Raw genomic sequence first — 127448 nt, 5'->3', positions numbered from 1 at the left:
TGCATTGCCCACCTTGCAAACTTCGGTAAGCTTGAGGCTGGGGGACCATGCTAAAGAAGGCAGAGAAAAAAAGACAGCAGGAGCCTGGGAAATTGGTGACATTGTGAGGTCACTGCTCCATCTCTGGACCTTTGTCCCCTGGCTTTAGGTTACATGATAGTCAAATAAATTCTTTTTTTCTTTCTTTCTTTCTTTCTTTCTTTCTTTCTTTCTTTCTTTCTATAAGTCCCTTTCTTATTGGAGCCACTTCCCTCCCCCACCCCACCCAGAATCTAACAACACAGTGTGTCTCAAAGGCAGGACTGTCTTTTACTCATTGCTGAATCTATGTGCCTGGCACAGAGCCTAGCAGATGCTTAATAAATGCTTGAGGAATGAATGAAAGAACAAATCCTTATTATTTCTGTTGCCGGAGGAATCAGAGTTTGCATATTGGGCCTAAAATTGCCTTTCTGGAAACTCTGGGAAACCACATCAGGTTAAAAATGAAGACAGATCTTTTAAATTTTATTTTAAATTAAAATGTCACAGTTGTAACTGAAACCAGGATAACATTATCCTACCACTGGACAGAAAATAGGTGTTAAATGAAGACATGTGTCACTCCTGCTTAAAAATCTTGCAATATTTCCCGATGGTTCTTAAAGTCTTAAGTTCCTAGTATTTTCTGGTTTTTCACTGTTTTTTTTTTAAATTTTTATAGTGATAACTATAGATTTATATGTAGTCATAATAAATAATAGAGATCCCATGTACCCTTTGTCCAGTTTTCACTGACACAAACTATTGTACACTACCATAACTGGAAAACTGACATTGATACACTCCATCAATCTAATTCGGTTCCCAGTCTTTGCTTATATTCATTTGCGTGTATTTGTGTGCATATGTGTGTTTAATTAATGTGTGTAGGTATTCACATATCCACATCCACGGTCAAGACACAGAATATTTCCATCACCACAAGGATCCTCTGCATTGCTATTTTATACCCACACTTAACCTCTCTTCCGCTGTGCCCTCTCTCCCGATCCCTGACTCCTGGCAACTGCCAATCTAGTCTCCATTTCTAAAAATTGTCATTTTATTTTATTTTTTTTAAGATTTTTTATTTATTCATTTGACAGACAGAGATCACAAGTAGGCAGAGAGACAGGCAGAGAGAGAGAGGAGGAAGCAGGCTCCCTGCCGAGCAGAAAGCCCAATGCGGGACTCGATCTCAGGATCCTGGGATCATGACCTGAGCTGAAGGCAGAGGCTTTAACCCACTGAGCCACCCAGGCACCCCTAAAAATTGTCATTTTAAAAAGTTTTGTAAATGGAATAACACAGTATGTTACCTTTTGGGATTGGTTTCTCTCCCTTGACATTATTAAGTCCCTGGAGATCCGTCCAAGTTGCTGTGTGTATCAATCTTTCCATTCCTTTCACTGCTGAGTAATTACTGCTCAGTGGTATGGATGGACCACAGTTTGTTGAAGCAGTGGCCTGCTGAAGGACATCTGGGCTATTTCCACATTTGGGCTATCACAAAGCGAACAAGAGAGCACAAATGGGGCGGGAGGTGGCAAGGGCACCAGGAGAGGGAGAAGTAGGCTTCCCACTAAGCAGGAGCCTGGGGCAGAGCTTGATCCCAGGACCATGAGAGCGTGAACTGAGCCTAAGCAGATGCTTAAGGAACTAAGCCCCCTAGGTGCCCAGGAGTGAGAGAATCTTAAGCAGACACCATAGTGAGTAAAGAGCCCAGTGGGGGGCTTGATCTCACAACCCCAAGATCATGACATGAGCTGAAATCAAGAATCCGATGCTTGACTGACTGAACTACCCAAGTGCCCTGTTCTGTGCATATTTAACAGTTTTTTGTGTTTGTTTGTTTGTTTGTTTTTTCTGAGTTAGTAAAAAGTCACAATGAGTCACCATTTCATATCTGCTAGCATGGCTAAAACAGTATTAGTGCCAGCAAAGATGTAAAGCAATTGGAGTTCTCATGTACTGTTTGACCCCCTCCATAAACATTTAAAAATTTAAACATACACTTATCATGTGACCCTGAAATTGCAAAGCCAGATATACACCCAAAAGAAATGAAATGTTACAAAAAGACTTGCACACAATGTCAGAACAGCTTTGCTTATTATAGTTAAGGACCATAAACGAGTTAAAGGTCCATCAACAGGTAAATAGGGGCACCTGGGTGGCTCAGTCAGTTAAGTGTCTGTCTTAGGCTGGGTCATGGTCCAGGGTCCTGGAATCAAGTCCCACAACCAGCTGCCTGCTCTGTGGGGATTCTGCTTCTCCCTCTCCTTCTACCTGCTTCCCCCCTGCTTTCACTTGTGCATGTGCCCTCTCTCTCTTTCAAATAAATAAAATCTTAAAAAAAAAACAGGTAAGTAGATATAAAACAAATTGTGATCCATCCATGCAATGGAATACTCCTCAACAATAAAAGGAATGAACCACTAATACATGTAACCACGTAGAAGAGTCTCAAAACATTATGCTAAGGAAAAACTCCTCAAGATATAAAAGACTACATACTATATGATTTTATCTATATAAAATTCCAGAAAAGACACATCGAATATGTGGTGATAGAAATGAGTTCAGTGGTCACCAGAGATAAGGCTGGAGGGAATGACTGACTGTAAAGAGGCATGAAGGAACTTTCCAGAATGGTGGAAATAGTTTTATCTTGATTGGTGGTTTCACAGGTGTATGCATTTGTCAAAAGTCCTTAAGCCATACACTTAAAATAGACCTAGATTACACTTCAATGTTGAAAAAAGTTGAAAAAGTTGAAAAGTTGAAAAAAGGCAAGTGGGACACAGTATTTACATATCAAACACTAGAATCCCACTCTTCAGCCTCAATGTCTCATATTAATATTAATGTGTCTTATACTCTTACATGTGGTAGTAAAATGATGAAGAAAAGAAAATGAAATTGACTTTCTTTCTTTCTTTTTTGGAAGAGTTCTCTTCAGTGGGAATTAACAGAGGAGTCATCTGGATGAGGTTTGAACCCTTGCAATTATTTTGTTACTACAATGAGAGCTTAGAGTGGGTCCTGCTTAGCACTTATATCTATGGTCTATCTTTTGACCCTCAATATCCTAAGAAGCAAATTTCATTGTATTCATGCTTAGGATTGAGCCAAGTGGCTTATATTTGCTAAATAACTTCCTTGTCACACACCCAGAAAGTGGTTGAACTAGGGCCTGAACTTCATACTCTTGACTACATATCAGGAAACTAGAATCCTATATTCATATGCCTTGGGTTCTGGCCACCAAAATCCATTTTCTTTGCTTTCCAATGATTAGGGTCCCCCAGAGGGTCCCTGAGTTCTCTACAACTCCAACCTACATAGTTAAGGAAAAGGGACAATGGACTGCCTAGTCCATTAGTTACTACAGTTGGTCAGGATCTGTTGCCAGATTTTTTTTCTCTTTCAGCCATTTATTTTTTTTTTTAAGATTTTGTTTCTTTATTGAGAGAGAGGGAGAGAGAGAGAGCAAAAACAGAGGGGAGGGGCAGAGGAAGAGGGAGACGCAGATTCTCCGCTGAGCAGGAAGCCCTATGTGAGGCTCGATCCCAGGACCCCAGGATCATGACCTGAGCCCCAGGCAGATGCTTAACCAATTGAACCACCCAGGTGCTCTGGCCATTTATTTCTTTTTATTTACAGTTATGTTCAATACAAACCAATTCCATAATATGAGAAGTTCTATGAATCAAAGAATAAACACATGAATACAATGTACTATCCAAAACAGATGTATAGCATTCAGATATGAAGCAAGAGGAAATATTCCTTCACACCCAAAGTAGCCTGAGATCGGCTGGGTCTGTTTTTCTCATGCTGGTTTCTGAGGATGGAAAGAATTGACTTTGGTTTTTAAGACTACCGTGGCCATATTGGATACTGGAACATCTTGGCATCAGTTTTGTGCCCACAAGATCAAAAGACTTTAGGGAGAGTCTATTTCTAAAAAGCTTTCTTTGTATTGAGGCAGATATATAAGATCCCGTTTCCAGAATCAAGCCCAATAGGCTTCCAACCCTTTCAGACTTACGTTCCCAACCTCTGAAATATTTACCAATTGTGACAGCCATTCTGATTCTCACATCATTCTGGTACCCAAAGACTTGTGGTTCGGATTGACATTCTACTTGAATAAAATCTGCCGATGGCTTTGATGGTGGTGATGGTCACAGATACATATGTATCCCTAAGAGCACTGAGTTATATGCTTTAAATCTGTACAGCTTTTTACATGTCAATCACACCTTGGTAAAATACTTAAAAAAAAAAGACCCAGGAAAGTGGTGGATGTCAAAAGGAGTAGACCTAAAACAGGATGGCACTCAGTGTACCAAGGAAAGAGGAAGGTCATGTGTCTGATCTGAGTAAGGAAGGGCAAAAGACAAAGAGGGAACTGGGCAGGGCAGTATCTTGCTGGGCTTTGTGGGCAGCAGTACAGCAGTAAGGAATTCAGATTTATTCTCAATGCTCTGGGAAGCCCCACATTCTCCTCACAGGTCTCTTGCATGTCTCTGTGGTTTTTTGTGAGCTGCTGCTTCTCTGCCTGAACCTTAAGTGTTACTGCTCTCATTCTTTCCTGAATCCCTTGCTCTTCTCATTCTACCTGGATGGGTGGGAAAGTGATGGATCTTGATTGTTCTTAGTTGGCAGTTGAGACCTTTCTCTGGGGCTTTGGATTCATGTATCAAACACAGCCTGGACCCTTCCGCTGTCTGTCCCATGGGCTCCTCAAACTCATGCAAAGCCCTCTTACAACCTTCCCTTCCATCCATTCCATGTGTTGTCTCTCCAGCTCAGGTAATAACACTACCTATTACCCAGACATCCAACCTAGAAACCTGGATGTATCACTGTGAGTAGCCCTCCCTCACCTTGTACAGCCAATCGATCACCAATTTTTAAAAAACCTCTGAAATACTTTCAAATCTCTTTTCCTCACTACCCTGCCTGATCTAGATGATAGTGCTAAACAGATGACCACAGCTCTTCCACAGATGGCTGCAACAGCCCCCTAATGAGTCCCTCTCTCCCGGGGTCCTGTTCCCAACAAATGTGCTATTCACACCGACCACCAGGGTGAAACTGCTAACATGTGAGTCTGCCCATGATGCAACTGGGAAAGTCTAACTGCTTGTGGGGTGGTGGGATCCACTTTCTCTTCCTTCCTCCCCCACACTGTTCTTCCAGGCCTTGGCAGATGCCTTGGCTGGATAACAGAAGAAAGTCTTGGGAACTGGATTGAAGGCAGAGAAAGGATGAGAGGAAGCAAGACAGTGCACGGATGTAGGAGACAGACAGAGAGGGCCACTCTCAGTTTTGTGGAAAGTCTGGAACTTGCAGACACCTCCTTGACACAACTTACAGCTCCCAGGCCACTCACTGCCCTGTCCCAAGGATCCAGGCAGAAACTAGGAAGAGTGAGATCCTGGGGAGAGGGGATGGGAAGAGCTAAGGGACTGCAAGACCGTGAGGGGACGGCATAGGGGTCCAAGCACCCATGTCAGAGGACACATTTCTGTGCAGGAGCTGAGAATGGGAACTGACATGAGGAGAACCAGCTGTAAGCCCTTAGAGCACCCTGCAATAGTCAGGTGGGAATGTTCAGCTTGAACCTGAAGACCAGGACCATTTCCCGTGCCCTTACGACCCATGTTGACTCAGTGGCCAATGTGAAGGCTGCTTGATGACCCGACCCTGTCTCTGTGTAGAGGTCTCAGTGCTGCAAAAGACCCTCACCACTGCAGTCCTCCCATACGCCTCTCCCGCCTCTCCTCTTGCCTTCCGCAGACGGACTTCTCCAGTTCTGTAAAGCATCTGATTGCTCATGCTTCTCTCATACACCACATTGTTCCCACTACCTGCAATGATTTCACTCCATAAAACACACTCCCCTGCCCATCTCCTCACTACTGTATATTCACCCTTACAACAGACGTTGGATGTTTGAATATTTTATAACGGGGAGAAAAGCTGTGTTTGCTCATCACACAGTCCTGGATTAGAATTCTAGCTCAGTTGGTTGGGCGACTGCCTTTGGCTCGGGTCATGATCCCGGAGTCCTGGGATCGAGTCCTGCATCGGGCTCCCAGCTCCATGGGGAGTCTGCTTCACTCTCTCTGACCTTCTTGCTCATGCTCTCTCTCACTGTCTCTCTCTCAAATAAATAAATAAATAAATAAAATCATAAAAAAAAAAAAGAATTCTAGCCTTTGTGTTCACTCACTGAGACCTTACAATCATTGTATCTATCTTATTATCAGTAAAATAGAGTGACAATCCCTACCTTGCACATCTTTCTGGGGCTCAAATGGACTTATATAAAGTGCCTGGCACGTAGTAGGTACTCGGTAAATGTTAGCTCTCTTTCTTGTCCTTGAGATACTCAGTAAACATTGGTTCTAATTCCAGAGTCAATGAACAGCCACTGTTGGTAGCATCCTACAAACAGTGTTTGTAGGATGCTACCAATAGTGTCTGATAGCGTTGCCTTTCCCTTTTTCCTTGGCTTCTCTTTACTGGTTAGCTTGAATGCAATTCTCAGTTACTATATATTGGAAGTGATGCACTTTCCATGTGGAATAATAGGATCTATCATTTACTAGATGTCCACCCTGTGTCTGGTCTTCACTAGATGTTTTCCGGATAGTCTCTTGACTAATATTCACAGTGGTTCTCAGGGGGCTCATAGTATTAACCACTATCCTATAATTGACCAACCTGAGGCTCTGAGAAGTTAAATAACTACCCTGAAGTCACACAGCCAAGTAATTGTTAGATCCAAGATAGAAACCCAGTCTTCTGATTTCCCCGGGCCCATGTTCTTTCAAATAGACCACATTTCCTTTCGTGAAATATCATAATAATATTAATAGTAATCGAAATAGTTAAACATTTAGTGATTACCTATGTGCTGGGAACTATGATAGCTCAGTATATATATTAATTAACCTTGGCAAGTCTCCTACGAAGTAGTTACTATTACTATTCTACTTCACAGAGAAGTGAAGCATCGAGAGGTTAAAATATTTGCCCAGATCTCCAAGCTGAGTCTGTGTGTATATATAATGTCATAGAACACTGCAATTTCAATCTATCTTCTTTCCTCAATGAGCATAAGATCCATGATCAAACAGCAGAGAGAAAGTGGGAGAGTTTTACAAACAATGAAGGTTTGTTAGAAGGATGTGCGCTGTTACACTGCAGTGCAAGTGAGGGGACATTGAGCAGAGGCACTGGTCTCCTGAAGCTCTAAATGTACAGTGAAGGGCACCAACCCAGAGGGCCAGGCTAGATCCTGAGGTCACAGGGAGGGGGGAAGGAGCCCAGAGACAGAAGTTTGTTGCTCATCTCTGGAGACCTCCAGAATCCTAAGCCTTACAAAGATGATTAGCAGCCCAAGATAGCAAGGACAGACCCTTCCAACCAGCAAACAGAGCTGGCAACTTGCACGATCCCTTGGGAGTGTGTCACCATGATGTCATTTTGTTTATTCCCCGCCTGGGAATCAGGCCCCACTGGGGTTTGATTAACTGCCCGCTCCAGGCAGCAAAATGACAATGCTTTTTAACTTATTCTTCAGACCATCAGGAGCTCTCCATCTGAAAGTCACTCAGAAGTAAATCACAGGGTTGTTTAATCTTTGCTCTGATTCTGCGATTTAGAAGCAATTCTGTGTCGCTTCCCTTCAATCACTGGGCATGTCAGCACTTAAGCATTGTTTGAAAATCATTCATGCAGAGAACATGTACTCACTGAGAGTGTCTTATATGTCTGTTCCCTGAGTATGTGGTCAGGATGTATTAGTGGACAAGGATGGTACAGTCCCAGTTGGTTAGGGACTGAGTGTAGCTGGGAAGGGGGCTATTTAAGAAGCAACTAGAGTTTATTAGCATTTATTAAGGGCAGAGTACAGAGAGCCATGGGAGCACACAATGAAGGTCTCAATTCAGTCTTAGGAGGGCAGAAGATGCTTCTTTGAAGAACTGATATCTAACTGAGCCCTGGGGGTTGAGTAGGAGTGAGCTCTGTACAAGAAGGAAAGAAAATCATTATGAAGGCAGGAGACAGCAAAGTCCAAAGTGGCCAGCAGGAAAGAGGCAAGAGGGAGAGCACTACCTAGAGGCAGGACAGCTCAGCTGGGGCAGATCATGCAGGACTCTGTCGGGCAGGTTAAGATGTGAAGGGCTCCAGGGGCTCCTGGATGGCTCAGTCTGTTAAGCTTTGGACTCTTGATTTCGGTTCTGGTCGTGATTGCAAGGTGGTGAGACAGAGCCCCGCCTTGTGCCCTGGGACAGGGAGACATGGCTTCAGATTTCCTCCTTAGCACCTCCTGGAAAATTTGATAGACTTAGGCTCAACTTTTGGAGTCTCAGTTTCCTCATGGCCACATGGGGATAAAAAGAGCTGACTTCTGAAGTTGATGTGTGGATCAATGAAAATGTGTGGAAAACAAGTACATTGTGTGGTTCAGTAAAAACTCCACCCTTCTACCTCACCCCAGCTCCTCCATCTTCTAGGGTGAAGAATCTAGACGAAAACCAAGGCCTCTTATCTAGAACACTGAGGAATACAGACCCATCCACCCCACCCCCCATCCCTGGTGACTTGCACAAATTCTGGCACAAAACAGGTGCTCAGTTAATGTTTGTCAAATGACTTCGTCTTAGACGCCCACTGCTGTCTTCTAGATAAATCGTAGTCTTTCTTTGCTTTCTTATCTATCCTACCCTTCCCCTTCCCATGCCAAACAGCACAATCAGAGAACTCTCTCATCACCCAGGCCTTGCTGCCTGACCCCTCCTTACCTAGCACTACTGGCACTCACTGTTATTTGATGAGCATTTGCCTCCCGGTGTGGACACAAATTTCTGCTTTATGAATTGAAGATCTTAAGAGGTGTCCTTCTATTGTTCTGGAATTTGTTTGGTCTAAAATGTGAAACAATATAATACAAAATAGTAATACAGTTCTGTAATCCTGGGTTATCTGTAAACAGCCCATAAGTGAGGACATTCTCGATAACTTCCTATAATGTTACCTTATATTTGAATAAAATTCAATTTATCTGAGTTGATTTCACACCAAAGCTATGAGGTACATATTAGTATTCATTTCTTACAGATGAGGAAAGTGAAGCACAGAGAGTTTAAGTGACTTGGTTGAAGTCATACAATAGGTAAGTATGAGAACCTTTTCATTCTAATCTTTGTATTGCCTAGTACAGTAGTGATATTTCTACTGTTACGCTGTTTTTCTAAAACTATCCTTTACAAGTGCCAGAAACATGAAGATGACCTTCATTATCATCTTCGTGTTAATATTATCTCTGAATGAGAAGATTTAAAACATTCATAGAATCACTGATTTTTATTTATTACGGATCTCTCTGGGTTCCCTCCTCCCCGCCCCGTGGGTTTTGTTGCTGTTGTTTGTTTGTTATATTTTATAGGTACAGTACTAGGTGTGTCTGAGGACAGGGACTATTTTGCCTCCTCAGTGCTCAGTGAGGCGCCAGGCCCTGAGGCATGTTTGCAGAGATGTTCCAAACCGTTCTCCCAAAGGTTACACAATCACACACAACCTTAAAGCTCAGGTTTGCCACGCAAGAGCCGATGTCACACAATCCTACACTTTTCAGTTAAGAGTAAACGTGTAACCAAATGTGATTTAAGTCCTATACAAACCTTTTCATATATAAGACACCACAAAACACACACATTTCTAAAAAAAGAAAAAAGCTTTTTTGGAATAGGTTTCTGAGTTTTAGCGAGGAAAATACAGTCAGATTGTTAGATCACGATTTGTATGAAATGCTTTGTGACTCAGTCAACCACCAGCCAATCTCAGGACGCAAACCTTAGCTGGCCTCATCCCTTCTGTGTTTTTTCCCCCACACTGTTTTTGTGGCTTTCATTTAAAATAATATTAGCTTGAGCCTCCAGTGTAATCAGGCCTTTGTTCTCCTCTTCCTATTGATCCTGTAGCAGAAGTGACAATAGAAGCCTTTTCTCTGGCTCTGGTGAAATACAGCCCATTATCAAGAGGGCCCAAGAACCTACTGGTTTTACAAAGACACGTCAGGGACAACAGTGCATAAATTGCCACACTTGGTATTATCATCATCATCATAACTACCATTTTTTTAGTTCTTGCAATGGGGCAGTTACTCCACTGAGCCTTTTACATGAAGTAGTTATTCTTGTAATTTTAACTTTCACAACAAGTCTATTGAGTAGATGTTATCATTTTCTTTTTACAGAACATGAAACTGAGATTCAAAGAAGTTAAAAACTTATTTATAAGAGGTAGACATAAGATTAAAAAACCAAGTCACCTCTGGTTTCAATCCTCCTAATATCCCACATTAAATATTATGCATATAATACACACACATACACACACAGAAATAAATGTGTTGCATTGCACCTCACTATTTGATGTAAGATCATATTGGGTAGCCATTTAAACCAACATTAATGGGGTGCCTGGGTGGTGGTTCCATCAGCCAAGCCTCTGCCTTCGGCTCAGGTCATTATCCTGGAGTCGGCTTCTCCCTCTGCCTCTCCCCATCAGCACATGCTCCCCTCCAACCCCCTACTCGCATTTTCTCTCTCACCTGCTTGCTCTCTCTCTCTCTCAAATATATAAATAAATAAAAATCTTTAAACATTCATTATGAATTTTAGTTTTTTTCCCTTCTTGCAGACGATAAATTTTTTTTAAAGATTTTATTTGTTTATTTGACAGAGAGAGATTTCAAGTAGGCAGAGAGGCAGGCAGAGAGAGAGAGAGGGAAGCAGGCTCCCTGCTGAGCAGAGAACCTGATGCAGGACTCGATCCCAAGACCCTGAGATCATGACCTGAGCTGAAGGCAGAGGCTTAACCCACTGAGCCACCCAGGCACCCCAGAGACGATAAATATTTTTATTGCATCCAACATTCTGGTCATTTTTTGAAAAATTCATAGGTCTATGAGCTAGCTAGTTCTGTGGTTTCTAACCAGTAAAAGATGCCATTAAATAGCAATATCATTTAAGGAACATGGACATCATGCTCTGAGAAATTCTTATTTGGGGAGGAGAGAAATAGGAAAAAGATAGAGTATGTTTTTAAATTAAATTTTTTATTTTTAGAACATTATAGATTCACATGCAATTATAATAAAGAATAGAGAGAGATCCTATGTGCCTTTTACCCAGTTTTTCCCAGTGGTAACATCTTGCAAAACTATAGTATAATTTCCCAACCAGGAAGCTGAATTGATAGAATTCACCAATTTTAGCTCTTACTTGTTACAGAGTACTTCAACAACAACAATATGTAATCCACTACCATACAGTTAACCTATTTTTAAAGTGTACAGTTCAATGATTAAACTGTACAGTTCAATTCACAGAGTTGTACCACCATCACCACCTGCCTAATTCCATAACATTTTTATCAGCCCAAAAAGCAACTCCTGAGCCTTTAATGGTTTCTGCTCATCTCCTCCTCCACTCTCATCCCCACTAAACCTGGCTACCATTAATCTATTTTCTGTCTCTATGGATTAGTCTATTTTGAACATTCTATATAAACACAATTTTAAATACGTGGCATTTTGTGACTGGCTTCTCTCTCACCGAGCATAATGTCTTCAAGGTTCATACATCTCACAGCACGGGTCAGAATTTATTCCTTCTTAAGGTTGAATAATATTTCATAGTATACAATATACCACATTTTATTTATCCATTTATCAGTCAATGAATATTTTTATTGTACATTTTGCTATTTTAAAAAAAAGATTTTATTTTTTTTTTTGAGAGAGAGAGAGCAGAATGAGAGAGAGAGAGAGCACAAATGGAGGTAAGGGACAGAGGGAGAAGGACAAGCAGACTTCCTACTGAGCAGGGAGTCTGATGCAGGGCTCAATCCCAGGACCCTGGGATCAGGACCTGAGCTGAATTCAGATGACTAACTGACTGAGCCACCGAGGTGCCCCACATGTTTACTATTGTTAATAATGCTGCTATGAGTATTTCTGCGCATGTTTCTGTGTGGATGCAGGATCTCATTCCTCTTGAGGATGTACCTGGGAGTGCGTTACTTGGTAACTATGGACCTGTCAAGTTGTTTTCTGCAGCATCTGCACTGTGTCATGCTCTCACTGGCAACATAGGATGTTCCAATTACTACACATACTCACAGACACTTGTCACTATCTATCTTTTTTTTTTTTAAGATTTCATTTATTTATTTGACAGAGAGAGAGATCACAAGTAGGCAGAGAGGCAGGCAGAGAGAGAGGGGGAAGCAGGCTCCCTGCTGAGCAGAGAGCCCAACGCAGGGCTCAATCCCAGGACCCTGAGATCATGACCCAAGCGGAAGGCAGAGGCTTAACCCACTGAGCCACCCAGGTGCCCCGCTGTCTGTCTTTTTTATTTACAGCCATTCTGGTGGGTGTGAAGTGGGGTCTCGTTGTAGTTGCTGGTGATCTTGACCATCTTTTCAGGTGCTCATTGGTCATTTTCATATCTTTAGATGAAGGAAGACGTCTTTTAAAAGCCCTGAACGTACTTGATGATAAAGTAAATGAGACAATATGTTTATGGTGTTTTGATATTAGAACAGAAAGAAAAAAAAACACATGTTGTTTTATACATTTACACAGTCAGTAAGACATTTTCTGAGCACCTGTGATATTTGTATGGAGTATGAGATGAGTATAGAGATGAGAAGAAACCAGAGATCATTAGTGAGAGGACTTTTACAAAGTCAGGTTCCTGGGACTTTTATAAAGGTCTGTTTCTGACTGACTTATAACATCCAGATGATTCATCTTCTTTTCTGTCAGAGGCAGAAAGGCAATGAGACAAGGTCCCTGATCTCTAGTAGTTCATTGTCTAGTGGTGGAGACAAACACATAAACACATCACACAATCCCATTCGGTCAATACAGTGGCACACATCCATCCGAAGAGCTGTGGGAGCGTAGAGGAAGGAGCAATGAATTCTGCTGGGCATGTAGGAAGGGCACAGAGGGGAGGTAATATTTGTATTTGGTGTTAAAGGATGATTAGGGGTTTGGCAGATAGAGAAAGTGGGAGGGCATTCCAGGCATCCTGCATGCCACGGACAAAGGTGTAACTGGTGATGTCAGAGCTGAGCAAGGGCAGAGGTGAAGGGTGGGCAGGAGGGATGGAAGGGGGTGTGGGCAGGTTGCGGAGAGCGCACCAAGGAGCTCTGTTTATAGACTGCTGATTTTGAGTTTCCTTGTTTTTGTTTTGAAGCAGAAGAATGGCATGGTTGATTTGAGCCTTGAGAGATCACTCTGGGGGTGGCCAGGTAGATGAATTAAGAGGTTTGCAAACTCTGTGAAGGACCAAATAGGAAATATGTTGGTCTTGCCAAAACATGATCTTTGTCATAACATCTCAGGTCTACTGCTGTCACATGAAAAGCAGCCATAGAAAATACTCAAATGTATAAGCCTGTGTCCTAGTACAACTTTATTTCTAAGGCCAGGTGGTGGGGCGCCTGGGTGGCTCAGTCAGTTGAGCATCTGCCTTCGGCTCAGGTCATGCCTTCAGCAGGGCTCCCTGCTCATAGAGTCTCCTTCTTCCCCAACCCCTCCCCCTGCTCCTGCTCTCTTTCTTTCTCTCATGCTTGCTCTCTCTCAAATAAATAAATAAATTCTTAAAGACAAATAAAACCAGGTGGAATGGGTATGTTTGGGGGCCTGTGGCTTAGTGACTCTTAGGTTAGACCAAGGGAAGAACAAAAACCAGTAGACGCCCTCCCCCAACTATCTAAAAGTTCTTTCATTAGTGGTGAAAATCAAAATGGAGCAAAGGGAGTGTGACTTTTAACTGAGACAGAGGGTATATTTAGACTTCAAGAAGAGTCAGGTCCTCAACACAGTCTGGGCTGGGGAATGGGACTCTTCTTCCACCCACCAGCCAGCATTTCCTAAAAGGCCAGCCAGTACCCCAAAGCTGTGCCAAAGCACATCTTTCATTCAGGCCACTGGAATTTTCTGCAGGGCCCTGAGCAAGGTCAGCAAGGTGGGAGAGACAGATTCTGTACAAATGACAAGCCTGCCAAGGAACCCACAGCCCAGGCAAGGAGAAGCCTAGATAATAAGGTCAAAAGTCTTGGCAAAGTGCCATTTGCTCTGACACAGAAAGGCTTGATCCCAGTTAACTTAAGTAAAAATAATTTAAGTAAAGAAGAATGTGTTCAGAGCCCCTCCTAGAACTCAGAGGTGGGATGTGTCATGCTCCGGCCTAGAGCCAGGAGCTGCAAAGTTAGAAGCAAATGCCTCTCTTGGTCTGGCAGTGTCTACAGCAGGCTTTGCATATCAGTTTTTTACCCTGGTGTGCAGATGGCTCAACAGTCAGCATGGGGTGGAGACACGGAGCAGGTTTATGAGTGGCCCTATAAAAATACACAGGCTTTCAAACAGCCGTTTAAAAAGTTCTGCTGCTGACAAAAATTGTCAAGCTTCTTTGCTCTCAGCTAGGCTTCTGTCAACCCAAGGTAGTAACACCAGTTATTCCACACTAATCAGCCACTCTGATTGGCTGCTAGTGACATAACAGAAGTTCATGGACGTGATTGGTGGGTCGCCATCCCAGACCCGAGCCTCTGAGCAGGAAGGTGGACGACAGGAGTGGCACATGGCCAGGATGGGAACAGAAGAGCAGGGGGGTCCTGTTGGGGGTGGACAGCCACAGTCTTTGAAGGCATGGAGCCGTGTTTCAAATAATAAGGTAGTGAAGGTAGTGAAAACTGTGCATGGCCCCCAAGGTACACCTGGGTTCTTTCGTGTTCTTTCTGCCTCCTCCCGTACCAGGTGACTTTCTCTCCCTGGTGACTTGCAGACAAGTGCTGACATGCCTCCCTTCACTCCAAGTCCCTTTTCCTCTGCCCCAACCTGCTCACTGGAGCCCTGAGGCAGGCAGCCAGCCTCCCCGCTCTGCCGCCCAGGCCAGCCTAAGCTCCCGGGGCTCTTCCCTACTCCAAGTGGCCACCATATCAGCCTCCTGGGCTGTGGCCTCATGGAGGGACAAGACACCTAACTTGACAAATTCTCCAAACAGAGCAAAGCCACAGCAGGAGGACGAAACATAACAAGAAACACAGACGTGTGGGCAGTCAGGAGAGGGATGTTTTCTCTAACAGGAACAGTAACTAGGGACTGCAGACGGGCTCACCTGGTGAGTCACTGCACACTCTCTCCTCTTGGCTGGCTACCAACAGAGCACACGTGCCACAGCCAGTGGCCTTGAGGGACAACCTGGGGCGTTTGAGAAAGGCTCTGGGTTTGCAGAAGAAAATAACACAGCAGGGCAGTGAGGCGCTGGGAGTTGGGATTCTATGGGCTCACAGCAAACTGGCTGTGTGACTTTGGGATCCTCTGTGAGTCTCTGTTGCCTCATCTGTTGCATGGGGTACACAATTCAATTGTCTCTAGGCCTTTTCTAGCTTAGTTTTTCCCTACCACTAAACACTGGTGTTTTGGGAGCTGGACAAAGCATTCCAGTGTCAATAACGCTAACAATATTGGTCCTTTATTAAGCCTCCTACTGTGGGCCTGGCACAGTGCCAGGGACTTCACATACAGGAATGTTAATCTTGAGACTAATCCTGCCAAAAAGGTATTATCTCCATCCTAAAGAAGAGGAAGCAAGCAAGTTCCAGAGATTAAGTAACTTGCCCACTGTCATGCAGCTAATACTCTTGATTTGAACCCAGGTCTTTTCGGGCCACTTGGATGGCTCAGTCTATGGAGCACCTAACTCTTGATCTCAGGGTTGTGAGTTCTAGCCCCATGGTGGGCAGGGTGCCCACTTAAAACACAAAAGAAAACAAAACATAAGCCCAGGTGGATTTTTTTTTACTTTTTTTTTTTTTTGACTCCAAAGTACCTTGCATGTGATCTTTTTTTTTTCTATTGATTTGCTTTAAAAAAAAAAAAAAAAGCTAAAAGCTAGTATTTTGTTAATTTTTTTCTCCCAGAATTTTTCTTTGATGACTACTATCAGGTACTAGCAAAATATCCAAACTTACTGGCAAGTGAATACTGGAAATGAATATTGTGGAGACACTTGGAAACTGGACACTTGGAAATAGCTTGTTTCTCCCCAAGCCAGTATGCTTACAGCTGTGATTTTATTTTATAACAGTATGCACAATTAATTAAGCAGATGTTTCCAGCCCAACCTAGAAGCAAAATCCATCAATATATTATGAGCTAAGTCATTATTCGTATAGTGAGGCATAGAAATGCCAGTGTTTCATCATCTTCCGCAAAGGACGCTGACATGCAGGTGCCTTGCCATCTAAAACAGGTTTGAACACCCTTGCTCTCTGACTCTGTGAATGCTCAATTTATGCACAGGAAAGCTTCCTGGACAAAACAGAGCAAGGGAGAGTTCTCTCGCCATCTTCAAAATCTCAGCTCTGGGAGGTATCTTTTTTTTTTTTTTTTTTCCTTTCCTGGGAATCAGAAGGTATCTTTCCCTTTGTATGTGCACCTGGAAATTTCTCTATCAAAAAACCAAGCTGACCCAGACAGGCTCCCCACCCTGCCAACAAAAGCAGTAACTGAGTTCCAGAGTGGCTCTTAACTAGATGGCTAGGCTAGCCCAAGGCTGACTTGTACAATGGGCAGAAAGAAAGCAGGAGCTCATCCAAAGTAACCACATGCCAGAGGCCAAGGAGTGGAGACTGCACTCTCCTGGCTCCCAAGACTGCCCCTGGACCTTACCTCTCACCCTTTGAGGCCCAGGCCATGAGCCAGAATACTTTTTTTTTTTATTACTGTCTCCAAATGGCCTCCCTACATTCCCTGCAGGCTTTGGAATCCTGCTTACCATCTTCCTTTCTGTCACATTCCCAGCCACCATCTTGGAGATCTCTTTCTTGTTGTTTTTTTTAAAGATTTTATTTTTTATTTTATTTTATTTTTTTTAAAGATTTTATTTATTTGACAGAGAGAGATCACAAGCAGGCTGAGAGGCAGGCAGAGAGAGAGGAGGAGGCAGGCTCCCTGCTGAGCAGAGAGCCCGATGCGGGCCTCGATCCCAGGACCCTGAGATCATGACCTGAGCTGAAGGCAGCGGCTTAACCCACTGAGCCACCCAGGCGCCCTTAAAGATTTTATTTTTAAGTAATTTCTTCACTCGAACTTACAACCCCGAGATCAGGAGTTGCACACACCATGAACTGAGCCAGCCAGGTGCCCCGAGATTTCTGATAGCCATGTGAATGTGAATAATTCACACTTGGATTATGTCTTCCGGACTGTGTCACGATTTTTCATCAAGGTGGCTAGGACGTGGCCATTCTGCAGTCACATCTCCATATATAAACTATCACAAATTTCAAGAGACACATGTGCTGAGAAGTTTTAAAATCATTCCACTATGCCAGTGGAGGTAACTGAATTCGGATCCAGATGTCATGATTATTTACTGAGATCCTGCTGTGATGAGCTAGGTGTTACTAGGCATGTTGTTCCATTCAATCCTAAAGGTATTCAGAGCTAATCTAAATGGGGTTGAGGTGCCACTGTGTGATGTCAGGATTAACACTGCTGCTGTTTTACAGATAAGAAAACAGTATTAGAATAAATGTTGTCCCTAAGCCCACTGAGGACTTGGCATACTAGAAACTTGAGCTTAAATCTGAGAGGTACAGTGACCAGAGCAGGGAGCAGATGGGACAATTACCACCTACCTGCAAGGTTATTATAGAGAACTTGATGCTAAGGTGAAGTGTAGGACACCAGGAGATACTGATGCAGTGTTACCATCCTTTCTTGTGGTCCTTCGGAATTAGAGTCACACTTCTTCTTACTGGGATGCATCAAGGAAGAAGCTTGTAAGCTTTATGGTGGATAAAATGCTACCATAGTGAGTTATTCTGCACCTCACGCCAACCCTTGCAAAGTAGTGATTATCCCTATTTGCCAGAAGAGGAAGTCCAACTTCTTGGAAGATAAGTGAGGTCTGATAAGCAGTAGGGTTAGGATTTGAACCCAGGTCTGATTACACCCAGAGGCCACATTTTTCCCTTTAAACAACAGGGTCGCTTTCTGAGTTAATAATTAATTTTCTCAGAGCCATAAGCATAGAGAAAATATGTATTTCCTTCCAATATGTTGACACTATGTAGAAATATTTGAGAACTGGAAAGTGGAGATGCTTCTTCTGTCCTGTGAATATAAAGGAAGGAGAAGTTGAGAAGAGTGTTAGCTACATAATCATATGTACATACGTAATCATGTATAAAATAATCACATAGTTTAAGGTTCACATGCCAACCTGATGAAAACAGCCTGCTTAGTACATATTTTTAAAACAAAATGTATTTTACATTTATAAATGAGTTAAACATTTCTAAAATTCTCATTCTTTTATTGGAAAAAAATCTTTTGCTTTTTTGGTCTTGAATAAAAATATCTGGAAAACATATGTTTGTTGTTCTAGTTAAATGAAACCATCGACATCACTACAATGATGCTAGCTGTCATTGTATCCTTAATTAAAATAGTGAAAAGACGACCTCAAATCCGCCCCCATCTGACCTGCAGAATTGGAAATGGGTCACCTCCCAGTGAATTCACAGTTATCTGCTTCGATTAGCTTCATATTCTGGAATAGCTCCAGAATTTGGAAAAAACAAATTATTTGCAGCATCTGGTCCTCCCAAAAAGGAAACCTCAAAATTAACTCTGAGTTAGGAAAGATGCATAATAAGTTTATGTTAAAAAACTCGAGTGTGCTTACAAAAGAAAAACATAAATGGAATCTTCCATCAGGGATCAAATCAGGTCGAAGTAAGTATTTAAATCACTATGTAGATGCATCTGATTAAAAAGTTCCATCCTGGTCTTTGAACTAAGACCTAGACTGGAACCCAACTCACCCGCTTACAATCATTTTTCAATATAAAAGACATGCAAATGGCCAAGGAACAGGTCAGACTTTCTAATCCCATAGGGCCAGTGAAAATATACATGTCACAGTACTTTGTGAGGATAGAATTAGATAATGCCCAGGAACACACTCACAGATTTCTTGTGACTCTGAAGACTGCACAGACACTAGCCATTAGTGTGGGAGCAAGCCCACTTGCTTTCTTTGCGGGACATCACTACCTCCTAGTAAGCTCCACTTCCTTTCACACACCCTTGACACACCCACATCTTTCTTCTTTCCCATCTGTGAGGAAACTAAGAATCTGACCAACAAAATTATGGAGCAGCATCTGAAAGAGGGAAGTGAAACTGAATGGGATGTTCCTGCTTTGTCATATTCCTGAATCACATTTTGTGAGAGTTTACTCCAGACAAGGTATGGGTGACTGCAAGAAACGAATAGAGTTCTTACCAGCCATCAAATGAAGAGAGACCTTCTTCCCACAATGTCCAGACTGTCAGAAAATATGTGTTAAAGTGCTGCCCAGTGGAGATCTAATGGAAGCCACACGTGTTAATTTTCAATTGTTTAGCAGCATATAAAAAATAAATAAATAAAAAGGAATAGGTGAAATTAGTACTAATAATAGCATTAAAATGCTAGTATTGTATATTGCATACAATATATGTTTTGTATTATACATACGATTAGTATTATACATATAACTAGTATTATATATACTAGTATTAGTATATTAATAATATTGGGCCAACGTATTCCAAATACTAATTTCAACATGCAATCAATATTAAAAAATTATTAACGAGGGGTGCCTGGGTGGCTCAGTTGAGTGTCTGCCTTTGGCTCAGGTCATGATCCTGGGGTCCTGGGTTGAGCCCCACAGGGAACTCCCCGCTCAGCGGAGAGTCTGCTTCTCTCCCACTGTCCGTCCTCGCCCCCAGCTCATGATCTTTCTCACTTGCTCTCAAATAAATAAAATCTTTAAAAAAATTAATGGGACACTCTACCATACTAAGTCTTTGAAATGTGGTGTGTAGTCTATCCTTACCTCCCACCTCAATTTGGACCAGTCATATTTCAAGGGCTCTGTGACTACATGTGTCTCGTGGCCACCACATTGGGCAAGAGGTCTGTGAGACTTTCAGAGAAAAGTGCTCAAGAAGAGTGTTAGCATATAAATGTTTCATGTTTGAATATTTCTTCTGTATATATTTTATGGTGGGTGGGTCTGAGGTTTTACCAGCTAAAAAAGGTCCAGAAGGCCCTTTGGACTTCAGCACCATTCAGATTTCCTTCCAGAACCAGATCAAACGTTCCTCCAGCTGCTGGGACTGTTGATGGCTGATGGCTCCCAGCTGAGTCTTTCTGTGAGCTCTGTCACCGGCCAAAGGGAGTTGCCTCACCAAGAGTAGTAGGCCCCACATCCAATAACCAGTTGTTGCCTTGGTAAGGCCTGCCTGCTTGTCTTGATTTGGGACCACCCTGCAAGGCCACCCAGCTCCAAAGCTACCCTGGAAGAATGACTGAAGCCCCTGTTGCTGCTGCTTCCCAGCTCAGCTTGTCCCTCTGCCTGATCCCATGGCTGCCTTACCTTCACCTCTTGAGAGCATGCTTCCACACACTCCTCCAGGCAGACCCCCTTCTCGTAGAGCCTGTTCTCCCGGGAATCCACCTAAGACTTCTCACCAGTGCTAGGTTGTCCTTCACGAGGACAGCAGCTGTGTTAACAGACTGAGGCTTTTGCGTGTCATACTTGCACAAGGACACTGAAGTCTGTGGGCCTCTTGTCAGCTGATTGGCTACAGAACTACACTAAAGGAGGAAAATTTGTAATCACGGCAAATTCCCTCTTACAAGTTGCTCCAGTTTTTGTTTTTTTGTTGTTGTTTGTTTTAATTTGAGGGAGAGAGAACGAGAACACGAACAGGGAGGAAGGACAGAGGGAGAGGGAGCAGCAGACTCTGCGGAGCAGGGACACTGATATGGGAGTGGATCCTAGTACCCTGCAATCATGACTTGAGCGGAAGACAGCTGCTTAACCACTTAACTGACTGAGCCACTCAGGCCCGCCAAGTTGCTCCAGTTTTAGGAATCATACTCGTGTCTCCAATTTCTGTAAAAGAATAGGGAGAAACCTGCTACTTGATACACCGGTCAGGTAAGATTGGATGTCACCATGGCCCATTACTTTAGCTCTGCTTCCTCACATGATGAGGTTCATAGATTCTCAATTCAAAGGTCCCAGCAACCTCTCTGGGAGCAGGCTGAGGAACCTTGTCTTCTAGTAGAGGGGTACGAGCAATGTAGCTATTAACCCAGGTCTTCTTTGGCATAGCACTAGAGAGGAAACAGAGTATGACACTTAGATTTGTCTCCTTGTCCTCAAGACTAGTTTGACTTAGGAGATGACAGGAAGGGGTGCCTGGGTGACTCAGAGGGTTAAAGCCTCTGCCTTCAGCTCCGGTCATGATCCCAGGGTCCTGGGATTGAGCCCCGCATCAGGCTCTCTGCTCCGTGGGGAGTCTGCTTCCTCCTCTCTCTGCCTGCCTCTCTGCCTACTTGTGATCTCTGTCTGCCAAATAAATAAACAAAATCTTAAAAAAAAAAAAAAGAGATAGGAAGTTCTAGTGTGAGACCCTCAAACAAAACCCCTAAATTTTCAGACACACACACACACACACAGAGTACTACTTCTCACTCCGACTCCTCCTTTTTTTCCCAGCCTTTGTGCTCATTCTTACTTGCTCTTTCTCCACTTACTCCTCACATTCCTTTGAGACCATCTCAAGGGCCTTCTCCTCCATGAAACATTTCCTCCGTTTTATTTATTTTAAATTTATTTTTATTTTTTAAAAGATCTTATTTGTCAGAGAGAGAGAGTGCATGTATGTGTGTGGACAGGACCAGGAGCAGCAGCAGGCAGAGGGAGAAGCAGGCTCCCTGATGAGTAAGGGGCCTGACTCGGAACTCAACTCCAGAACCCCGGGATCATGACCAGAGCCGAAGGCAGACACTTAACTGAGTCACCCAGGCATCCCCATTTCTCCCATTTTAAAACACTGATATATGATTCACACACCATACAACTTACCATTTAATGTACTCTAACCACTGAATTTAAGCACAATTCAATGGTTTATAGTACATTCAGAGTTGTGCAACCATCTACCAAGAAAATCACTTTTAGAACATTTTAAAAAACCGTAAAACACCCTGCATCTCTTAGCTGTCACTCCCAAGCCCCCCATTACCTACTCCCAGCCACAGGTACACCACTAATCTACTTTCTTTCTATATTTGTCTCTTCTGGGCACTTAATATAATATCAAATCCTTCAAGATGTCATGTGTGGCTTATTTTACCTTGCATGTTTTTAAGGTTCCTCCATGTGGTAGCATGTTGTCAGAACTTTGTTATTTATTATTTTATTAAAGATTTTTATTTATTTATTTGACAGAGAGAGATCACAAGTAGGCAGAGCGGCAGGCAGAGAGAGAGGGGGAAGCAGGCTCCCTGCTGAGCAGAGAGCCCAATGCGGGGCTCGATCCCAAGACCCTGAGATCATGACCTGAGCTGGAGGCAGAGGCTTAACCCACTGAGTCATCCAGGTGCCCCACTTTGTTCTTTCTTAATGTTTAATCATACTTCATTGTGTGGGATATACCACGTTTTATCTGTCCATTCATTAGTGATGGATATTGGGTTATTCGCACTTCTTGGCTATTGTGGATCATGGTGCTATGAATATTCTTGTCCAAATTTTTGTGCAAGTACATGTTTTCAGTGGAATTACTGGATCATGTGATGAGTCTGTGTTTAACCATTTGAGAAGTTACCAGCTGGTTTTCCACAGCATCTGTGATGTTCCCACAAGCAGCGTGTATGAGGGTTCCCGTTTCTTCACATCTTCACCACTACCTGATATTTTCTGTCTTCTGACGATAGCCACCCTGGTGGGTATAAAAGTGGTTTCTCATGGTCCAATTTGCATTTTCCTGATGGCTAATGTCAAGCAACTTCTCGTGTACTTATTGGTTGTTCATGTATCTTCTTTGGAGGAATATGTATCCAGACCTTTTGGCCATTTTAAAATATGGTTGATTATGTATTTATTGCATTGCAAATGTGTTTATATATTCTAAGTACAGCGCCTTATCAAATGTATGATTCACAATTACTTTCTCCCATTTTTCTGTGGGTTGTCTTTTATTGATTTTTAAAAGATTTATTTATTTACTTGAAAGAGAGAGAGAGAGATATATATACAGAGAGAGCGCTTCAGTGAGGAGGAGGTCAGAGGGAGAAGTAGACTCCCCATGGAGCTGGGAGCCCAATGCAGGACTCCAGGATCATGACCTGAGCTGAAGGCAATTGCTTTATCAACTGAGCCACCCAGGTGCCCTGTGGATAGTCTTTTTTTTTTTTTTTTAAGATATTATTTATTTATTTGACAGAGAGAGATCACAAGTAGGCAGAGAGGCAGGCAGAAAGAGGAGGAAGCAGGCTCCCTGCCAAGCAGAGGGCCCAATTTGGGACTCGATCCCAGGACCCTGAGATCATGACCTGAGCCAAAGGCAGAGGCTTAACCCACTGAGCCACCCAGGTGCCCCTGTGGGTAGTCTTTTCAACTTCCTGGTGGTGTCTTATGAAAACAAGATTTAAACTTATTTTTTTTTAGTATATGTGCTGCCGAAGCGAGCACTAAACTTATTTTTTTTTTAAAGATTTAATTTATTTGACAGAGATCACAAGTGGGCAGAGAGGCAGGCAGAAAGAGGAGGAAGCAGGCTCCCCGCTGAGCAGAGACCCCCAATGCTGGGCTTGATCCCAGGACCACGACCCAGTTAAGGGCAGAGGTTTTAATCCACTGAGCCACCCAGGCACCCAACAAGATTTAAATTTTGATGAAGACCCATTTATCTATTTTTTCTTTTGTTGCTTGTGCTTTTGGTGTCTGGTCTAAGAAGCCATTGGCTAATCCAAGGTTATGAAGATTTAATCATGTTCTCTCCTACGAGTGTTATACTTTCATTTGTTATATTTATGCTTTGACCCATTTGAGTTGATTTTTATATATGGTGGGAGGTAGAGGTTCGATTTCTTTTCTTTTGATGTGGCTACTTAATTGTCCCAGCACCATTTGTTGGAAAAAATAATTTCTCTAATTAATGCCTTGCTGCCCTTGTCAAAACTCAGGATACCAACCGACTGCACAAAACCTTTCTTGACCCTCCCAAAGGACCTGTGCCGAGGGAGCAAGCTCTATGGGGAGCACTCCCAGTCCTGTGGCAGAGGGAAAATGAGACATGATAAACTTTGGGCTGGCTCTTAAAGTTTTTGCTCAGAAGTGACATGTCAGTCCCATTCTTCATTGGCCAAGAAAAGTCATAAGGCCACCCTGAGGTCCTTGGAGGTAGGAAAATTAGTCATCCTATAGGGTAGGGGCTGCAGGGAGGGAAAAGAGATTCTTACTGGGAATAGTAATACAATTTAATTCTTCCTCACCATCTCCTGTATGACTTGACATCTTGTTCTCCTAGTTTTCTTCTGATCTCTCCTTATTCCTTAGTTTTCTCTGCCTGCTCCTTTCATGTTGGCATTTCCCAGTGTTGTGAACTTGGCTCTCCTGTCTTCATACTCTACAGACTTCCTGGGGAAAGCTCACCCACTCCCTCATCTACTACCTGCCAACTCTCACAGTTACACTGTCAGCTTCTGACCTGTGTAGCCGGTGTCTATTGAACATCCACAGACATCCCAAATTCAGCATGCCCAGGCCCGAATTTATGATGCCACCCCAAATCTGTGCCTCCTCCTGAATCCCCAGCTTGGGAAATAGCACACCATTGTTCCAGTTGCCTCAGCCAGAATCTTGGCACTTTTTCTTTAGTATTTTATTTATTTATTTAGAGTGCGAGCACGGGGGAAGGGAGAATGAGAATCTCTAACAGACCAACCATTAAGCGCAGAGCCTGAGGCAGGGCTCAATCCCATAACCCTGAGGATCATGACCCAAGCCAAAATCAAGAGTCAGATGCTTAACCGGCTGAGCCACCCAGGTACCCCATAGTCTTGCCTCTTTTCTTTTCTTTTTAAAGATTTTTATTCATTCATTTGAGAGAGAGACAGTGAGAGAGAGCATGAGTGAGGAGAAGGTCAGAGGGAGAAGCAGACTCCCCATGGAGCTAGGAGCCTGATGTGGGACTCGATCCCGGGGCTCTGGGATCATGACCTGGGCCGAAGGCAGTCGTCCAACCAACTGAGCCACCCAGGCGTCCCTAGTCTTGCCTCTTCTAATCCATTCTTTATGTTGGCAACCATAATGATTTTTATAAAATTCAAATAGTTTTGCCACCCTCCAGCCCCCAAATCTCTCACTGGCTTTCCACTGCTCTGGGGATAATGATCAATACGCTGACAGGCTTCAGTAAGACCTTTTATGATCTGGCCTCTGTTATTTCTCCATCCTTACTTCTGTACAGCATCTGCCTGGTATTTTATTCATCTTGAGCTAAATTTAGTTCCCTAGACACACTGTGATCTCTTCATTCAGGGCTTTTGAACAAGCACTTCTCTGTGTCTGGATACTCTTCCTTCTCCTCGGGGTAATGCCTACTTGTTTTTTTTTTAAAGATTTTATTTATTTATTTGACAGAGAGAGAGATCACAAGTAGGCAGAGAGGCAGGCAGAGAGAGAGGAGGAAGCAGGCTCCCTGCTGAGCAGAGAGCCCGATGCGGGACTCGATCCCAGGACCCTGAGATCATGACCTGTGCCAAAGGCAGCGGCCCAACCCACTGAGCCACCCAGGCGCCCCTGCCTACTTGTTCTTAAAGTAATGGGCTGGGCATCGTTTGCTCCTTCTCTTCAAACTGTGCAAACACAAAGTGATTGAAAGATATTCTAACTCAGAGGTTAAGAGGGAGGGCTCTGTGAATTGATGGCTTAGTTTTGAATCCTGGCTGTCATCTACCAGCTTTGAAACGGTATGCCAGGCCTCACTCTTCTGTGCCTGTGTTTCCCCTGGCATAAGTTAGGGAATAATAAGAGTCCCTATTATATAGTATAATCTAATATATATAATATAGAGAGCCTATTATATAAGGCTGTGGTGGGGATTAAATGAATAAATCTATAGAAAGTGCTTAGTATAGTGCCTGACACTGTCAGGGCTCAACCAGTATTTGCCATTACTTTTAGGCATCTCCAAAGCACCCTATAGTTACCTCTATAATTAAGCATTTATCAGATAAATATAATTCCCAATTTACTTACCTGACTACCTTACTGCATTTTAAGATCCTTAGATTTGGGACAATGTCTTATTCATTAAGCTTCAGTTCCTGACACGCAGTATTTATTAAATATTTGTTAAATGACTGAATGAATGAATGAATGAACTTGTCTTCATGCAACAACCACTTCTCATCTTCTATTATGATGATAAATTCTGTCTTCCCCACTTGATGTACTACAAGCATCCTTACTCAGGATCACAAGTATGGTTATCTTGGCCAATCCCATCTCCTTCCAACCTAATGTTGCTTAGCAACACTGAATTAACCAGTTGAATTAAATTCTCCTCCCTGAGAGCCTTTAGCCTTCTCCTGGCTTTTCCACTTGCCATAACTTCTGATCTATTTCTACACAACCCATTATAACCTAAAATTCCAGGCAAAGACATTCCTCTATCTCCTGACCATTTTGTTAGAGTAGGTTAGTTATACAAGAATGGGTTGAGGGCAGTTAAATTCAAGTTAGAGTTTGGAGTTATATAGGGTCAGGGGTCCTGTGATTTCTGAAAATAATACTGAGCTGAGGGATTTTATTTTTCCTGATCTTGTAAAAGCTACTGAAATCCAAGGCCTTGTTATAATTTACTTACATGCTGGGTGGGTAGAACAGGCTGAAGTGAAAGGGGATTAAGTAGGATGTAGGAATGCAAGTTTTAGTCTAGGCTGTCGACAAATATATGTGACTTTGGAAGTCACCGCCTTTCTGGGCCTTATTTATCCCACCTGTAAAGTGAAGAAGCATAAATGGTGTCTAAGTTTGCCATAAATTCTGACGTATCATGCATCATCTCTCCAGAAGTAGCTCATTCTAGGAAGGAATTTTCTGCTCTTCCACTTGATCTCAAGACACAGACTAGAAATGGTACAGAAGAAACCATAGCTCCATGTCTTTAGCTCCATGGTCAGTAATAACTGAAAATAATCAAAGAAATCGTCTGAATAAACCAGGAAAGAATTATTCATATCTTGCAGGTGAGGCCTGAAGTGGGATGTAATACTGGTCTTTTGAGTAAAACAGGCTTGAATCAAGTCCCAGCTTAGCCATGTACTAGTTTGAGGGCTGTGGGCCAGTGGGTCTGTGGTTAACTTCTTTTTAAATTTTTTTCTTAGATTTTCAAAATTTATTTATTTGACAGAGATCACAAGTAGGCAGAGAGGCAGGCAGTGAGAGAGGAGGGGAAGCAGGCTTCCTGCTGAGCAGAGAGCCTGATGCAGGCCTGGATTACCAGGACCCTGAGATCATGATCCAAGCTGAAGGCAGAGGCTTTAACCCACTGAGCCACCCAGGTGTCTCTGTTGGTTAACTTCTTTATCTTCAGTTTCCTTGGCTATAAAAAAGCAGGGCTCAGGGGCGCCTGGGTGGCTCAGTGGGTTAAGCCGCTGCCTTCGGCTCAGGTCATGATCTCAGGGTCCTGGGATCAAGTCCCGCATCGGGCTCTCTGCTGGGCAGGGAGCCTGCTTCCTCCTCTCTCTCTGCCTACTTGTGATTTCTCTCTGTCAAATAAATAAAGAAAATCTTTAAAAAAAAAAAAAAAAAGCAGGGCTATATCTATGTTGTAGAAGTAGGGTAAGGATCAAAGAAGCAGTTCATGTATCACACCTGGTGTGTAGGCCTTGAATGAACATTAGGTCATTTTCCCTGTTCTATTCAATCCTTTGCTAGTCAAAACTACTTTCACAGATTCCCACCTGGGCCTGTGAAACTCTTCATTTGCTTGTCCTCAAAGGTATTTGGGTCCCTTGGATAAATGTCTAACACATACATTTCAAATTCAAATATTATACAAACCTAGGTATCTTCAAATTCAAGCAGTGCGTCAAGGTAACAAATACTGTGCTGTGAAAAAGGATCATTTTATTAATCTATACGTAACACATATAAAAGCAAGCAAAATCAGGATGTTTTCCTTAGCCATCCTTTCCACATTTTGTGCAGCTTTAGTGAACTATAAACCACTGTTTTCTTCACACCTAAAAGACAAAAAGAAGAGATGGTGAAAAAATTGGTGCTTGCTGACTACATACTCAGCTGGAGCTTCCATGATATTCTAACTAGAGACCTGACTTTGGAGTGGAGCAGTAATGGGATGACTGGGGAGCCCAGGAGACCGTTTTTTTTTTGTTCTGTTTTGTTTTGTTTTTTTAAGATTTTATTTACTTATTTGACACAGAGAGAGAAAGATCATAAGTAGGCAGAGAGGCAGCAGAGAGAGAGGGGGGAAGCAGGCTACCTGCCGAGCAGAGAGCCCAACACGGGGCTCAATCCCAGGACTCCAAGACTATGATCCGAGCTGAAGGCTAAGGCTTAACCCACTGAACCACCCAGGTGCCCCTGGAGTAAGTGAATCTTTTGACTCACAGGTCTATCATCAACCTTTGACTTGAGTAGCTCTTTCAGAGGAGAAAGGAAAACAAAGACAAAACTCTGTATGTAACTAACTGGATGTCCTCAGCTTCCTTTCTATGCCGGCATTCCGACCACCCCAACCCAGCTCCCTGCTGCTGTGTAGCTGCGTGTGTCACCAGTCTGCCCAGAACAAATGTCATTCTGTCACTTTCTGCGGGTACACTCCTCAACCCCTTTCAGATTCCTTCTATAGAAATGCCTCCCTGGACAACCCAGGCCAATTCAGACACAGCTCCTCCTGGTCCCAGAACAGCACCCGTGCTGACCTCTCATACAGCACTTAACCACACTGTGTGCTGCTCATCAGCTTACTGATCTGTCCCTCCACCTAGACTGGGAGCTCCTCAAGGACAGGGAGCCCGTCCCACTCATCTCTGTATCCCTATCACCTAGTACAGTACCTAGCACATAGTAGGGACTCAGTAAATGCTTTTGAAATGATGGAACAGATGTACCTCATTGAGATATCTGACCTTCTAGCACCCCTCACCTCATTAATGACAAGCAGCTGATGAAATGGAGAAGAGACTCTCTGGGGGCTAATGGGACAGAAGTAAAATGGGGTAGAATATGGGGATGCTATTTGTCTGTCAGGTCTAACTGGAGCCTATTTGCAGATGGTATTATGGGCTCGACTTCCTTTGTACTGAGGATGAGATCACTTAGTCTGTGTTTCAGGGTGTGGCCCAAAGATCCAAACGGTCTTTTTCCCCAAGAGATAGGAATTGTGGTCTGTGCTGCCAGTCTGAAATGCACACCTCTGGCAGTGCACTTTAAGCACAGGTAGGCATTGTGGATGAGGTAACAGGACTGAATTTGGAGATTGCTAGCATTGGGGTTTGAGTAGTCTCTTGAAAATACCTGGGCCTGTTACCTGTAAGCTGCCTAGTCCACTTAGAATCTTTGAAGAGGCAGTGGCAGGCAAAAAGGCTGCAGACCAGGAAAACTGTTAGCACATACTTCCAGAAACTCTGGCCCAGCTTGCGTACTATTTGCAAACGAACTGAGCCTAGTCAAGAAACTCAGAGCTCCTTTCCCTGCCTCCACCTCTTTTAATTTTCTCCCTGGAGCAACCACTTTGGCGAACCTCACCCACTTGAGCACTGAGACTGGAAACTTCTTACGTAAGGTGCTTTTTAATATTCCAGCCAGAATCAATCAAGACACTAAGCAGAACACAGGTAGGTACATACAGTAAGGTTCAACACAGCAACCCCAGGGCACTAAGTCACAGCTAGAGGAAGGTGCACTGGCCATGATAAGTCCCAGCTCAGCTTCATAAACCTTACATACAGACATGCTGGACTTCAACATTTAAGGTAGATATCTAAAGTATCTGAGTGTCACCATGTAGCCATATCTTGTTGCTACTGCAGAGAAACTTCCCTTCATTGGGGCACCTGGGTGGCTCAGTCAGTTAAGTGTGTGCCTTCAGCTCCAGTCATGATGTCCTGGGATTGAACCCCACATCAGGCTCCCTCCTCAGCAGGGAGTCTGCTTCACCCTCTCCCTCTGCCCTGGCTTATGCTCTCTCTCTTTCTCTTTCACTTTCACTCTCAAATAAATAAAATCTTAAAAAAAAAAAAAAAGTCTCTCCCTTTGACAGCTCTGCCTGAGATTCTTAAAAAGACTGTAGCAGGGAACTGTGTTAGAAAGAGCACTGGAATAGGAGTCAAGAGACCTGAATTCTAGTCCCAACTGGGCCATAAACTTACAGTGTGACACACCCACTCTGGGTCTCAACTTCCTCATCTGCAAAGAGACTGGTTGGACTAGTTCAGGGTTCCCTGACAGGGGGCTATGGGCAGGTTTCAACACTGGTCTGCAGGCAAGTTAGGAGGAAACCAGGAAAGTTTGCTGTGTGTGTGCATGCGTGCACTTCTGTGCCAAGGGTACAGTTTTCGTTGGGTTTTCACAGAGAGCCAGGATTTGCAGAAAGTTAAGAGCCAATAGACTGGAATGAAGGATCCTTTCTGCCTTAACAGTCTAATTGCAACACAGGTGGAAAACTAAAACTCCATGAAGTTGTGGTGGGCAACCTTTCCTATACAGGGCACAAAACGTTACCCATAAAGGACAAAACTGACAAATTGTATTGAATAAAACTCAGAATGCCTTTTCATCAAAAGACACCATCAAGAAAGTGAAATGACAGCCCCCCAAGTGGGAGACTTTTGCGTTCCATATATCAAAGGACCTGTATCCAGACCAAATAAGGAATTCAGTAAGAAAAGGCAGATAATTCAAGAGAAAAACAACCAAAACACTAGAATAGGCACTTCACAAAAGAGGATATCCAAATAAACATGAACAAGTGCCCAGCTTCATGAGTCATCAGGAAAATGGAAATTAAAACTCTAAGATGATGCCACTACTGACTTATAGGAGTGCCTATAATGAAAAAGACACAGAGTATTAGGTGAGGAGTAGCTGTACCAAGAGCTCAGCTAGTGGTAGTAGAATGTGGACAACTGTTTGATAGTATTACCAAAGTAGAACATTCACATACACTAGGATGCTGTATTCTACCCAAGTATGTACCTAAGAGAAATGTATACGTTTGCTTACCAAAAGACAGGCACAAAAATGTTCACAGCAGCACCACCGGTAAGGGCCCCAAACTGGAACCACTCCAAGAAACAATCAAAGAAGAGCAGATAAACTGTGATATAATCATACAATGGGTTTGGTGCAATGAAGATAAATGAACTATTGCTGCTCCCAACACTATGTTAAATCTCACTGATGTAAAGAGGAGTGAAAGGCCCGGGAGACTACAAATTTATCTAAAGTTCAAAAATGGGCACAATAGAAGCATGGCATTGGAGGTCAGAGAGTAGTTACTCCTGGAGGACTAGTGACTATGACTGGCACACCATCTGGGGGACAGTCCTATTCTATTTCTTCATCTTGGCCCTAGGTTCATGGGCATGTTTACGTGGTGAAAATTCACCAAATTTATGATTTGTGCACTTTTCTGTATCTATGGAGATTTTTTTCCTACTACCAGAAAACCTAGAATCTTTCATTTACTTAGTCACTGAAATACACTGAACCAGTACTTATTAAGCATCTATATAATATAAAAGACATTGAACTAGATGTTGAGGTTATGCTTATAGTCTCTGCTCTCACAGAGTTCACAATCCTCAGAATTCTACTTGGCTTACATTAAGCCTACTTTTGGTTTCTGCTCTCTTTCTAGAGAAAAGGATGATGATTTAGGAAGTCTGCATTTAGAATGTGTCTTTAGGGAAGACAGCCTGCTAAGAGAGAAACTTTAAGAACAATCATCCTCGTCTTTGCTCCTTCCCCAATGGATAAAGATGCAACACCTCTATAGATAACAACGTCTTTAGAGAGATCCTTATCCACTGAAAGTGAGTCATTATGAATTTTGACTAGTATCTAAAGTCAAGTCTTTTTTGGAAGTGTATAGAAATCCACTTCAATATCTGGATCCTCAAGTTTTACTTTTGTTCATTTCCAGCCTGTTTCACATGACCTGCAGCAAAGTTACTACACATGTAAGACCACGAGTCCTTGTGTGACCTTAAATAAGATGCGTCTAGTGACAGACATGGTTCTCCAGGAAACATTGTGAGGCAGCGATATGAGTAGGTTGTGAGAGGTCTCTCCCTTCCCATAACTCTACATTTCAGATATTTAGGAGGGAAAATCAGTAAGCCCCCAAACATTCTTCCAATTATTTTCTAACCACAATTAGATATTATCTACAAAGAAGATCTCTTGAAGCAGAAGTACAAACTTATATTAAAAGGACTCTCAGGTTAAGTAATAAGCAAATCAGTAGGAAAAAAAAAAACCACCTTAACTATTATTATGTGTTCTTCTTATTTAATGTGTAGGTACCAAAAAACGGAAGAAGTACTTTAGTTATAAGAAATCAGAAGCGGAGGGTAATTGACAATCCATTCTCTTGTGTTCCAGGAAAGGGCTGGTAAGGAACCCTTCAGGCATGCCAGAAACTTCTCAGGAACAAGATCAAACCTGTTTTGTTAATTCAGGTGAATCCTTTGAAGCTAGAGAGGTAAACAGGTATTTGTCCCCAGAGTCAGTTCTGACTGACCAGAAAGTCAGGTGGGGAAAATAAAGCAAGATTTCAGAAATTAAGCTCATCATCCTCCCAACTTCCCCCACCTCTGGGAATGGCACCACTGTCCACCACTTCCCAAGCCAGACACGGAGTTATCTCTGACTCCTCTCTCTCCTTCACTTCCCATATCCCTCCAACCACCTGGAACAGGTAACTTGACCTCTAAAAATTGTGTGCATCTCTTCTCTCTACCTGTACTGCAATGACCTGAGTTCAGGGGGCAACCACAGCTCCTCTCTGACTGGCTGCAATCACAGCTAATCAGTTTCCTGAGCAAGAATGTTATTTTCCTTCCATCTGCTCTCTACTCTCTAGCCATTGAAGTCTTTCTACAGTCCTTCCTTGGCTTCCCTCCACCCTCAGAAATAAACTCTGAATTCCTCTGCCTGGCTTTTCAGGCTCCCTTCACCAGCTGCTGCTTACTTCTCAGTCTTATCACTAAATCTCCCATCTCTCTCCTATTCCCGTACGAGAAGACTCAGACAGGTTAGTAATGTGAAGGCTGTTGCTGATCAGAATACAACACTTTGCTTTGCTGGTCTTCTGTGACCAGTCTGAGAAGTGATGCCATCTGCTGCTACCACGAAAAGAAGAGAAGACAAGTATCAGGAGACTAAATGGCCTTTCACTTCTCCTGAGCTGTTGGTGAGTTAGGCTAAAAGAGGGAAATAGTGTTTGGGTTTGGAGGCATTTCTGTACTCAACTTTGAACATGGGTGTATCTGATGAAGGGATTGAGGGAACTAATAAAGACAGAGTGTCAGACCACATGAGAACAGGCAACTGTGTTATCCAACACACTTTATGAGAAAAGGCAATCCTCTGGGCTGGTTATAGATTTCTGGCCTCTATCTTGTCTAGGAATATAGAGTTGTTTAGATCTAGACTCACCCAAGTTTATAAAGCACCTACTAGGTTCATACTGGACACGCAGAACTCATAGTGGCCTGGGTATTAGTATCCCTTCCACTTTAAGGAAGGAGGACTAATTAACATGCCAGGGTTAGAGAGTGAAAAATAAGTAGCTACAACTCAAATCCAGGTCTTCTGACTCCAAGCTGAGCTCCTTGGTTAGTGCTCTCTCTGAACTGAATTTGAATATAAAAGGTATTCACTAGCTAAAAGGGAAGACTGAACCTTCCTTTTCACCCCCACTGAGTGGGATGGTGAGAAGGGGAGGGGTGAGAATGGCTACTGTGGAATACAAACTCCATCAAATACACAGGTTCTCCCCCATCACATGATGTATCAGCCAGCTGAAAAACTGAACACAGGTAGAACTTTGAGGGTCTTGCCTTAGCAAAGTGAGCAGTGTGACAGCCACGACCACAATGAGACGCTTCTAAGGAAAACATGCAGAAGCATAAAGGTTCTGAAACTTGCTGTGAAGTCAGAGGGAAAAGAAACAGTAAACCAGCCACTTGGGGCCTTTCGTTGCTAGTTTACTCCAATTGGAGACCTGGTTAATGGGTCAGCAAATGTCATCTGAATATGACACTGCAAAGAGGCCTATTCTTTTTTCTTTTCTTTCTTTCTTTCTTTTTTAAAAGATTTTTATTTATTTATTTGGCAGAAAGAGTGAGAGAGCATAAGCAGGCAGAGCAGCAGAGGGAGAGGGAGAAGCAGGCTCCCCACTGAGCAGGGAGCCCAATGAGGGGCTCGATCCCAGGAGATCATGACCTGAGCCAAAGGCAGTCGCTTAACCAAATGAGCCACGCAGGCCACCCCACAACGAGAATAAATTTTATTTATTATTTATTATTATTTATTTATTATTATTATTTATTATTAATAAATTTAGAATAAATATTTATTCTAAAGAGGGGTCAGGAAACTTTTAGGTAATGGTACCAAAAAGAGAAAGTCCATGTACAGTGCTAGATGGGTTTGTTTATTGTAAGATGTAATTTTCACAACCTGGTGAGGCAGGTATAATTATCCCTATGAAATTAAAACTAAAAAAAAAAAAAAAAAAAAAAAAATTGGGTAACTTGCCCAAGTCACAGTAGTTATATTGGAATATGAGCTCCAGGCTCTAGGCCTTTGGCCTGGGTCAACTTCACAGCCCACAAGCACCATAAAACCAGAGAAGCCAGACCACAAGGTAAGTAAACCCACACTTTGAAGGGATGCCCATCTCTTTCCACAGTTTCTGCACCTGCAGAGCAGGCTGCATACATTCAGGTATTTTGGCCTTCCATGATCCAATAAGGCATCTTTAGAAAGGAAAGGGAAGTAGGCAGTGAGCACACGCAGGAAGGAACACTGGGCACTAGCACGGCCACAGGAAAACGGCTGCGGCTTGTGTCACCCACTGCCCTCTGCTGGCCACTGGAAATAACAAGTGGAAAGAGGACCAAAGATTCATTTCACGTTGAAGCGTCAAGAGGTGATGATGACGGATTTCTAAAAACATTTTATTAGACAAAAACTCAAACTTATAAAAGAAGAGTAGAATATGTCTCATGTTTCTTCACTCAGCTTCAACAATTTACCAATTCAGGGAGAATATTGTATCATCTACCCCAACCCACTTCCCTCCACTATGTTTTTTTATCCAAGCAAATCCCAAACATTCTGTCATTTCATCTGTAAAAATTTTAATATGTATTTCTAAAAGAAAAGAAAAATTTAAAAACCCCATAACACATGATCACAGCTTTTAAAAAAAAAGTCCGTAAATCCAATAATTCCTTATGGGCCAAACAGCCCAAAATGGAGTGGGGGGGGTGGAGAAAGAAAGAAAGACCTAAAGCATTCAGCCTCACCCAAGAAGCTGCAATCATGCAAATCACAGATTAATAGCCTGAACCACCCAAGCAAACAAAAACACCTCATCTACAGCCTTGCCAGGATAAACCACCACAACATAGATAAAAAAACTATGTGAACTGGAAATGCAAAGCTATGTACTTCTGTATAGTAGGAAGATCTTCAGCATATGGGCTACTAAATCTTTGTTGCATTTTTGGCTAAATCTTTCCAAAGACCCAGGAGGGGCAGCACTGTGTCCTTGGGGCCAAACATAGCTGGGTATCCATTGGGGTGAGAGGTAAGAGGGTGAACACACCCACTTCCTGGCAATCTCAGCCCAGAGATCAGAATCAGGCTGAAAGAGTACTCCCTACTTTGTATTACCTCTACTCCATCTATCACCCAGTATTGCAAATTTCTATTCACACATCTGCCTCCCCTTCTAGATAATGAACTCCTTGAAGGCAGAATGGTGTTGTGTTCATTTTTGTATCCTGCATGGCTGACACATTAGAGAGGCTCAGTAGATGGTCACATAAAGAAAGACTGAGTCAGGAAAGTCCATCATTTGACAATACCAAGTGTTGGAGAGAAATGGGGAGAAAAGAGAACTCTAATTTCCTGCTAGTAGACCTATACATTGATGTAACCACTCTGGAGGGCAATGTGGCAATATCCAAAGATATGTTCAAATGCTTAACCCTCTAAGACAAGAACAGAATATTTAAATTTTTTTTTAAAAATATACATTCCGGGGCTCCTGGGTGGCTCAGTAGGGTAAGCGTCTGACTTCTGATTTCAGCTCAGGTCATGATCTCAGGATCATGAGCTCAAGTCCTACATGGGGGCTCTGTGCTCAGCATGGAATCTGCTTGAGATTCTCTGCCTCTCCCTCTGCCCCTCCCCCTGCTCATATACACACGTATGTGCACACACTCACTCTAATAAATAAATCTTTTTTTTTTAAAGATTTTATTTATTTGACAGACAGAGATCACAAGTAGGCAGAGAGGTAGGCAGAGAGAGAGAAGGGGAAGCAGCCTTCCTGCTGAGCAGAGAGCCCGATGTGGGGCTTGATCCCAGAACTCTGGGATCATGACCAGAGCCCAAGGCAGAGGCTTTAACCCATTGAGCCACCCATGTGCCCCAATAAATCTTTTTTTTTTTAAAGATTTTATTTATTTATTTGAGAGAAAGAGAGTATGAGAACGGGGAGGGTCAGAGGGAGAAGCAGACTCCCTGCCAAGCAGGGAGCCCCATGCGGGACTCGATCCTGGGACTCCAGGATCATGACCTGAGCCGAAGGCAGTCGCCCAACCAACTGAGCCACCCAGGCATCCGCCCCAATAAATCTTTAAAAAAACAAATTAAAATGTACATTCAGAGAATAAAAAAGAACAAAGAAAGAGCTCCTGAAAATTAAAAATATAATAACAGAAATAAAATACTCAAGAAGGGTTGGAAGCTAAAGTTGAGAAAATCTCCTAGAAAGCAGAGCAAAAAGACAGAGATCAAAAACAGGAGACAAAATAAAGAAAGCCAAAGGGCTCTTCAAGGAGGTCCAATATTTGAATAAAAGGAGTTCCAGAAAGAGAAGAGAGAAAACAGATGGGAAGAAGGTAAAAAAACAATAAAAGAAAAATTTCTTATATTCTTATTTTCTAAGTTTCCAAAATGAAAGGCCAATAAGTACCCAGTAAAGTAGATAAGAACAGATACATTATCAAAGCATATTAATGAGAAATATCAGAGCCCTGGGGGCAAGTGAAGACCTAACCAGCTTCCAGAAAGAACATACACAAAGGACTGAGAATGGCTCTGGGTCTCAAGAGCAATCCTCAAATGAGAAGATAATTGGAACAATGATATCAAAATTCTTATTTTTTTAAAAGATTTTATTTATTTATTTGACAGAGAGATCACAAGTAGGCAGAGAAGCAGGCAGAGAGAGAGGAGGAAGCAGGCTCCTTGCTGAGCAGAGAGCCAGACGTAGGGCTTGATTCCAGGACCCTGGGATCATGACCTGAGCCGAAGGCAGAGGCTTTAACCCACTGAGCCACCCAGGCACCCCATGGTATCAAAATTCTTAAAGAAATTATTTCTAATCTATCTCCAGCTTAAATGTCCATTATCTGTAAGGATTAGCTAACGAGATTTCTAGTTATACACAGTCTCCCGATTTGCCTCCCTGCACCCTTACTCAGGAAGTTATTGGAGGCATGCTTCATCAAAATACAAGTATACACCACAAAAGTAAAAGACACAAGAGATGGGAAGATAGGGGATCCCTCCCAAAAGACAGGGGAAGACAATCTCCGTGGGAAAATAAAGTTGTGCAGGGAAGGAAAAGCGTATGATACGGCTCACCTATGAATCACAGTAAGAGAGTCATACATTGTAAATGCTGACAAATGGCTTCACCGAAGGTGCACACCAACTACCGAGGACTGAGGGATGGGAGGGGTGAGCATGTGTGGCCCGGTGGGTACAAGAGCTGAATTCTAATCTGCCACAGTGAGAAGTCCACAGATGATGCCAACAACCGAAAAGGAGAGAAGCGGCAGTACACACCTACTATTTAGCAAACTCGAAGTGGAAATAAAACCAATCCACTAGGAGAGTTAGCAGCAGTTGTCTCTGGAGAAAATGCAGGGGTCGGGGGTTGTGTGGAAGGGCAAGGTACTGCTGCTTTGATAACGATCTGCACATGTGACTTCCATAAATCCTAAAATGAGGGGATAACCTGCACACAAGGAGTTATTCGGAAAACTGAGAGGGGCAGTAAGGCTTCCAACAGTACCTCACATGGTTTTGACTGTTTCAGACTGATGACAGTGCTGTTTTGCCAGTCCGTACACCAGTGCTATGTCCTAGTTCATGACCGTCATAATTTAGCACTTCAGAAGTACTTGCAGGATACAGATACAGCTTTACATTTTAATCAGGAATGCTGAGACCTTTGATCCAACAGGTACATTAAGCCTAGATCTTCAAGAAGGAAATGATTTTACTTTGCAAATAACTAATGTCTCTAAGACGATGTTTTTAGGTGTTGGTTCAGAGGCTCTTCCCTGTCCCCTCCCTTGAAAGAGAGCTCTTATAACCCAGGACTCGGCCCAGGTAACACATACAGGAGACGAGGGTAGCAAATGGTGATAGGAGCTTTGTATAGAAATATGTACATTTGTGTTATAGGCCTTTTCACGCTTTATGTGTAGATTTTTACCTGTAACCTTCATTACATTGTGAATTAAATGTAAGTCTTGTCAAAAACAGAAACAAAAAACGAAAAACAACCATGGATTTTTGGAAGTTCTTACCAGCAGTGAAAATGCCTTTGGTGCTCTGTTTCATACTAGAAGGTCTCACAATTGCTGAAAGCCCTGTGAGAGAAAACCAACAAAGATGCAAAAAACCCCAGATGTTAGTCATCTTAAAACCTAAAACATAACATAAAACCTAAAACAAAATACTCTTTCCAGTTATCTATAACACCAGCAAATCCAGCTCTGCCCTGGTGTCACAGAATGACAATGGAAGGGGTATCAGGATTGAGGGCCAGGAGATCAGAGCTGCCAGCTGTGTCATCGACCAGCTGTGTCACCGACCAGCTGTGGGAGCTCAGAAAATGCCTGGTCCCCTCTGCGCCTGGGCCTCCTCACCTTAATTAAAACAGGAGGTAGATTAAATCAACCTCGAAGCTCATTTTATGACTTTTAAATCTGGTTAAGGCTGCTGGTTCTCAACCCCAAGATCTGAAATGATTAGAAAGAACCCAAAGTTTCCATCTAGGAGCTTTCATTCCTCAGTCCTCCATCCTCTCACAAAGGCAGAGGAGATCATATCGTGACAGAATCATGTTAAAATGGAAACAAACAATGTGCCTCCTCACTTATCTTCAGAAATAGGTACCTGGGAACCTAGACGCATGCCCTGATAGCCTGGGGCAGGTCCCCGGCAGAATGCATCACTGGGTAGGGTATCTAAGCCAGTAGCTTGCATCCTTGAGGAGCTCTAGAAATATTTACTCAATAAAACAGGAGAATGTGCTCATCTGGAGAAGGGAGTCATTTTTAGTCATGATTATTTCTTTACGGACAGCCCTTGTAAACACCTCAAAGGGAAGCAGGTCTCTGAAGATAAGATTTTTGGGTAAACAGGAGCACCTGGGTGGCTGGCTCGGTTGTTAAGCGTCTGCCTTTGGCTCACCAGCATCCTGGGATAGAGCCCCACATCAGGTTCCCTGCTCCTCGGGAAGCCTGATTCTCCCTCTCCCTCTTCCCCTGCTTGTATTCCCTCTCTCACTCTGTCAAATAAATAAATAAAATATTTAAAAAAAAAAAAAGATTTTTGGGTAAACATTGAGAAGGTCCCAGGGTAATATGTGGAACATGGGCCATGTCAGAGGGAACTGACGAAACACATGATGAGACACACTGAACAGGAGTCAGCTGGTGAAAGCTGTATTCCTGATGTTATAAAAGCACTAAAAATGTCACCAGTCTCCTTCCTTCTCAGACCACCATGAAGGACATGGAGGAGTCTTTGGAAAAACTTCTAGAAGTTATGTTCTTAGAACCAAAACAAATATTGTTTTCTCCTTTGACAGTGATTTAGGATCCAGGAATCTGAAAACAGAAGTACTTTCACCACCCTACTTCAAACAAATGACAATTTAGATTTGGAAAAACCCCAGACTATTAGTGCTTTCTTCTTCCCTGAGACAATCTGTCTCACCCGGAAAGGAAGAATAAAGAATACATTTCAGTCACAGAGTTTGCTTTTTTACCCATGGCCAGCATTTCCTTAACATCAAATCCAGAAACATACCTAGTCGCACCACTTCTCCACAGTCAGGATCATGAGCAACTTGCAATAAAGTTTCTTCCACATCTCTGTTCTTTCCAGGAGGGTCCATAATATGATTAATTTGTTGCTGTAAGGTTTTGGGCAATGTCATTAGCTGAGTGAATTGTCCTTCTGGGCTTTTATCTATCTAAGGGGGGGAAAAAAGATAATGTCTATGCAAAGTTCTTTGAATTTTATAAAGTTTCAATGACACATGGCTTCTCTTTCAAGTCACATAAACATACACTGAACCTATTCCCTAGGGCAGCACACTAAGGAGACTTGCTCCTTTCTGACACTGAATGCACAAGAGTTCACATGCTAAGTTCCTTCAAAGAAGTCAACTCCTTTCCTATAATGTTCCATTTTTACATGAAAAAAGTATAGAAGCTTCTATCAACGATCAATTTCTGTCTCTCAGTTTTGAAGTTTCTATGGGTCTTATATCCAGCAGCTGAAGGAACTGAGGCTGCTACTAACATTCACTGAGGCTCAGCAAATCCAGGTACTCACTCTCTCCCATTTTAAACACAGGGGCACTGAGTGGCACAACCAGGGTCCTACCGCCACTGCGAGAGAGCCACCTCTAACCTCGTGCCTCCTGCCTTCTGGGCCTTTTTATTCACCAGGCCGTATTTCATTAACTGTAGGAATAAACTGAAGACAAGGACTAAGTTTATTTGCTTTCAACCTTCTGGCACATAGTAGGTAGTCAAAAACCCTAGCTGAGTAAGGAATGAGTAAGTGCATCAATAAAACTTAGTTTTCGTTATTTCTTAAGGAGGATTAAATTACACCAGTGCTTTCTTTTCTTTTTTTTTTTTAAAGATTTTATTTATTTATTTGACAGAGAGAGATCACAAGTAGGCAGAGAGGCAGGCACAAGAAAGAGGAGGAAGCAGGCTTCCTGCTGAGCAGAGAGCCCGATGCGGAACTCGATCCCAGAACCCTGAGATCATGACCTGAGCCGAAGGCAGCAGCTTAACCCACTGAGCCACCCAGGCGCCCACACCAGTGGTTTCTGTGCCCCACATATTCCAAGGACATCAAATTAAAAGATAAATACAGAAATAAAACATACAAACTACACATCAGACTTTACTTTGAATCCAAATTTAGCCACAGAGCCAAGGCCACACCTAGCTTCCCTAACTCCTAGTCTAATATACTTTACTTCATGGAACTAAGTTTTTACAAAATCATGTAGACACTGCCTGCCTGTCAATGTGAGAACCAGTAGCACTGCCCTTAACGGCTCATCCCATTATTTTTCAGGTAAGAATCTGTCTTGTATTCTTTCACCAAATGTTTAGGTTTTAACTTGGACTAAGAGGAGAGTAAGAAAAAATGAGACAAATGAATGTATTACATTTTAGATCCAGATTTTCTAGATATGACTATCTTATTAACACTTAGTTTCACTTAGTCTACTACTTTTTTTCATATAACAAGTATTTGTTGAGTATTAATGTCTGGATTTTCCAGTTTTCTATAAAATTCATGCAAAGAAGAGCAAAGTTCTATTATCCAGTGGCTCCAGTAAAGGTTTTTTTTTAAAAAAAATTCATATTTATCATTAAAATGATTCTAAATCCAAAGAATTGTACTCTATTTAGATTTGTTTCAATAAATGACAGAAATGTGGATATTATGGGGCACCTGGGTGGCTCAGCGGGTTAAGCCGCTGCCTTCAGCTCAGGTCATGATCTCAGGGTCCTGGGATCAAGCCCCTGCATTGGGCTCTCTGCTCAGCAGGGAGCCTGCTCCCCCTCCCCCCCGCCACCCCGCCTGCTGCTCTCTGCCTACTTGTGATCTCTCTCTGTCAAGTAAATAAATAAAATCTTTTTTAAAAATGTGGCTATTATTGTAAAATATATTAGAAATAAACATTTATGGACTCATACATTGGGGCTAAGAATTGAGATTAGTAAAAAGGATCTTATATTTCTGTAAGGCTTTATCTATGAATTTCAGAGATACCAAAATGGCTTGAGTAATATCAAGAGTTAAAAAATAGTATTTGCCACTGCTTTCTCTTGAGGAAAAGAATGCACTGGAATTTTTGCTTGAAAGACAGAACATTAGGTGACATTTTCAAATAAATTGCTAAATTCTGTGTAAGTATCCTCTTTGATTCTCATTAAAACATGGAAGTGAAAGCATTTAGTTAAATCGTGAGAGTCAGTAAATAAAGGAGAAGAATTTGAAAAAAAATCGTGGAAGTCAAACTGCATTTTAAAAGCAGATAAGAAAAGGCCACACACTGTATGGTTCCATTTATACAAAGTGTCCAGAATAGACAAATTCATAGAGGCAGAAAACAGATTAGTGGTCGCCTGTGGGGTGGGGAAGATAGAAACTACAAATGGATGTGGGATTTCTTTCTCAAGTGATGGAAATGTTGTAAAATTAGACTGTAGTGGTAGTTGCACAACTTTGTTGAATATGCTAAAAAACACTGAATTTTATAGTATGTGAATTACATCTCAATAAAGCTGATGTTTTAAAAAAGCACATGTGGGTGTCGGAGCCGCTGCCGCCAAGTCTGGATCCAGTCTCGCACGCCGCTGACGCTCGCCCTCCCGACGTGCACTCCCGATTCCTTTTGGTTCTAAGTCCAAAATGGCAACTCTCAAAGACCAGCTGATACAGAATCTTCTTAAGGAAGAACATGTCCCCCAAAATAAGATTACAGTTGTTGGGGTTGGTGCTGTTGGCATGGCTTGTGCCATCAGTATCTTAATGAAGGACTTGGCCGATGAACTTGCTCTTGTTGATGTCATGGAAGACAAACTGAAGGGAGAGATGATGGATCTCCAGCATGGAAGCCTTTTCCTTAGAACACCAAAAATTGTCTCTGGCAAAGACTATAATGTGACTGCAAACTCCAAGTTGGTTATTATCACAGCTGGGGCACGTCAGCAAGAGGGAGAAAGCCGTCTTAATTTGGTCCAGCGTAACGTGAACATCTTTAAGTTCATCATTCCTAATGTTGTCAAATACAGCCCAAACTGCAAGTTGCTTGTTGTTTCCAATCCAGTGGATATCTTGACCTATGTGGCTTGGAAGATAAGTGGCTTTCCCAAAAACCGTGTTATTGGAAGTGGTTGCAATCTGGATTCAGCCCGGTTCCGTTACCTAATGGGGGAAAGGCTGGGAGTTCACCCGTTAAGCTGTCACGGGTGGATCCTCGGGGAGCATGGAGACTCCAGTGTGCCTGTATGGAGTGGAGTAAACATTGCTGGTGTGTCTCTGAAGAATCTGCACCCTGACTTAGGCACTGATGCAGATAAGGAACAGTGGAAAGAGGTTCACAAACAGGTGGTTGACAGTGCCTATGAGGTGATCAAACTGAAAGGCTACACTTCCTGGGCCATTGGACTGTCTGTGGCAGATTTGGCAGAAAGTATAATGAAGAATCTTAGGCAGGTGCATCCAATTTCCACCATGATTAAGGGTCTCTATGGAATAAAAGATGATGTCTTCCTTAGTGTTCCTTGCATCTTGGGACAGAATGGAATTTCAGATGTTGTGAAGGTGACTCTAACTCCTGAGGAAGAGGCCCGTTTGAAGAAGAGTGCAGATACACTCTGGGGGATCCAAAAGGAGCTGCAGTTTTAAAGTTTTCTAATGTACCACTTCACTGACAGGGTTTTAGTTGGAGGTTGTGTACATTGTCCTTATTATCTGATCTGTTACTTAAATAATATCAAAATGGCCTAAAGAAAAAACATCAGTCTCCTAAATTTCTAAATACGAATGGTTCAGCAAATCCTACAGCTATACCCTAGCGCTGGATGATAGCTGCCTTTATAGTCCTAAATGGGTTCATCTCAGAGGCACCACTGCCAACACTGCATATGCAGCAGGTGCTTTTCAAACCAGATGTGTATTTCCTGTGTGTTCTAGGACTTGTGGTTCCTTCACCCAACACGTCTAGTCCATCTTTTCCAGTCAGTCACATCCTGGGCTCCAGTGTACAAATTCATTATTGCACGTATCGTGAGTAACTGTTCCAAAGGCTTACTTCATGTACCATGTATGTCAGAATATAGTGTACATTGCCATATAATGTAAAAAGACCATACAACCAACTAAGTGTTGTACCAATTAAAATACCAAATAAAATTTGAACAGTGACTTTTTTTTGAAAAAAAAAAAAAAAAAAAAAAAAAAGCACATGTGGTCACAGGATACTGGATGCTGCATTATACCACACAGATCCTGGCTTAAGGGCCAAGGTATCCACTCTACTAGCTGCTGGTAAAGTTGGCTGACTCCCTCTCTTAGAGTCCCTCCCAGACTTGTCCTCAGCCAAAGGGAGGGCTTGGACCCAATGACTGGACAATGCAGTAGTACAAAGGCCTGGCCTCTTTGCCCCAAGATGGGACAACCAGGAAAGGCCACCTAGTTCCACAGTGCCATCGTAGGATCAGATGACGGCTTGTTTCAAATCAGCTCAATCCTGATCCTACACAATAGGTACCAGGAGTGGGCCTAATGCGCACACTCTGTGTTGGTATTTTAGAGCTGTCATACTAAGGAAGGCCAACTGGAAGCCTCTGAAGCTGCCATTTTACCTCTTATGCAAGACAGTGATTACAAAAACAACAACAACAAACACCATATCTCAGGAGGAACGGCAGAGTATCAGTGTTATCTGTATACCTAAAGGATACAGGGGTGTGATGCTTGATTTTGTGTCACTTGGCTAGGCTATTGTGCTTAGGTGCTTGGTCAAACATTAGTCCAGATGTTATTATAAGAGTATTTTTAAAGATATAATTAATATTTAAGTCAGCAGACTCTGAATAAAGCAGATTTCCCTCTATAATGCAGGAAGGCCTCATTTAATCAGCCAAAGACCTTAAGAAAAAAAACTAAAGTCTCCAAGGAAGAAGGAATTCTACCTCTAGATTGCCCTGACTTAAAACTACAACATACTCTTCCCTGGGTCTCCAGCCTGCTGGCATGCTCTGTACATTTCAAACTCATTGGTCTCCACAATTTAATTCCTTAAAATAAATCTCTTTATATATATATCCTACTGGCTCAGTTTCTTTGGAGAACTCTGACTAATACAAAGGCTAATGGTCTCCATCATACTTCCTTTAAGGCTGGCCTTCACAAAATCCAAATGTGTTCTGGAAGATTACAGCAGACTACCACAACTCAACCAAGTGGAAGTCCCAGTTCCATCTGCTGTGCCAGATGCAGTAAATCTATTAGAGCAAGTCAAAAGAACTGCAGGTATCTGGATGGGGCCAAAACTAGGGAATGCACTCTTTTCCATCTTTATTTGGAAGGAGGATCAGAAGCAGCTGGCATTCACGAGACAGACAATAGTATATCTATGTTTGCCTCAGGGCATTCTCTGTTGTAAGATCCCCCAAGGAAACCAGACTGTGTGGCCATTCCGTGTAATCTTGGGCTGACCCACTTCATCAATGCTTTGCTGCTGCTGTTACCTGGTAAGCAACAGATGCAAGTACATTGGAGTGCCTGGTAGATAAATGCACTCCAGGGGGTAGAAGATAAACCCGATGATGTTTCAGGAGTCTACCATATCAACGAAAAGTTTGGTGGTCAAGTGGTCTGATGCATGCTGGGACATCCTCTCCAAAGTAAAGATGGACTTTGTGCATCCTGCACCTCTTACTGCTAAGACTGAAGCATGATGCTTGATAAGCCTCTTCAGGTTTTGGAGGCAGCAGATTCCACACTTGACTGTAATGTTCAGACCCACTTATGAAGTGGTATAAAAGGATGCCAGTTGTGTGGGCTCAGAGCAGAAAAGAGCTCTACAACAGATCCAGGCAGCAGAGCAAGCAGACCCTCACTTGGGCCATACACTCCATATACACTCCATAATGCTAAAGGTATCTTTGGTATAAAAAGAAGCCACAGGGGCACCTGGGTGGCTCAGTGGGTTAAGCCTCTGCCTTCGGCTCAGGTCGTGATCTCAAGAGTTCTGGGATTGAGCCCTACATTGGGCTCTCTCTCAGCGGGGAGCTTGTTCCCCCCCACCCCTGCCCTCTGCCTACTTGTGATCTCTGTCTGTCAAATAAATAAATAAAAATCTTAAAAAAAAAAGAAAAGAAAAAAGAAGTCACAGGAAGCTTGTGGTAGGCTCTCAGTAGGAGAATCACAATGTAGACTGCTAGGGTTCTGGAGATGGTCATGCCCTCTGGAGTGAAGAACAATACATCATTTGAAATCAGCTCCCAGATATGAGACCCTTCTAACCGTGGAGCAATAAAAGACCATGCATCAAGAACCGCCCATCATGAACTGAGATCTCTCATATTCACCAACTGTTAAGTTCAGGCAGGCCCAACAGTAATCCACTGTAAGATAGAAGAGGTACACCAGCATTCAACATAAGTAAGACCAAAGGGCATGAGTTAAACTGCACACGCAGGAAACCCGGGCCCCATACCATCGACTATGCACTGTTGCACCAGTGCATGCCATCCTATTTCTCCACTGTTTCATGCATATGGCTACGTGGAGGTTCCCTTATGACTAGCATGTGGTGGATAAAGGATGAGTTTGCTCCAGGGATGACTTGGCCTGGTATGAACAAGCAAGCCAAAACTGATGCATTACAGCCTCACTCAGGGGCAGCCCTGAAAGACACTAATGAGGGGAAATCCTCCCAAATGGGTATGCTTCAGGTAGTGCACCTGGCCATCCACTTTACATGGACAAAGTGGCCCTGAGTAAGAATATACAAAGACCCATGGGAGTGAAGCATGGTTCACTGGTTGGCTAGACCTGAAAGGAAAAATACTGGAAGACTAAAGACGAAAAACTGAGGAGAAGAGGTATGTGGATGGATGTACAGGAGGCATGCACAAAGTGTGAAGATCTTTGTATTTTGCTAAAGTCCACGAGAAAGTATCTTTCACAGAAGAATCAACAATAACCAAAAGAACAATTCAGCCAGTTAATTCAATAGCCTCTGGCACAATGGCTTAAAGGAGTAGCCATTGTGGCAGGGAACAAGGTTCTGCCTAGTCCAAGACTGACTTAGCTACTGCTGTTGTTAAAGTCTATCCTGACAGCAACAGAAGCCAAAACTGAGAACCTGATAATAAGACCATCTCTTGAGACTAACCAGCCATTTGGTGGACGTTAACTACATTGGACACCTTCCATCTGGGAAGGGGCAGTAATTCATCTTAACTGGAAGTTACACATGTTCTGAACATGGGTTTGCCCTTCCTGCCTACAGGACCTGGCCAATACCATGACAAGGCCTACAGGATGCCTGCTTCACCAACATGGTTGTACCATGGAACATCACGTATGGCACTCATTTTAGAGCAAAAGAGGTACAGAGGTACAGCAACGGGCACAGGACCATGCCTCCACTATAACTACCATATACTTCACCAAAGCCGCCAGACTGATAGAGCAGTTCCCAAAAAGAGGAAATCTGGGGCCCATACAGCAAAGAATTATCTAGCCCCAAATGCTAATAGTTCTATCATTAAAAAATCCTGACAGAGCAATGAAGAACAGGTGAGCCAGCAGCTTGGCGATGATACCCGGTGAGAATGGGGTGCAGTACACATCCTAAATTAATGCCTGTTACAGAGTACCTCATTCCCAACCAGTAGAATGCATAGGTCTGGGAACCAAGGGATGGAAGAGGTAGCCTTGCTTCCCATTGTTCCCAGTGACCCACTCAGAAAATGTGTGCCTTCTATGCCTATGACTTCAAGACTTTAAACTTAAAGGTATGACTGCCACCCACTCTCTTCAGATCCCATGCCAAAAGTCCAGCAGACACAGAAAGGAGTCACCACAGTGGCAGAAGTAATTGATCCTGATCATCTGAGGTAAAGCTGCTGGTGCACAACTCTCAGCACCCCTTGGCCAATTTTGATGGTAAAGGGAAAGGGCAGCAATCGTAGCCTGAAATGGGGAAGGTGACCGGGTCTCAGATGCCTTAGGGATGAGGGTCTGAGCCACCTCGTCTAGCCCAGCACAAGTGCTAGATAAGGGTGAGGGGAGTTTGGAATGTGTAGTACGGGAAGGAGCAGGGGGGTGTCAGTGACAACCTCAGTAGTGCTGGGAACTGTAGTTTGGTCCATAAATCTTACTCTTGTAAGCTTCCCCAGGATAAGAGATCAATTAGGACTTAGATCATGCAGGCTTTCACAGGCCATAGTGAGGAATTTGGAAGTATCTTCAGGGTTAAAGAAAATTCCCAGCCCTTTTCCCTTGCTCAGTTTCCCAAAAGTTGGCAGCTAGGCAATCTTTTCTGATTCCAAACCAGGGAGTAGATGATGTCTCTGGAGAAATCCTACAGATTCTGACAGTAAGAGAAATAGAAACAATGTAGAGAAGAAGATAAAACTTCAAAAATTATAGTGAAGACCACTAAAGGGGTGATAAAAGATAATGCATTTGGAAAACAAAAACAGGATGCTATAAGAAAAAAAGAACAAAGGAAATTAAAAATTTAATAGCGGCGCTAGAAGATCAATTTGAAAAATTCTTCTGGAAAGGAGAACAAAAACCCCAAAGAAAAAGGAAGGAGAAAAGAAAAATTAAAAAGATCAAACCAGGAGGTCTGACAACCAGCTAACAGAAATTCCAGAAAGAGCAAAGTAAGAAAATGGATATGAAGAAATTATTATAGAAGTAACAAAATTTCTTAGAATTGGAGCTCAAGAGTTTTCAGATTGAAAAGGCTCATGAAGTGCCAGAATAATAGTGAAAAACACATATACAAAGACAAATCATCATGAAATTTAAGACTAGAAAAAGGGAAAGGAGCCTAAACACTATCTGAGCGCTAAAAAGGTTGTATCCAAAGGACAGGCAATCTGAAAGTCACTGGACTTTTTTTTAACACAACACTTAGAAACCAGAAGAAGGATGCTGTGACTTAAAAAGTCTGAGGGAAAAATTATTTCCAACCTAGAATGTAATACGTACCCCAAACTATCAATCAGTGCAAGAGTAGAATATGCAGAGGTACATGGTCTCAAAAAATTTACCTTCCTTGCAACCTATGGTAGAGAGGTATTAAAAGGTATATTTCACCAAAATTAAAGCGTAATCATGAAAAAAGAAGACAAAAAATGCAGAAAACCAAAACCTAGGAAAGGAGAGAAGGCGGAAAGAACACTCAGGGTGATAATGAAAAGATGGTCCAGGAGAAGAGCTGTGCCACACGGACAGGGCACACGGAGCTCCAGGAAGAAACACCCTCAAGAAAAACAAGAAACAGAAAATACCTGATGTGTTGGTCTATGATGAGAGAAGCTATACAGATCTGTAAGAAGGTATCAATTAGTGACAGGTATTAAAAAAATTAAGCAAATGAAGAAAATGAGACAATTATTAACTCCAAGAAAAACACATTTGCACACGAAAGAAGATTTCATAGTAGTGTATCCCAGCAATGAAGAAAAAGTAAGTTTCACAATAATGTAAATAGAAAACATTAACTTAACCAAAAATTATGAAATAACTGTATGGGGAGCAAGAGGGAATGAGGTGGGAAGGGAAGTGTGTGCATGCGAGTGTGTACCCGTTGATGGGAGTGACAAAAGGGAGTAAAAAAATCTTCATCTGGGCGCCTGGGTGGCTCAGTGGGTTAAGCCGCTGCCTTCGGCTCAGGTCATGATCTCAGGGTCCTGGGATCGAGTCCCGCATCGGGCTCTCTGCTCAGCGGGGAGCCTGCTTCCTCCTCTCTCTCTCTGCCTGCCTCTCTGCCTACTTGTGGTCTCTCTCTGTCAAATAAATAAATAAAATCTTAAAAAAAAAAAAATCTTCATCTTCCACAGAGGAGGACAAAAATAAAGTATAAAACAGAAAAAAAAAGTCAACAAATAATAGTGACATCATATTGTTTAGAAACACGGAGGTAAACATTGGACCGCTAACGAGATGAAAGCAGTTGCCTCTGGGAAGAAGCACTGTGAAGCAGGAAGGTGCCAAGTAGGGAACTGCTACTTTTTGTTATAAACCTTGAGGTCCCATTTGGTTTTTAAACCATGTGCGTGCATTACTTTGAGAAAAGTAAAAAGTTTAAAAAACTTGCAAAATTCTGGCCATTTCATGTTACTCTCTCTTTTAAAAAAAAAATACTTCCTTTTTTTTTCAAGGTTCCCTTTCAGTTGTAAAAGTTCCATTAATTCTATATTTAATATAATATTAGTTGCCCCTAGGGGCGCCTGGGTGGCTCAGTGGGTTAAGCTGCTGCTTTCAGCTCAGGTCATGGTCTCAGGGTCCTGGGATCAAGTCCTGCATTGGGCTCTCTGCCGGGCAGGGAGCCTGCTTCCCTCTCTCTCTCTCTGCCTACTTGTGGTCTCTGTCTGTCAAATAAATAAATAAAATCTTAAAAAAAAAAAATTAGTTGCCCCTATTATTTGGAAGAGGAAGAGCATTAAAATGCAGTGTTCTTTGTGCTAAACATAAAAAATAATTCTGTGGTCTCTAGAGTTTTAAAAAATCTTAAATTCAAATTACTTTCCTCAAAGGAAGAGTACTTTAATATTTACTTTCAAATATTTAGTAATATAATTTTTGGGGGTGCCTCAATCGGTTAACGTCTGTCTTTGGTTTAGGTCATGATTCCAGAGTCCCAGAATCGAGCCCTGCATCAGGCTCCCTGCTCAGCAGGGACTCTGATTCTCCCTCTGCCCTTTGCCCTGCTTGTGCTCTCACTCTCAAATAAATAAATACAATCTTTAAAATATATACATATATAATTTTTAAAGATACTCGGGAATAAAGTTTCATTTGATGTATCAAAAGGAAAGCCAAGATATAATAAACCCAACGAGTGAGGAAAACAATAAGCATCAGAAAAATATATGTAAGTGAGAGCCCATTTACATAAAACCAAACCAAACAAAAAAAAGACCAAACTCATACATGTGTATATGTACAAATAAATACAAAAATGCACACAAAAAGAGATCTGGGAGAATATATGCTGAACTGTCAGTAAGGTTACGTCTGGGGAGGCAAGTGGGTTTGGGAATGAAGAATCTGAGAATTTATTTTCACTCGTTTTTGACTGGTAATCAGTACACATAGTAAGAATTTCAAATGGCAAAAAAGATATACATGGTAAAGACAGGTCCTTTCCCACATCAGCCCCTGTTCCCTTTCCCAAAGGTGGCCTCTTATTACTTGTCTCTTACGCTACCTTTGGCATTATTCCAAATACATGGACTAGTATGTTTACATATGAAACCTACCTTTTATGAACTGTAAATGTTATCACACTAATCATATTGCTCTAACCCTTCTTCCTCTTAAAATAGCTCTTGCCTTAGAAACAATACAAATTATTTCTCATATACAGTTTACCTCCAATCTGCCGTGCTGGATCTTATACACCACTTGGGGATTCTCCTGTAGTATGTTGCCATAGAGCTCACGAAAGTGGGCTATGTTGGGCTTCACAATATTCAACACTTTTGTCTTATCCTCTCCAACCACCATCCGAAAGTCACCTGGTTAAAACAAATGGAAAAACAAATTTTCCATTGAGAGTCCACATCCTGACCTACAAAACTACAGCCCCATATTCATCCTATGCTAGTTCAAGATGGTGGCATCCCACATTCAAATCATTTGCTTTTCCTCTTTAAAACTGTGAATAATACATTACCCAAGAAATGCAGGCACTTGTTCAGGGGCAAACAGAGCCTCTCAAATCATAAAGCCCTTTATTCTGGTTAAAATGCAGTTACCTAAGTACAAAAGGTAATCACCATTGAGAAGCTGATTTGTTTTTGTTTTTCCAACGCAGATGCACCTATACTTATAATCTTCCATCCTGTGAGCAAAATTCTGTGACCAATCATTGAGCTGGTGGCTGTGTGTCACCTTGGATGTGTCCTTGCTACTGCTTACTTGGCTTGAACCTCTTTGGTGTGTTTGTGCAAGGGCTTTGAGGTACTTTATGAATATAAAGAACTTTATCTATCATATTTGATAAGAACAAGAGCAGCGAGCATTAAGAGTCCTAGCCACTGGGTGGCTCAATGGGTTAAGCCTCTGCCTTCAGCTCAGGTCATGGTCTCAGGGTCCTGGGATCAAGCCCTGCATCTGGCTCACTGCTCAGCAGGGAGCCTGCTTCCCCCCACCCCCATCTCCCCTGCCTGCTTGTGATCTCTGTCTGTCAAATAAATAAATAAAATCTTAAAAAAAAAAAAAAAAAAAGAAGTCCATATTCTTAAAAAAAAAAAAGATTCCTAGTAAGAGGTTTACATTTAAGATGAAATTCTTGAAAGCAGATACCGTGTTTTACATCGCAAGTGGTGAGAAATGAGGAATGTTACACTTGCCTGTGGGATGAATTGAGCTGCAGAATAAACAGTTCTGAAAGACAAAGAGCCAATTCTGACACAAATTTGAGGTGCCCTGGCCTGCTTATGCCATTGACAGTTACAGGCAAGATGCAGAGGAAAAAAGATAAGGAAATGTGAAAACTTGAGGGAAGCCCTACTGGGCCAATCCATGTTCAAAACAGGCTGGGTGCATGTGAGGGCCTCCCAGGTGAAGGCTGGTAAGAGCACGGTGATGAAACCTTCCTGACAGGTAGAAAGTCATCTGGGAAAACAGTGAGGTAGTAAGAGTAGGCAGGTACCCCGGGTGCTAACAAATTCCTAGGCATCAGGTGACAGTGTAATTCATCATCTGAATAGGTCGCTTTTGAGGGTGAAGTGGGCGTGATGGATAATCGTACCAGGATAAGTAAAAACTGGGCAAACCCAAACATATGGTTACTCTTGCCAATTCATTTTCTCGGGGGGTAGGGTGGGCAGGAGAGGAGGGAATAACTGAAATTATTATGTATCACAACAGATATTACTAGACCAAACTATCGCTTTGTTCTAGAAAAAATACCGATACCCAATACTATGTACTTCAGTAAGGAATAAAGTATGGTGGGTTTTAAGGGTTCAGAGGACCAACTTAAACCACAATTTCGTGGAAAGCAGCTGCGGACTACAAGCTTTAGGAAAACAAACATAAAAACAGCCTCTGCAATCCAACTTTTGTGACATGAGGTCTGTTCAGGGCAGTGAGCAGAAGAGAGTTCCAGTTGTAACAAGCTGCCCCAGTATGGGCAAACTTATTTTTTCACTATCATTTTATTTTATTTTAAAGAAGATTTTATTTATTTGAGAGAGAATGTGAGACAGAGAGAAATCAGAGCAGGCAGGAAGGGCAGAGGGAGAAGCAGGCTCCCTGCTGAGCAGCGAGCCTGATGTGGGGCTCAATCCCCAGACCCAGGGAGCATGGCCTGAGCCAAAGGCAGATGATTAACTACTGAGCCACCCAGGCATCTCTTTTCACTACATTTTGAAGGGAAAGAGAGTTACACAGTTAAATCCTGGGGTACTGAGGGTGTAGAGAAATTGGTCCCTTTACATAATACCATTGAGATCCTAAACTGGTAAAATCCTTTGGAAAGCAGTGGATGAAACAACTCCATCTCTATAGAGTAGTCCTAAAGGAACAGACCCAGAGTTCCGGAGGTAATGTTTGCTGAGCACCTGGTAAGAGCCAGGCACTGATGCAAGTGCTTTGCTGTATTCCTTCATTTAATCCACACATCCCTGTCCTCTCAGATACCTATTCTATCCCCATTTAGCATCAGGGCAACAAAGACAGAGATGAAGTCACAGGCCTGAGACTTCCCAGTAAGTAAATGAATACACTGCATACATACAACTGTTTTTTTTGTTTTTAAAGATTTTATTTATTTGACAGATAGAGATCACAAGCAGGCAGAGAGGCAGACAGAGAGAGAAGAGGAAGCAGGCTCCCTGCAGAGCAGACAGCCCAATGTGGGGCTCGATCCCAGGACCCTGGGATCATGACCTGAGCCGAAGGCAGTGGCTTAACCCACTGAGCCACCCAGGTGCCCCCATACAACTGTTCTTGAGGCACTATTTATAATACTGAAACACTGGAAGCAGCCCAAATGTCCAACAACAGGGGAATGGATAAGTTACAATGGTACTGCCATATCCTACCACAAAACAGTGTGCAACCATTAAACATTATAATAACCATACATAGCAAGATGGAAAGTGATCATATAATAGTAAGAAACTAAGAAAACAAAAGTACAACAAGAAAACAACTTGGTACAAAAAGAGGAAAAATGAGACAAAAAGATGACATAAAAATGTTTTTACTCTAAAAAGTACACATTTATTGTGGCTTTTTGGGGGCATGCACGCTTTATACTGTTAACTTGTTTAGTCCTGGCAAAGCCTCCTAAAGAAGGCACTAAGTATTCCCAATTTTATAGATGAGGAGATTGACGTGCAAAGGTACAGCCACCTCTTGATATCAGGGCAGTGACATTTTAGGTGACTAGTACAACTGTACTTTGCAGTTGTCCTCCATTTCTCTCACTTCCATAATGCTGGCATATTACTTCTGCATTTTTAAATAGATGCATGGGGTGCAAAGACGTGCTAACTTGGCAAATGTGCATGGAGAGGCAGCTGGGTTAACTTTCAATCGTGTAAATCCTTAGGCTTTTATTTAGAGCCTATAAATGGATTCTATCAATCTTGGAAGGGAAAAAAATGTCATCCAACTCTGAAACCAATGTGGCTGGCTCTGAAGTGAAAGATCAGTTCCAATCACCGTTGAATTCTAAACATGTGTGTTGTTTTGTTTTTTTTTTTTCTTGTACATTCAACAAGGAGTTCTTACATTTTAGATAGTAAGTTTCTAATAGTGGCTGTATTTTACCAAAATGTAAAACAAACTAATCCAAAATCTACCCTAAAGAGCATCTGCATGTCATGATTAAAGGGCCTGGAAAATACTCTGGACTCTATGAGAACAAGGACTGGGGTGTATTCATCCCTGTATCTCCATCTCCTTGTGCACTGCCTGGCACATGGAAGGCACATCAATAAACGTCTGCTGAATTGAATTTCTCCAACTGCTGTGCAGCAGAACTAGCTCAGCCACAGGGAACAGCAAGCAAATGGGCTTACTACCCATTTCTTCTGAACAAAATGAATAAAATTGTGGGCACAGCATGACCCAGCATTTTGATCATAAGAATCAATTTTTCTTACCTCAAGAGATGTTTGCAACAAAACACAGGGATTGAGAAAAACCGACTGCTGACTTTTATTTTATACCTCTACTGGTAAGTTTAACTCTTGACTGCTCAAGCCAGAAAACTGCCAGTCTAATAACAATGGGTAACCAAAAGGATGATTTCTCTTCGACTTTGAAATGAAATAAACCCAGAGGCTTGTAAAGCATCTGTGGTCGGCCTGCTCTGTGATTCCAGCATGCTACCAATGGCCAGGGGCCTTATTATGAATATAGGGATGTAAGGGGCTGCACTGCCCAGTGGAAAGACCCTGACTTTCAAGTCTGGCAGTGTTCTAGGGTGATTGGAGATTAACCCTTCTGAGTCAGTTTTCTTATCTGTAAAATGGCTATAATCATCACACTGACCTCACTAGGTTATTTATTATTATTATTTTTAAAAGATTTTATTTATTTATTTGACAGACAGAGATCACAAGTAGACAGAGAGGCAGGCAGAGAGAGAGAAGGAAGCAGGCTCCCTACTGAGCAGAGAGCCCGATGTGGGGCTAGATCCAAGGGCCCTAAGAATCATGACCTGAGCTGAAGGCAGAGGCTTTAACCCACGAGCCACCCAGGCACCCCTATTTTTCATTATTTTTTAAAAAGATTTTATTTATTTATTTGGCAGAGAGAGAGAGAGACAGTGAGAGAGGGAACGTAAGCAGGGAAAGTGGGAGAGGGAGAAGCATGCTCCCTACCGAGCAGAGAGCCTAATATGGGGCTAGATCCCAGGACCCTGGGATTATGACCTGGGCCAAAGGTAGACACTTAACAACTGGGCCACCCAGGTGCCCAGGTTATTTTTAGATTTAAATGAGTTAAGGCAGTAGCAAATGCTTTGTAAGTAGTAAAGCAGATAGTACTGTTGCTATGATATGCATATGGGATGTGGAAAGGACAGCAGGGTAGAGGAAGCCCTAAGTCTTTGAAAATAAAAACTGGCTAACTTTTTTCCTCTTAAACTCATTGTAATACTGCTGTTATTTCAGTTCAGTAAATATCTGGGTGGCTAGTAAGTACTAGGAGCTGTGCCAGATATTGGAGATATAAAGATCTTTGCCCTACCTGAAGCAGGAAGTGCTATGAAAACAGGTCTTTTCAGTGTGGATTACAGAAGTGGGGATTTCTTATGTGGTAGTGTTTAAGAACAGTAGCCCAAACTGGATGTTGATATGGCTGAGTAATAGTCATTTAAAAAAATATTTATTTACTTATTTGAGAGAGAGAGAGAGAAGGTGCACACACAGGCCAGGGGGAAGGGGCAGTGGGACAGAAACTCAAGCTGACTCCATGCTGAGCTCAGAGCCTGATGTGGATCTCGCAATCCCAAGGTCATGACATGAGCCAAAATTAGAAGTCAGATGCTCAACCAACTGAGACTTCTAGGGGCCCCAAATAATATTCATTTTTTAAAAGATTTTACTCATTTATTTGAGAGAGAGAAAACAAGAGCAGAGGGAGGAACAGAAGACAGAAGGAGAGGGAGAAGCAGACCCCTTGCTGAACAGGAAGCCTGTCGTGGGACTCAGTCCCAGGACCCTGAGATCATGACTTGAGCCAAAGGCAGATGCTTAACCAACTGAGCCACCCAGGTGGCCCCAATATTCATTTTATAACAGGTTATTTTTTAAAGATATAATTTATATACCACACAATTCAACCATGTAAAATATATAATTCAATTTTTTAAAGTATTTTTAGTATATATTAAAGGGTTATGCAACCATCTAATTTTAGAACATTTTGGCCTCCCAAAAAGAAACCCTGTACCCATTAGCAGCCACTCTCTGTCTCCCTCCATCCTTCCATTCCCAGTCCTAGACAAAGACTAATCTACTTGCCTTTAGATTTCCTTATTCTGGACATTTTATATAAATGGAATTGTACAATAAGTGGTCTTTTATGACTTAGCATTATGTTTTCAAAGTTCACCACATTGTAGCATGTATCAATATTCATTCCTGTTTATGGCTAAATAATATTCCATTGGATGGATGTACCACATTTTAAAAAAGATTTTACTTTTTTATTAGAGAGATCACAAGTAGGCAGAGAGGCAGGCAGAGAGAGAGGAGGAAGCAGACTCCCCGCCAAGCAGAGAGCCCAACATGGGGCTTGATCCCAGAACCTTGAGATCATGATGTGAGCGGAAGGCAGAGGCTTAATCCACTGAGCCATCCAGGTACCCATATGTACCACATTTTTTTAATCGACTCCTCACCTGATAGACATTTGGGTTGTTCCCACTTTTTGGCTATTTATTCTGAATAAAGCTATGATGAACATCTGTGTAAAGGTTTTTGTGTATATATGTGTTCTCATTTCTCTTGGGTAGATACTTAAGAGCAGAATTGCTGGGCTATATGATAACTCTATGTTTAATATCTTCAGAACAGCCGAACTATTTTTCCAAAGCATCTTCACCCTTTTACAATCCTATCAATGATGCATGAGAGTTTCAATTTCTCTGCATCCTTGTCAACATTTGTTCTTGTCTTTCAATTATAGTCATTGTACTGGGTACGAAGCACCATTTCTGGGGTTTTAACTGGCATTTCTCTAATGATTAATGATGTTGAGCATCTTTTTAAGTGCTTACTTGCTATTTGTCTACTTTCTTTGAAAACCTGTCTATTCAAGTCCTTTGCCTATTTTAATATTGGGTTATTTGTCTTTTTATTGCATTCCAAGAATTCTTTATATATTCTGGTGTTATTCCTGATCAGATATACAATTTGTAAATCTCTTCTCCCAAGCTATTGGTTGCCTTTTCACTTTCTGGAGGGTATTGTTTACAGCACAAAAGTTTAATTTTCATACAGTTTTCCCATTTATCTATTTTTTTCTTTGTTGCTTGTGCTTTTGGTATATATCTAAGAAACCCCTGCCTAACCCAAAGTCACTCTGCTAAAAGCTTTCGACTTTTAGATCTTACATTTGACTCTTCTATACATGATCCATTTTGAGTTTATTTTGTGAATAGTATGAGAAAAGGGCCCAAAGTCATTCTTCTGTATGTGGACAATACAATACTTCTTTAAACACAGATAACTAGGACAGTATTTCTAGGAGGCAGTCTACTGCACCATTCAAAATATATTCCCCCAAATATCTCCATGGCTGCAGAAAAGACACCATATCATACCACTTGCATGTGGAAGACAATGAGATAAGAATAAATAGCTTTGGGGTACCTGAGTGACCCAGTCAGTTAAGCATCTGACTTTAGCTCAGGTCATGATCTCAGGATCCCTGAGTAGAGCGCAAGGTCAGGCTCCCTGCTTCTCCCTTTCCTTTTGCCCCTCCCCCTATTTTGCACCCTCTTTCTCTCTCTCAGATAAATAAAATCTTTTTAAAAAAAGGAATAAACAGCTGATGCACACGGTGATATAAATTTGAATTACCTTTTCTTTTCCACACTTTAGCGAACACAAAATAGATCAGTGTAGTAAGGGAAGGGGAGAAATCAGGTTGACAATACTGGTTCAAGAAGGAACCAATATTACAGTCATCCATCCATTCATTCATTACATATTTACTAAACACCTAGAATGTGTCAGGTACCACTCTAAGGACAAAATAAGACAAACATTTCTGCCCTTTACATTCTAGTAGTGGAACAAAGACCAAAGACAAACCAACTAACGAACAAATAAAATAATCAGTATTTCAGACAGTGCTGTGAAGAGAACACAAGCAGAGAAAGATGACAGGGTAGGGGCAGGGGAGCGGCTGGGGGAGGGAGATAAGTCACCCAGGGACCTGGGAGAAGCCTGTCCCAGGCATGGACCAGGACCACCACAATACACCATTTGTAGAAGAGCAAAGGGTTCTAGAACCAGACCCCCTGTGTTTATGTCCTAGCTTGGTACTCATAAGCTACCTAACCCAAGGCAAGCTACTTAGCTTCTCTAGGCTTCAGTATCCTCAAATATAAAATGGAAGCAGTAACAGTAGGTAGCTTATAAGATTCAGGAATTAAATGCATTAATACACATAATACAGAACAATATCTGACACATAGTAAGTAATCCATAAACATTAGGTATTATTGATGATTAATATCCCTTCTGGAGTACTCAGAAATTAACCAGTGACTGAGTATAGAGGTCCAACTGAGGCTTCAGCAAAAGCTCAAGCTTGCCAAGCATAGAGAAATATGCTTCCAAATTACTTAGTCTATCTCTAATAGTCAAGTAATCCAATGGCACCGTTTGCAAGGTTTCAGATATTTCGACTCTCGTGCAATAAATCTTAATAGCTCTCCAGAGAAGAAGTTTCTTTACTGGCTTTTACTAGGATCCAGAAATGAGGATGTTTACTCATACTTCAGAGGGCTGGCACCCAGTTCTAATTTTTTTTTCTCCAAGAATCACTCAACTGGCAACTTCCTCACTTTGTCTTATTCCTAGAAGTAGCTGAGCTTGTGTTCAGACAATCTGGCAGTGAAAGAAACCCATTCTCTCTCTTACACAAGAGTGCTTGAAGGTGTTTTTCACTCCGTAAGGACAGGAAAGGACCAAACAAATCCATCTGATCTAAGTGGATTCTAATGCCTGCTAATTTTTGTCAACATGTAACAAGTTTTGTAATTCTTTTAACTAACAACAAAACTCTGTTTTGGAGAACACATCCCAGGAAGTTAGTGACCCCCTCTCCCCCATTTCCCTACCAAAGTAATTTCTCCAAAGTGATTCACAGCTGTGGCATTAATAAAACAATGGTAAGTGGAGCCAACCTGAGTGTCCATCTATCACTGAATGGGCAAATAATGGTGTATCAACCTAATAAAAAACTGTGTGGCCAGGAATACTATGTTAACAGAAATAAATAATGATAGCAATAATTTTCTAAGCACCAACTATCAAAGAGGTATGATGTTAGGAACTTTTTTCTGTATTATCTCACTGAAATAACAGGACAGTTATTCTGTTTTATAGATAAGAAACGGGCTCCAAAAGGTTCAAGCACCTCTGCAAAGCCAGTATTCAAACTAAGGTTTGACAGTGGTCTTTCCCTTTCTTTTGTTTATTACATTTTATTACATCAAGGGGCTGTGTGAGTACAATCACGTATCCAAAATGACAATGATAACACTTACTGAGCCTTTACCAAAAGCCAGCCACTGTGTTAAGCACTTTACATGTATGATTGCATTTAATCTATATAAAACCCTTCTTTAAAGATGAAGAAAACTGAATTACAAGGAGCTAAGAAACTTGCCTGAAGACAAAAAATAAAAAATACAGCCAGGTTTTGAACCCAGATCTCTGACTCTAGAGCCCCAGTTTTTAAATACTTCCCTAATTCTGCCTCCCATGAGTAGAATGTTTAAAAAAAAAAAAAAGCAGCATGGTACAAAATAAGATACTTAATTTAAGAAGTTAAGGGCTGAATGTCAATTCTTCTCATAAGAATTTGTGCACTTTGCTGAGATGCTACTCTAATTCAAGGCCTCATCACCACTCACCCTATCAATAGCCAACAAATATGGACAGCGTGCTGTGCCACTTTGTGCCACAGCACTGTTCCAGAGGCCGAGGACGTGAGGCTGGTTGGACATGGGCACAGTCCTAACTAGACCCCTCTCTGCCTAGACAGCTCTCATGTGGGCTCTCCTCGTGGGTCCTTATCCATTGGTGCTCAGTTCAAATGTCACCTTCCACCAAAGCCTCCCCTGGTTATAAGCCACATTAGCTTTCCTCCCCTATTCTAGCACTGCCATGAGTTTGCTGTCTGACTTTTCAACTGGAATGAAAGCTCCAAAATGTCAGGGACGATGCCCGCCTGATTTACTTCCTTCATGCACAGAGGTTAGAGAGTGCTTGGCATAGGAGACTCTTGTCCTTATTTGCTCAATGAGTAAGGCCCTTCCCTGTTTTTAGTCTCTCTCCCTCCTGAACAGTGCTGGCAAAACGATCTTTCTACAGCAACAAATCTCATGCCATCTCACAATGTCTGGAACTTCCTGTGGTTCCCAGGTGTGTACGGGATATCAAATTCCAGTCTCATTTGACTTTGTATTCATTGCCTTATCTGGCCTGGCCGGGGCCTAACCTCTTCTCCAAAATACCTGAGAAGCAATGAAGATAAATGGTGAAGAGCATGGGCTACAATTCCAGCTCCACCACCCATGAACCTACCAGAAAGATCTGGGCCTCCGTTTCTTCATCTTAAAACAGGGCAATAAATGAGCATGCAAATCAAAAGAAGACTGCAAAGATTAAACTAGTTATTAGATCAGAAATATTGAGAGTTGTTCCTGGCACATAACAATAAGTGCTATTTTTTCCTGTTATGAGGCATGGACTTCAGTCACATCAATCTATTCCTTCTTCCCTAAATAAGCCGTCTTCTTTCACACTCCCTGCCTTATTCTATATGTGTTGTTTTTTAAGTCTATCACTGACTCACTATGACTACATGTTTATTAATGTGAAGTTCTTTAGAGCAGAAATTATAGCTTTAAGTCTTCATGAGGTATGGGATGCTGATTCATTTGATAAATGTTAAACTAGGATTATGTAAAATTAGTCATTTTAATAGTTTGTACTTACATGAGAAAGGTCAAGGTGACCCTTTAAAGCTCATTTGGTTTTCCTTTTCTGTTTACTTAAATGCTGACTTCTAAGAATAACCGAAGGATTAGAAAGCTTTCTCCTCCCCTATTCTGCAGGCTCTCATCTTCCACCTACTCCTTTCTCACCATCATTTACAACAATAATGTCATCAATACCGACCCCCCAAGCCAGTCAAAGTGATCCTTAAATACTGTTATTACTACTACTAGTAATACAGAGAGATCTTGCCTCTGCTAGTAACTACTGGCAGGAGCTTGTCCAATAACATGGAGAGATGCTGTTTCCTGTTTCCCTATCCTTACCCCATTCCAGGGAGAAATGCTGATCTATGCAGGTTAGGAGCAACATAGAAAATAAATGTCAAAGTTGTAAATAAAAATGAAACTGGTGAGTTAATTTGTAGTCTGGAATATTCTGGGGGCCCTGGGAGGTTTGCCGACAGGATAGAATCCAATTAGTTCAAGGATATTGGGTTCTCAGAAATCAAGGAAGAAAAGCTTGCTTTTCAACACATGGCCTGGGGCAGGTCTCACACCCATGAAAGGTATCTACCTGTAGGGCCTAGATCCTTCCCCATCCTCACTATTCTACTCTAATTTCATTATTTTATGGAGTAGGTAACCATAAATTATACAGTGTCCTGGCTTAGGAATATCATATACTGTTGTCTTGGTGGAAAAATATGTTCCCAGTTCTAAACAACTGGCTGATAGACTGCTTTTTGGAAAATGTCTCATTTATAAACTGGGGACTGCACAGGTTTGGAATCAGTTCCCTCTAGAGAGGATGTGCCAAGTATTGTGTCCTAAGCTTTGCAGTAAAAAGAAGCCAACCTCAGCAAAATGAGTAATGTAGGATCCTTGGCCAAATTCTCAGATCCAAATCTGGGTTAAGCAATAAATAATATAATGGCAAGGGAGCAAGAGGAGACAAGATGAGAAATGGGAGAAACTAGAAGCTGAGAAAGCCAGAATCAGGCGCACCAAGGTTAGGACCTGCCCCTTAGGAAGCAGCTCTCCCCATGTGCCCTTCTCCCATCAGCTCAGGGTGGGCTTCCTGCCACTACTAGATCTGGACTCAGACATCACCACTTTAGAGGGCCCTCCCTGCCTATCCAAGGTAAAGGTGACCCTCCTCAGGATTTCTTTTCTTCTCTTTATTACACGTGGTGCTCTTTAAAATGGCCTTTCTGCTTCTTTACCACCTGCCTCTGCCTAAGGGAACACGAACTCCACGAGGAGTCTTACTCATGTCAGGCTCACCAGTGTATATCCAGGGCCTAGCATAGTGTGTGGCACATGGAAGGCACACAGGAAATATTTATTAACTAACAGGGTTATGGTGTGAGAATTCAATGATCAATTTATCTATATATCTATGCCCCCGGACCTACTGATTTTTTAATCTTTCTACTTAACCCCCTCCCCACCTACTATGTCTGGTATAGCACTGCTACACACCAGTCCTTCATAAAAATTATAAAAGAAGCAAAACAGACAATGATACTGTTATGAGTCAGCAAGAACTCACTGAACACTTTGTACATGTCTCACAGTATAGGAGAAACCAGGAATATAAAACACGGCCCATCCAGGAGGCAAAACAGAATCAGCTGAAGACTGATAGCAGCTTGCATGCTAACTTGAAATTTGCTAATACATAAAGGCAGTTATGCCATTCAAGACACTTCGAGTCAATGTTCAGAATTTATAGGAACTCCTGGTATCCACCTGACACTATGCTGATGTTGATCACAGTGGAGGAAACGGAGGAGTGGCAATGGTGTGGGCAAAGGAGAAATCGGCTCTGCATCATTCTCCCACAAAGTTAACCCTTTATAAAAGGTTTTGGGCCCACCTTTTTTCACAAGGGAACAAGGGGAGAGAATCATCTTATCAGGGTGACCCCCTTCTCCTACATGTTGCACAAAGGCCCATTTATTCCGGTACCCAGCCACAGCAGCCTCTGCCCCTCCATTTCCTGTTGAAAGGCAGGGATGCTGCCATGTGGAGCTGACCAAGTGACCAAGACCAAGGGCATGTCACTTCCCTTCTCTCCAGTGTTACAACTGCAGCTGTAGTTCTGTTAGCTGCACTTTGGGGAAAAAACTCAAGAACAAGGCCTTCACGGTCTCTTTTAGCATTATAGTTTCATAAAATCTTATCTGTACAGGGATTCAGAAAATGAGTAAACTGCTTTTGAAATGTTTTCAGCACAGAGTTCTTTGACTCACACTTAAAAGTTGGGAAAGAAGATACTTATTTAAGACAGTGGTTTCAAACTTTTTAAGGCAACGGACTACTTTTTTTGTAAATAAAATTTTACATGGATCCTTAATACATTAAACAGGAAGGGGAGCTCCCCTCTGGTTGCAGCTAGGGTGAGAGGCCCCGGGCTATATCCTCTCAGCTTTCCCCTCTCCCTTTGAAGTGGCCCCTGACATCTCTGAGGAACACACTTGTCTAAGAAGAAAGGGAAAGGAAGTTAAGATTTAGATAAATAAACCAATGAATGGGTTAGATGGGAAAGCTTTTTCTTAATGGTCAAGGAGTGGTGGAGTTGTAAAGTCCCCACTTGTAACCATCATAATAAAGACTGGTTGGAGCATGAATCTTCAATAAATGCTCAATCTAGGACGGAAAGTTTGATAAGAAGCAGGAGATTCGAATGATCTTCAAATGTCTCCTCTTGGATTGCTTAGAAGAGAAAAAACTCTGCTTATCAGGGCACAAACATCACTGGTGTAAGTCTTCAAAATGGAACGTCATGTAAGACAAAGAAAGGCTAAGAAAGTGTTCCTGATTAAAAGATAGAAGAGAGAGGGCATTTTAATAAATATGATCCTTGACTGGGCTGTGTACTTATGGGGGGAAAGAACATCACTGCAACATATGAACTATGGATCATCTATCTGATAAAAGTACTATATCAGTGTAAAGTTTCTTGAATTTGGTAACTGTCCTGTGGTTATAGAAGAGAATGTCCTTGTTCTTGGGAAACATATATTGGAACTATTTGGCTTGAAGGGAACAGGATATGTGTGAGCTACTCTCTAATATTTCAGAAAAAAATACATGATATAATATTTACAGGTAAAGAGAGAGCAGTGGTTTTCTGAGTGGGATTGCTGCAGGAGCATCAGCTTCACCCACTTGCTAGAAATACAAATTCTTCAGTTCTATCCCAGATCTGCCAAAGCAGCTGTGTGGGGGTGCACCCAGTACCTCTAGGGTATTCGGATGCACACTCCAGTTAGAAAACCATTGGGACAGGGGGGCCTGGGTGGCTCAGTGGGTTAAGCCACTGCCTTCGGCTCAGGTCATGATCTCAGGGTCCTGGGATCGAATCCCGCATGGGCTGTCTGCTCGGCAGGGAGCCTGCTTCCCTCTCTCTCTCTGCCTGCCTCTGTCTACTTGTGATCTCTGTCTGTCAAATAAACAAATAAAATCTTTAAAAAAAAAAACAACAACAAAAAACCATTGGGACAAAGAGGATGATAACACAAATGTGAGGAAACACTAAAATTGGCAAAGGGCAGTGGAGGGCACATGGGAGTTCTTTGTTTATTAATGAAACTTTTCTGTCAGTTTGGAATTGTTTCCAAAAGAAAATGAATAGTAACAACTGTAAGACTACCCTGGGGTGATTTACATACAGAGGTGGAGAGGAAGAGCCCTTGGAGGCAAGGAGGCAAATCCTGGGGTTCTGGCAGTCCGCCCCGCCTCCCCCCCAAGAGGAAGTGGCGGGATGGGGGTGAGGGGGTTGTGGGCCTGCAGCTCCAGCAGGGAGTGAGAAGCAGGATGTCTGTATGGGTGGTCTTCAAACAATGCATCTTCTGGGGAACCTGGGTGGTTCAGTGGGTTAAGCCTCAGCCTTCAGCTCAGGTCATGATCTCAGGGTTCTGGGATGGAGCCCCCGCATTGGGCTCTCTGCTCAGCAGGGAGCCTGCTTCCTCCTCTCTCTGCCTGCCTCTCTGCCTACTTGTGATCTCTATCTGTCAAATAAATAAATAAAATCTTTAAAACAAACAAACAAACAAACAAAAAAACAATGCATCTCCTTCCTGCAGAAAACATGAGCACCAAGTCTACTAACCTGAATAAGAGAGTCCAGCAATCTCTATAAAGAGGTCTTCTTCAGAAAAGCTTTCAGGGAGCATGAGGAAGGCTGTGGTCACAGCACTCTTCAGATTTTTATCAAGGGCTGACCTAAGAGCAACATTCTCATTCATTGCTATGATTTTTACCTGCAAAAAGCAGAACATTTAGAAGAAAAATGTCAAAGTGGGCTACTGCTCAAGCTATTGGTTCATGCATGGACTGAAACTATCCCAAACCCTTTGCGCTGAAGATCTTGAAATATTAGGCCAGTAGACATGAAATAATTATTCTAATAAGAAATCCCAGAGGCTTGTGTTCTTTGCCAGAATCAAAGATATCATGATACAGGGAAGAAAGCAAACTAAATATTTCTCTTAAATGAGGAAATTCTCCATAGGTTTTGAAAAAGAAGTCAGTATAAATGAAATAAACATCCTTCGGGAAATTTTGTATTTTTAAATTTTATAATCTCATGGTTATTTACTTAATTTTATGGTAAACAAAGGCATTTTACTTCTTTATTTAGAACTCACCTCTACTCTTATCCATATATAATCTAAGAACTTCATGTTTTATTTTGAACTTATTTTGAACCTGGCTAAGGAAAAAAGGAAAGAAAATTAGCTAGAGTAGAAACAGCATGCGTTTGGGGGTAGGTATGGGCTCAGGTCCAGGTATTTACTAGCTCGTGAATTTGACCAAATTACTTGATCTCTCTGAACTTAAGTCCTCATCTATAAAATGGCGATAAATGTGCATCAAAGAATTGTTGCAAAGATTGAATGAAATAATAAATGCAAAGTACCTAATGTACTAGTGAATGCCTTGATCAATAAAAAGGATTTTTCTCCTGAATACACAGTGGAAGGTGCTGTCTTTGACTTTCTTCAAATCCATTAAAATACAAATAATTCCGGTCTGCTCTGAGATTCGGTTTTGAAGACGGCACTGTAGTTAGGAAAGTGTTCAAGACCCATCTCCATCTTTTGCTAGCTCTGTGACTATGACCATAATTCCTTATCAGTAAAATGGGGTTAATAACAGAACCAAATTGATAAGGTTGTTGGTTAGATTAAATGAGATACTGCATATGACCCTCAGCTGAAGTGAGCTTCCTTCTCTATCTTTGGGCACAATACAAGAATTTCCCTGGCCAGAGCTTCTCACCTTTAGCAAGCACCAACAATCACTTGAGAGCTTATTAAAATGCATATTATTAGGCCCATTCCCCAGCATTTCTGATTCAGGAGGCCTAAGCCAGGCCTGAAAATGTACATTTCTGACAAATTCTTAGATGGTCAAGGAACCTTCACATTTTGAGAACCACTGCTTGCAGGTATATATTTAGAAGTAGAAATGCCACATGGCTCTTCAGAGTGCTTGTGCCAATTTACACTCCCGGTATAATCTTTTTAAACCATCAGGCTGCTTCTAACTGATTGTCTATAAACAAGGGAAGAGTCTGCAAGTTCCTAATAAGGACCCTCACCTATCTGAAATGTATCCACCTTCTGTAAACCATTTAGTGCTGTCACCAAATCTTCCCCAATTCTAGAAAATGGGGCTTAAGTTGCCTTTTATTTGTCAAATAAAGATGATTTCTGAGAAAAATTAAGATGGCATTAAAAGACATACACTATCAGAAACAAAATTAAAATTTTATTAGACTGCAAGGAGAAAAGATGATGTATGTCTCAAAGTAATTTCTTCTTTTTATTGTCAAAAACGGTATTATAAAACAACTATTTTATTAACTTAAGAACCTTACTTCTATCTTTTACCTTTTGTCCCTACTTTTTTCCTAAGGGAATATTTATAATAACCAAACCTCTCTATGGAAGGTAAGATACCTTATTCAATACTCCCAACTCCTCCCTTGTAATTACAGCACTTAATAGCCCTTAATTAGGCCTTTCAGCACTTGGGTGAGTTTAGCATTACTGCAATCATCTGCAGAAAGGAAAATGAAGGTGCAGTCCAGTAGCATGACTTGCCCAACATTGCATAATGAGTTGATGGCAAAAATCAGGGTAACACCCTTATACTTGGCAGATCCAGTTCTAAATTTTTTGAATTATTTTCATGCATTCAGTTAGGGATCTGTTCTGGTTAACTTTTGTTGTTGTTGTTGTTGTTCTGGTTAACTTCTTATCTGGAAAGTTGATTAAAAGAAATGTTAATTAAGTTCCTATATAACTCCTATGTTCACTCCTTGAATAACTTTCCCAAACTTTGTATTCCATAAAGAATCAGGTCTAGGAGGGCAACGTCCTCATTTTCCTAAATGGGGGAACTGAGGCCCAGAGGGTTAAAAGATCTTCCCTTGAGAAGTAGTGGCACACCAAAAGAGGACCTAGGTCCCTGATTTATCCAGAGCTCTTTCTAAAATCCTGTGAAGCCTGTTTATTTCCTTATTCCTGTTCTTCATCCTCATTCACCAGGTCCTTCTCAATAATTCTTCATCCTCTCTCTTTTTGGTGGCTTTTACAGAAACTCAACAAAAACAAGTTATTCCGAGATGCTAACAAATCAGAGTAAGTTTGGGGAAATTTTCCTATTCAAAGCAATACACTTGTTCTCCAAGAAAGTCACTCTACTTAGTGAAAAAAACCAGTTTGCTAAGTAAGGTTAAGAGAATAAAAATAAAAGCATCCTTACTCAAAGGAAAAATGTCAATTCAGAAGACTCTGCTACTGTGCTGATCTGGCTCTCCAGTGTAAGGTGACCTAGGCACTTGTCTCGGCAGCACTGTTATTTGTGGTTCAGAGTCAAGCCAGTGAACTCCTGGGACACTGCCAGAGAGGCCTGGGAAAAAAAGAAAGTCCTTCGATTTGTGAATAGCTGTTTGTATCTTACTGGGAATGCCCCGACCTGAACCGCATAGATAGCATTAACATTACTGCCAAGGGGAGAATCGTTACTGGAGAGAGGAAGGAGAAAAGCTTGAAGGGACTTTCAAAAGCTCAACTTGAGAGATTTGTGAGTACCTTTCAAGATAGAAAAGAGTCACACGCGGTGGTTTCCTCTATAATACAGTCACATGGAGACAGTCCTTGAATTGTAATCAGTAAAGTCATAGTCACAAAGAACACAGCCCTACCTAGTGTTCACTCAACTAGTAACCAAATGACACTTTCCACAGAAGTTTTCCATTCCAAATGGCCAGAAACATTAATTTTTCTAAATGGTCACTGCTTGAGGACCAAGAAGAAACCCTGAACATTCGAGCTGGATGAAACCTTATCATCTATCTGTTGGACTGTGGGTTCTTCCAGGATCAGCAATATGGTGGTATTTTTCTATTCCTTTAGCACCCGCAGAGGGGAAACTTAGTCGTCTCTTGAATAAGTAAATTAATGGCTCAAATTTTGCATTTCAAAGGCTAGGGGCACAAACATTTGCTCACAGCTGGGCAGAGCCAAGAGCAGTAAGTCAGGTTTTCCAACTCTCTTTCAGGGATCTTTAATACCACTGGGATTTTTCTAGCTACAAAAAGTAAATCACTGAAGTTACAATATGGTAATAATTGCAAAACGCTGAATGTACTAAAAATCGCTGTACACTTTAAATGGTTGAATTGTATGGTATGTGAATTATATCTCAATAATTTAGGTTATAAAATATCTATATTACTAGCAAAATAAGAAAAAGTACTGCAATGAATATATTAAATTAAAATTCTCTTAACTAGGTAGCAAAATGCTATGACATATCAATGAGAATGCTTTAAAAATTCAAACCAAATTATCTATACACTAAAAGCATGAAGTACAAAAATCTAGACTTAGGTTAAATAAATAAATTTAAATAAATAAATTAAATAAATTAAATAAATTTCTTTAGAGTTCTTTTGACTTAAAAAAGAACTGACCACAAGATCCTATTAAATACTTCAAATTTCATTGCTCTTTCCTTGAAAAATGACTTGGTAAGTGACTCAGAAACTTAAAGCTACACTAGAAATAAAAGTGACTTATCTAACCTCAGTTACGAGGTAAGTTAATGGTAAAGTATGATAGAAATGTAATTTATACTTATTTTTTTCCCCAGAAATGTCCATCTTTTCAAGCAAGGTATTCCTTTATATTTTTAAAATATTATTAATAAACTTTATGATTTTTTAAAAGATTATTTATTTATTTATTTAACAGACAGAGATCACAAGTAGGCAGAGAAGCTGGGGGAGAGAGAGAGGAGGAAGCAGGCTCCCCACTGAGCAGAGAGCCCAGTGTGGGGCTTGATCCCAGGACCCTGGGATCATGACCTAAGCCCAAGGGAGAGGCTTTAACCCACTGAGCCACCCAGGCACCCCCAAATAAACTTTATTTTTAAAAACAGTTTTAGAGTCACAGCAAAACTGGCCAAAAAATACAGAGTTCCCATACACCCTCTGTGTACTCCTTTTAAAGACCTGAATTGAGAAATTTTGTTCTATTTGCAATATGGAAGATAATTTTAAAGGTTGAGACAATATAATTTAAAACAACTCCTTCTTTTAAAACACATAAAAACAGAACTTGTACTCATTTCACAATTCCAAGACCTTCACTTATTTTTTTGGGGAGGGGGTCCACAAGGTTACCACCAACCCTTTCTCATGAGATTTGTTCACGTTTGATTACTATTTGCTGCCACCTAGCGGTAAAAAAAATCATTGGTTTAAAGATCGTTACCACTGACCATTCTCTGGTTAGCAGTGATTTCCATGGACAGGGAAGGAAAATGCTAATGGGTAAAAGAGTTAATTCACCCATTCATAATTTTTTACCATGTGCTGTGCTCAACACTTTCAAATGAGTCTTAATATAGCCTAATTTTCTTCAGTTATTAGTTTAATAAGCTTGAAAGGCAGTCATTGTCCTCAATAACATTTTCTTTTTCAAGTTAGCTGAGAAATGCAGTTGTGATCAAGATGAGTATAGCAACTACTACTTGTCTTGAGTTGCTGTTTTTATTTTATCAGGATATGTGACATTTAGATAAAATCTGAGGTTATTTCCAGTGCTAAATTCTGAGACTTTATGGCATTTCATTTTTTAAAACTCATCTTAAAAAAAATTGAAATATTCCAAGTACAAAGCATAGCACAGAGAATAATAGAACATTTTCATATTAAATATCTCATTTATCTCAAAATAACTCTGAGATAGGCAAGGACAAAGAGAAAGGAACAATCATTTCCTAAGTATCTATTAAGTGCCAGGCATTTTAGATCGAGGCATTTCTCAAATGCCTTTTAAGGTTGATGTTGTCAAACTAATCCACAGAGGAGGATATCCCAAGGCTCAGGGAAATTTAGTCACTGGTACAGGGTCACATAGCTGGGGTTTGTCATAGCTGGGACCCAAACCCTAGATCTCATTCTAAAACACCCGTGTTCTTTCCAGCATTATCATTCTGCTTCCACTTGTCAACACCTTTGTGAAGGCAAGTACTTTCTTGTTACTCCATCCTACAGATAAATTACCTGAGGTTCAAAAAGATAGGAACAAGTTTCCCAAGTTCACATAAACAGCTAACAAGTGGCAGGAATGAATAAGACCTGAAGGTTCTAATTCTGTTTTCATTAGTCTTTCCATTAGGCTACACTATTTTATAAATTTATTTTATTTTTATTTTTTATTATTATTATTTTTTAAAGATTTTATTTATTTATTTATTTGAGAGAGAGAGAGAGAGAGATCACAGGTAGGCAGAGAGGCAGGCAGAGAGAGGGGGAAGCAGGCTCTCTGCTGAGCAGAGAGCCCGATGCGGGGCTCGATCCCAGGACCATGAGATCATGACCTGAGCCGAAGGCAGAGGCTTTAACCCACTGAGCCACCCAGGTGCCCCAAATTTATTTTATTTTTAAATCTCTTTCATGTTTTTAAGTAATCTCTAATTACATCATGGGGCTTGAACTCACAACCCAAGATCAACAGTTGCATGCTCTACCAACTGAGCCAGCCAGGTGCCCCCATGTTTTATAAACTAAAAAAAGAAAAAAGAAAAAAATTTGGGAAGATAATATCTACAAATTTTCAATTATATCTATTCATTAAATTATTTTACTAATTATCCAGTTTCACTGGATTATCTTTAATAGTTATCCAGCTTAGAAATGAGAAATTCATTTATGTATATGAAATTAATTCAGTAAGCCTATTGTTTCTGAAGTTTAAGAAAAATGTTTTACTGGGGTACCTGAGTGGCTCAGTCAATTGGGTGGCCAAACTCTTGATTTTGGCTCAGGTCATGATCTCAGGGTCCTAGGATAAAGCCTCTCAAGTCAAGCTCTGCACTCCATAGGAAGTCTGCTCCAGAATTCTCTCTCCCTCTGCCTCTCTTCTCGCTTGTGCCCACATGCACACACACTTTTTCTCTCTCAAATAAATCTTAAAAAAAATGTTTTTACTAAAGTAAAAATTACATAGTGAAATGCACCAATCTAAAGGGTACAGCTTGACAAATTTTATATATGGACATACCTATATACCTATTGTCCTGATCAAGTGTTTCTGATCTTTTAATGAGCTATCCCATTAAATTCTAAGTTCAGAAGCAAGGTAAGAGAATTGCGTCCACCCATGTATATCAATGGAGATTTGGGTGGGGGGAGGGGCAGAGGAGAGGAAGGAGAATCTTTTTTTTTTTTTTTTTTTTAAGATTTTATTCATTTATTTGACAGACAGAGGTCACAAGTAGGCAGAGAGGAAGGCAGAGAAGAGAGGAGGAAGCAGGATCCCTGCTGAGCAGGGAGCCTGATGCGGGGCTCGATCCCAGGACCTTGGGATCATGACCTGAGCTGAAGGCAGAGGCTTTAACCCTCTGAGCCACCCAGGCGCCCCTCTTTTTTTTTTTTTAAAGATTTTATTTATTTATTTGACAGAGAGACACAGAGAGAAGGAACACAGCAGGGGGAATGGGAGAAGGAGAAAGAGGCTTCCTGCTGAGCGGAGGCCCAACTCTGGGCTCAATCCCAGGACCCCAGGATCATGACCCAAGCCAAACGCAGACAGACAGCGAACCAACCCATGCGCCCCAGGGTGAGAGAATCTTAAGTAGGCTCCACACCCAGCACAGAGACCAAAGCAGGGCTCAAACTCATGACCCTGAGATAATGACCTGAGCTGAAATCAAGAATTGGATGCTTAACCGACTGAGTCACCCACATGCCACTCAATAGACATTTTTATGACACAACCAAGTGAGCTAAGGTTGTATAAATCTCTAATTTTTTTTGCTATAACTGACAAAAAGAGGAGCAGCAGAATCACTCTTATGGGAGACGTTTGAGAACAAACCATGTACCTTGTTTTGGGGCCTGAGACCCTCTAACAGCACAAAGAAAATTGTTCCTTGCTGTGATATTAGCAACTATTATTATTCTGCATAGTTCTTAAACTATGAAAACACTCCTTCATAGAAAATGGGCTATATATCTGCAAAAAGAATACAATGTCAAAAGTTCAAGTCCTTTGGGAAGACTGGGCGGCTCAGTCGGTTGGGCCATTCTCTTGATTTCACCTTCCTGTTTTGTTTCTATTAAAACCCAGGGGACTCTTACCCACCACAGCCTCCTCTGGTGGCAACCCAAATGAAGGAAGGACTTTAAAACAGGATCTCACCATGGGCCTGAGGAGGGTAAGAAAGGGGATCAGAATCTACTCCCTTCTGAAATACTACCTGACTCATTCATTTACTCAAAAAATGTTTGCTGGATGCTTACTATGTCCCAGGCATTGTCCTAGGCACTGCTGGGATACATCAGTGGACAAAAAGTGCTCCGTGGGCGCCTGGGTGGCTCAGTGGGTTAAAGCCTCTGCCTTCGGCTCAGGTCATGATCCCAGGGTCCTGGGATCGAGCCCCGCATCGGGCTCTCTGCTCAGCAGGGAGCCTGCTTCCTCCTCTCCCTCTGCCTGCTTCTCTGCCTACTTCTGATCTGTCTCTCAAATAAATAAATAAAATCTTTAAAAAAAAAAAAAAAAAGTGCCCCATGGCACTTACATTCTGGAATGGTGACTTGGGTCATGCTGACAGAGGTTCCACTGAGCACTGGGCACCTCTCCTGCCATCCTCCTGAGCCCAAATGGACTGATTCTGAGCCTCATTCAGACAAATGGGGTATCTTTAGAGAGAAGGCAGGAGTAGTATGGATAATATCTGGATGTTGTTTGGCACTAAATTCTACTAAATTCTATATGGAGTAAAAGGAGTCTGAAATTCATTTCTGTTTTGGAGTTCCATCTCATTGTAATCACACAGATCAAAGCAAGGTCAGGTTCAGAGAGGAGAGACATTCCTAACTCTGGCAGCCAATAAGACACTTGCTCACCGGTTTTTGGAGTCGTCCAGCAACATACAAGTTATTCCAGTTGAGAAGATCTTCAATCAAACTGTTAGTGCTAATGACCCCGTATTTGATAAGCTAGAAAAGAAAAGATATGGGCATGAAAGAGAGTAAAGTACCACACTGTTGCTTTTGCAAATGCAAAATATAAGAGAAAAATTCTGACCAGAGTAGCACTTTGATTTCCAAAACCACTTAAAACTTCTGCCTTGTGAAAACACACATCTCCACCAGAATCTTTCACAAAGGATTAGTTTCCAAGACTCATCTGTCCCCTCAGGGATGTGAGGTGAAGCAATCACTATCTTCACTCAGGCTCCTGTGATGATAAAGGCACAATGGCTCTCTACTGCCATCTAGCACATACTGGTCCTCACCGAATTGGAAATAAAAACTGGGTCTGCACCACAGTGTGAGAAGCAAAGATATAGTTCGAGTTTCTCATTTCAGAAATAAGAGACCTAATAAATGGTGTGCCCAAGGAGGCACCATTAATAGCTGAGCAAAAACTAGATCCCCGAATGTCAGTCTGGGCTTCCAGTGTTCATCACAGAGTACAAGAAATTTTCTTTACGTAGAAGTTTTCACCAACATCCTTTACATGGTGAATTTCTCTTTCACTATTAAGTATTTCAAACACTTATAATTTCAAAGCCACATCTAAAAATTAAGCCCCTTTATCAGAGCTAAACACATGGAATTATGGCCAAGCTCATTTCAAAAGAAATGTGTACAAATCCTGAATGTAGTTGTTCCAGGTTACAAAATCCCATTTGCTTCAACAAATAACTTCAGACTCACTCTGCTAAACTTCAGTATTCAAACAGCCTTCTCAGGCTACAAATATCTAAAAAGTAGCTTAAGAATTTTAATTAAAAAGTACAGTCCCTTTGGCATATAATTATGCCCCAACATTTGGCTACTGGAGCTTATAATATTGTTGAAACCACTAATTAGAGATAGGCTCAGCATAATACTAATTATGGAGAAAGAACAAAGTTACATGTTTGGCATGACTAAAGTAGATGTGAAACACTGCACTGAGCCACTATCGACCCTACAGTCTGGCCACAATACAGCAGAAAGCCCTTCTTAATGCAGGCACAGAACAACTGGGTAGTAATGGAAACACCACTGACCTGGAAGTTAGCGGCCTCTCACATTATAACGAGTTGCATGACCTTATAGAAGTCATGTCCACTCTCTGAACCCTCATTTCCTCAACTGCAAAATTCAGGTTGGAGCAGGTTTAGACCCCAATCAGAAAAGTAAACAGAGGGCCTAAAGGCTACACAGACATCACCAATCAATCATAGTACTCATTTCTGCCAAGTTCAGACAGGTCTTCAAAATCCTTAAGTCAGTACTCCAACCTCCTGCCCTTCAAAGCCTGGTCCTTTGACAGGCAGTATCAGCATCACCTGGGAGCTTGTCAAAATACCCAAAATCCCAAGCACCATTCCAGACCACCTTAATCACTATCTGCATTTCAAAGAGATCCTCACGTGATTCATCAGCACATCAAAGTAAGATTGCTCGAAGCCATCAGCAGCACAGAGCAGAACTGGCAGAGCTGATGGAACCTGTAGTCACCAGTAGCCCGGCTTATCTCGAGGGGATATATGACTTAGTCCCCCCCTTGGTCCTCTTAGGCTGCAGTCCTGCCTAGTTCTTGGCAGCTCTCTTAGAGATTGGGCCCCTTCATGTGAAAGTTTGGCAGGGTTCCTGCCATCAGACAATCCTCTGCTGTGATCTGTGCTGTTTAGCTACTCTCCAACAGGGACATGGGGTGCCTCCTCAAATTCTACCCATTTGCTGGCACCAAAAGGTTCCTATTGCACAGCATCACATGCTCTTGACTACCTGTGATACCCTCATCCTGAGTGGGCCTGAGTATTTGTCCCACTAACCAAAGCAGTGTTTCTCAAAGTGTGTTTTCCAGACCAGCCGCAGCAGCGACATCATTTGAAAGCTGTCAGAAATGTAAACCCTTGTTACTAAGGGAGTGAAAGTTCTCCTTATCAGAAAAAAACAAAAAAAACAAAAAACAAAACCTGTGTGTGGTGATGAATGTTAACTAAACTTATTGTGGTAGTAATCATCTTGCAAAACAGACATATATCGGATCATTACATTGTATACCCAAAATTAATGCAATGTTCTATAATTAGATCTCACTTAGAAAAAAATTCCTCAAACATCACCACAGATCTACGGAATTCAGAAACTCTGGCGGGGAGCCTAACAATCTGTGTGCCCAAGGGGCCCTCTAGGAGATCTGATGCTCACTCAAATTCGAGAAGCACTGGCCAAAGGCAGTAATTAACAGTCTCTCTCAACCACCTTTATCCAGCAGGAATGTGAACACTTCCTGACTGTAAGAACATACATATTTAGCTGGTATTGTAATATTTAATTTAATAACCACCCAAGTTAAGACAAATGTCCAAAGTCACTTACCCTACCATCACACATGATCAATGGATTATAGTAGACTCCAGCACCATAGTTATTCTGGATAGTGGTGATAATCTTGGGTCCCAAAACTTTTAGGAAAGAGTAATGGTTCCAATTTTTTTTCAGGTTCTTTGAGTGCCATGTGACAGGGTCATCTACTGTGAAAACAAAGTCTAGCATGGCATTCTGGGAATGAAGAAAAGAGATTTTAGTTTTAATTCCTCGAAAGGCACCTAGATAGAGTGGAAAGCTCTAAAATTCTATGCCATTATGATTAATAAATAAAAGACCTGAGGCTGTCATCAGAAATCTAAGCAAGTCTCTGGAACCAGTCTGAGCTTGCTTTCATCAACGTGCATAGTGAGGGCAATGCTTGCTCCACATGTCTGGTCCTGCCAGCACTCTTCCAAATACTTTGTATGTATCATAGTTCAGTCTATCCTCAAAACAATCCTACAAGGTAGGTACTGACATTATACCAATTTTATAGGAAAGGAGACCAAGGCACAGAGTAAGTTCCAGGCCTATGGACACAAAGCTAATGAGTGGCAGACACAGTCTGGTTCCAAATTCTGAGTGCTGAAGCTTAAGCCACACATGGCCTTTCATCTAAATGTAGCTACATGTGTTCCACTTTTCTTCCAGATCAAATAACACAGGATGGATAAGCTCTGAAAAGCATTATGTAATGGAAAATAAGTTATTTTAACTCTTACCCATTCACCAACCACTCACTGAGCACCTACGAGGAGCTCTGATAGATCCTGGGGTAGAAGTAAAGAGAGTCTACTGGGGAGAATAGACAAATTATCACTAAATGAACTTGATAGAGGAATGCAAAATGTACTAATTTTACTCAAAATGGGGTCAGAACAGAAATGAGAAACTTTGCTATGAAATTACATTCTTCAAGACTCTGATAAATCTGAGTCTTGAAGAAGGTACAAGAGTTAAGCAGGCTTGGTGGAAGGATAAGTGTGGGGAAGGGAAGGAAGGGAGTCTTGTTAAAGGAAAGCACTCTTATGTATATGAGAGCGAGGCATGTTCTGGATGTTGCATTTACTTTGATATGCTGGAAAAGAACACAAGCAAGGGAGACCAGAGGAGGGCTGGGTTGCCATGCTAAAAAAATCTTTCTGCAGAAGAGCTCACTGAAGGGAAGGATGACTCAAAGTGGGAAACAACACAGGGGGCTAACTGCAAAAGTCTGGGTGAGAAGTGAAGACATTAAGTAAGGCACGGAGGGTAGGGACTGATGGGATAGAGACTTTGTATTGCAATCTATAAGGCTTGTTATCTTGTAGGGAATGAGGGTGAAGGAAAGGGAAGAAAGGGCCTTTTTTTGGAGGAAATTCCAGGCCTAATCAAAGGAAAATCTCCATTGAAAAATGAAGTGGCTATTGAATCAGGAGGCTAAAGCCTGCTCTAAGTGTCTCAAAAACCACAAACCACTGGTGAAATTTGGGGTGGACATGTTTTTTAAAAAAATGTGTAACCAGGGGCACCTGGGTGGCTCAGTGGGTTAAAGCCTCTGCCTTCAGCTCAGGTCATGATTCCAGGGTCCTGGGATGGAGCCTCTGCTCTGCAGGGAGCCTGCTTCCTCCTCTCCCTGCCTGCTTGTGATCTTTGTCTGTCAAATAAATAAAATCTTTTAAAAAAATGTGTAATTATGTTAATTATGTTAGAAAAAACTAGCCTACAATAATCTATAATTTCTTACATACCTACAATCTATAAATTTTCATATGTTGTCAACTTAAAACAAAGCATTACTTAAATACTGTATAGTTGGAAAAACAGAAATTCAAGCAACAGTATAGATGGCCTTACCAGTAAGTGAACAGGCAAACTTTAACCTAAAAACAGATTACAGTCAGGTGTCCAAATCAAGGAGGCCCTATTGCAATCATTTCCTTAGTTTGTGTGACAATGAATTGTTGGACTGGGCGTTAACCACAGCAAATAAAAATCCAGTTCACCAGAAAACATCTCTATTTAGGTTCTTGCTCTTTTTATGTTGATTTAGCAAAAGCTTTAAAGCCTGAGTGGAGAAAGTCAGTAACAGCCTCATTTAAATGAAAATATTTGCTTGCTACTCCACTTCTACAGGTCTTGAATCTTGCTTCCACCTTGGAAGCAAACTTTCCCCCCCCATTGACAGGAAAAAGTCTGCAATCATAATGAAAACTGTACCCTCACTGCTACTGCACTCAGGCAACTTTGAAGAGTAACAACTCCTAGTCCTAAATAGACTCTTGTTAAGGCCTGAGCCTGCGTAAATACACTGGTCATCCACTAACTTTTGCTGGTAACTTCACTGCATCTGCCCTGGCCCTAGAACCACCCGCCATCATTTCGTACTTTCTCCCACAGCTATAGAGGAGACTCATATTTGGTTGCTCATCAGACTCACCAGGTAAGTTTTTTTTTTTTTTTTAAATTCCCGAAGCCCTGGTCTTATCCCAGACCAAATAAATCAGAATCTCCACAAGTGGAACCCAGGAATCAGCATTTTAAAATTCTCAGAAAACCCTAATGTTCAGCCAAGGTTAAGGACACTGAACAGGCAAATTATTTCTTGTCTTCCATCTTGCCTCTCCATCAGCTTTGCCCTCCGCATAACTGCATCTCCTGTTCTACACCCAAGTGAGCTCCTACTTAGCCTTCAAAACTCAGCTCATGATGTCATACCAGGTACACTTTCCTACAGTTTGTATTCTGCTAGTGGATACGTAAAGTGCGCAGAGTAGAGGGGCAGCTCTAGGGCTCTGGAGGGATCCAGGACAAAAAGGACCTCGTGAGAACAGGCAGATTCCCGGCGTGGCGCCTGCCCCGGGGCCAGCTCACCTTCTGGTCTGAACTGGGCCCCACCTGGCGGTACACCCCGGAGCCGTAGGCGAAAGCCAGGCTCAGCTCCTCGGGGAAGTGAGACAGGATCTTGCGGAAGGCCACCCCCGAGCTCTGCAGCGCCTGCAGCGCCATGGGGCCGAGGATCAGAGACAGAGACACTTCGCGGAGCACGAAGGGCAGAGGACAGCGGGCCGGGGAACCGATACTGGGGCAGCCGGTTCAGAGTGGGGAGATGGAAGTTGGGTGACGGCCCGGACAGCAGAAAGCTGCAGCCGCGGGGTGGGAAATGAAGGGACCGGTGAGAACTCGGGCCGAAAGCCACACCCCGCTGAAGCCTCAGGAGCCGCGCGGATCGACGCCGGAGCAGGGGGCAGTCTTGCAGGCTGAGAGGCCAATGCTCCCCACGCCTCTCGCGTGCACACGCGCTTCAAAGGCGCAAGAGAAGACGCTCCTCCGCGGGTGGGGACGCGAGGGCTCTGCGGAGACCCCTCGCGGTCGGAGGAGCGCTCTGCAGGCTGGCTGCCTCGACCCGTGACTTGGAGATGTGGGTGTCAGCTAATTGAACTGCCTTTGAGGCTTAAGAATCCGTTTTTGGTGCTCGCTTAGGCAGCACATATACTAAAATTGGAAGAATCCATTTTTGTTCTCGACTCAAACACATTTCAGTAAATGGCTGTAAATTCATGCATGTATATAGCAGAATTTTTTTATAAGGTGGAATTCACAAAGCTAACATAAAATTGTGCACTTTATGTGCACTTCAGTGGCATTTAGTGCATTCACAATGTAATACAACCATCATCTCCAACCAGCTCCAAAATCGAAGATTTTGATGGTTTAGGAAAGCACACATAAAATTAAAATCATGCCCAATTCCACCATCCAGAAATTATCACTGTTAAAATTTGGCTGTGATTTTCCCCCCCCACAAAAGCCCGTTTCAAATCCAATGATGGACATGAAAGTGTTCCATGAATGATAAAGGACTGCACCAATGTTCTCTGATATTTGTATTTAATTCTAAGGGTAGAGAAGAGTTTTTGCCTCTTTGCCTGAGGAGCCACGCTCCTCACAGCAGGGCATATCAAATGCAATTTCTGGAGGAAACAGGCCCCACGAGAGAGCTCACTGGTTTAGGTATAACTAGAGAAACTTGTTCAAAATCACAGGATGTACTTTAACTTCCAGGACAGAGACTTTTCAGATACTCTTTTCTTCTTCCCTGGTGCACACTGCCTTTCAAAAAACAGAAATAGTGGGGAGCCTGGGTGACTCAGGCAGTTAAGTAGCCAACTCTGGATTTCAGCTCAGGTCATGATCTCAGGGGCTTGAGATGGAAATCCCTGTTGGTTCTGCACTGAGCATGGAGCCTGCTTCAGATTCTCTCTCTCCCTCTGCCCCCCTTTCTCCTTCCCTCACTAATGTAAATAAATAAGTAAGCAAAAAGCAGAAGTAGCAAAGGTCAAATCTGGGTAATGTTGATGCCCTTCACCTGCAGTTTTCCTTGAGTCCCCTCCACTACTGGCTGGGAGGAGGTTATTGTCTCCATTTTACAGATAAGGAAACTGACAGAGATAGAAAGCAGTGTGCTTAGATCACATTAGCCTGTGGCAAAAGTGCAGCTAAAATTCAGAGCTGAACGTCAGCCTGGATTGGGAGGGAGAGCAGTTAGGATGCTGTTACCATAGTTTCCCCAGGAATGAAAGATGACTGGCCAGGGGTAATAGAGGCAGAGAGGGGATTAATTCAAGTTGAAATAAAGGTTATGTGAATTCAAACTTTGAGCCCCGTACTGAGGTTAAGTGCTGAGGATTTGAGATGCCTAGACCAGGGCTGATGCCTTGCAGGAGGTCAGGGTCTGTAAAGGAGACAGACAAGAAAACCCAGAACGTCACACGCAAATGAAGCTGGGGTGCCCAGGACGCTGTGGGAGCTCTGACAAATGTTTCAAAAACATTTGAAAATGTTTTTTTAAAAGTTTTTAAATTTTAAAAAATTTAAAATACTAGATACTGTTTAGCAATGTGCCCTTTTCACTTAACATATCAGAAACATCTTTCTGTGTCAAATATATAGATTTATCTCATTCCATCCATTAGCAGCAAATTTTTCTAAAATATGGATATGTCATCATTTGTTTAAATATTTTCAAAATGGTTACAGAGGTTATTTTCTTTTTTCATACATGCAAACAATGCTACAGTGATTATTCCTCATACATAGACCTTTGTGTACATGTACAAATATTGCTATAAAGTAGATTCCTAGAATTGGAATTGCTGAATCAAAGGGTCTGCACCTTGCCAAAATCCCCTCCAAAAGATTTTACCAATTCAGATGGCCACCCACGAGGTTCAGCCCTTGATATAAAATTCTGCAATGTTTCTCCATTTTTTTCCCTTACAGGCATTCACAACTAATTATCAGTAATTTTCTTTTTCACAAACACTTTCCTTCCTGATAATGCAAAACTATCAACTGGAAAGTTCCATCATATGCCTGTGTGCATTTTGTCTCTCTCCAGCAAGAGGCAGAAGCAATGGCAGAGAATGCATTTGCATTCTTCAGCAGAAATCTCCTTGCTTCTAACAGTTCATCCGTTCCCTTTTAAATTACCATGGCTTGCTAAGTTAGAAGGCTATTAAAAAGGCTTGGTGTTCTATGTAATCGCTTTAGGGTGCTGTTAGAACTCTCATACCAACGAAATACAAACGTTAGAGAGCCGTTTAAACTGCAGGTAAATGCCACTTGATTTCAGTGAAAGTTGGGCCTCATTTTTCTGATTTATCCAGCTGTTGGTTTTGTATCTTTAACAATGACCTTATTAGGTTGGGATTCACTAGGACAAGGCTCAGGTAGTCTGTCTTTTAAAAAACCCCGTGAAATCTCTTGTTACAAAATCCTCAGAAATGACACTAGATCACATTAGCCTGTGGCAAAAGTGCATGGTAAGTGTTAGGGCTAGGGTCATGGCAGGCCAGGTCTGCCAGTGCTCTTTCGATCTTCGCAGAGGAGTTGAGAGCCAAGTTCAGGGTGAGGGTCAGGCTCTGGGTTTGTGTCCATGGGCTGGGTAAATGTGGAGATGGCCACAGCTGCGCATGAAGGTTTCTGCTAATCTGAATCCCTTCTGGAGTTCCAAATGGCACAGTTTCCTTCTGGGTGACATGCTGAGTCCTCTGGTATTGCTCACGTGTCCCCAATGCCTGGGGCTTTGGAGTCAGGATTCTGTGGATGGACCTCTCAGAAACCAACCTAGGGTTAGGGTTAGGGCCTGGGGGTATGACAGGCCCTTTGTGGAGGCAGTTTTGATCTTTACAGGAGGCTGAGATGAAGGCACGAGTCGGGGGCATTTCTAGGGTCGGGTTTGTGTCCAGGGGCCCACTAAATGCGTGTGTGCCTCTGGTGGCCATGTTGATTTCCCTACACTGAATCTTTTCTGGAGCTCTGTATGTCACTGTTTTCTTCTTGGTGATAGCCTGAGTCCACAGGTAATGCTCAGGTGTCCCCAATCTCTGGAGATTTGGGGCCTCGCCCTTGGGGATGGAACTCTCAGAACCCAACCTAGGGTTTTCAGCAGGGCCTTGGTGCTTGGTAGCTCTGAACTGAAGGTGCTGTAGGAGCCTCCCAAGGGGTTGAATTGATGGTGCGAGTTATGGTAGTGTCTGGCTCTGGGTTTGTGTCCATGGATCCACCAAATGTGGGTGTGGTCCTTCTGGGTGGCAGGCTGAATCCTCTGGTATTGCTCAGGTATCCCCAATCGGCAGGGCTTGTGTGCCAGGACTCTCAGGACAGAACACTCAGAACTGAACCTAGGGTTAGGGTTAGGGCCTAGGGGCATGGCAGACCTGATCTGCTGGCACTATGCCCTCAACTCAGCAACCATCACCATAGAAATAGCGTTGGAAGATTGGGCCTGCCATGCCCCTGGACCCTAATGCTAAAAGTATTTTGGGTTCTGAGAGGTCCATCCCCAGGATCCTGTCTCCAAAGCCCCAGGGATTGGGGACACTTGAGCAATACCAGAGGACTCAGCCTGGCAGCCAGAAGGAAACTGTGTCATTTAGAGCAATGAAAAGGATTCAGAGTAATAGAAATATGATGGTCCACCTGAGTCAACCCCACCTTTCAGCAGATCCTGGACAGAAACCCACAGTCTGACATGCGCTCTAACTCATGTACTCCACTCAGCCCCTGTAGAGATAGAAAAAATGCCAGCAGATCAGGACTGAGATCCCCCTAGGTCATAATGCTAAACCTACTTGTGGTTCTGAGAGGTCCATTCCTGGGACTCTTGCTCCAATTCCGCATGGATTGGGGATACTTGAGCAATACCAGAGGACTAAGCCTGCCACCAAGAAGGAAACCCTGTGATTTGGAAGTCCAGGAAGGGATTCAGATTAGCAGACATCTGCATGCCCATCTGTGGCCACCACCACATTCACTTGGCCCATGTACACAAACCCAGAGCCTGACCCTCACCCTGAACTTGGCTTTCAACTCCTCTGCGAAGATCGAAAGAGCACTGGCAGACCTGGCCTGCCGTGACTCTAGGCCCTAACACTTACCATAGTGTTGTTTCTGAGGGTGCTGTAACGAGAGGCCTGGCACAGAAGCTCCCAGACTGGGGAGACCTGAGCAATAACAGAGGACTCAGATGCCACCCAGAATGAAACCAGGCTGTTTGGAACACTGGAAATGATTAACAGCAGAAGAAATCTGTCTGCCCACCTGAGGCCATGCCCACATTTAGTGGACCTCTGTTCAAAAAACCCAGAGCCAGGGGCGCCTGGGTGGCTCAGTGGGTTAAGCCGCTGCCTTCGGCTCAGGTCATGATCTCAGGGTCCTGGGATCGAGTCCCGCATCGGGCTCTCTGCTCAGCAGGGAGCCTTCTTCCCTCTCTCTCTCTCTGCCTGCCTCTCTGTTTACTTGTGATTTCTCTCTGTCAAATAAATAAATAAAATCTTAAAAAAAAAAAAAAACCCAGAGCCAGACCGTCTCCCTGACCCACACCCTCAACTGAGCAGCCCTGGAAACTCTCCACAGAGCCTTCAGATTGGTCCTGCCATACCCCTAGACCACAATTGTAACCTTTGGTTAGGTTCTGATAGATCCATCTCCAAGGGCCTGTCCTCAAAGCACAAGGGACTGGGGACACCTGAGCAATACTAGAGGACTCAGTCTGCCACCCAGAAGGAAACCATGCCATTTGGAACTCCAGAAAGGATTCAGAGTGGCATAAATATGCATGCCCACTTGGGGCCACCCACACATACACTGGCTCCCTGGACAGAAACCTGGAGTCTGAGGCTCACCCTGCCCCATACCCTGATCTCAACCACCCTGCCCCATAAAGTTTGAAATAGCACCGGCAGATCAGGCCTGCCATATCCTTAGGACCTAAGCCTAAACCATAGTTTGTGGTTTGGCCCATAGTTTGAAGGTTCTGGCCCCAGAGGCCTGGCACAGAATCCACACAGTTTGGGGACACGTGGGCAATAGCAGAGGACTCCACCTGCCACCCAGATGGAATCCACACCATTTGGAACTTTGGAAAGGATTAACAGCAGTAGAAATCTATATGCCCACTTGAGGCCATGCCCACATCGAGTGGACCTCTGGACGCATACCCAAAGTCAGGCACTCACCCATAATCACACTATCAACTCAGCCCCCCATACAGCTCTCTACGGGGTCTTCAGATCAGTCCTGCCAATGCCCTAGTCCCTAATCCTAACCATTGGTTGGGTTCTGAGAGGACCTTTCCCTAGGGTCTTGTTTCATATCGCCAGGGATTGGGACACCAGAGCAATACAAGATTGCCAGCCATAAGAACACTGTGCCATTTAGAACTCCAGAAAGGTTTCAGAGCATGAGAAATCTGCATACCCACCTGAGGCCACCCCTAGATTCAGCAGCCCCTGGTAGAAACCCAGATTCTGAGGCCACCATGGACCTGCCCTCACCTTAGTCCCCTAAGAAGCTCTCCTCTCTACCTTTAGAGTGGTCCTGCCTGGCCCCTAGGCCCTAACTCTATGTTGTGCCCTGAGGGATGCATCACCAAAAGGTAGATCCAAAGACCCAGGGTTTGAGGAACATGAGCAATCACATAGGACTCAACCTGCCATCCAGAAGGAAACCATGGTCTTTGGAACTCAGGAAAGGATTCAGAGTAGGAGAAATCTATAGGTCCCTTGAAGCCACCCCAACATTCAGCAGCCCTATGGGCAACAAACCAGAGCTGGACACTCAATCTTAACCAAGTCCTCAACACAGCCCTCTATATCGGTTGAATCAAAGCCAGCAGGAACGACAGCTGGGGAATCTGAGTGTGGAGATAAAGCGTATTTGTGCCACTGTAACAAGTTGACTGCACTTTGAAATCACCACAGAGGAAATGACTCCTCCAAGCATCACATCACAGAAGCAGAGAGGACATCAAACTTCAAGATAGAGGCCAAGGCCTCCCAGATCCAGTTCACTCACCATGGAGAGACCACTCACCCTTGTAGGAGGCCATGTGTTGACAAGAGACTCGTGGGAGGATTAAATTGGGGGTCCCCATGCAGTAGAAGCAGTGGGATTTGGAATTCTAATATTCTGATATTCCAGTATTTCACAATGTTCCACCACAAACTGTTAGAATGGTGAAAAAACATGAGGAGAAGCCTCAGTAAACTGGGCTGGGGATGCCATAAGGGGAGGCTGGAAGGCAGAGCCTACCACTCAGTGTCCACTACAGACCCCATTAGAATCCACCACAGGAGAAACTTATCCATTCCAGGCCCCACAGGGGAAGCTGGAGGGTTCATCTCCTGCAAGAAATCCACCATCCCCACAGCTCAGCCAGTGAGAATCCTCCATCACCCTGAACCCCTACCTTTCTTTCTCCGGTGGACTTTCCTTCCAAACAACTCCCTCAGTCTCTTCTTCCTTCTCCATGAAATAATGTTCCTCTCCTTTGTTTCTTGCACTTGACTGTGATGTGACTGTAGCTTGCTCATCCAGATTGCAATTCTCTGCTATTCTTAAATAAACCCATTTTGCTGATCCGATAACTGGCAGTTTGAGTTTAAGGTGAACAGAACTAATAAATTCAAGAAACTTGCAAGGAACAAAATCAATATACACAAATCAATTGCATTTCTATGTGCTCCTAAGGAGCCATCAGAAAGAGAACTATGGGGGGCGCTTGGGTGGCTCAGTGGGTTAAAGCCTCTGCTTTCAGCTCAGGTCATGATCCCGGGGTCCTGGGATCGAGCCCCGCATCGGGCTCTCTGCTCAGCGGAGGGCCTGCTTCCCCCCCTCTCTCTGTCTGCCTCTCTGCCTACTTGTGATCTCTCTCTGTCGAGTGGATAAATAAAATCTTAAAAAAAAAAAAAAAAAAGAAAGAGAACTATGGAGAACAATCTCATTTACACCTGCATCCAAAAGAACAAGATACCTAGGAGTCCTCTGAACCAAGGAAATGGCAGACCTGTCCTCTGACAGCCGTGAGGCACTGATTACAGACATGAAGGGAGACACACGGAGACAGGAAGACACTCTGTGCTCAAGGAAGAACCAACACTGGGAAAATATCTACTCTCCCTAAATCCATCCACAGAGTCTATGCTGTTGCTATGAAACTTCCAGACACCAGATCAACCCTGAAGCAGGTGTGGTTATGGGAAGGACCCCACAGTGCCAAGTCTCAGAGGGTAGCATGAGCACCAAGGCGGGCATCTGCTCCCTTACTGCAGACTGTCTGAGGAACCCCAGGAACCAAATCCATGTGCACATAAACACAGATGGGGGACCCAGGGAGTAGATCCGAGCCCAGAAAGGGGAGACCTAACAACCCCATGCACAGCACAGTGGGAGTCCACGTTACTGCACACAAGCTATGGAAACCTTACCATCTACACAGCACGCTCTTCCTCTGTGGGGTCCTGAGACCATGCACCCCCCTTTCCAGTCCCACTCAGGTCGATTCTCCTCACCTCCTCCAGAGGCAGGTCCTGAGGAGGCTGGACTGCTGTCAATATGGAGGTGGCCCCACATCCCCCCTGAAGCCTCCATGGTGGGTCCTGAGGAGGCCAGGCTCCTGTTGGTGTGGAAGCAGACCTACATCCTCCACAGTGGGTCCTGTCAGTGTGGACGCAGACCCACATCTCCACAGCAGGTCGTGTCAGCATGGATGCTGCCGCAGGTCCTCCACAGTGCATCCTGAGAAGGCCGAGATCCTGTTGGTGTGCACATGGACCCACATTCCCCCCTCCAACAAGCCTCCTCAGAGGGTCCTGAGGAGGCCAAACTCCTGTCTCAGCTGAGACGGCGCATGCCAGGCTCCAGGTGGGAGGTGGGGTCCTGCGCCCTCTGCAGGCAGTGGAAGCAGTGCAGGACTAGGTAAGCTCACCTTTAAAAAGGAAGCAAGCACCTTCTCCCTCCCTGGGTCCAGCTGGAGCCATTTCATTTTGGAAATTCAAGCTGTAGGGAGACCAGTATCCCCCAACTTCTCCAAAAATATCTAAGGAACAATAAATTGAAAATATATGGAATGACAACAGTCCCTGACCCAAACAGTGACACTAAACTTGACCCTGGCCCTGACGCAGACCCACACTCTGACCTCAGCTTGGTCTCCAGCCTGGCCCTAATTCCAACCCAAGACCCTAACCCTAGCCCCCAACCCAAACAATGTTCACAAGAATCAAAAGGTAGAAACTGCAAATATCCATCAATGGTGAATACATAAACAAAGTGTGGTGAAGGGTTTGAATTTGGGTTCAGGTTCAGGTTCCAGTCAGAGTTCTAGATCAGGGTTTGGGTTTAGGATCAGGGTGAGGATTTAGGGTGAGGGACAAGGGAATGGTTAGAGTTAGAGTTAGGGCTTTAGGTTTATGATTTAGGGTTGAAGACTTAGGGCTTACAGGATAAAGTTCGAGGTCAAATTTGGGGTTTGGGTTCATGCTGTGTTTTGGGTTCAGGGCTTATGACTCAGAGTTCTGGTTTAGGGTTTGGGTTTGTGGTTCAGGGCTTGGATCCAGGGCTCAGGTTCAGAGTTCTGGCTTCAGGTTCCATTTCAGGTTTGGGATTCAGGGTTCCAGTTTGGGTTTTAAAGTCAGGTTAGGTTTCAGCATTAAAGTTAGGGGTTAATGTTAGGTTTAGGGATGACATATTTTCTTTAGTTGTCATCATAAACACAAAATTTCTATCTGATGTTTCTAATGTTTCTAAATCTGAAATGTATTTCATCTGGGTGTCAGGAGCTGGTTTAGAATTTAGGATCCCAATAACTCTCTACTGAGAGCATTTGGATTTTAGAGTCTCCCAGTCACCCAGAAGCAGTGTTTTTCTTGGCTCAAACATACCGTTGGCAGAGAAGGGCAAGCTGGTGCCAAAGTTGGGATTGATTTCACAATGGTAGAAGTGTGAAACCAAATATCATGGAAATGTTCATGGAAAAATGAATCAGGAGACAAATAATTGGTCAACTCCTGATTCTTCCACAATAACAAAGTCCAAGTTTCCAACAGAATCTGATAATGTGCCCTAGGAAGGCCTACGGTACTCATTACCAGTACCAAAATAGTGCTCCTCCCCTGGTTTAAACTAAGAATCACAGCAGGATACTTCCTACTTTGTGTCAAAAGCAAAATTTTATTATTTGGCTGTTCCAGTGTACAATTTGTGGAAGCATTGACAACATTTCCCATTCTCAAATCCTCATTAACACATGAGTAAATTGCAGGCAATGTTGCAATGCACTGCTCATTAGGGTACCAACTGGGCTATTTTTTTAAAAAAGAATTTTGTTTATTTATTTGACAGACAGAGGTCACAAGTAGGCAGATTGACAGGCAGAGAGAGAGAGAGGGTGGGGGGAAGCAGGCTCCCCGCTGAGCAGAGAGCCCGATGTGGGGCTTGATCCCAGGACCCTGGGATCATGACCTGAGCTGAAGGCAGAGGCTTTAACCCACTGATCCTCCCAGGTGCCCCTCAACTGGGCTATTGGAAGTAATAATAATAAAAAAAAAATCGAATATGAAATTCAGAAAAAGCACCCTTTAAGGGCACTTAATGAGGATCCCTAACCTTAAGATCTAACATCTTATCCTGTGGAATTCACCCCTAAAAATCATCAATAAAAATAGCCTGCCGACCACTGTAACCACCCCACCATTGACCTCTAGGCTTGTAATACACACTCCAACCACTAGAGACACACTTCTCAGCAGCAGAACTGGACTTGCCCATTAGGTCCTGGTGGACCAACTCTTACTTACAGTGATGCCAAAAGAATCCCTGGAAATCCCAGCCATTAGGACAATGTCACAGAAACCACACCCAGAACTCAATAAAGACAGACATCTCATGAAGCAGTTGCTGCAGATCACTGCCACTCACACGAAGTAACTACAGTGGACTCCAGATCTCTCCTCTTCCCAGGATTGCAAGGGGCACCACATTCTTCCAATACTCCATCCTTAAAACAAAACCTTGAACTGTCCTCATCAGTTCTATGTGCAGGCTCACAGTGATCCCTGCAAAAGCCAGACGCCTTCTTGAAAGCTCTCAGTCTCTCACACCTATCCTAGCAGATGGAGCGTGCTGCTCTCTCCAACTTCTTTACCAACTAGAAAATACTTGGAATGAGTCTTGCCACACTCCATGCAAAAGGCATATTTTTCATCTGCAAAATGATGGATGGTGAAACACCATGGAGTCCCTGCACCTTCTTGAACCTAGGTAAATTGGAGATACAGCTTGGCCAGAGCTATTATCCCCAATCCCCTACACACGCACACACACACACACACACACACACATGCATGCACTTCTCTTGTGCATGCTGAACCATTCATCCACTTTGCTTATTTTCAGCCATTGTCTTTGCAGAGTAGTACAGTAGTACCAAGGTGCTGGGACAGGTGCTAGATGCTAAGCCAACATCTTGGACCCACTTACTATCATAATTTAATGTTCATTTTATTAACAGATGCATCCCAGAAGATCTTGTCACCACGACCATTAGAAAAGTCATTACAACACAGGTTCTAACAACCTGTGCCAATCTCCGTGGCTCCACTCCCTGGCTCCGTGGCTCCACTCCCTGGCTCCAGATTGGATTATCCATGGGCATGTGACCTGGTCCCAGACAATGAGGTGGCAGGAATCTTGGGTCTCAGCCTGCAGAGCCAAGCATTTGGTGAGCCACCCAGGACAGGGGCTTTTCCATCACAACTGCAAAAGTGCCCTAGGCCAGGCCTGTGCCAGTGTCACGGAGGGTCCAGGAAGCCGGGTGCTCCATAACATTGCTGAGGGCTGAATCAGACTCATTCTGAAGTCTGCACATGCTAGATTCTCTGCTAACTCAGGAGAACCCTAAATGTGCCCATGGTCTTGGCCTGAACAAGATGACCATCTGTGTGGTATATAACCTGCAAGATATACCCAGGCAATGGGGACATACTCAACCAAACAATACCTACATGGAATTCAACCACAAACAAACATCTCACGGGAAGCTTGAGGCCTACAGAGAAATGCGGGGGAATTGCTGAGGCCTTAATTATTGGTCAATCTCACTATCATCTTTTTTTCCTTTCAAGTGGAGGGCTTGGGGTCAGTCAGAATAGATCCCAGTGTATTCCTACTCTGCCACTTGAAAAGAAGTGCCCTCTCTCCCATCATCCATCATGTTGCAAATCAAGGGTGTGGGAAACTACCACCCATGGACCAAATGGGACCTCCCCCCGTAATCTGTCAACCAAGTATGGCTGGAACATAAGTTATGGACAGTCTGTGGCTGCTTTCAAGCCACAATGCAAGAGTGGAGTCATTGTCAGAGAGACCACATGGATTGCAACACTTGACAGAAAATCTTTATAGAAGACTTTACAGAAAACTAGGTGTGGATCCCTGGTCGCAAGATCATAGGATCATGTCACTTCTTTGAGTAGAACGTAGTGCCTTCTGGGTAAAATCTAATTTCTTCACCCCCAGAGGCAAGAACTTCCAACCTTTTAGCCCGAAATTCATACCCATCCTCCTCTATTTATTGAATGGCATGTCTACATGTCTGCAGCCCAACAGGAATTCACTGTAGTTTACATGGTAGTTATGCTCAGAAATGGAGGTGTAAGTGTGAACTTGTGAGTGTGAATGTGTGTTTCCTCTTTGATAGCCACAGTGTGCAAGGAGAATACAATACAGTAGCATGCTTTCTGTCTCACAGGAATGGCCACTGAGATCATTACGTGGTTCCATAGTGATCTCAGAAGGAGTCCACCTTCATAGAACAAAATTCATCTGGGAGGACCCTCAAATCCCTTGTCCTAGGCACTATGTTTCACTGAGTCGGGGGGCACACAGAGGGAAAGAGATTCACCCTGCCCATCAGGGTTTTGAAGGATGCCTGCTGTTCCAGGACAAAAGATCCCAAAAGCATTCATCCACCTGTCATCCAGCCAGGCATCTCTGAGAGATCTACTCCAAGAAGAAAGGACAGACCGAGAGACAACAAATGACAACCTTGTGTGACAAGTACCATGACAGAGGACACTCAGGAGGACTGGTGGTGTGCAGGGTTGGCAGAGCAGGGGGCAAAGGGACCAGGAATGCTCTAGGAGGATGATCTCAGCTGTGTCACTATGGGGGATGCTCAGGAGGACTGGGGGTGTGCAGGGCTGTCCAGACCCAGGAGACAGGGGGACCGGGAGTGCTCCAGGAGGATGTCACAGTTGTGCCTTTGTGTAACTACATGTGTCAGTGTGACTGGGCATTGGCCAGACTGAAATGACAGGGCAGGGGAGGGGTAGTGTCCCTAAACTGTCCTCTGCAAGGCAAAAGTTCGGTAAGGAATTTCAGTTTACATGGATATATGCGTCCCTAAAACTGACTGTGTAGAACATGAAGTATGTAGTTTGCCCTTTCTTTAAAGTCTGAGGTGATGGGGGCAGAGCACACTTGATATTTCTTTTTCTTGCTTTCAGAGTAGAATGACTTTTCCCACCTTCATCTCTGACTCAAGAACAGGGAACAAAGGCAACACAGATCCACACTTCAAAACGTCAACAGAAATCTGAAAACCCAAGTTCTCACAGGAGCTAAAGGTTCAGGACCAGGGTGACAGAAAGGGGAGGCAGATAGCAAGGAACCAAAAGAACATGTCATGTGTATGTGAGCTGACCCACTTCTCTACCTGTCAGAAGGGAGCCATGCTTGCTTGCTAGCAGGGAGTCACACCTGCACCTGGTTCACCTGTTTGCTGCCCTTGAGCATAGTAGAGGATGTGCTGAGCTGGGTGTGGGTGTCGGGGGGAGATGGGCAGCTGGCCACAGATGCTACCTGCCAAGTACCTGTAGGACCAGCTCCTTGTCCTCAGCTAAGATGAAACAATAATTACGTTTAGTTACCTACTTCCTGGGACAGGTAATGTACTCAGTGCTTTGGTGACTATATCCTCTCCTATTTTATTTTTAAAAAACTCTTCAGGCAGGTAAGATTGACATACAAAAAGCTGTCCATAGTTAATGTATGCAACTGACCCTGACCCTAATCCTAATATTTAGTTAAGATATATCCGTTTTAGAATATCACTCATAAATTAGAGGATGGTTTTTAGGAGGTGAGGAATTCAGGGACCAACCTTATCCTGTCTTACTCTCCCTTGAATCTGGAAGTTGGAACACATTGGGCCAGGTGCTATCTGGAGAGTGGCCACATGGGGGAAGCAGTGAGTAAACATTGGCGCAAACCCCACTCTAAAGCCAATTCTTCCTTCATCCTGTCAAGCCTTGTTCATTCAATGTTTACAGATCATTTTATAGATTATGAAAAGAGTGACTTTGTTGAATTTTTTGAAAACAAAACGAGTTCTTTCAACCTGTTAGAAATAGAATATGTTTTCAAAACTCTCAGACTTGGCTAGCAGATGAAGGCCCAGGGGCCTGGGGAAAGGCTATTACTATCAAATATATTCAGTTCTACTTAGGAAACAAGGATGACTTCTATTCCAGTTCTTTTCAGGAAGAATTTGTGTCAACTAACAGTACTGAATCTACACAAAACAGTGCAGCTCAGAGGAAAACAAAAGGAGAATCAACAGCCTCACCCAAGAAGCAGAGAAAGAGCCACAGCCAGGAAACAAGAAGACATACTGTGGAGGCTCTGCTCAGGCCAATTTGCAGTCTGTAGATCCCCTGGAGCTAGACTGCCCCCAGTGCCCCTGGGGGTTGTGGGTCAGGCAGAATGCACACTCTGTCACTGTTGTAACCTGTGACAAGCCTCCCTGTCCCTTCCTCCACCAGATATCCCCTGCCCCCTGACTACTCCAGCCTGCTTCTTGAAACTTCCATTCTCTTTTCTGACCCCATCGTTCTCTTTTCCCTTCACTGTCATAGTACAGAGCACATTTAACTACATACTACTCTGTCATTTAAATGTTTTTTGTCATGTTTGCTGTGAAACTATACTTTGCATCATCTACCCTGATGTAGAATCACTTATCGCATAGCATGACTTAAGTCTGGATTCAGAGTACCCTCACAGTGTCATGGGGCTAGTGTCCTGGGCAAGATACTCACTAAGCCAGCTCAGCTGTTTCAGTGAAGGCCTGATCCAGACACTGCTATTTAAGTACAAGTAAGACAGCCCAAGGCCAATTAGCCAAAACATTGGTTTGAGTTCAGAAATGCTCATGGTCCCTCAGTGACATCAGATGGCCTGGGGGCACATCCTGAAGACACTTGCTAGTCCAATGTTGCCCTAGGGAATTTCCATGGAACAGCCATTTTGTCCAATGGAGGAACTCAATAGGAGCGGAGAGGATGGGAGTTAGAACTCCTGAGATAGAATCCATCTTGGAGACTGCCCAGAACTTCCTAGAAGTTCATTCCATAGTCTTGAGTGAATCAATTAATTTAAAAACATTTCCTCATTTTAGAAATGATGATCCTGATGAAGTGACTGTCCTATGTTGTACTGGAAATCAGTGAAAGAGCCAGACTGAGATGTGAGATGGCCTCCAACATGATCCCCCAGAGTGGCTTTAGCTAGAGCTGCAATCACCAATTTATCTTTCCTGGACTCCCAGACTCTAATGGGACTCTTCATGTGGCATATTCTGGGAACAAAGGTCATGTCAGTGCCACAGAAACCTCTGACACTGGTTATAACAAGACTTTGTGGTGGTAATGGAATCCCAAGCCATAGGCCATCTCAGAGTTTGTCTGCAAGGACATGGGTGGTTGGGAAACCCACATGCTGACAGAGGGTAGAGGAAGATGGGAAAAGCTAGGGAAAGAGAAGGTGCTCATGTCACATCTGGCCCCATATGACATGGTGGTGTCCAGTAGGACAAGCCCCCCCAGAGGCCTCCAGCGCCTTCACAGAACTCACCCCTAAGGTTTGAAGCTGAACTTCGTACATGGGTCATAAGTACCCTGGCTAGCTCAGGGAAGCATGACACAAGACATAATAAAGCCACAGCACTGACAGATGTATGTTCATGGAACAATAGTTTTCTCCAAATATAGTCTGAAATGGTAAAAAAAAAAACTCACGGACAAAAAATAAATATTTTTGATTAAAAAGAAAGACATATTTGTTCAGTTAATAAATATTTATGGAGTATCTACTTAGTGCAAAAGCATAGCTCTAGTCCTACCTGGGAGTTTGCAAAGAGTGTGGGATATAATCAATAGATCAGTGATAGGAAGGAAAGTAGGCTAAGGGCTAAGAAAGCCATCCTATTCAGAGAAACCCATTAAGGAAGCCCACTGAAAAGATGCTTTTCAGCCAAGACCAGAAAAACATGGTTAGCAAATCCTGTGTGAGAAGAGTGACAGAGCAACTCAATTTTTAATTATTTTGACCATAAAACATAAATGCCAAGAAATATCTTAAGTGTTGCTTTGGAAGATTTTGTTCTTCTTCATAATATTTGGGTTACATGCTAACTTTTACTCACTGTAAGATACTCTAAGAAAATGTCTTATTTAAGCATGGACATCTTGTATTAAAAGGCAAATAAATTAAGCTTAGCAAACACCTAAACCTACCCCTACCTCCACCCCTACCCCTAACCCTTGCCCTGACCCTAACCCATGACCCTAAACCTGACCCCAATGCTGACCCTAGGTTGTCTGTCCCCAGAGACCTGGCACCAAAGCCCTAGGGACTAGGGACACCCAAGCAATTCCAGAGGACTCTGCCTGCTGCCCAGAAGGAAACCATGCCAATTGGAACTCCAGAAAGGATTCAGAGCAGGAGAACTCTGCATGCCCACCTGATGCCACCCCCACATTCAGTGGCCCGCTGGACACAAACCTGGAGGCTGACACTCACCCTGACCCATACCTTCAACTCAGGCCTCCAGGAGTCTTGTCACACAGCTGGAAGATTGAACCTGCCATGATTCTAGGCACTCACCCTAACCCCACGTTGGCTTTTTAAAGGAACACTCCCAGAGGCCTGGCTCCACATCTCCAGGGAGTGGGGACACCTGAGTGAAGCAGAGGGCTCATCCTATAACAAAGTCAGAAATCATGCCTTTTGGAACTCCAGAAAGGATTTAGAGCAGGAGAAATCTGAATGAAATCTAGAACCAATCCCTGCTTATTTGTACTTTCATACCATACTGAACACAAAGCCTGAGGTTGATACTCTCCTTAACTCTAGACCTCAATTCAGAGGTCTGTGAAGGTCTCCACACTTAAGCAAATCACACCTTCCATGCTCCCGGGACTACCCCTATTCTAGCTTAAGACATAGGTGTAAACATGAACACAACTTTCTACCAAGAGGACATACCAGTTACCAAGAGACACACAAAAAAGTGCTCCACATCAATAGCCACCAGGGAAATACAAATCAAAACCACAACGAGATATCACTTTACAACAGTCGGCATGGCTGAAATTATCAAGGCAGGGAATAACAAATGTTGGCAAGGATATGGTGAAAGGGGAACCACTCTTACACTGCTGGTGGGAACATAAGCTCATACAGTCACTCTGCCAAATGTTATTGAGTTTCCTCAAGAACTTAAAAATAGAGCTACCCTACAACCCAGCAACTGAACTACCAGGTATTTACCCCAAAGATATAGATTGAGTGAAAAGTAGTGGCACCTGTCCCCCAATGTTCACTGCAGCAATATCCACTCTAGCAAAACTATGGAAAGAGCCCAGATGTCCACGGACAGATGAATGGATAAAGATGTGGTTCGTATCCACAATGGAATATTATTCATCCATCTGAGAGGGTGAAGACTTACCATTATATCCAGGTGGTTGGAACTGGAGGGTATTATGCTGAGTGAAATAAGTCTATTAGAGAAAGACAGTTGGCACATGAGTTCACTCATATGTGAAATAGGAGAAACACCACAGAGGATCAGAGGGGAAGGGAGGGAAAACTGAATGGGAAGCATCAGAGAGGGAGAAAAACCACGAGAGACTTTTCATTACAGAAACAAACTGAGGGTTGCTGGAGGGGAGGTGGATGGGGGATGCGGTAACTGGGTGACGGGCATTAATGAGGGCATGTGATGCAATGAGCACGGGATATTATACACATCTGACCTATTATTGAATACTACATCTGGAACTAATGATGGCACATCGGTTGGGTCATTGAATTTAAGTTAAACAAAAAGAACTTAAGCAAACACTCCTAAAAATTTGTATGGAACTGCCAAAGATACTGAACAGTCAATGCAATGTTGAGAAGAAAAACAAAAGTGGAGAAGTTGTAATTCCAGATTTCAAGTTATACTGCAAAGCTGTAACAGTGTGGTACTGGCACAGAAATACACACAGTGACCAAGGGAACAAGATAGAAGCTCAGATATAAACCCACAATTATGTGGCCAATTAATTTTCCACAAAGAAGGCAAGAATATAAAAAAAAGAGGACAATCTCTACAACAAACAGTGTTGGGCAAACTGGACAGTTATGCACTAAAGAATGAAATTACTTTGATTCCTTATACCATACTGACAAATAAACTCAACACAATTTCGCGACCTCAATGGAAGACATGAAACCATAAAAATCCTACAAGAAGGCAAAGACAGTAACTTCTTGACATGGACCAAAATAACATTTTTCTAGACTGTCTCCTGAGGCAAAGGAAATAAAAGCAAAAATAAATTACTGGGACTATATCAAAATAAAAAGTTTCCATACAGCAGAAGAGCTATGAAGAAGTAATAATAATAAGACAACCTACTGAAAGGGAGAAGATATTTGCAAATATCCTATAGAATAAAAGGATAGTGTCCAAAATATACAGAATGGATACAACTCAAAACCCAAAAAAACAAATAATCCAGTTAAAAAATAGTCAGAAAACATGAACAGACTTTTCTCCAAAGAAGAAATACAGATGGTCACTGGTCTTTTGAAAAGATGTTCATCATCACTCAACCTCAGGAAAAACCTCAGAAAAACCTCAGCAAATAAAAAGTATAATGAGATATTACCACATACTGTCAGAATGGCTCCCATCAACAACTCAAGGAACAACAGGTGTTGGGAGGATGTGGATAAAGGGGAAACCTTCTGCACTGTTGGTGGAAAAGCAAGCTGGTGCAGCCTCTCTGGGAAACAGTATGGAGGTTCCTCAAGACGTTAAAAATAGAGCTACTCCAGGATCCAGCAATCACCCTACTGGGTATTTACCAAAAGAATACGAAAACAATAACTCAAAAGGATATATGCACCCCTATGTTTCTTGCAGCATTATTTACAAGATCAAAATATGGGAACAACCCAAGTGTCCATTGATAAAGTGCTAAATGAGCTGAGAGATGTATACACACACATGCACATGCATACACAGTGGACTATTACTCAGCCACAAAAAGAATGAAATCTTATCATTTGCAGCCACATGGATGGATCTGAGAGTATTATCCTAAGTGAAATCAGTCAGAGAAAGACAATACCGTATGATGTCACCCTAATGTAGAATTGAAGAAACAAACATACATAAATAAAGGAGAAAAAAGAGACAAACTGAAATACAGATTCTTAACAAAAGAGAACAAACTGATGGTTACCAAAGAGGAGGTGGATGGAGGGATGAATGAAATAAATGAAGGGGACTAAGAGTACACTTTTCTTGATGAGCACTGAGTAATATATAGAATTATTGAGTCACGCTATTGTACACCCGAAACTAATATAATGATGTATGTTAACTTGACTGGAATTAAATAATAAAAAAGATTTTTCTTTCAGTAACCTATCTGAAAAAGCTTTGGCATACAATGTTTATATGCCCTACTTGGGAGTACTTCCTCAACAATAATTATTCATTCTATGCCTTGAATTCAAATTTTACTGAATTCTTATATTTACTATTAATCCTAGCCCACAGGAGCCATGCTCCCCTTCCATCCAGGATCAGCACCTATGCATTCAAGAGAGGGTAAATAGAGATAGGTGCCATTTCATAATTCAGAAAGCTATTATTGTTTCTGTTTTAGTATGAGATGGTCACAGAGTGTAGGACAGGTTTCAGAGCAGGTTTGTTCTCTATCCTGGATCACTAATTCAATGGTTTTTACCTGGATCCATTTGGCTAATAGGTTCCTTATTAGGGAGCTTGCTTCCAAATAAATCCATGGAAGACAGAACGGTGGGTGGGCTCAGTGCGGGATAGGAAGAAGATCAAGTACAGACAAGAGTATGATCCCTCCCCTGATCCAGGAACTGCCATGGGTGCAGGTATGGGAGACAGAAGCAACAGGAAACCACCAACCTCACCAGCTGAATGCAGGAGGCACAGGTCAAGGGATCTAGAGAGGTAGGGCATGGGGGCTATTCTGAGCTACCTCTGGGAGAGAGAATGGTGAAGGAATGAGAAAGAGAAACTGCTTGCACCTGGCCCAAGCCAGCTGCCCACCGCTTCTGGCACACATCACTCTACAAAGCTGACTAAGACTGGGCTTAGGATGGGCCGGCTTGGGTCCCTCAACACTCAGTGGGACAGCTGGTCCAGGGCTCAGGGACATGCTGAGGGAGGTGGCAAGGAAGGCAGCTCCTCTGAGTTCATTCCCTCTTTGAGCAGACAGCCCTCCAGGACTGCTGAAAACCCAGTGAGAGGTTTGAAAGAGATGCCATGGATGAACTAAGGCATGGAGAAACAGAAAACAATGTTGGTTTTTAAGGTCAGAGTTGTCAGCTCAGGAATTTTCTGAGGGGGACTGTGGGGAGGGCAGGCCAGGCTGAAAAGAAGGATGTGGCTTTCCTGAGGGGGGGCCTACAGTGCCCTTCCAGGTCAGGGTATCACCCTCACCTCACAGGGGATCCCTGGAAGTGTTCCATCAGGGGACTGAGAGAGCTGCCTCTCAAGAAGGCTATCCTGGCATTGGGTTGCACAGGGCAGAGGATGAAGGCCACATGGAGGGAGGGCAATACTCCGGGGGGGCCATGGGGCAAGAGCAGAGGCTCATGACCATGAAGATGTGAAAAGTAGGAGGCAATAGCATGGGAGCCGGCTGGCACAAAAGTGCCATGGGCACAGTGCCCACAGGTACAGTGACTGGGTGCCTTCAGTGCCAGGCATGGTTCATTTCAGTGGGCTCCAGACTAGTCCTGACCACAACCCAAGGAAGTGTGCACCACCCCTCCTTTCCCCATGTTGCTGCTAGGAATCACAGTCACCAGATCCCAATTGATTTTCATGGAAACTGAGCAGTGGCTCCCACCACACACTGGGTCTCTGGTGGTGGTCCAGTGTGACCCTCATGCCTGGCCAGAGACTGCTGTCTACCTGTCTCCACACAACTCAACAGACAGGAGGGTTTCCCTGAATTCCACAGATTCTAATGAGACAGATAGATACACAGGCCCCACTACCCCACCCACCACCAACACCCCAGTGGGTCACTTGGGATCTCAGCTATTGTCATGAAATTCAACATGTCCCATTTCTGTCACTTCCTACAGAAATTTGGGTTGTGATCCCCCAATTTACCATACTGGGGGCCATGCCATGAACTCACATGGCACCTTTCTGTTAGAGAAGGCCACCCCTGCACCTCCTACAAAATGTTGCTAAGGAAGTACAAGTCCATCAGGATTATAGTGTGAATGGTGGTACACAGACTGCATGGTAGTAATCAGTAATCCTAACAAGGGTTGATCACTCCCCTTCCCAAGTCTCACAAAACCTTTCTATGTCCCCATGGAAGCCAGGGTTGCTCTTAGAAAATACCCTAGGAAACTAACCTTTAAACTGCATGCTCCCTTCATGCTCTGGTTCAAATCATGTCCAACTACAGTAGTATGAAAGTAGAAATCAGTTACAAGAAGAAAATGGGACAGTCAAAAATACGTGGAAATTTAACAGCATCCTAGTAAACAGCAAATGGTCAAAGAAGAAATCAAAGGAAAATTTAAAAGTACCTTGAGACTAATGAAAAAGAGAACCTATGAAAAGTTATGGAATGCAGTAAAAGTAGCTCTAAGGGAGAAGTTCGTAGAAATTCAGGTCCTCATCAATCCACCTGAAAACTCTCCAATAACCAATCTAATTTTACATGAGAAAGAAGTAGGAAAAAAAATGAACAAAGTTCCAAATCAGTAGATATAAGGAAATAACAAAATGGGATGGGGAAATAAATCCAATGGAGACTAAAAAGACAGAAGATCAATGAAAATACAAGCTGCCTTTTTTTTGAAAGATAAACAAAACTGACGAAATTTTAGCTAGACTCACCGAGAAACGAAAGATAATTGATTCCTGCCTCACATCAAGATCCTAGGGAGAACACGGGCAGCAACCTCTTCGACCTTGGACACTGCAAATTCTTGCAAGACATGTCTCTAAAGGCCAGGGAAACAAAAGAAAATGAACTATTGGAACTTCATCAAGATAAAAAGCTTCTGCACAGCAAAGGAAACAATTAACAAAACTAAAAGGCAACTTACAGAATGGGAGAAAATATTTGCAAATGACATTACAGATAAAGGTCTGGTATCCAAGATCTACAAAGATCTTCTCAAACTCAACCCCCTCAAAACAAAGAATCCACTCAAGAAATGGGCAGAAGACAGGAAGAGACACTTCTCCAAAGAAGACATTCAAATGGCCAACAGACCATGAAAAAATGCTTCACATCACTTGTCATCAGGGAATTCAAAACCACAATGAGATACCACCTTACACCAGTTAGAATGGCTAAAGTTAACAAGACAGGAAATAACAAGTGTTGGCAAGGATGTGGAGAAAGGGGAACCTTCTAACACTGTTGGTGGGAATAAGCTGCTGCAGTCACTCTGGAAAACAGCATGGAGTTTCCTCAAAGAGTTAAAAATAGAGCTGCCCTATGACCCAGCAATTGCACTCTTGGGTATTTACCCCAAAGATAGAGACATGTGAAAAGAAGGGGCAATATTCATTGCCTATGAATATTCATTGCAATATTCATTGCAACAATGTCCACAAGAGCCAAACTGTGGAAGGAGCTGAGGAATGGATAAAGAAGATGTGGTAAATACATACCATAGAATATTACTCAGCCATCAGAAAGGATGAATGCCCACTATTCACATCAATATGGATGGTGGTTATGCTAAATGAAATAAGTGAAACAGAGAATGACAATAATCATATGGTTTCACTCATATGTGGAACACAAGGAAGAGTGTGGAGGACCACAGGGGAAGGGAGGGAAAACTGAATGGGAAGGAATCAAAGAGGGAGACAGACCATGAGAGACTCTTAATTATAGGAAACAAACTGGAGGAGGGGTAGGTTGGACGATGGGATAACTTGGTGATGGGTATTAAGGAGGAGACATGTGGTGATGAGCCCTGGGTGTTATATGATACTAATGAAACATTGACCATTACATCAAAAACGATAACTTGGTTAACTGAATTTAAGTTAAAAAATGTGAAAAACTTAAAAAAAAAAAAAGAAAATGAGCTATTACAATGGTCGACCTAGAAGAAATGGATAAGTTCCTAACAACAACCTAGAATGACTGAACTGTGAAGGAAAAAAAATCTGAAAAGACTGATCACTAGTTAAAAGATTGATTTGATGATCAAATCCTCCCAACAAATAAATACCCAAGACCGGACAGTTTCACTGAGGAGTTCAAACAGACAGTAGAAGAAGAAATAATACCAACCCTTCTCAAACTGTTTTAGAAAAAGGAGAGAAGGGCATACATCCAGACTCATTTTATGAAGACAGCATTATCCTGCTACCAAAACAAGACAAGCATGCTACAACAAAAGGAAAGCTCAATATCCCTCATGAATAAAGATGCAAAAATCCTCAACAAATTACTGGCAAAATTAATTCAACAATACATCAGGAGAATCACACAACAGGATCCAGTGAGATTTATTTCGGGGATGCAAAGATGATTCCAAATCTGCACATCCACCAATGGGATACACCACCTAAACAAAATAAAAGATAAAAATCCTAGGATTGTTACAATAGATGCAGAAAGAACACCTGACAAGACTCAATATGCGTTTATGATAAAGACCCTAACTACTGGGTATTGAGGGAACATACCTCAAACAAACAAAGGCCCTATATGAGAAGCCCACAGCAGACATTATACTCAGGATAAAATGTTGAAAACTTTTCCACTATGATCAAGAACAAGATAAAGATGGCCACTCTTAGCACTTTCATTCATCAGAGTATTGAAAACCCCAGCCAAGCTATTTAGACAAAAAACAAAACAAAAAAAGATATGACATCTAAATAGGAAAAGAAAACAGTCACTCTTTGCAGATGACATGATACTATGTATAGAAATCCCATAAGAGTACCGGATAACTGTTAGAATAAACAAATGTCAGTAAAGCTGCAGGATACAAAGTCAATATACAAAGTCAATATACATCAAAGAACTGTTGAATTTCTGTTTTTTATGTATTTTATTTATTTATTTGACACAGAGAGATAGAGAGAGAGAGCACAAGCAGGGGGAGAGGCAGAGGGTTGGGGAAGTGCAGACCCAGTGGTCATCAGGGAGACCAATGCTGGGCTCAATCCCAGTATCCCGGAATCATGACCTGACCTGAAGGCAGACACTTAACTGACTGAGCCACCCCACCACCCTAACTTGTTGTATTTCTATATACTGATTACCAAGTTTCACAAAGAGAGATTTAAAAAGCAATGTCATTGACAATTGCATCAAGAAAAAAATATCTAGGAATAAAAGTAAACAAGAATGATAAACACCTGGTATTGGGAACACATGGTGGAAAAGAAAGGAAAAAAACCATATTTGTGTTGGGGGGGTGAATGCATGGGCCAAAGATTTGGAAAAACACAAATAAATGGAAGCATATGCCATGCTCATTATCTGGAAGAGTTAATACTATTAACATGTCCACTATACCCAAAGTAATCTACAGATGTGATGAAATCCTTATCTGAATCCCAATGACATTATTCGAAGAAATAGAAGACAATCCTAAAAGTCGTATGGAATCACAAAAGACCCTAAATATCCAAACCAATCTGGAGAAAGAAGAAGAAAGAGAGATTCCAAGATGGTGGCAGTGTAGGAGAACTTAATTTCGTCTGGTCCAAGGAATTCAACTAGATACCTATGAAACGATTCTGAACACCTGCAAACTCAAGCAGAGATCAAAGAAAAGAATAGCTGCATCTCTACAAACAGAAAAGCCACCACTTTCTGCAAGGTAGGAGGTGTAGAGAAGTGAATCTCAAGCTATATATGGAAGATAGACTTTGTGGGGAAGGAGCTCTCTCAGCCAGTACTGGCAAGTGCTAGGGTCAGCAGAGCACAAAATAACAACTTTTAGAAGTCTGCTCTGATAAGGAACATTGCTCTGGCAGTGAAGCAGGGGGTGGAACTCTGGATGAGACAATGTGGTCTCAGGATCCTCAGGGTCTCAGGAAGATCAGGGGTGCTTGAGGGCAACAGAGTTCCCTGGTATTGGAGCAGGGAGGCCAGCTGCAAAGAGTGAGCCCATGAGTGGGCTGTAAGCTGGAGGTTGCCATAAACTGTGATTCACAGCACAGTCTGACTACTGCTCTTTGAGAAGGAGCGACAGAACTGGGGAGATCCCCTTCCTTCCCAGAAGACTGTGCAGGAGCATGCTGCAGGAGTCTGCGGGGCTTGGAGACCCCAAATGGGGTCATGTGCCACAGGTAGAAATGCTCGGCCACAGGCCCAGTGAGCACAGAGTGTGGACAGAGACCAGGGATACATGAATGATTTGAACACTTTTCTGTGAGGGTGCACTGAGGATTGGGCCCCAAGATCTCAGCTCCAGGGCCAGAGATTGGGAGGCTGCCACATTCATGCTTCTCCTCTAAAGCTGTGCAGAAAGTCTTCAGGGAACAAAAGCTACAGAGAGCAAACCTGAACACAATACTTACCTTGGCCCCTGGCAAGGGCAGTACAATTCCGACCTGGGCAAAGACATTTGAGAGTCAACGCAGTAGGCCCTCCCCCAGAAGATCAGCAGGAGTATCCAGACAAGACCAAGTGTACCAATCAATGAGAACTGCAAAACATCAGCACTAAGGGAATACAGCACATAGAATTCATGGCTTTTTTCCCAATGATTCTTCAATCATTCAACTTTAATTTTTTTTAATTTTCTTTTTTGTTTCTTTTTTTTCTATTTCTTCTTCCTTCCTTTTTTCAATCAACTTCTCAATGTCTTTCTTCAAATCTTTTTTAATTTTCATTTTACCATCATATTCTATCCCTTCATTGTATTTAACCTTACCTTGTGTATATATACGAGTTTTTCTTTCTTTAAAACTTTGGGATGCTGTTTCTTCTAACACACCAAAATATGTCCCAAATCTAGTGTATGGCTTTGTTCCTATCATCCACCTGATCATATACTCATTTCCACCACTGCCTCCCTTGGTTTTGGGTCTCTTCTGTATAGTGTGTATTTCTCTGGGGTCATTGTTGCCCTTTGAGTATTTTTGTCCTCTTATTCGTCTCTTCTTTTCTGGACAGAATGACAAGATGGAAAAACTCACCTCAAAAAGAGAACAAGAGGCAATACTTATTGCCAGGGACCTAATCAATACGGACATATGTAAGATGTCAGAATGAGAGCTCAGTATAATGATTTTAAAGATACTACCTGGGCTTGATAAAAGCATAGAAGATACTAGAGAATCCCTTAGAAGAATCCATAGAAGACACTAGAGAAATAAAAGAATTAAACTCTAACCAAGTCAAAATAAGAAATAGCTATTAATGAGATGCAATAAAAAATGGAGTCTCTAGGGGTGCCTGGATGGCTCAGTCAGTTAACCATCTGCCTTTGGCTCCAGTGATGATCCCAGGGTCCTGGGATTGAACCCCACATTGGGCTCCCTGCTCAGCAGGGAGCCTGCTTCTCCCTCTGCTTCTCCCTCTGTTTGTACTCTCTTTCTCTTCCTGTCAAATAAATAAAATATATTTTTTAAAAAAAACTGGAAGCTCTAACTGATAAGATAGATGAGACAGGAGAGAGAATTAGTGATCTAGAAGACCAAATGGTGAGAAGCTGAGAGAAAGAGAGATAAACAACTACGGGATCACAGGGGGCTAATTCAAGAGAGAAGTGGTACCACAAAGTGAAACAATATTAGAATAATTGGGATCCCAGAATATTAGAATAATTGGGATCCCAGAAGAGGAAGAAAGAGAGAGAAGGTCAGAAGGTATATTGGAGTAAATGATAGCAGAGAACATTCCTACTTCGGGAATGGAAACAGGCATCAAAATCCAGGAAGCACAGAGAATCTCCCCCAAAATCAATAAAAATGGGTCAACACCCCAACATCTAATAGGAAAACTTGAAAAACTCAGAAACAAAGAGAAAATCCTCAAAGCAGCTTGGAACAAGAAGTTGCTAACCTACAAGATTAGAAATGTTAGATTGGGGCGCCTGGGTGGCTCAGTGGGTTAAGCCGCTGCCTTCGGCTCAGGTCATGATCTCAGGGTCCTGGGATTGAGTCCCGCATCCGGCTCTCTGCTCAGCAGGGAGCCTGCTTCCCTCTCTCTCTGCCTGCCTCTCCATCTACTTGTGATTTCTCTCTGTCAAATAAATAAATAAAATCTTTAAAAAAAAAAAAAAAGAAACATTAGATTGGCAGAAACCTAGCCACAGAGACCTGACAGGCCAGAAAGGACTGGCATAATCTATTCAGGGTCCTCAACAAGAAAAATATGCAGCCAAGAACACTTTCTGTAGTTAGGCTGTCTTTGAAAATAGAAGGAGTGATCAAAAGCTTCCAGGACAAACAGAAACTCAAACAATTTGTGGTTACCAAATCAGCCCTTCAGAAAATATTGAAAGGGATCCTCTAAGCAAAGAAAGAGCTTTAAAGGAACATAGACCAGAAAAGAACAGAGACCATATACAGTAATACAATGCAATACAATGGCACCAAATTCATACATTTCCACAATTCCCTTGAATGTAAATGGGCTAAATGATCCAACCAAAAGACATAAACTATTAGATTGGATCAAAAAGCAAGACCCATTGGATATGCTGTCTGCAAGAGACTCATTTTAGACCCAAAGACACCTCCAGATTGAAAGTGAGGGTGTGGAAAATAATTGATCATGCTAATGGACATCCAAAGAAAGCTGGGGTGGCAATCCTTCTATCAGACAAATTATATTCTAAACCAAAGACTGTAATAAAAGATGAGGAATGACACTCTATCATACTTAAAGGGTCTATCCAACAAGAAGTTCTAACAATTGTAAATATTTATGCCCCTACCATGGGAGTAGCCAGTTGTAGAAGCTAATGAAGAACAAAACCAAAGAAACACATGGACAATAATACAATAATACTAGGGACTTTAACACAAACTTTACTGCAATGGACAGACCATCTAGGCAAAGGATCAACAAGGAGATAAAGGCTTTGGATGACATACTGGACCACCTGGACTTCACAGATATATGCAGAACATTCCATCCAAAAACAACAGAATACATATTCTTCTCTAGTCCACATGGAACGTTCTCTAGAATATATCACATACTGGGTAACAAATCAGATCTCTACCAGTACCAATAGATAGGGATCACTCCCTGCATACTTTCAGACCACAATGCTTTGAAACTGGATCTCAATCACAAGAGGAAAGTTGGAAAGAACTCAAATACATGGCGGCTACAGAGCATCCTACTAAATAATGAACAGTCAACCAGTCAGTTCAAGATAAATTTTAAAAATTCATGGAAATAAATGAGAATAAAACACAGCTGTTCAATATCTTTGAGATGCAGCAAAGGTGGTCCTAAGAGGGAAGTATATAGCACTACAAGCCTTTCTCAAGAAGCAAGAAAGGCCTAAAGTACACAACCTAACCTTACACCTAAAGGAGCTGAAGAAAGAGCAGCATAGAAAGCCTAAACCCAGAAGAAGTGAAATAATAAAAATTAGAGCAGAAATCAATGAAGTAGAAACCAAAAGAATAGTAGAACAGATCAATGAAACTAGGAGCTGTTTCTTTGAAAGAATTAATAAGATTGATATGCCCCTCGCCAGACCCTCCAGAAAAACAGAGAAAGGACCCAAATCAATAAAATCACGAATTAAGAAGGAGAGGTCACACCCAACACCAAAGAAACACAAACAATTATAAGAATATATGATGGTAACTCTATGTCAACAAATCAGGCAGCCTTGAAGAAATGGATGCATTCCCAGAAACATAGAAATGACTAAAACTGAACCAGGAAGTAAAGGAACCTGAAGAGACCCATAATCACCAAGGAAATTGAAGAAGTCATCAAAAATCCCCTAGGAAACAAGAGCCCAGCACCAGATGGTTTCCCAGGGGAATTCTACCAAACATGTAAAGAAGATTTACTACCTATTCTTCTGAAACTTCTCCAAAAAATAGAACTGGAAAAAAAAATCCAAACCCCTTTGATGAGACCAGCATTACCTTGATCCCAAAACCAGAAAAATACCCCACTGAAATGGAGAATTACAGACTACTATCTCTGATGAATATGGATGCAAAAATTCTCACCAATGTACTAGCCGAAAGGATCCAACAGTACATTAAAATTACGATTCACCATGACCAAATCAAATGTATTCCTGCCTGCAAGGGTGGTTCGACAAACTCAAATCAATCAATGTAATACATTACCTTAATAGAAGAAAGAACAAGAACAAGAACCATAGGACCCTCTCAATTGATGCAGAAAAAGCATTTGGCAAATTACAGCCTTTCTTGATCAAAACTCTTCACTGTGGAGAGATAGAGGGAATATACCTCAATATCATAAAAGCCATCCAAGAAAATTCTGCAGTGAATATCATTCCCCTAAGGTCAGGAACATGGCAGGGATGTCCACTATCCCCACTGCTGTCCAACATACTACTAGAAGTCCTAGCCTCAGCAATCAGACAACAAAAAGTAATAAAATGTTTCTGAATCAGCAAAGAACAAGACAAACTCTCACCCTTTGCCGATAATAGGATACTTTATGTGGAAAACACAAAAGACTCTGCCCCCAAATTGCTAGAACTCATCCAGGAATTCCATAAAGTGGCAGGATATAAAATCAGTGCACAGAAATCACTTTCATTTGTTTACAGCAACAATGTGACAGAAGAAAGAGAAGTTAAGCAGTTCATCCCATTTATAATTGCACTGAAAACCATATGATACTTAGGAATCTATCTAACCAAAGAGGCAAAGGATCTGTACTCAGAAAACTAGAATAGTCATGAATGAAATGGAGGAAGACAAAAAGAAATGGAAAAACATTCTGTGCTCGTCGATTGGAAGAACAAATATTGTGAAAATGTCTATGCTGTCTAGAATAATCCACAAATTCAATGCAATCTCTGTCAAAATACCATCCACATTTTTCACAGAACTGGAATAAATAATCCTAAAATTTGTATGAACAAGAAGAGACCCCGACTAGCCAAAGGAATGTTGAGAAAGAAAAAAGAAAACTGAAGCTGGTGGCATCCCATTCGCAGACTTCAAGCCCTATTACAAAGCTGTAATCCTCAAGAAAATATGGTACTGGCACAAAAAAAAAGACACATAGATCAATGGAATGAGAAATGGACCCTCAACTCTATGGTCAACGAATCTTCATCAAAGCAGGAATGAATATCCAATGGAAAAAGGCAGTCTCTTCCACAAATGGTGTTGGGGATATTGGACAGCCCCAAGTAAAAGAATGAAAATGCACCACTTCCTTACACCATACACAAAAGTAGACTCCAAATGGATATAAGACCTGAATGTGAAAAAGGAATCCATCCAAATCCTTGAGTATAGAGGCAACAACCTCTTTGACCAAATCCATAGCAACTTCTTGCTAGACAGTTCTCCAAAGACAGGGGAAAAAAGCGAAAATGAACTGTTGGGACTTCATCAAGATAGAAACAGTCAACAAAGCAAAAGACAACCAACACAATGAGAGAACACTTTGCAAATGACACATCAGATAAAGGGCTAGTATCCAAAATCTATAAAGAACTTATCAAACTCAACATCCACAGAACAAATAATCAAATCAAGAGATAGCCCAAGACATGAAGAGACATTTCTCCAAAGAAGATATATAAATGGCCAACAGACACATAAAAAAGTGCTCGACACCCCCTCGACATTAGGGAAATACAAATCAAAACCATAATGAGATACCACCTTACACCAGTCAGAATGGCTAAAATGAACAAGACAGGAAACAACAGATGTTGGCAAGGTTGAAGAGAAAGGGGAACCTTTTCATACTGTTGGTAGGAATGCAAGCTGGTGAAGCCACCCTGGAAAACAGTGTGGGGGTTCCTCAAGAAGTTGAAAATAGAGCTACCCTATAGCCCAGCAATTGCACTACTGGGCATTTACCCCAAAGATATGAAAGTAGTGATCTGAAAGGCTACCTGCACGCCAATGTCTATGGCAGCAATGCCCACAATAACCAAAAAGAATTATGGATGTCCATCAACATATGAATGGATAAAAAAGGAGATATATCTATATCTATACTATATCTATATCTATCTATCAATCTATCTATCTATCTATCTATCTATCTATCTATTCTTCTATATATAGGAGCCATAAAAACGAAATATGCCATAAAAATGAAATCTTGCCATTTGCAATGACATGGGTGGATCTAGAGAGTGTTATGCTAAGCAAAATAAGTCAATCAGAGAAGGACAATTATCATATGATCTCACTGATATGCAGAATTTAAAAAACAGGACAGAGGATCATGGAATCAGAGGAATCAGAGGATCAGAGGAATAAAGGAAGCAAGATGAAACCAGAGAGCGAGACAAACCACAAGAGTCATTTAATCTCAGGAAACAAACTGAGGGTTGCTGGAGAGGGGTGGCTGGGTGGGTGGATGGGGGTGGCTGGGTGATGGGCATTGAGGAGGATAAGTGTTGTGGTGAGCACTGTGTGTTGTGTATGACTGATGGAGCACAGACCTGTACCCTTGAAACAAATGACATTTTATATGATCATAATAAAACAAAGGAGTGAAAGAAAAACATTTAGAATACAAGTTTAAACTGAGTAAAAATAAGTAAGTCAGTAAATCAATCAATTAATAAGTATCTGATGGCTCATAATCTCATACTACTTGTACACAATCTTGTATCTGATGGAAGAATATAATACTACTTAACTAGTTCCACCCAAATGTTCAACCTGTTGAAAGCTATAGATCCATTTACTCATTTACAAAAATACAGATGTCACAGAAATGTCCTAAGAAATAGTATGAACACATCATCAATAAAGTCCACACTGCGTATTTTCTGACAGGAAAAACATTTTCCTAGCAGATAAACTGTAAGAGCAAAAGGAAGGAAGGAAGGAAGGAAGGAAAGAAGGAAGGAAGGGAGGGGAAGGAAGAGATGGAGGGAGGGAGAAAGAAAGAAAGAAAGAAAGAAAGAAAGAAAGAAAGAAAGAAAGAAAGAAACCCATACATATATGGTCTTAACTTATGACACAACAGCAGAACTGGAAACAACTGGAGAAAGGAATGTCTCTTCAGTAAATGGTACTGGGAAAACTGGACATTAAATGCAGAAGAATGTGACTGGATCACTTTCTTACACTGCACACAAAAATTACAGGTCGATGAATGACTTAAACATAAGACCTGCATCCATAATCCTCTAAGAAGAAAACGCAGGTAGGAAGATTCTCGACAGTGGTTTGGTTAAGTTTCTTTTACATCAGATGCCAAAAGCAAAGACAACAAAAGCGAAAATAAACAAGTGGAATGACATCAAACTGAAATTCCTACATAGCAAAAGAAATGATCAAACACTTCAAAGGCAACCTATGCAATTATAAAAAATATCTGCAAATTATATGTGTGAAAAGAGGCTAATATCCAAAACACTCCTTCAAATCCAAACAAAAACTGAATAAAAACTGGGGAGAATATGTGAATAGGTACTTTCCAAAGATGGTATACATGTGACCAATAGACAGAGAAAAAGTTGTTCAACATCACTAATCATTGTCAGGTTAACACAAGTCAAAACCACAATCAGCTATTGCCTCACAACTGTTGGAATGACAATTGTCTCAGAGACAGACACCAGGTGTGGTCAAGGATGTGTGCAAAAGGGGACCTTGTGCACTGTTGGTGGGACTGTCAAGTGGTACAGCCATTGTGACAACGTTATGGAGGTTCCAGAAAAAATTAAAACAACTACCACGTGACCCAATAATTGCTCTACTGAGTATTTCTTTGGAGAACACCAAAACACTCCCTCAAAAAGGGAGATGCACTCCTATGTTTACTGCAGCATTATTCACAATAACCAGACATGGAAACATTGACCTCGAGAGCATTATGCTTAGTAACTCAGACACAGAAAGACAAACACCAGAGGGTCTCATGGACATTCCACATGGAATCAAAAAAGTACCAAACCCGTAAATACTGAGAACAGATTGGTGAATGCCAGATTCAGGGAAGGGGGGGGGAAGGGAGAAGGTGGTCAAAGGTGCTATGTTTTTTTTTTTTTTAAAGTTTTATTTATTTGTCAGAGAGAGAGAGGGAGAGCGAGCGAGCACAGGCAGACAGAATGGCAGGCAGAGACAGAGGGAGAAGCAGGCTCCCTGCCGAGCAAGGAGCCCGATGTCGGACTCGATCTCCAGACACTGGGATCATGACCTGAGCCGAAGGCAGCTTCTTAACCAACTGAGCCACCCAGGCATCCCGAAGGTGCTATGTTTGAGTGATAAAATCTGCAAGTCATGGAATGTTCTGTGCAGCATGGAGACTAAAGCTAACCCTGCAGGATGAGGTACAGGCTCCCCTGCTATTCAAAAATGTGGTGTTCCTAGGAAATTCTTCACAGCAGAAATGGTGTAAACTGAAGAATGAATTACCATTTATTTCTACAGAAAAATTGGTGAGCATGCTGAGTCCAAAAATCCCTTCTCTTTGACTTATTGTAGGCCTCAGGACACAACAACCTAACAGATGTCAAAAATAAGTGGAGATAAAGCACAGCAAATGCTCACAGACAACAATTCAAAGTGCTGGTGGCTGGATGTGGAGAGCAGTGCCCAGGAATGAGCTGGTTGGAGTGCATGCCACCTCTGTAGTGGTTCCACACAAAACAGATGTTGAACGCGATGCCCACTTTTTGACTATTTTCATAAGAGGGAAATTCTCATCAGGTTTCTTCCTGCTACTGGAGCTGTGTAATAATGTAATCCTTCCAAAGAGCCAAGTGTCTTACCACGATCTTTGAGAAAAGTGGGGGAGACTTGTACTTGAAAGTTACTGAGGGAGTAGATGTTAACCGTTCTCCCAGACACAAATATCCACAGATCCACCATGAAAGACACCTTCCTCAGCAGATGGAACAAGGACTACTTCTAACCCCAGAAACTTCCTCTTTTGCCTTGCTCAGAACAACCAAAAAGAGCTGCAAGTTACCTCAATTCCTCCTTTCTCCCATTCCCAATAGCAAACATGTCAGTAAATCCTGTGAGCTCCATCTTCAGTAGGTACCCAAAATAACCACTCCTTCCAAGGCCACCTGTCTGATCCATGCTGGAGCCTATCTCTAGCCTGAGTTCCTGGAAAAGTTTCATCATTGACCTCCCTTGCCCATCCTCAACCCTGTGTCATCCATTCTCAACACTGTAGCCAGGATGGCTCAGTGAAAGAGTGTCCCATGGGGTCATGGCCCTGCAATGCCTTTCTGTCACCCTATTGTCACCTCACTGAGGTCATGTCCTAAGCTGTCTTCTGTGGCCACATTGCCTTTGTGCTTCTCCTGGACATACCTGGTATGCTCCTGCCCCAGGGTCTTTGTATATTCTTTCCCTTCCATTTAGATCACTTTTTTTTTTCAATTTATTTATTTTCAGAAAAACAGTATTCATTATTTTTTCACCACACCCAGTGCTCCATGCAATCCATGCCCTCTATAATACCCACCACATGGTACCGCAATCTCCCACCCCCCCGCCACTTCAAAACCCTCAGATAGTATTCATTATTTTTGCACCACACCTAGTGCTCCATGAAGTCCGTGCCCCCTCTAATACCTACCACCTGGTTCCCCTAACCTCCCACGCCCCTGCCACTTCAAACCCCTCATACTGATTTTGTTTTGTTTTGTTTTGTTTTGTTTATGGGTGCAATCTTTTTTTTCCAATTTATTTATTTTCAGAAAAACAGTATTCATTATTTTTTCACCACACCCAGTGCTCCATGCAAGCTGTGCCCTCTATAATACCCACCACCTGGTACCCCCAACCTCCCACCCCCCCGCCACTTCAAACCCCTCAGACTGTTTTTCAGAGTCCATAGTCTCTCATGGTTCGCCTCCCCTTCCAATTTACCCAAATTCCCTACTCCTCTCTAACGCCCCTTGTCCTCCATGCTATTTGTTATGCTCCACAAATGAGTGAAACCATATGATAATTGACTCTCTCTGCTTGACTTATTTCACTCAGCATAATCTCTTCCAGTCCCATCCATGTTGCTACAAAAGTTGGGTATTCATCCTTTCTGATGGAGGCATAATACTCCATAGTGTATATGGACCACATCTTTCTTATCCATTCATCCGTTGAAGGGCATCTTGGTTCTTTCCATAGTTTGGCGACTGTGGCCATTGCTGCTATAAACATCGGGGTACAGATGGCCCTTCTTTTCACGACATCTGTATCTTTGGGGTAAATACCCAGGAGTGCAATTGCAGGGTCGTAGGGAAGCTCTATTTTTAATTTCTTGAGGAATCTCCACACTGTTCTCCAAAGAGGGTGCACCAACTTGCATTCCCACCAACAGTGGAAGAGGGTTCCCCTTTCTCCACATCCTCTCCAACACATGTTGTTTCCTGTTTTGTTAATTTTGGCCATTCTAATTGGTGTAAGGTGATATCTCAATGTGGTTTTAATTTGAATCTCCCTGAGGGCTAATGATGATGAGCATTTTTTCATGTGTCTGATAGCCATTTGTATTTCTTGATTGGAGAAGTGTCTGTTCATATCTTCTGCCCATTTTTTGATGTGTTTGTCTGTTTCGTGTGGGTTGAGTTTGAGGAGTTCATTATAGATCCTGGATATCAACCTTTTGTCTGTACTGTCATTTGCAAATATCTTCTCCCATTCCGTGGGTTGCCTCTTTGTTTTTTTGACTGTTTCCTTTGCTGTGCAGAAGCTTTTGATTTTGATGAAGTCCCAGAAGTTTATTTTCGCTTTTGTTTCCTTTGCCTTTGGAGACGTATCTTGAAAGAAGTTGCTGTGGCTGATATAGAAGAGATTACTGCCTATGTTCTCCTCTAAGATATTTAGATCACTTTTGATGTGATATCACTTGCATTCTTTAGGTCTTGACTCAAGTATCACCTTCCTGGTGAAGTCCCATCTGGCCCCTATGTGAATAGCAAGAATACTCCCCTTCAGCACCCGGCCCTGTCTCCTGCTTTATATTTCCAGAGCAGGTATCACGATCACTAGTCCATCTTGGCAAGGGAGAAACAGAGGCCTACACGGATGGTTTCACCACTGAAACCCTCTGATTTCCTAGTCCAGAGCCCTGGGGGAAAAGGTGACCAGAGCTCTTGCATGGCCAGGATGCCAGGGACAAGGGTTCCACCTACAGCACCTGAAGACCATCAGGAAAATGAGCCATAAGAGGAAACCACTTGCACATGAAACCTGAAAACAGACACCTTCCTTGATCCAGTGAGCACACACACGTCCTCCCCTTGCCTGATGTGCTCACCTGAGAAAGCTGATCAGAGAAGCATCCCAGGGTCTAAATCTCCCTCTGGCTAATGTCCTGGGAAACAGACATCTCTCCCCGCTACACTAACCACCTGTGATTGACATCTGGATTCCTCCTGTGGTCAGACAGAGTGGTGACTTGTCCCCCTTTCCTGGGATGTCATCACAACTCAGGCTTTGCTGCATGGTTTTCGGGAAGGAACCACGACCACCAGCAGCAATAGTAGCAGCAGTAGTAGGCTGCCCAGCTTCAGCCTCAGTCTCTTATGTCAGGCTCCACATGGAACTAGAGCTTCAAGGAGACTGGTGTGCCACGTGGCCTTGGAACCTAACGGCAGGAGATGAGATTCCAGTCCCAAATGAAAACTGGCCTCTTCCACACAGCAAAGCAAAGTGGAGGATTTCTCATGGGTGTGGCTCTGGAAGAAGTGCTTCTGCTCGCTGAATTCACAGATGCTGGGCAGAGGACACCTGTAGTGCCTCCTCCGAGGAAGCAAGGGGCACACTGGGCAAGAATCCATAATGCTGCCTGTGGGCTGCTTCCCACCAAGCTCCCTGCTGAGATGAGGGCTGGAGAACCAAACAGGAAGCAAGTATCCTATCACATCTGCAGCAGGAGGCCTGATTGGGGAGCAGATCCCTGTCCCTGGAGCAATGGCCCCAGAGCGATGGCCCACTGCCGCAGCCTCATTATCTCCCAGCTATCTGATCTGACTCCCCTGCCAGGCTCACACCTGCTGACACGGTGACTCCTAAGACCAGAGACTGCTTTCCACCCCAGCGCAATGTTACTCACAGAGAAGCAAACTCCAGCCTCAGAAACGTGTTCATCCTTAGCTCTGGAATTCCCTGGGTTTGTCTACACTGGCCTACCCAGGTGCTCCTTCCAGATCATCCCTTAAGTGCCCTAGGGTTTCAAGCCACTTTCAGGCTGCCCTTCAAAAGGCAGGAACTGGTCTGATGAGGCAGACCAGCCGAGTGACTCTGTGTGTGGGGAAACTCAGACAACATCCTCCCTGAACACCAATGTTTCCAAGTCCAAGCTTCAAACCCTCACTCCCTGGGCATGGAGCACCACACAGCATGAATACTGCTCTTTCAAATCTCTTGTCTCCCATTCCTTCAAATCAGAAACCAAGCCCCAGTCACCAATCTATTTTCCCTTCAGAGAAGTAAGGGGAAAGATAGCATAAAACACCACGTGTGCACAGCACATTTCTATCCAAATAGAATTCCTTGTTCTTTCTTATACGGGCAGCCCTACATTACCCATTCTAAAGAGAGATACCACAAATTCAGTCCTCATATATGTATTTGTCCTTATGTTTTTCATTTGGATATTTGTATCTCAAAGTCAATGTCTAGGTTGCTTTCTTAAAATAACAAGAATAGTAATGACATGGTCATGTAAAGGTCTGGATCTCCATAACCAGACAACATGGCTCTGGTTCAAATAAAGGTGAAGACACAGCTTCTTCCCATGAAGCAAAGCCCACAGCCTTGGGGACCCTGACATGACTCACAGGTGATGAGTTCCTTTGCTCCATGGAGTTGTCTGAGTGCAAAGGATACAGGCACACTCCAGGGTTCATTCTGCCTTCTTCATAAATTCCCCAGGTCAAGTCACAGCTGATTCACCGGGTCAGGTTTCAGAGCCCAGGATGGGCCACCAGGTGAGCAGCACCCCTCCTCCCCATCAGGGAAGGCTAACAGGGGCTTGTGCTCCAGTGGGAGCACAATGAGCCACTCCATGGGCTCCTAAACAAATTACACTCCTTCTCCATTTCTCCCCCTCACGAAGGACACCACACCCTGTTACAGTTCTGAGGCTGTGCTTTACTTTAAAAAGTAATTTCTTTAAAAAAAAAGATTTTATATATTTATTTGACAGAGAGAGACACAGCAAGAAAGGGAACATAAGCAGGGGGATTGGGAGAGGGAGAAGCAGGCTTCCTGCCAAGCAGGAGCCCAATGCATGGCTTGATCCCAGGACCCTGGGATCATGACCTGGGATCATGCTAAATGACGAGTCACCCAGACACCCCTAAAAAATAATTTCAAATATCAGAAAGTGGTTCAAGGAAGAGGAAAACATGGACCCCCACAAAGGATTCTTTGACGATTTCAGAAGCCCATTTTTTCATTGTTTAATTAAATCAGGAAAGAAAAACACAGATTGCCCCTTCCACTAGCAGGTCTGATTCACTTCAGTGATTGAAAGGAGAGCAGGAAATAAAAGAGTAACAGATGTTTGATGACCCATCGTTTCCACCATCTAACTTCTGAAACTTCACCCACATGCAGAGAAAGAAGCATAAACCAACGTCTCTGCCTGGTAACATGGAGAAGTCTGGATTGGAGTGACAAGGAGAGATGATGAGGCTGTGTGTGTTGCTGAGGCTTGTGGCACAGAAGAAGGTGCTCTGGCTGCTCTCCACCCGGGTCTCACCTGTCCTCAGCCAGGAACCTGCTCACAGCACTGACCTGTCACAACTGTCACACGGGAGCCACTCAGCCACCCCTGGAGACAACGTGCCCACAGCCTCCTGCAGAACATACTGCGCTCTCCTCTGGGACCTCCGAGAGCTCTACCCAGACCTGGAACTCCCTTGTCTGCTGCAAAGCTCCAGGATCTCCACCCCCTTCCATAATTACACTGGCCCAAGGCTTTCATGAGAAAGACAGAAGGCTACCTCCTGAATGGTTAACAACTTCTTTCCTCTTCTGTCATATTTCTCTGCACTTACCTTTCTACCTGGGCAATCTGTAAGTAGCATATCAATGGAACATGAACATGCCCTGAGATCTGAATCTTTCATTGCAGCTTTCTGAGGACTCCTTATGTAATAGGAAGCTAGCATATTCTACCACAGAAAATTATTTCATCTACAGAATAGGAGAGTGAAAATCACTGCATTTTTACCTCACTCTTCATGAAGCAGAACATGGTCTTTTTCTTTTCTTCATTGATTTAAATTCCAGTTAGTTTCCATGTAATGTTAATTCCTTTGCTTCAGGTGTAGGATTTAGTAATTCCTCACCTGCCTACAACAGCTAGTGTTCATCACAAGTGCCCTCCCATCATCCATTTAACCCTTCCCGCCCATGCACCTGCGCTCCAGCAACCTTTGGTTCGTACTCTAAGGCTGAGTCTCTTTCCTCATTTGCCTATCTTGCTCCCTGAACTATGTGTCTGTGTTCTTTCTGAAATTCCATAGGCGTGAAGTCAGTGGGTATTTGTCTTTCCTTACTGATTTTGCTTAGCTTAACTCACTGTAGAGCCATCCACTAGATTGTTCTAGTTTTAGAAAATTATGAATAAAGTCTATATTCTTAATCATTATACAATGTGTCCTAGAACAATGTAGTTAGATTTGAAAGGAACCTTCAAAATGGAATGGTTTAGTTAACTCCAGAAATCTTAATGATGATTTCCATTTATTTACTAGATGACAGACTCTGTGCCAGGGTCACCCAGGACACAGTTTTTATGAGTTCCTGATGAAGTATTCATTCAGCACAGATTTCATAAGTGTGTGTCTGTGTGTGTACGTGCACCCATGTGTGTGCCAAGCACTGGCTGGACCCTGGGTCTATAACAGGCAAAAGAAGAGACATGGTATCTGCCTCCTTAAAATTTACAGTCTGCTGTAGCTATGCCCTGTGGACGCTACATTCTGAAATAATTGCTATCACACAAACCACATCATTTATTAAGTGTAACCCATTTCTTCATCTGTAGAACCCTTGGGGTAAGAGGTCACAGAATCAGCAAATGAAACATGTCTGTTCCCACTCTTGTGCTTTGAGAGATATAGCCATTTGGCTACTTTCTGCTACATGAAACAGGTCTGGCTTCAAAGTAGCTTTGAATAAATTCAGCAGTAAAGTGTTTCAGGTATAGAGCAGGGTTCTGGCTCCATTTTTCTCTTTTTCTTTAGGTTCTATTTCCTAGCTTGGTTTCTTGGTTTCCATTTGGTTGCGGATGTCAGCTGAAGCCACATGCTTCCTGGCTCTAAGTCTGGTAGTATAGATCAAAATTCTCTCTACCCTCCTTATTCCTTTCAGCTTATTGGGTCACATGCTCACCCCTGGACCAATAACATTTGGCAAGAGACTGACATGCACTGATATTGAGCCTGGGCTTGAGCCTGGGCACCTGAATTAATCATGAGCAAGGTGGACTGTCTTCATCTAATAGGTAGTCTCCTTGAGCTGAAGGTGGTATCAGCTTTCCTCTCTCCTGGAGGAGGAATAAATCCTTTGTATAGAAACAAATTCTGCTAGTATGGATCCAGCAATTCCACTTCTGGGTATATATCCAAAGGACATTAAAGAGATAGATGCACTCCCATGTTTATAGCAACATTCACAATAGCCAAAATATGGAAACAACTTATGTGTCTGTTAATGGGTGAATGGATAAAGAAGATGTGGTGAATATATACAATGAAATGTTATTGAGTCCCAGGAAAGGATACCCTGTCATGTGTGACAACATGGATGGATCTTGAGGACATTGTGCTAAGTATGAAAAGACAAATATTATATGATATCACTTGGATGTGGAATATAAAAAAATCAAACTCATAAAAACAGAACAGAATAATGGTTGCCAGGAACTGGGGGGTGGGGAAATAAGATTTTTTTGGAAAATTTTATTTATTTATTACAGAGAGAGAGAGCGCACACAAGCAAGATGAGCAGCAGGCAGTGGGAGAAGCAGGCTCTCCACTGAGTAGGGAGCCCGATAGGGGACTTGATCCCAGGACCCTGAGATCATGACCTGTGCTGAAGGCAGATGCTTAACTGACTGAGCCATCCAGGTGCCCTAAGAAAGATGTTGTTTAAGTGTATGAATTGCAACTAGTAGCAAATAAGTTCTTCTAGAGCTTACAACATATACATGTATCAAACCAACATGTATCAAACCAAACCTTACATTTAAACATTGCTTTTTTTAAAAAAATATTTTATTTATTTGAGAGAAATAGAGATAGTGAGAGAGAGCATGAGTGGGGAGGAGGGAGAGAACCAGACTCTCTGTCGAGCAGGGAGACTAATGCGGGGCTCGATCCCAGGACCCTGGGATTATGACCTGAGCCAAAGGCAGAGGCTTAACTGACTGAGCCACCCAGGTGCCACAACGATGCTATAAATTAAATGTATTTCAATTAAAAAATAATCTGCTACTGAGAAGGAGGGGAGGCACAATGGGAATGGACAGTAGGTTTGTGTGGTAGAAATAAAGTTGCATGTTTACCACACTTTTTCCTTCTGTCTGGGCACCCAGGTACATTTCTCAGTTAGATTGGAGTCATGATTGAGATTTAGCCAAACACAGAAGGAAGCAGAGGTGATTTGAACCTCTTCCAGGCATCACCCTTTATTTATTTTTCTAAAGATTTTATTTACTTATTTAACAGAAGGAGAGAGATCACAAGTAGGCAGAGAGGCAGGCAGAAAGATTGGGGGAAGCAGGCTCTCCGCTGAGCAGAGAGCTATCGATGCGAGGCTCGATCCCAGGACCCTGAAATCATGACCTGAGCTGAAGGCAGAGGCACAACCCACTGAGCCACCCAGGCACCCACAGGCATCACCCCTTAAAAACATCTCATGCACATTCCCATACTCTCTTTCTTCCCTGTAGTTAAGTTAGCATATGTGTGATAAGGGAGAAGGCTATGAAAACTATATTGGACTGAGGTGTGAGCAAGAACTAAACTTCTATGGTGTTAAACTCCTGAGATTTAGGGAGTTATTTAGTACTATAGAATAGCATACCTAATCCTGATAGATACAGTAAAGCAATGGTTTTTAAAATGTGGTCCTCAGGGGCCCCTGGGTAGCTCAGTCAGTTAAGTGTCTGACTGCTTAGGTCATGATCTCAGGGTCCTGGGGTCAAACCCTGCATTGGGTTCCCCATTCAGCTGGGAGTCTGCTTGTCTCTCTCCCTCTGACCCTGCCCCTGCTCATGCTTTCTCTCAAATAAATAAATAAATAAATAAAATCTTTTAAAGAAAAGTGTGGTCCTTAAACCAGCGGCTTGGGCTACGATTTATTTAGAGATTAATCTAAGACTTATTAGAGGTTAATCTAAGGCTTATTTAGAGGTTAATTCTTTGGTCCCCACCTAGGGCCTATTGAAACAAAATATGTGGGGGGCAGGACCTAGCACCCTGTGATTTAGCAAGCCCTCCAGGTGATTCTGTGGCATGCTGTCATTTGAGAACCCATAATTTAGGGAATCAAGAGCATCAGGAATGGCTCTCTGGTCCTCTTGGCTGCCTTGTGGCATGTGCTGTGTTCCTCCTCTCCTCCCCCAGCTGCTGAGCCTGACTCCAGTTTTCATAGAACCTGAGGGCACTACTGCTTTAACTGGGATGATGTGTTTGTCTGCCATAAGGACCATCTGTACCCATCAGGTGTGACATCCTTCTCTTCTTCTCTAGCCATAGGGTAGTGTGGCCCAGCGCAAACTACCAAGCCTTTGCTGTCTCTGAAGTACTACTCCAGTTGGCTTCCATGGTGACAGTCCCCTCCCCTGCACCAGTACTGTTACATAAGCAGCTTAAATCTGTCCCTCCATCCTCTATAAAAATTATAACTAATAACCTGTGAAGCCTGATGTTTTTTATTGCTCCAGGCAGACTTTTGGAAGGTAAAAGAATATTTCTATTAAATTTTATTTGGAAATATTGAAAGTAACCAGAGGATCTTTTAAATTGTATTTGAAGTCCACAGGGGTCCTGATACTCTGAGCTAGGAGTAGGACTGATCTAATCCTACCCAACTCATTATAAGAGGAAGCCATGAAGTGCACGGGCCTCCCCAGTGCTTCTAAATTTAGTATCAATGTCTTTAACAGTGTTTTGACTTTTGAATGATCAACATGCTATCTCTTTAAAAACACAATAGTGGGTCAACTGGGCGGTTCAGTCAGTTAAGCATCTGTCTCTGGCTCAGGTTATGATCCCAGGGTGTCCTGGGATTGAGCCCCATGTTGGGGTCCCTGTTCAGTGGGGAGCCTGCTCCTCCCTCTCCCTCTGTCACTGTGCTCTCCCTCTCTCTTTTTTTTTTCCATCTTTAACGTTTATTGAGTGCCTTTTCAGGCAGTGCAGAAGGGAAATTTTGGAGCATGGAATTCTCCATAGAACACAAGTCTTCTCCCCCAAGAGACTGTGGCCATGGTCCTCCTTTTCCTGATTTTTTTTGTTTGTTTGTTTTTGTTTTCTTTTTTTTTTCCAATTTATTTATTTTCAGAAAAACAGTATTCATTATTTTTTCACCACACCCAGTGCTCCATGCAAGCCGTGCCCTCTCTAATACCCACCACCTGTACCCCAACCTCCCACCCCCCCATCACTTCAAACCCCTCAGATTGTTTTTCAGAGTCCATAGTCTCTCATGGTTCACCTCCCCTTCCAATTTACCCAAAAGCACATACCCTCCCCAATGTCCATAACCCTACCCCCCTTCTCCCAACCCCCCTCCCCCCAGCAACCCACAGTTTGTTTCATGAGATTAAGAGTCACTTATGGTTTGTCTCCCTCCCGATCCTGTCTTGTTTCATGGATTCTTCTCCTACCAACTTAAGCCCCCATGTTGCATCACCACTTCCTCATATCAGGGAGATCATATGATAGTTGTCTTTCTTCGCTTGACTTATTTCGCTAAGCATGATACGCTCTAGTTCCATCCATGTTGTCGCAAATGGCAAGATTTCGTTTCTTTTGATGGCTGCATAGTATTCCATTGTGTATATATACCACATCTTCTTTATCCATTCATCTGTTGATGGACATCTAGGTTCTTTCCATAGTTTGGAATGCAAACTGGTGCAACCACTCTGGAAAACAGCATGGAGGTTCCTCAAAATGTTGAAAATAGAACTGCCCTATGACCCAGCAATTAATTGCACTACTGGGTATTTACCCTAAAGATACAAACGTAGTGATCCAAAGGGGCACATGCACCCGAATGTTTATAGCAGCAATGTCCACAATTGTCACTGTGCTCTCTTGCTTGCTCACTTGTTCTCTTGCTCAAATGAATAAACAAAATCTTTAAAAAAATAAAAATAAATAATAAAACACAAGGGTAAGTTTAGGCAACTCTAAACATTCTTTTTCATTGTAGTGGTAAGATGTACATGACATAAAACTTATCTTTTTAACCATTTTTAATGGTGTGGTTCATTGGCATTAAGTATATGCACACTGTTGTGCAACCATCTCCACCACCCACCTCGAGAATATTTTCATCTTTCCAAACTGAAACTTTGTACCCATGAAATGCTAACCCTCCCTTCCTTCCTCTCCTGGCCCCCCAAAACCACCATCTTATTTTCCATCTCTATGAACTGGATGACTGTAAGTGCCTCACATGAGTGGAATCGCACAGTGTTTGCCCGTTTGTGACTGATTTACTTCACTTAGCAAAACATCCGAGGTTCATCCATGTAGTAGCATGTGTCAGAATTTCCTTCCTTTTCAAGGATAAATGTATTACATTGTATGTGTAGGCCATACTTTATCTATTCATCTGTCCATGACACTTCTGTTGCTTCCTTTCATTGTTTGGCTTTTGGGAATAATGCACAAATGGTGAACGTTTGCATACAAATATCTGAACATGTGTGTACAAATATCTGTTTGAGTCTCTGCTTTCAAATCTCTTGGGTACGTACCCAGAAGTAGACTTGCTGAGTCATGTGGTAATTCTATTTGATTTTTTGAGGAATTATTGTACTTAGTATCTGTCTTTTTGAGTAAAGCAATCCTAGTGGGTGTGAAGTGGTATCTCACTGTTGTTTTGATTTGCATTTCCATGATGAGAAAGAGGTTCAAATTTTAGCCTTGGCTAAAGCTTGTTTTTCTTCTAACAGATTTACAATTTAAGCTCCTATATGTATGTGTTTGATCCATTTTCTATTATTTTTTAATTAACATGTAATGTATTATTTGCCCCAGGGGTACAGGTCTGTGAATCATCAGGCTTACACATTTCATAGCTCTCACCATATCACATATCCTCCCCAAGGTCCATAACCCAGCCACCCTACCCCTCACCCCCACCCTCCAGCAATCCTCAGTTTGTTTTGTGGGATTAAGAGTCTCTTATGGTTTGTCTCCCTCCCAATCCCATCTTGTTTCATTTTCTCCCCCAACCCCCCACGACTACCCCCTGCCCCGGCCCTGCCTCTTAAATTCCTCATATCAGAGAGATCATATGATAATTGTCTCTGATTGACTTATTTTGCTTAGCATAATACCCTCTAGTTCCATCCATGTTGTTGCAAATGGCAAGATTTCAATTATTTGATGGCTGCATAGTATTCCATTGTGTGTGTGTGTGTGTGTGTGTATCACATATTCTTTATTCTTTCATCTGTTGATGGGCATCTAGGTTCTTTTCATAGTTTTGCTATTGTGGACATTGTTGCTATAAACACATGCCCCTTAGGCTTATTACATTTGTATCTTTGGGGTAAATACCCAGTAGTGTGATTGCTGGGTTGTAGGGTACCTCTATTTTCAACTTTTTGAGGAACCTCCATACTGTTTTCCAGAATGGCTGCACCAGTTTGGATTCCCACTAACAGTGTAGGAGGGTTCCCCTTTCTCCACATCCTTGCCAACATCTGTCATTTCCTGACTTGTTAATTTTAGTCATTCTGATGGGTGTGAGGTGGTATCACACTGTGCTTTTGATTTGTATTTCCCTGATCCTGAGTGATATTGAGCACTTTTTCATTTTTCATTCATGGTCTGTTGGCCATGTGGATGTCTTTTTTGCAGAAATGTGTGTTCATGTCCTCTGCCCATTTCTTGATTGCATTATTTGTTCTTTGGATGTTGAGTTTGATAATTTCTTTATAGAAAGGGCTAGGGATACTATCCCTTTATCTGATATGTCATTTGCAAATATCTTCTGTCATTCTGTCAGTTGTCTTTTGGTATTGTTGACTGTTTACTTTGCTGTGCAAAAGCTTTTGATCTTGATGAAATCCCAATAGTTCATTTTTGTCCTTGCTTCCTGTGCCTTTGGTGATGTTTCTAGGAAGAGGTTGCTGCAGCTGAGGTTAAAGAGTTTGCTTGCTGCCTTTGTTCTCCTCAAGGATTTTGATGGATTCCTTTCTCACATTGAGGTCTTTCATCCATTTTGAGTCTATTTTTGTGTGTGGTATAAGGAGATGGTCCAGTTTCATTCTTCTGCATGTGGCTGTCCAATTTTGCCAGCAGTCCTTGTTCAAGAGACCCTTTTCCACCTGACATTCTTTCCTGGTTTGTCAAAAATTAGTTAACCATAGAGTTGAGGGTCCATTTCTGGCCTCTCCATTTTGTTCCACTTGTCTATGTGTCTATTTTTGTCCCAGTACCATACTGTTTTAATGATTACAGCTCTGTAATAGAGTTTAATGTCTGGAATTGTGATGCCATAACTGTTAGCTTTCTTTTTCAACATTCCTCTGGCTATTTGGGGTCTTTTCTGATTCCAAATAAATTTTAGGATTATTTGTCCCATTTCTTTGAAAAAAATTGATAATATTTTGATAGGGATTGTGTTAAATGTGTAGATTGCTTTAGGTAGCATAGAGGTTTTCACAATATTTGTTCTTCCAATCCATGAGGATGGAACATTTTTCCATTTCTTTATGTCTTCCTCAATTTCTTTCATGGGTACTTAATAGTTTTCTGAGTTCAGATTCTTTGCCTTTTTGGTTAGCTTTATTCCTAGGTATCTTATGGTCTTGGGTGCAGTTGAAAATGGGATTGACTCTAATTTCTCTTTCTTCTGTCTTGCTGTTGGTGTATACAAATACAACTGATTTCTGTGCATTGATTTTATATCCTGACACTTTATTGAATTCCTGTATGAGTTCTAGCAGTTTTGGAGTGGAGCCTTTTGAATTTTCCACATAAATTTCATGTCATCTGCAAAGAGTGAGAGTTTGACTTCTTCTTTGCTGATTCAGATGCCTTTAATTTCTTTTTGTTGTCTGATTTCTGAGACTAGGACTTCTAGTAGTATGTTGGACAGCAATGGAGATAGTGGACATCCCTGTTGTGTTCCTGACCTTGGTAGAAAAGCTCTCAGATTTCCCCATTGAGAATGATAGTTGCTGTGGGTTTTTCATAGATGGCTTTGATGATATTGAGGTATGTATCCCCTATGCCTACACTGTGAAGAGTTTTGATCAAGAAAAGATGCTGTACTTTGTCAAATGCTTTTTCAGCATCTATTGAGAGCACCATATGGTTCTTGTTCTTTCTTTTATTAATGTATTGTATCACATTGATTGATTTGCAGATGTTAAACCAACTTTGCAGCCCAGGAATAAATCCTACTTGGTCATGGTGAGTCATCTTTTCAAT

General features: G+C 42.5%; 2 protein-coding genes across 5 annotated transcripts; one reads left to right on the top strand and one right to left on the bottom strand.

Annotated features, from left to right (window-relative positions):
• Positions 1-28102: 28102 nt before the first annotated feature.
• On the bottom strand, positions 28103-80231 carry TAMM41 (TAM41 mitochondrial translocator assembly and maintenance homolog). Of its 4 annotated transcripts, none has more exons than XM_044252980.1 (8): positions 79821-80231; positions 76977-77159; positions 74502-74594; positions 66183-66333; positions 51733-51878; positions 40375-40540; positions 38865-38927; positions 28103-28238 (listed from the first exon to the last, which is right to left on the bottom strand). In XM_044252980.1, exons 1-8 carry the CDS (start codon positions 79953-79955, stop codon positions 28162-28164), a joined length of 1014 nt encoding a protein of 337 aa, XP_044108915.1. In that variant the 5' UTR covers positions 79956-80231; the 3' UTR covers positions 28103-28161. The 4 variants fall into 4 exon arrangements, with proteins under 4 accessions (XP_044108915.1, XP_044108916.1, XP_044108918.1 ...); XM_044252981.1 differs by having other exon boundaries at positions 40375-40480; XM_044252983.1 differs by lacking the exons at positions 74502-74594; positions 76977-77159; positions 79821-80231 and adding an exon at positions 68846-68919.
• LOC122909200 (L-lactate dehydrogenase A chain-like) lies at positions 42939-44068 on the top strand. Its single transcript, XM_044252984.1, has one exon. It carries the CDS (start codon positions 43015-43017, stop codon positions 44011-44013), a length of 999 nt encoding a protein of 332 aa, XP_044108919.1. The 5' UTR covers positions 42939-43014; the 3' UTR covers positions 44014-44068.
• Positions 80232-127448: the final 47217 nt, after the last annotated feature.

This window comes from Neovison vison, chromosome 6, assembly GCF_020171115.1.
Source record: "Neovison vison isolate M4711 chromosome 6, ASM_NN_V1, whole genome shotgun sequence".
NCBI lineage: Eukaryota > Metazoa > Chordata > Mammalia > Carnivora > Mustelidae > Neogale > Neogale vison.
This window is presented reverse-complemented; position numbering and strand designations above follow the sequence as displayed.

Excerpts from the sequence above, each read along its gene's own strand:
- LOC122909200 (XM_044252984.1), top strand. The coding sequence starts at position 43,015 with ATGGCAACTCTCAAAGACCAGCTGATACAGAATCTTCTTAAGGAAGAA.
- TAMM41 (XM_044252980.1), bottom strand. The coding sequence starts at position 79,955 with ATGGCGCTGCAGGCGCTGCAGAGCTCGGGGGTGGCCTTCCGCAAGATC. Across the intron at positions 38,928-40,374 it reads TGGAGAAGTGGTGCGACTAG|GGCTTTCAGCAATTGTGAGA; the intron begins GTATGTTTCTGG and ends TTTCTCTCACAG. Across the intron at positions 28,239-38,864 it reads CAAAGGCATTTTCACTGCTG|GTGTGAAGAAAACAGTGGTT; the intron begins GTAAGAACTTCC and ends TTTGTCTTTTAG.